Genomic DNA, 144,179 nt, shown 5'->3' with positions numbered 1-144,179 from the left:
GCTCGAGCAATCATTAAGGGACACAATGGTCCGCCCTCCTCCGCCGTCGTGCTCCGGGTTCAGGTAGTTGCATGGTTTCCTCCTCCTCCTCCTCCTCCTCCTCCTCATCATCATCATCATCATCATCACCATCTGCATGTTCCTCCTCATCATCAGCCACTCTCACCTCAGGTGGGTCTTCTACTACCAGTGCTGCTGCCTCATGATGGCTAAGTTGTGTAGCATACAGCACACAACAGTGAACTGACCAACAATCTCAGGGGAGTATAGCAAGTAGTCTCCGGAATGGTCCAGGCATCGGAAACGCTGCTTCAAGCTGCCAATACTCCTCTCTATTATGCTGTGCGTCGCAATGCGCGACATGTTTTATTCCTGGTCAGCTTCCGTCCGGGTTACGTGTAGGGGCGTCATGAGCCAGGTGGTGAGGCTGTATCCTTTGTCTACCAGTAGCTAGCCTTTCTGGCTGCTGCTGAAAGATGGCAGATACAACGCTCTTGTGTAGGATGATGCATCATTGGTGCTCCCAGGGTATCTCGCATCAACTGACATGATGTGATGCATGTCGTCACACATGAGTTGCACATTAACGGAGTGGAAGCCTTTTCTGTTCCTGTACATCTCGGAATTCTCCAAAGGTGCTCGCAAGGCGATGTGGGTACAATCAATGCAGCCCTGTCCCTTGGGAAGTCAGCAATCCTGGAGAAGCCCACAGCCCTGTTATTCATTGCCTGGGCGGTCATGGGGAACTTTATGTAGTCATTCCTCTGGGCATATAGTGCAGCAGTCACCTGCCGAATGCAGATATATGTTGCATGTTGAGAAATGGCACACACATCCCCAGATGTGGCCTGGAATGAGCCAGATACATAAAATGAAAGCTCAGCTGTAACCTTTACTTCAACTGACAAAGCAGTCCTCCTGATACTTCTAGGGTGCAGATCTGCTTCTACTTACAAATCTAGGTTACAACTTCTTTGCAGAAACGCAGCCTTCTCACACAATCTGCATCACTCAGGTGCAGGTATGAACACCTTTCTCGATATACCCAATGTGGGTAAGGCCTTCTGGCCATCATCCTACATGCTCTGAGGCTTCTCATGCAGTGATGTCTAATCAATCGTCTCCTCCACAGCACCATCATGCAGAAGGCTTGCACGAGGTATGGCATTATCAATATTGTCCCCATAATTAAATTGTAGCTTTGCAAGAAGCTCAAAACAGCAGGACAAAGGACTTAAACCTGCTTTCCTCTCTCTCTCTCCCCAAGGTCGACGCTCTAGTATGGACCATATCCTGGTCTGTGCATGGTAGACATTTGGGGCAACAAAGCAAAATGCAATTCTTTAATTTTTGATTTTTTTCAAAGTACCGCCCCACTACAGACCGAAAGTCTCCTCACCGGGATCGAGGGTCAGCCGACAGAATCGCTCCCTCGCCCGGATACAGGGGCTTGGTGTTCACCAGCCCCCCACCCCCCCTTGCCCCCCGGGTTTCTTTTGAAGCTGCTGTATGTCTAAGGGTTCTCATTACTTCAGTTTGTCTTCCCCCCCCGCTGGGCTTCTTTTGAAGCCGAGCCCCGAGCCCAGTGAGAAGAGGTTCGATGGTGGCATGGTACTTTGAAAAAAATCTAAAATTCAGGAATTGCATTAGACTTCAATTTTCTCCCTTTTGACTTTGAAAAAATTAAGCTTCATGATGGATATTCTTTGTTTTCTTGACTCCCTCCAAAACTTTGCATAAAAACAATGGCGTCTTTCTGCGGCGATTTTTTGACATGCACAGGTTTTTTTTAAGTGCCCAGAAGGTTTTTTGGGAATGGTCACATACGCTGTCCTAGGAAAAATGTAAGTTGGCCAAACTTGCTCAAATGTGAAAAACCGACGCAGACATCAGGTTACGCCCCATATGACACAAAAAAAAACTAAAAATACTAACTGAGTTACGCTGGCGCAGAAACTTTAGGGAAACTTGTATATTTTAATTTACGCCAAAAAAAGTGGCACGTGCCAAAAAAAGGCGCAGATAACTGGGGAAAATTGAGCCCGAGTATCATATTGCCGATAATCACTCATGTACTTGCAATTTTTGGAATAAGAACATAAAATATTGTAGATTTATTTTTCAGTAAATTCATTCACCTTTGTATTTTTCTGAAAGCCAGTACCTCCGTAGAAGTGCAGCTGTAAATTAATAAATCCTCAGCTCCTCTGTGGAGAACTTTCAGCCAAGAGTCTTTAAATGCAGTTTTGAATTAATCCAATTATTCTAATAACGTGTAGTCAATTGTTGGAGTGGATTTGAAGGTCTAGTTCATAGTAGCGATTAGGATCTCTGTATTAGATGGAAAAAAAGACTAGAAAAAAAAAGCAACTTAAGTTGATAGCCTCCTTTGCTGTCCATAGCTTCACTAATCTAAACTTCCTGAAGTTACTTTGAGTTCTAAGGACGGGTAATTTTGGAGCTGTCTGAGTGTTAATCTGCAGGAGGCAGTCTATAGGGATCAGGCTCCTTCGCCTTTGCCAGGGCTTTGCTCAGGAGATTCCAGTCTTAATCCAATTTACTCAGCTGTATCAGTATCACTGCTGCAGCCTGTCACAAAATTAAAACCTTTGCTTCATAAAAACACTTCAAATTTAGAACTTATCAGCCAAGCAGAGAGCCTTGAAACTTCATTTACTCTGGGTAACTTCTCAATTATCTTCTCAGCGCTGGAGATGTGTAAAACTGCAGAAATCAATAGGATTCTATTCTCCTTATATTGGAAAGGGAGAAATTAATGAGATAGGACATTCTCTTAATCAGAAATAAATGTTTTAATTCAGATAATGACATAGTTTTCTCTTGCAGAAGGATGACAAATAAGATGCTGCGCCCCCAGAAGAGGCAGTTTCAATTTTATTGTAAATATAAAAGGTATTGATTCGAGAGGTGTACAAACCCTATTGCTTACAAAAGCCATTCAGAGGGACTGGGAAAACTATTAACCATCGGGTCAGAAATCAATAAACAACACTGAAATGTATCAGAGGTCGCCCTTTACAGCACCTTGGAAAGCAAAATGGCAGAGCTTGTGACAGAACTGTCTCTTGTGAGGCAATGTTAGGGATGAGGAGGTCAGACATTTAATCTCATCTGCGGTTTGACAGGTCCTTTGACAGTCCGAATGTAGTTCCAGCGAATCTCCAATTATTAAAGACACCGATTCTCTGTGTTAGACTCAGTTATGGTTTCTGTCCTGATGAAGCACACAACAAGACCGGGCTATTACTTAGCGTTGATTGCTTTGGAAATTAGCATTACAGGACAATTATGTTCATTAAATACACAGTTAGCACTCAAATCAAAATGAGCGTCTTTTGTAGTTGAAATCGTTGTTGTAAGGTAAAGTGTGCTAAAAAATAATGTCGGTTAGTATTTTATTTAAAAATGCTTTTTAAAAAATAAATTGTGAATTTTGTGTTAATCAAGGTGAGAATGCTGGCCTTGAAGAATGGAATACTTTCTATTTTGGATCACCAGTGTCAGCATCAAGTTCCCTCAGGTCAAGTATTGCAAGGGGTTAGATGCAGAATAAAATTCTCTCCACTTCAAAATTTTAGCCATAACAAATTGTTTTGTAACTTCCTAACCGATTTCTTTTCCATACAACTTATTTCTTCGGCAATACTATCAATCATGTAACTAGAATTAATTCAGAATTCAACAAATATTATAAGGCTGAGAGGTAGGGATAGAATTGATATATAGTACTAATTGCTGGGCTGGTATTTTTGAATTCTTCCTAGGATAGATAATATTTAAAAATATAATTTATGTATTGGAAATGAATATGTTGGATGAAATTCACATGCTAGAATAAGTACTTGTTCCAAAAGTAGTAATTTAGGATGTAATTAATTTAAAGATACAAAATATTCGCTTCATATGACATGTATTAAACTTAAGTAACGATGTTTGCAGCATTTTCAACAACAACAACTTATATTTATATAGTACCTTTAATGTAGTAAAACATCCCAAGGCGTTTCATAGGAGCGCTTTAAGACAAAACAAATAAATTTGACACCGAGCCACATAAGAAGAAATTACGGCAGGTGACCAAAAGTGTGGTTAAAGAGGTAGGTTTTAAGGAGCATCTTAAAGGAGGGAAGAGAGGTAGAGAGGTGGCGAGGTTTAGGGAGGGAGTTCCAGGGCTTAGGCAGCCGAAGGCACGTTCACCAATGGTTGAGCGATTATAATCAGGGATGCTCAAGAGGGCAGAATTTGAGGAGCGCAGACATCTTGGGGGAGATTACAGAGATGGGGAGGGGCAGTTCAAATGTCATATTTTCAGCAATATTTTCTGATTTAATCCTTCTATATTATGCCTGAAATTCACAGGATGCTACAGTATGAGCGTATACACGATTGTGAATTTCCCACGGTGCAGTAGTACAATCGCCTCAGTCCAAGTGTGTCATTCCACATGCTGCGAAAGGATCTCAGAGCTTCTTTGCTTTTCCAAATGATTTGAAAAAAAGCTGCAGAGGGAATTTACGATTTAGAGGAGCAGAGGAACCTTGGTGTGCAGATAATAGTTCCAGGTGGCAGCGCAAATAGATAAGACCAAAGGCAAGCAAACAGAATTCTTGTCTTTTTCAAAAGTAAGGAAGCAATGTTGAACTTCTACAAGAGCTTAGTTGGGCAGCAGTTCAAGTATTGTATTCAGATTTGGGCACCCCATTATAGAAATGATATGCAAGAAATGAAAAAGATGCAGCATAATTTCACTATGATGTTATCAGGGATGAGGAGTTACAGTTATGAAGAGAGAGTTGAGAAGTTAGGGCATTTTTCACTATAGCTGAGAAGATTATGGGGAGACTGAATAAAGATTTTCAAGAGAGTAAAGAATTATGATCAGGTAAATAATAATTTTTTTCCACAAGATGGTAATAAAAGGGCACAAATTTAAAATAATCGCAAAAAGAATAAAAAGGAGATTTTCATATTGAGGGTGATTGGAATGTGTTTTGCCACAAATCTCTGTTGAAGCAGAGTGCAGAGTAAACATGAATGAGATAATTGCTTGAAAACGAGGAATATTAAAAGATACGGGGATCAAGCAGATGAGATTAGAGTAGGTGGCTCATATGGAGAAAAACGCCAGTAGGCTGAATGACCTATTTCTGTGCTGTAACATTTGATTGTATGATTATCCATCCTGTGGTGTATGTACCAATTTTAGATGAGTTTCAAAATCCAGAATCCAGCAAATGCCTTTTTCTGTACTCGAATTGATACACAGTAGGGTCAACATCAAGGAGATACTAACTGCATTGGGCCGGTTATACTATCGTGTTTGCATTGATGCAAAAGGTTTTGGAAATGTAAAACCTGTAGTGTAACTCAGGGGTCAGATTGGCAATCTGACTGGGGACCACACTAAAGGCAACAAGTATGAGACCACTTCCAGCAGGTAGTCTCACACCATCTGCATTTCATAGAGGTTGCACTTTTTAAAATGGAACTAAATTTAATGTAAAAAAAATTTAAAAATAAATTATGGCCACGGACCATCTTGTTGGATTAGTTCTGAATGTGCAGTTTGATGTTTTGTAAAAATTTAGCTTCAAATAATTAAAAAAAATTAATTACAAAGGTAATGATATTTTGCTAACTCCTGCCTAGTGACTTTTTAGTAGAAGTGAAATTGGGATCGGAAGAAGATTTACACCTAAAATATTAACCTCTTTCAGATGCTGATTGTCAGTATTTTCTAGTTCGATTTATGCAGATGATTTTCTGTCGATCATTTTGACAGTGGAATTCATTTTGCAATGGGAGAATGGGTCTTGTTTTCAGGGGACAAAGTAAGACTTGAGGGAGACATGATCCAGGGCTTTAAAATGTTGAAAGATGTGGATGATGTAGCTATAAACGGGTTGTTTGATTTATATAAAATTAGGAGATACAGGTTAAAAATTAATAGGACCAAAGCAAAACTGGATATTAAAATAAACTATTTTCCTCATAAAATAGTGGGTATGCAGCACAGGGCAAAATCAAATGAGGCTGAGACAAATACATCCTGGTAATTATAGGGATATGAATAGACTGAGACAATCAAATGCTCAGTGGGAGGAGGGAGTAGGAATGGAGGAAATGGAACAGGAGGGGGAGGAACTGTTTTCTGGAGGACAGCAGACCAGAGTTGAATATTGAAAATGTAAGGATGGAAGAATATTTTGCAGTTTTCCTTGATTACATAAGAACATAAGAAATAGGAGCAGGAATAGGCCATTTGGCCCCTCGAGCCTGCTCCGCTATTCAATAAGATCATGGCTGATCCGATCTTGGCCTCAACTCCACTTCCCCGCCCGCTCCCCATAACCCTTGACTCCCTCATCATTCAAAAATCTGTCTATCTCCACTTTAAATATATTCAATGACCCAACCCCCACAGCTCTCTGGGGTAGAGAACTCCAAAGATTCACGACCCTCTGAGAGAAGAAATTCCTCTTCATCTCCCTTTTAAATGGGCGACCCCTTACTCTGAAGCTTTGTCCCGTAGTTCTAGATTCCCACACGAGGGGAGATATCCTCTCTGCATCTAACCTGTCAAGCCCCCTCAGAATCTTATATGTTTCAATAAGATCACCTCTCATTCTTCTGAACTCCAATGAGTATAGGCCCAACCTGCTCAACCTTTCTTCATAAGACAACCTCTTCATCTCAGGAATCAACCTTGTGAACCTTCTCTGAACTGCCTCCAATGCAAGTATATCCCTCCTGAAATAAGGAGACCAAAACTGTACACAGTACTCCAGGTGTAGTCTCACCAACACCCTGTGCAGTTGTAGCAGGACTTCCCTACTTTTATACTCCATCCCCCTTGCAATAAAGGCCAACATTGCATTTGCCTTCCTGATTACTTGCTGTACCTGCATGCTAAATTTTTGTGTTTCATGTACAAGGACTCCCAGATCCCTCTGTACCACAGCAGTTTGTAATCTCTCCCCATTTAAATAATAATTTGCTTTTTTATTTTTCCTACCAAAGTAGATAACCTCACATTTTCCCACATTATACTCCATCTGCCAAATGTTTTCCCACTCACTTAGCCTATCTGTATCCTTTTGCAGATTATTTGCATACTCCTCACAACTTGCTTTCCCACCTATCTTTGTATCATGAGCAAATTTGGCTACATTGCACTCGGTCCCTTCATCCAAGTCATTAATATATATTGTAATTAGTTGAGGCCCCAGCACTGATCACTGTGGCACCCCACTAGATACACTTTGCCAACTTGAAAATAACCTATTTATTCCAACTGTTTTCTGTTAGTTGGCCAATCCTCTATCCATGCTAATATATTACCCCCAACCCTGTGAGCTCTTATCTTGTGCAGTAACCTTTTATGTGGCACCTTATCGAATGCCTTCTGGAAATCTAAATACACCACATCCACTGGTTCCCCCTTATCCACCCTGCTCGTTACATCCTCAAAGAACTCCAGCAAATTTGTCAAACATGATTTCCTTTTCATGCTGACTCTGCTTGACTATTATGATTTTCTAAATGTCCTGTTATTCCTTCCTTAATAATGGATTCCAGCATTTTCCCAATGACAGATGTTATGCTAACTGGTATATAATTTCCTGTTTTCTGTCTCCCTTCCTTCTTAAATAGGGGCATTACATTTGCGGTTCTCCAATCCGCTGACACCTCTCCAGAATCCAGGGAATTTTGGTAGATTACAACCAATGCATCCACTATCTCCACAGCCTCTTCTTTTAAGACTCTAGGATGCAGGCCATCAGGTCCAGGGGACTTGTCCACCTTTAGTTGCATTAGTTTACCTAATATGGATTATCTAGTGATAGTGATTGTTTTAGATCCCCCCCCCCCCTCCCAGTAGCCCCTTGATTATCAATTATTGGTATGCTTTTAATGTTTTCCACTATGAAGACTGATGCAAAATATTTGTTCAACATCTCTGCCATTTCCTTATTTCCCATTATTAATTTCCCAGTCTCATCCTCCAAGGGACCAACGTTTACTTTAGCTACTCTCTTCCTTTTTATTTACCTGTAGAAGCACTTACTGTCTGTTTTTATATTTCTTGCTAGTTTACTCTCATAATCTATCTTCTCTCTCTATTATTTTTTTAGTCGTTCTTTGCTGGTTTCTACAAATGTCCCAATCCTCTGGCCTCCCACTAACCTTTGCAACATTGTATGCCTTTGTTTTCAATTTGATACCATTCTTACTTCCTTAGTTAGCCACGGATGGTTTTCATCGTTCTCTTATCTCCTTAAATGTCTGCCAAGTTGTTTAAAAGTTTCCCAAGTTGTTTAAAAGTTTAAAATGAAAGTCAGTAGTAAGCTACCTCCCTTGGTACTGTTCCATGGGTGCTGCCAGCCCTCTGCAGCTGCACAAAGCCCTGGCTAGACCACACCTGGAGCACTACAGGGAAGTAGAGGCCCAGTCATCTCCGAAGGGGGCCCGAACGCCTTGGCCCACTGCAATCCCGGGCCGAATGGCCTCCCCGCTCCCGGCCCGCTGCAATCCCGGGAAACTTTTAAACAACTTGGGGAAACTTTTAAATAACTTGGAAAAACTTTTTTAAAACTCCAGGAGAAACTTTTAAAACTTCTGGAGTAACTTTTAAAACTTCTGAAGAAACTTTTAAACAACATGGAGGAACTTTCAAATATTATTTTCTTTAAAAAATGTTTTATTAAAGAATTGAATACTGTACCCCAATATAACTAGAAAATAGTTTAGTGTGTTTTATTAGCATCATTTTCAGTCATTTGAAACTGGGTTACTCACGACGACGCCTGGCGAGCAGGTGTGCCTCCAACCAGGTGACCGGGACATCACCCCCCCCCTCCTGCGGTGGGCCTACATCCCTACAGCAGTGGGCTCTCATCCCTCCAGCAGCAGGCCTACATCCCTCTCCTCGTCGACGGCTGGACCTCTCCTTCCCCACTGGTGACCTGACCACTTCTACTGATGAGCATCACGGCTATGATTCTTCCACCCTCCCAATCCTTGCTGACCTTCCAGCGGACAACTGATCTTCCTAATGCCTGCCCCCAACAAAGCCTCGGTCCATCTACCATCAGCGGCGCTACTCGCCGCCTAGCTTGCGGCCAACATCTCGCTGTAGGCAATTAGGCTCATACAGCAGTGCCTGGTCTCCAGTCGTCTTGGACCCCCTTGCCACTGGACCAAAACCTTGCTCAGCTAAGCCCGTCTGGTGGCCAGTGTGCAACGACCACCCCACGTTAAAAGAACTCACGCACAGGCATCTTCCACCCTGTTAACATGAAGTTCGGGACCTGGAACGTCAGGATCCTCATGGATAACTCCAACAGCGACAGGCCGGACTGCTGCACCGTCATAGTTGCCTGGGAACTTAGACGCTTTGACATCGACATCACCGCCCCTAGCGAGACCCGGCGGGCAGGGGAAGGCCAGCTCAAGGAACAAGATGGAGGGAACAAGGTGGAGGTTACACCTTTTTCTGGAAAGGAAAACTAGAGGAAGAACGCGGCCTTCACTGAGTCGGCTTCGCCATCATAAATGAGTTGGTCGACCACCTCAAAGACTCCCCCTGCGGGGTTAACGAACACCTCATGACTCTTCGACTCACACTACCCCGGAACCAATGCGCCACAGTCATCAGTGCGTACGCCCCAACATTCGATGCAACGGATGAGACCAAAGAGGGTTTTTATTCCAACCTCGAAACATCCCTGTCCCGCGTCCTCGCGGGCGACAAATTGATCCTTCTAGGTGACGTCAATGCCAGGGTCGGCAAAGACAAAGCCCTCTGGGAAGGCGTGATTGGCAGAGAGGGGGTAGGGAAAGCTAACTCTAGCGGTACCCTACTCCTGTCAAAATGTCTAGAACATGAATTTCTCATCACCAACACCATGTTCCGCCAGAGGGACAAATACAAAGCATCGTGACAACACCCTCGCTTCAAACACTGGCACCTGCTCGACTATGTCATCGTCCGAGTCAGGGATCGCAAGGATGTGCGCATCACCCACATCATGACAGGAACTGACGACTGCTGGACGGACCACCGCCTAATCCGATCCATCATTGACATTAACATAGCCCCAAAGCGGAGGGGGCAGCAGCAGCAGTGCCGCAAAAAAGTCAATGCCGGGGCACTTAAAGACCCAGCTAAGAGAGCCCTATACAACCAGCACCTCACAGCTAACCTATCATGCCTTGATGACCCTGAGATGCTGGATGCCCACAGCGCTTGGTCTGCCCTCCAGGCCTCCATAACCAGAGCCTGCGAAGAGACACTTGGTCACTCAACCAGAAAACACCAGGACTGGTTTGATGAGAATGATCAGGAGATCCAAGAACTAATAGATCGCAAGCGCAGAGCATTTCTGAGCCTCAAGCACCAACCCAACTCAGGAGCAGCAAAGCAACATTACAGGTGGCTCAAGGCTGAGGTCCAATAAAAATCCCAGGACCTAAAGAACAGATGGTGGATGGAGAAAGCACAGGAGATACAACAACTGGCCGACAGTCATGATGTTCAAGGATTCTTCATCGAAGTCAAGGCCACCTACAGTCCAAGCTCTCAAAGCCTCACCCCACTGCTGGCCAAGAACAGGAAAACACTCATCAAGGACACCGAGGCAGTCAGAGCCCGCTGGAAGGAGCACTTTGAAGATCTCCTCAATCGAGACTCTGCCTTTGACTCGAGTATTCTCAACTCCATCCCGCATCATGCGACCCGCCACCACCTCAGTGAAACCCCAACATTGCACGAGGTAGGAAAAGCCATAAGACAGCTCAAAAACAAAAAAGCTACGGGAGCAGAAGGAATCCCTGCTGAGGTGCTAAATATCTCATCTGGAGGGAGAACAGCATGCTGGGAGATCTCAGAGATGCAGTGATCATGACCACCTTTAAAAAAGGGGACAAGTCCAACTGTGGCAATTACAGGGGAATCTCCCTGCTTTCAGCCACTGGGAAAGCTGTCACTAGAGTTCTCCTCAATCGTCTTCTCCCTGTGGCCGAGGAGCTCCTCCCGGAGTCACAGTGCAGATTTCTTCCCCTACGGGGCACAACGGACATGATCTTTGCAGCGCGACAGCTGCAGGAAAAATGCAGGGAACAGCAACAGCCCTTTTTTCAACCTTACAAAGGCCTTTGACACTGTCAACCGCGAGGGTCTATGGAGCATCCTCCTCCGTTTCGGATGCCCCCAAAAGTTTGTCAACATCCTTCGCCTGCTCCACGATGACATGCAGGCTGTGATCCTTACCAACGGATCCATTACAGACCGAATCCACAACTGGACCGGTGTCAAACAGGGCTGCGTCATCGTTCCAACCCTTTTCTCAATCTTCCTCGCTGCCATGCTCCACCTCACAGTCACCAAGCTTCCCGCTGGAGTGGAATTAAACTACAGAACCAGTGGGAATCTGTTTAACCTTCACCGCCTCCAGGCCAGGTCCAAGATCACCTCAACCTCTGTCGTTGAGCTACAGTACGCCTGCATCTGCGCACATTCTGAGGCTGAACTCAAGGATATAGTCGATGTATTTACTGAGGCATACGAAAGCTTGGGCCTTAAGCTAAACATCCATAAGACAAAGGTCCTCCACCAGCCTGTCCTCGCCGCACAACACTGCCCCCCAGTCATCAAGATCCACGGCGTGGCCCTGGACAACGTGGACCATTTCCTATATCTCGGGAGCCTCTTATCAACAAAAGTAGACATTGATGAGGAGATTCAACATCGCCTCCAGTGCACCAGCGCAGCCTTCAGCCTCCTGAGGAAAACAGTGTTCGAAGACCAGGTCCTCAAATCTACCACCAAGCTCATGGTTTACAGGGCTGTAGTTATACTCGCCCTCCTGTATGGCTCAGAGGCGTGGACCATGTACAGTAGACACCTCAAGTCACTGGAGATATATCACCAAAATGTCTCCACAAGATCCTACAAATCCCCTGGGAGGACAGGCGCACCGACATCAGCGTCATCGTCCAGGCTAACATCCCCAGCAGTGAAGCACTGACCACAGTCGATCAGCTCCGCTGGGCAGGCCACATAGTTCGCATGCCAGACACGAAATTCCCAAAGCAAGTGCTCTACGTGGAGCTCCTTCATGGCAAATGAGCCAAAGGTGGGCAGCGGTAACGTTACAAGGACACCCTCAAAGCCTCCCTGATTAAGTGCGACATCCCCACTGACACCTGGGAGTCTCTGGCCAAAGACCGCTCTAAGTGGAGAAAGTGCATCCGGCAGGGCGCTGAGCACTTCCAGTGTCAACTATATTCAAATATATTCAAAAGAGAGTTAGCCCTTAGGGCTAAAGGGATCAAGGGGTATGGAGAGAAAGCAGGAATGGGGTACTGAAGTTGCATGATCAGCCTTGATCATATTGAATGGTGGTGCAGGCTTGAAGGGCCAAATGGCCTACTCCTGCACCTATTTTCTATTATTCTATGTTTCAATGTTTCAACGCCGAGAGCGTGCAGAAATCAAGCGCAGGCAGTGGAAAGAGCGTGCGACAAACCAGTACCATCCACCCCTTCCCTCAACGACTATCTGTCCCACCTGTGACAGAAACTGTGGCTCTCGTATTGGACTGTTCAGCCACCAAAGAACTCACTTCAGGAGTGGAAGCAAGTCTTCCTCGATTCCGAGGGACTGCCTATGATGATGATAAATGTCTGCCATACCTGTCTACTGTCTTACCCTTTAATCTATTTTTCCAGTCCACTTTAGCCAATTCTGCCTTCATACCTTTGTAATTGCCTTTATTTAAGTTTGACGCTATTTTGAGACCTAACTTTCTCACCCTTAAACTGAATTTGAAATTCTATCATGCGATGATCACTCTTCCCAAGAGGATCCTTTGCTATGAGATCATTAATTAATCCAATCTCATTACACATTACCAGATCTAAAATAGTCTTCTCCCTGATTGGTTCCACAGCGTATTGTTCTAAGAAACCATCCCGAATACATTCTATGCACTCTTCCTCAAGGCTACCTTTGCCAATTTGATTTGTCCAATCGATATGAAGATTGCAATCGCCCATGATTATTGCTGTACCTTTCTTACAAGCCTCCATTATTTCTTGATTTATACTCTGTATTACAGTGTAGCTGCTGTTAGGGGCCGAGAGACTACTCCCACCAGTGACGTTTTCCCTTAATATTTCTTATCTTCACCCAAACTGATTCTACATCTCGATCTTCTGAGCCAATAGCATTTATTAACAGAGCTACCCCATCTCCTTTTCTTTTCTGCCTATCCTTCTGAAATGTCAAATACCCATGAATATTCAGTTCCCAGCCTTGGTCACCTTGCAACCACGTCTCTGTAATGGCTATCAGATCATACCCATTTATTTCTATTTATGCCATCAACTCATCTATCTTGTTACGAATGCTGCATGCATTCAGATAAAGAGCTTTTAATTTTGTCTTTTTACCATTTGTCCCTACACTGACTCCATTTTCTGATGCACTCTTATGTTTATCACTCTGGTTATCATTACCCCTATCGCTACCCTGCACTCTTTCACTTTTTAAATTTCCGCCCACCTGATTCCTCCCACGCCACAAACCCCCCCCCCCCCCCCCCCCGCCCCCACTATTTAGTTTAAAACCCTCTCTGCAGCCTTAGTTATTCGATTTGCCAGGACACTGGTCCCAGCATGGTTCAAGTGAAGCCCGTCTCTATGGAACAGCTCCCTCTTATCCCAATACTGGCACCAGTGCCCCATGAATCGAAACCTTTAAGGATCAAGGAATATGTCTGAACAATCTTTCCGCAGCTGAATGAATGAGTGGGGTAACAACCACAAAAGGGCAGATTGTACGTGGGCTGAAAAAGGAGTGGTTCGATGTTCTAACTGGACCTAAAAAAAATGTTCTTGGAATGTGGGCTGGACTAGGAAGACAATCCTTATTGTCCATCCTTGTTGCCTTGAGACAGTGGGGTGGGCCTTCTCTTTTTTTGTTCCATAATTCCTTGTGTTGTTAACGTTAAATACAGGTTGAACCTCTCTTATCCGGCACCCTTGGGACCTGGCCTGTGCCAGACGAGGGGAGGTCATGCTAAATTGGATGGTACAGGTACTGAGCAAGGGGATATCGGGGCTGGCTGGCTTGGAGATGGGAGTGTGGCAGAGACGTGGTGGGGGGTTTGGGGGGTGGTGTATCACGGGGTCAGGCCAGCGATTGTGGGAGTCGGCAGCAAGGAAGGACCTCAATTTGTTTAATTTGTTCATGTCGGAGTTCTGCGCGTACGCCACCCAGCAGCTAGGAGTGGTGCCGGACGAGGGGTGGTGCTGGATAAGGGAGTCCCGGACAAGGGAGGTTCAACCTGTATTGTGTAGGTGCTGTGAAAGGGATTAAATTAGATGATAAAACTTTGGGAAGAGAGCAGATTATCTTATTTCATCAACTTTGATTTAAATTATTTTTAGGGTGGCCCATGCAGTTTTTGTTGGGAATCAATATCTAACAACATGGGCGGAAGTTTCAACTCTGGTGGGTGTGTAAAATGGGCTGCAGCAGATTGGCCACCCATCATAAACGTCAGCTGATTTTCCTTTCTATTGATTTCAATGGAAACACAAATCAGACGTGTGTAATATGGACGACAGATCCACAATCGCCAGTTTTACGCACCCATTGGAGTTGAAAGTTCAGCGTAATGGAGCATGAGCTCATGCTGCAACTCCCCACAGTCTCACGGAGGGGGGAGGTGAACCAGAGGTCAAGGTGAGATTAGGTCACTTCCTATCACTCTGACAAACCTTCTATTGCCCAGTAACAGATCTTCAGAGGCAGAAATCTGGGAGCAGGTCACTTGACTATTTACACTTCCTCTCAGTATGGTATCGCCTTAAATGTCATAAAGAAAGCTGAAAGAAAAAAGGAAATTGAGGGAGTAAGAGGTGGGGTGATTAAGCCACTAGTCTTTCATTTCTTGGCTCTGAATTCAAATCCAGCCCAAACTGAGGGGATTTGATACACTCTGCTGATTGTAAGGGATCTATAGTAAATGAGTTTGGGCAGACTCAACCCAGTTTCTAATGGGCATGGGCCATAGCAGAAAGCTGATTTGGCAGTCTCACTCAGAGTACGAGCTGGCTTGTGTGAGAAATGGAGTAATATCTGCCTGGTACATATGGGTGCTCCTCTGAGGATTTTGTTAACTCATATTGTTGTGACAGTTGCACTCTGCACCTAACTGCATTGGGAGCGCTTGTTTTGTCACCTGATGCCTGAAACAGAAAATGTACCATTCCCCAGTCCCAAAATATCTCTTCTTAATGAGCACACACTTTTATACAAATAAAAGAAAATAATTTTTAAAATATAAGTTAACAATTACACAAAATACTGGAGAAAAATAAAATATACCCCAGATAATATCTGCGCCATAGAGTATGAAGATGCAATCTTTGCAAAACTTTTAAAAAAAAACACTTTGGCAACTATGTCACAGTATAATTTTAATAGTATCAGCAGCAGAATAAAAGTACTGGAATATTCTGTTCTATCATTGGAATTGCAACCAGCAATGAAGGCACAGGCACGATAAGCCTCGTCAGGGGTCAGGCTAGCTATCAGCAGGTGAAATGTTCAGCAGCAATGGATTTTAGTCCCATCTCACCTCAACTGAAGATGGGGGATTGTGTCAGCTTCATGTCATTTCCATCACCAAGTGAATGATTTCAGGGGGCTTTCTGTGTCCCCTGTTATTGCGGTCACTTGACCTCAGATGTAATTCCCATTTAATGCCATCATCTTAACAAAGCCAGGATTTTAGGCCACACATAGCGACCACTTGACCTCCCACTCAACACAATGCAGTTGGCTACGGCTTGATTTCCTGCTGTCCTGATTGCTTCAAACAAATAAATTTAAAAACGCAGCGAATGAATTAGGTTAACATTTAAAACTTATAACATGTATTATCTGTTAAGCATTTTGAAAAACATGTGGGTAAACTAACTGCCTTTCACTGGAAATAGGAAATAGAAAATTGCTTATTACTTAAACCATAATTGTATATATGTGAATTGAGAGATTCTTCCTATTATAGATTTTCTACATAGCATATTCGTAACAAATGTGCTAACTGTTGTGTACACAATATATATATTTAAATATTTAATTGTTTTCCTAAATCATATTGGGTTATTAGCAATGCAAACTGTTAAGGATCCCATCTGCAATGTTAACTCAATCTTTCCCTTTTGGATACAGACTGATCTCCTGAGCATTTCCAGCATTTTATATTTTGATTTTAAATTTTCTGTTTTGTTAGTTGTTCTTTTTACCTTTATTGTTAGCAATTTTGACCTCTGTATTTTTCCTTCACCATTTTTGTCCTCTCCTGTAGATGGTAACTGCTTCCTAGGGTACTGTTGCCTGGGCACTAGGGTCCTGCCACGAGAGTCGTTATTCATGTGTGAACCTCGACTATGGGTTTTGAAAATATATTCAACACAGGGGGCATCACATCCAAGCCCTATCATGACCTCACATGATTTCCACATACATGCACCATCAGCAGGGACCACTGAATAGAGATCTAAAGTGGGAGCCTTGGCAGAGACCAATTGTAGCACACCCACTACTATCTAGGCTGAGATCAACTAATTCGACACAGGCCATGGATTGAATTTCAGACTTTCCTGCTCTGTATGGCTCTGCTCTGCACTGGCTGAGCCATCAAGGGAGCCCATCTGTAATTTTCTTTATCAAGTGATTGTATGATTTTAAAAATATTTTTGGAGGGTAATTTGGTGTTACGAGGGGCACCTTAGAACTCAGTGCAACTGGGCTACAGAGGGGAAGATTCAGGTGGAAATTCTGCTCCTGTATACCCTCCATGGTCAAACAGACAGCTGACACTCACAACCTGGATTCAGAAGAAGAATACTTACTTGGTCAATGTACCCGAGAGTTGCCATGGGAATGTACTTTAATACCACTTAGTACTTTTGAGCAGGGCAGAGTAAAGAAAGAAGTTAAAGAAAGACTTGCATTTATATAGCACCTTTCACAAGCTCGGGACATCCCAAAGCGCTTTAAACCCAATAAAGTACTTTTGAAGTGTAGTCACTGTTATAATGTAGGAAACACCGCACCCAATCTGTGCACAGCAAGCACCCACAAACAGCAATTAAATAAATGACCAGATCATCTGTTTTAGTTGTTGGCTGAGGGATAAGTATTGGCCAGGACACCAGGGAGAACTCCCCTGCTCTTCTTCAAAAATAGTGTCATGGGATCTTTTATGTCTACCCGAGAGGGCTGATGGGACCACGGTTTAAAGTCTAATCCAAAAGAATAATTGGGGGCTAGAAAGATATGTGATTTTTTTTTAACGTAGATTGTGGCAGTTCCTTTTAACCTTTGTGCATTATAATTTTAATACTTGTAGTTACTGTGTTTTTTCTCAACTCTGTACAGCTGCAATTGACTGTTGGTTAAAGCCTTGAGAGAAAAATGACCATTTTCTTAATTTTTATTTTTACATTTTTATCCCAAACATTTCTTTGAGATGCTCTAAATGTTTCTTTTAAAATCTTAAATAGCATTGTGCATTTCCTTGCAGGTTTCAAAATCCAGGGACCACCACAGGCTTTTTTTTCTTATCCTAGTGGTAACTACAACTACACTATGGGCATTTAAAAAAAGGAGAAAGATTGCAAACTTTTACCTAGGGTGTAGGGTTGTCTTCTGTTTTATGGCAGAATAAACTCCCCATTTTTCATAATGCCTGATGTATACTATGCTTCTGACTAGTCCATAATTCAGTGTAAAGAATACAGGCACTTTCTGAGCATTGTTGCCTTATGAAGGACTGCCGTGGGAGCTGCTGCACTCGAGCACGAAGGGAAGACAATTTATGATTCAGTGACACAAGCAGAGGGTGTGATTTATAGTTTAATTTGCTGTCGTAATGGACACAGCATAATAACATGTAAAATATTAATCAATGTGTAGCTACAGCAGACACCATTTGCTAAGCTTGTTATCTGCTGGTCTACCCCTGACAGTGAACAATTAAACTGACATCGTATTGCTTCAAACGAGAAACTGAGAATGCATGGGCGACTGTCAGAAAAAAGCAGGCACAAACCTCCCAAGGCCATGGGAAATTGGGAAAATAAGATACCCGATATTTTTCATAAATTGTTTCATCCTTACTTAAAAATGCAGAGATCTTTAACCAGGTAATTATTTTTTTTTGGTTCTAGAGACAGCCAGCAGTATGTTGCTGCAGTTAGTCTTTCCACACCCCCCCCCCCCCCCCACCTCCCCTCCAGTGCATGGAATCAATTTCTAAAACCGTCTGCTTGTTTTTTTATAAATTCCATCAGCAATCTCTCTGCCAAGGGCTATGAAGGCAACAAGAAAGTATGGCACTAGATCTATGTAAGGTCAGCGCGGGAGATGAGCAATGCAATGAGAGTTTAACAAGAACCCTTCAAAAATTCAATTACAGCCAAAGAAATTAATAAATCTTTTCTGTTGGTATGGAACAAAAATTTGTCAACCTGTCCATTTTTTCAGCATCTCCCTCTGACCCCGGTCAATTACATTGCTTGTAAATAGTTTTTATACATGTTCAAATAATTGCTCATCCTAATGTGCAGTGATCTGTATTCGTCACGCTCCGCGGCCCTATCCCATCACTACGCTGCCACCAGGACCCATTACTTGCAGTTAAGTGAAATCGAAATTGAAGTTATAATTGATATCAGGGCCCATCACCATAATGGGTTCATCATAGCTCCCATCTAAAATATTAATTTTCTAATTATGGATAAATGATCGGACAAGCTGAGCCAGTGCTGGCAATGGAGCCCCTGGGAATTTAGACTCGCGCGATGGGAGGACAGGGCCTTGTAATGCCTACAGAGCTTTTATTATTCTCTTCCAAAGGCTGGTGAGATTCAATTCTATCCAATAATGGGCAAATAATAGTTAAGGATCAGTCTGTTAAGCTCAATTCTCTCTCTCTCTCTTGCTCTGTCTCTCTCTTGATTTTACAGCAATACTGTTGTAGCTGTACCGCATGTGGCTGTCAAAGCACACTGGTTAATCATTTAACTTTTAATTATATATATATATTTATAAAAGAAGACAGTATATGATTAAGGCAGGAGGCATTTGTTCAGAAACAAATCATATTTTGTTTGCATTTGGTCCTGTTTTTTCAGAAATAATAATCTATATTTTGCTTAATTATTTGATCTGGTAATTGGGGGCTTTTGACTTGTAATAGGTGCGTTGCTCACTCGGCTTGATGGCAGAGGGACCCACAGCGTTTCAGAGTCTCCTTCTTCTTGCTGAATGTCACGGCATCCATCCCTCCCTCCCTCCCGGGCCGGGGAGCGTCTGCTCACCATGGACACGTCCGCTCGGCTCAAACCCTGACCTCCATGGCAAACCGCCACATCACCAGCCTGGCTGTCACAACAACCTTTATCTATTGGTTGGACCGGGTAAACTTTAAAAACACACACACACACAAAAGAGAAATCCGAAAGGAGATAGCTGAAGGTATAATTTATATCAGGAGACGCGGTTTGCACTGGTGATTTCTGCAGGAGCTGGCTATCTGTTAGCATGTTGGAAGCTGGCAGACTTCATCAGCCTGAGGGGGACCTAATGGGGGCTGATCAGGTGCATGGATTCTTGCTCATTTCATGACTCAGTGGGGCTTCCAGACACAGAGTCGCTGTCACTGTGCTCACCAGAGAGTGCCCAAACCGTGGATGAGCTGCTACTTATGGTTAAACAAAAAAGTGGTAAATCCGCCACCCCCTTTATTCTGTTAGCAGCACGGCACTTCAAAGAATACAGCTTTTCAGTAAATCCAAACAAAATACTTCAATAACATTATGTTTTAAAATAACTCTGTCAGTACGTTGATACATGTCTCAGTATCTAATTTGTCCTTAATTTAAAAATATATATTCTCAGGTTGCAGGTATTGCTGGCAAGGCCAAGCCAGCATTTATTGCCCATCCCTAGTTTGCCTTGAGTAGGTGGTGGTGAGCTTGTATTGGTATCGCCTGTTTTTGCCCCTCCCCCGCTGCCAGCTGCCAGTGCAGAGTTCTGTGGTTGCTGGTGGCCATGTGGCACTTCGCCCAGGTTTCTGTTCCGCCGTGTATGTGGCGCTGGACAGTGAGGACATCATCATCATCATAGGCAGTCCCTCGGAATCGAGGAAGACTTGCTTCCACTCTAAAAATGAGTTTTTAGGTGACTGAACAGTCCAATACGGGAATTACAGTCTCTGTCACAGTGGTTGAAGGAAAGGGTGGGTGGTCTTGATGATCTTGAGGACAGCAGGCTACTCGATTATGGAGTGTGCATCACAGTCGAGCCCAGTTCCACCTCACCTAATACCTACAACCCATGTTCTCTCCAGCAGTGGTCATCAGATAGGAAGTAGGGGCTGATTTCCCCCCTCCCAGCCCAAGGGTGATGAGACAAATTGTAGCACCCCAACTCCCACTCTGAATCAGATCAGCTAACAGCACAGACTGAAAGTTCTACCCGGTCCGTATGGTACAGCACTGCCCCTCAAGGGACATTTGCCCACTAAACCCCAAGAGAAGCTACAATTTTTTTAACTAAAGGAGCACAATAATTCAGAGTATTTAGTATGGTTTTAACAGTTGGAGTTTTAAAAAAAAAGAAGATCCAACATAGGTTGGCAGAAGGAATTACGACTTCTGAAATTAAATGATGTTTCTTACATAATTACATTGAAGTGTTAAAGTGTGTGTCGCGCATAATAGTTCAATCTGTTCCAATTAATCTGACACACAGCACTTGTGAATGGCACATTTCTTAGAATCATTTTCTTAAACCTGTAATGGAAATCTTGGTCAGTTAACAGAGTTTAACTGTTTTCTATCTGCGGTATCCTGCTAACTACAAAACAAATATTTTTGCCAGACTCTCCAATGGCCTAGGGAGTTGGTGTCCCGGTGTGATACTGACTTGTACAGGCCATGTAAACTTCGGGTCTGAATGTGTACTGAGTTAGCTGATCTCATTGCAGCGGTTGAGCACGACAATTGGCCTTAGTGCACCTGACCTAGGAAGGGAAAAGTCTAGAGTTCCTCCTTTGATTGTTATCAAATGACCCTTGCTGGCAAGTATGCATGGATGGATGTTGGATGAGGACAGGATCACGATCAAATGTGATGCCCCCACAGTCAGATAGCATATTAACAAATGTTCAAGTTCACACATGAAGAATGACCACTGAGGTGAGATTTTAGCGAGAGTCTGCAACTTATGGAACTGTGCTCGATGATGGGTCAGTGCCTTTAGGAGAGGAAGGAAAAAAACCAAAACGTTTCCACCTTTTCTAGGGACAATTTTAACCCTGCCCTCCCAGCAGGCAGTTAAAATCATCCGCGGGAATTAACTGCCAAGGTCCCGCTCTCTTTTTGCACGTTCCGATTTTAACCTGCTTTTCTGAGCAGTCAGGAAGGACACCAGTCAGAAACCAACGGGGTCCTTCTTTAAATATGCAGATCTGATCCCGATTACGTCGGCATTAGCCTGCTCAAAATACATGGGTTAACACACAGAAACATAGTATTTTTATCTTAAACATTTGTACGTGAACTTTGCCAATTGGAGTTCGTACCCTTGTGGTTTCAAGACTAGGTGATTGGTACGTCACAGCAAAGTAGCACATATATTTCAGCCAAAGTCAAGACTATTTTGCGAGCATGAATCTGTTTGATTTGATCATAGAATGACCATTAGAATTTCAGGAATGAAAGGAATGAGAGAGAGAAAATATGTAATTGCACCATGTAGTGTAGCAATAAGCTACTCAGATGAGGAAGTTCAATCCTTGGTTTCTATTGATCTTACCTGAGATGGGGCACTACAACTATCCTCTGTAAGCCCAAACTAGGGAGGTGGAAATTCAGTCAGGCCTCCCATTCCTGATTGCAATGCGTAATAGAAAGTGTGTGTTCTAACTGGAACATAGGCCCTATTAAGTTGTAAAGAGGGAGAAGGAAGCAAGTTAATGTAATGCACTCTCATAAAACTTAGTGACTTCTTGTTAAATTATTCACTGCTCCTACATGGGTTAATATGCAAAAAAAAACACAGGCAAACAACAAATGCTGATTATTTGTTATTTGCTAAGAGAATGTCCCTTTCTTGCAGTTTAAAAGCTGATAGAGCCAGTAGAGCCCCTCGTAGTCACGGAGACTGCCACTATAACCATACAAAATGTGTCTAATTGGCATGAAAGAACACTAACAGGGGGTTTTGGAAGACTTGAGCTGGGCTCCTTAGACATCTTATTTAGCTCAGCACAGGCACAGAACCTGGAGTGGTGAGCTCTCCATACTTTTGTATTTTAAATAATAAAGATAATTGATAATGCATTGTGCACCTTAAACATTCATTTAGCAATTATCAGCCTCCCTGCTGTTAACAGATTTCAGAGAACACGTGTAAATTAAAGATTTATTTTAACAGTTTGTATAACAATATTCAAAGGGACCATACTAACTGAGTGACCCACAAATCATGCTTTCTATGCAACAATATAACTTAAGAATTAGAAGCAGGAATAGGCCATTTTGATTTTAAAAAAACACGTCCTGAAAGAGAAAAATTAAGGTGTTAAATTGCAAGCCATGTGCCGTTGTATTATGCCAGTGTTACTATTTATTACACCTCTGCAAAGTTTTATCCCACTGATCATGCAAATAACTTAATGCTGCTCAGTAGATTAATGGCAACCTCTGTGTCATAGACTTCTTCTTACAGCTCTCAAAACAGGAATGCATAACAGCTACAAAATGTAATTCACCCTTTGTTCTGCATCTCTCCGGAAGCTGCTAACTCATTCCAGGATGTGTTTCCAACAATTCACCTCATCGCTGGCCAACCTAAGCTACCTCACTGGAGCAGCCATTTCTTCGTGTGTCTGGTCCTCACCTAACCCAATGTTCACTTATACGCACTTTCCAGCTGGATGGAGATCAGAAGCTGGAACCCTGGCTGATTTTGTTCCCCCTGTCGAGCTTGGGAGCACTGAGGCAAATTGAAGCACCTCTGCTCCTGCCCAGTTCAGATAGTTTGTTCAACACAGATCAGGGATCAAACTTGGGACGTTGCTAGTCTGTTTCCCTTAGTACCTCGCCAGATTTATTCAGTAAACCATCGGGTAACTAGAAAAACATTTCAGAAAAACTATTTGTAGCCTCGAGCATTACAGAATTATACAGTATCATGTAGCATTTTTACATGTTAAGTTTCCTTTGAAAATATTAAACCTGAAAATTTGAACAAATATTGCCAATGCTTTTTTCTTCAAGAGAATGCCCTTTAAAAATATCACATGTAAGTTACTGAAATATTGCTGGTAATCATGTCTTGATGAATATCATCATCATCATAGGCAGTCCCTCGGAATCGAGGAAGACTTGCTTCCACTCCTGAAGTGAGTTTTTTGGTGGCTGAACAGTCCAATACGAGAGCCACAGACCCTGTCACAGGTGGGACAGCTAGTCGTTGAGGGAAGGGGTGAGTGGGGGACTGCTTTGCCGCACGCTCTTTCCGCTGCCTGTGCTTGATTTCTGCAAGCTCTCTGCATTGAGACTCGAAGTGCTCAACACCCTCCCGGATGCACTTTCTCCACTGAGGATGGTCTTTGGCCAGGTACTCCCAGGTGTCAGTGGTGATGTCATTCTTTATCAGGGAGGCTTTGAGGGTGTCCTTGTAACGTTTCCGCTGCCCACCTTTGGCTCGTTTGCCGTGAAGGAGCTCCGCATAGAGCACTTGCTTTGGGAGTCTCGTGTCTGGCATGCAAACTATGTGGCCTGCCCAGCGAAGCTGATCGAGTGTGGTCAGTGCTTCAATACTGGGGTATTAGCCTGGACGAGGACACTAATGTTGGTGCACCTGTCCTCCCAGGGGATTTGTAGGATTTTGCGGAGACATCGTTGGTGGTATATCTCCAGTGTCTTCTGTACATCGTCCATGCCTCTGAGCCGTACAGGAGGGCATGTATTACTACAGCCCTGTAGACCATGAGCTTGGTGGTAGATTTGAGGGCCTGGTCTTCAAACACTTTTACAGCACTATGGGTCACTTTCTTGTGGTTTTGGGCTGTTGAAGTCACCAAAGAGTACACTCAGAAAAGTCCCTTCCTGGTTTGACACAATATCAATTGTAGTTCACCTTGGAATATGTGTTCCCCATTCCCAGCTCAAACCTGCTAAGAATTATTATTGCACCCCTAATCCCACCTCAACTGAGATCAGCTGACATGGCACAGATCAAGCATTGAACATGTCTGTAAGGTTAATCAATTCATATTTGATTGTTTTGTTCTAATTTGATTCCCCTTTCTGCCCTTCTGTCCTAATAGCAGTGACTTTTGCAAGGTGATAGTTCCATAAGTACAATGTCCAGGTGGCCATTTCAGATGTGATCTCAGAAGAGCCGGGGGCCCGGGGCAGCACGGGCCAGCCCACACTGTGATATGTGTGCGCACTAGGTCCGTGCAGCAGAGCAGGTCTCCAGTCGTCCTGGTTAACCCTTGCCACTGGATAAAGACCTAGCTCTGTCAAGCCTGTGTGGTGGCTGATGTACAATGGTCACCACACGTTAAAAAAATCCACGCACAGGCATCTTCCACCCCTTTGATTGGAGTTTAGGACTGGAATATTAGGTCCTTCATTGAAATACCTGTGAATTCATCCCTTTCGGTGTAGAAGCAAGTCATCCTCATTCGAGGAACAGCCTATGATGATGATGATGATGATGATGATCCCAGCTGATGCCTTCATCGTGGAAGGCATCCATTTTGAATCCAGTGCTGTCCTCGCTCAATGCACACAACACACGTCCACAGTTTCCAGCAAGAGTAACGGGATAGTGATCAGGAACAGGAATCCTAGCATGTTTCCCCTCTTTACCACAGGGACACAGACCAAAGGTAACTTCCCAATTGCTGTCCCAGCTGAAATCACCTCATTCACATCAGATTGAATTAGTTGACCTCAACTGGGTTTGTGTCATTTAGTACTACATGAGTGGCACCTTTATCCTTTAGGCCACCTGGGGAACCAGTTACTATTTCTATTGTGGCTCTTTTACATTTTTTCTAACTGAGTCTTTTTCTTCTCCCTTTGGGGAGTGAATCTCTGTATCGCACCAATGGGATGATAATAAGGTACATTTGTGGGATTAAGAATGTTTTTCAAATAGCCACTGCTCCTTCTGTGATTAAGTTATATGTCAGTCGCAAGGTTGGTCATAGACACCACATGACCTCACCATTGTTCCCTTCCCTCTCACAGTCACACCGCTGCCTAGTCATTGTCACTTCATTCAGGTTTTTCTGCATACAGTCCCAATATTTTAACTTCGGCATTTCACATGATCGTTCTCCATTTGCAATTTACCCTTTCACCTTACAACAGTATTGATTTTCAGCTATATGTCACACACTCCGTGCCATTGTATTCTTCTCACTGTAAGACTGCTATTGCACGCAGACCACGCCTCATTAATTCAATATTGGTGGCTCTGCCCTCTCAGCTCACATCCAACATCCTTCTTGCACAGAACATTTCAAAAGGGTCCTGCCTCTGCTTCTGTGCCTTCATCAGCTTTCAGAGGCATAGGCATTGTAATACGGCAGATAAATGAATAAATGTTACATTAATATTAGAAGGATAGTTGTGAGCAACACAACTCCATGATAAACCCCAAACCAGGAAGGTTCCAGGTTCGATTACAACTAGGGCCGCACTTGGGTCTCTACAAATGGCCCCAATTCCCCTTGGGCTAGGGAAGAGAAGGTCAGCCAGAATTCCCAGTCCTGATCGCTATCCTGTGATTCCTGCTGGAAAGTGTGTGAGTGTGGATGTCAGATGATGACAGGATTAAGCTTTACAGTGACAACAAATGCCTGTGGAACCATTACCCCAGCACAAATCAGCATCTTCAGGATAGAAAGAGAAAAACTGGAAAGGGGAATCTTTTTGTCTCAGAACAGATTGCAAGTATTACTATCTTCTAACCTTTTCCCTTACCTCTCTGGTTGAAAGAATGCAATTCAGCCCTGTGCAGTGTAGATCTTACAGGTTGGCTCTCAAAGCCAGGCAGGCCATTTCAGCTGTGTTTTTCCCTCATGCCGGTAGCAGTAAGAACTAGTGATATTGAGCCATTTGCAGCCTCTTTCAGTGACTTTTAACCAGTTTTTAAAGTGAAACAGCAATATATCAAAACTGCATGACCCTTTGCGCCATTTATGAATTATCTGTTTTAGAACGTTGTGATCCGACCATCTTTTATCTGTGACATAATAGATACTTTGAAAATACGGATCAATATGGAGTAAGTTCACTGGGTGTAGTTAATGGCTGTCATAGGGGCATTCTGACATTGACCTCTGACCTTTTGAAGAAAAAGAAATCTATATACACAAAGGTTGTGACACTGATGTTCATATTTTACAGATTTAGGGCCTGAATGCATTTAAATGTTATATTTTTAACTGGTTTATTTCTCAAAGATGTTCAGCAGTTTGAGTTTGGGAGATAAATCAGGTATATTCCATTGATCTTGTGACAGAATTATTGAAATAAGTTCATCCCACAGCTCTGATGTAAAACATGACTCTCCAATTAATTACTTTTATAAATTGTATAACAATAGGTAATATAGATTGCAGTAAAGGGGAACTGTGAAATACTGTTGTCATCATGAATTACAAGCATTTTACTCATAGCGCCAACCAGGCTGTAACCTTAATTTTGTTTTATATTAATTCCTGGGGATGTAAGAAGTGGGAAAACTTTATGCTTTGGTACTGCTGAGCTTTAGTGTCAAGAACTCTCCTGCTGTTAAGTATCATGGAAAACACATTTGTCCAGCCTGTTCTTTTCACTTTACCCCCTCCTGTAGTGCAAGATTGATCACTGCTTGATCTAGAATGATTCTCCTGTTAGGGACAGTTCGTGGTGAGTTACTCTCAAAGTCTCCCACTGCTAAACATTCTTCATTAGTTTAATAAGACAAAGACAAACATATTAACTAAACACAGTCTATGCTGTAAGGATGACCATTTCTAGAAGGATGTTATTTTATTTCAAAAACTCAAGAGTTGCTGCAGCAATATTTTGTGTGAATCCAAAATAAATTTATACAGAATACCAACACTGAAGCTTCATATACTGCTTCTCTTGCCTGTTAATCTCTCTCACACATACTCAGAGTTACTCCTGTTTTGTTCTTCCAAACCTGCAAATACAGAAATAGAGAGTCCTACATGCTCTTTCTCCTTCCTCCATCCTCACTATATCAGGACTTATCGCACTGTGTTGTAATATAACTCATTGTTTTCTGGGACCTCAAAACTGCGATGCTCCTTTATCCTTCATTCTATCATTTCCTGCTACAATTTATAAAATCCAATTTGCCATCATCTAACCACTATATTCTGATTTACTTCATGTTCTTTCCTACACTTTTTAACCTTGGTGGTGCCATGCACTATGGGGTTTAGCCCTTCACTTAGCTTTCTCCATAAATAAAACTAAATGTAGGTGCCTGGAGATCTCCCCTGTACACAGAAACTAAATGAATTATCACTGAGATAGGGTTTTTGGAGATGCACCAACGTTAGCATGCTTGACCAGGCTAACATCCCCAGCATTGAAGCACTGACCACACTTGATCAGCTCTGCTGGGCAGGTCACATTGTCTGCATGCCAGACACAAGACTCCCAAAGCAAGCGCTCTACTCGGAACTCCTTCGCGGCAAACGAGCCAAAGTGGGCAGAGGAAATGTTACAAGGACACCCTCAAAGTCTCCCTGATAAAGTGCAACATCCCCACTGACATCTGGGAGTACCTGGCCAAAGGAGGGGCATCCGGAAGGCGCTGAGCTCCTCGAGTATCGTCGCCGAGAGCATGCAGAAATCAAGCACAAGCAGAGGAAAGAGCGTGTGGCAAACCAGGCTCCCTGCCCACCCCCTTCCCTCAACGACTATCTGTCCCACCTGTGACAGGGACTGTGGTTCTCGTATTGGACTGTTCAGCCACCTAAGGACTTATTTTTAGAGTGAAAGCAAGTCTTCCTCGATTCTCAGGTACTGCCTATGATGATGAGACCAGTGAAAATCTGAGACTTGTGCACTGGTATCCAGTACAATTCCTCCAGGTCTTTTATGTCCACAGCAGACACTTGGGTTAAGTTCCTGAGACATCTGTCCTTGTTACAGGAATCTCCAGCTGCACTATGTTGCTGTGCCATCAAATATATAACAAAAACTGAAAAGCTCTTTCATCTCGGGGTTCAAAACCAGTTGAGACGGATGGGTTCAATATCTTTTCTACTTATTGCCTATTCTACGTCAAATGAGTTTGGACTTCACAATCCCATTCCTACCAGGCATAGGGTCACAACATGGGCACAAAATTGGCCTTAATTCAATATTAATTAGTGCTAAATTGACAATCTCATTCAGATTACTATCACAGGGAGTAGTTGAGGTGTATAGTACAGATGCATTTAAGGGGAAGCTAGTTAAGCATTTGAGGGAAAAGGTAATAGAAGGTTATGCTGATAGAATTAGATGAGGAAGTATGGGAGGAGGCTCGAGTGAAGCATAAATGCCGACGTGGACTGGTTGGACCGAATGGCCTGTTTCTGTGCTGTATATTCCATGTAATTCCCTGTGGCGGTATGGGAAACAGGAGTCACACCACTGCAGTGGGGGATGCTCTTCTGAAGTTGGGGTAGTGTTGAGGCACATTGTTGGGGTAGTGTAGAAGGAACCTTGCTCTGCATCTAACCGTGGTATACCTGATCGAGCAGTACTTAATGCTGAAACAGGATGCCTGAAATGGAAAAGTATTCTAGTCCCCTGCAGTAATGTACTTCCCCTTTTGAAGCACAAAATTCACCTAAAAAATGTTTTAAAAAGTCAGCTGCAATACTCCGGATGGGGTTGCCAACCTGAGTCTCCAGGAATTACAGATTAATCTCCTGGACTCTGCTGTGAGCAACCCAGGAGAAAAATTATAGGGAAATTAAAAAACTGCTTTTAAAAATTTTGTTTGAGCACTTTGGTTTACTCATTTTCAAAATATTGCAGCTGGGAAAAAAGGCTGTTTTACTGGTTGGAGGTGGGAGGTCATGTGATGGAACCTCCAGGAACATGACCAACTAGAGTTGGCAAGCCTAGCTCTGGATATCCTTGATAATCTGACTGATGCATTTAAGAATTGTAAATATCATATGCATGGAATTCCTCACTGATAAACCAGGAAGTGTGCCCTAGAACTTTATTTATGCAGTGCGTTTGATTCCATTAAAAAGACATCCAGGAATTGAGTTCCACAGACATAGAAATATTGAGATTATGTGAACTAGGAATCATAGACTTATAGAAAGAGCTGCTGCTCATTCCTGAACTGAAGCTGGCTACTCCAATCCCATTTTACATATCTGAAAGGCCCCAGTTTTGATCTCAGCCAAAATGGTGGTACGGGTACAATAATTGGCATCCCTGAACTAGTAAGGAAAATCAGCTAAGGTCGCAGCTTCTGATTACCATCCATTGACTCCGGCTGGTCAGTTTAATATGTGAATCGACGAATAGGATTAGGTTGGGATACAATGCCCCTACAGTTGAATAACCTGTTGATGCTCACTATTTAGAATAATTAAGGAATTCTAATGATTAAGGAATATTTGCTTCTGAATTAGAAGGCCATGGGTTCAGTCCCACTTCAGAGAAGGTGCTGCACAATTGGAGGCACTGTCTTTTCCTTACTTGGGTGAGGTACCAAAGAGTGATAACTGGCTCTGCAACCATGTCCACACATGAGTCAGCATCTTCTGGAGAGAAAGGAAGGAAAATGGGCAAAGAAAAACATCTAGTGTAAAGTAATCAAATGCTATAATCACAGCATCAGCCTATTCTGTTGAAGATGCAGCTTTGATAGACTAAATAACCATTTCTTATTCCATGCTTTCTGTCCTGTGGGGAAGTATCAAGTCTGCACTTGGAACTTGTTCTGATGGTACAGCTGAGATCAGGAGTCTACCTTTGATGTACCACTCACTGACTCGGTTCATTGGAACATCAATAAACTCCATCAACACATCATCAGTACAGATTAAATTAATTATACAAGTGGATTACATTTATAATAATAAGACAGGTTAGAGCAGCTGCAATAGATTTGCACTGTCTCAAATGTGGTTTTGAGGTCAGCCTGCGACAGAGGCAGTCTGCACCCAACCCATGGTACCCTCACCTGGATTTGTCATAGGAGCTCTGCTTGCAGATGCTTTGACTCACCAGCGAAGGGCAATGACAGTACGATGCCATCTGCAGCTGGCATACCAGCAACTAACATGCTCCATAGATCTGGCACTACCAATGCCAGTAATGACCAGCTGTGCTCTCGAGTACGAAAATAACTTGCATTTATATGGTGACTTTTATGACCTCAGGACATCCCAAAGCATTTCACAGCCAATGAAGTGCTTTTAAAGTACAGTCACTATTGTAATGTAGGAAAAAGCGGCAGGCAATTTGCCCACAACAAGATGCCACAAACAACAATGAAATAGTCTGTTTTAGTGATGGTGATTTAAGGATAGATGTCCGCCAGAACAGTTCCTTGTTCTTCTTTAAGTAGTGCAGTGGCATCTTTTCCATCCATCCGAGAGGGCAAATGGGGACTTCATTTAACATCTGATCCAAAAGACAGTGCCTCCAATAGTGCAGCACCTTCTCTGAAGTGGGACTGAACCCATGGCCTTCTAATTCAGAAGCAAATATTCTAGCATTGAGCTATGGCTGACACCTATCTATGCCTCCTTGCAGGAATGCTATCTATGGGAAGGGTACCGTGCAGTGGCAAACAGGAATAGGACTACCTACTTCCTGTTACTTCATGCAACACCACTTCCACTTTGCGTGCCATCGAACATGGGTTTTGAGTGTTGCACTGCCTTATTCTTTTGACCAAAGACTTCGATTCCTGCCTCCACCTTCATTGTGTCATACATTGGGGTTTTTCAGACATTTAGGTTACCCAAATAGCCAATGCGTAGGCTGAAATATACATTTAGCATTCCTTTAAGGACTAGTCTGCTTACAAGCGATTTACTACCTCTCCTGTTGGCAAGCTCGCAATGCCAATGTTATGTAAGTGAGGTTGATTATGCAAAATCAGGCTGGGTCAGCTCAATAAGTCAACTGGGTGTTAATGATACACCGCTGACTATTGGAAAATCTACACTGGCAAGTGATGGCAGGCTGCTGGAGCATGGAGGGCATCACAGGCAAACACGACCCTGTCTTCATCTAACATTTTCCAGCAGGGGTCACTGGGCTGCAGCACGAGTAGGAACTCTGACTGACCTTCCCTTCCCTAGCAAATTAGAACATTCCCATCGCTGCCCCAGCTGAGGTCAGCTCAACTCAGTACCAATGCGCACGGGAATCATTGCTGTGGCTGGGCTTAGCATTATATCGAGCAGTGCTTTTACCCAGCAGCCCTTCGGGGGAGCTATAAAATACATTTTAAAGGAAACGGCAGCTTACAGAGGTGCATGCTCTGTCAATGGATGGGCCGACCTGGTTAACATCACATTTCTTAGCAAACGAGCTCTTCATTCTAAGTGCCAGCACCAGTACTTTACCTCCTCATTAACCCAGATCACTACAAGAATGTTTTATCTATGAGGTATTGATTACAAATTACTGTACACATCTGTTTTTAATGGATATTACCGGCTAAATCATTATCTTTTAGCATGCATAAATTACCTCAGCTACTAAATAAGTCACAATTCTGGAGAATTGTTTTTAATCTAACACAAAATCTAGCTTATTCCATTAATAATCATTTACTTCAAATGTCAGGATGTTACAATGTATTTTTATTTAAAGATCAGGGAAAAAGGAGAACATTTTGTACAAATTACCTGTCAGTAATGCAAAAAAATTAGATCCAGCAAGTCTGCCCTATATAATTGCCCACCTCAGATCCCCCCCCCCCCCCCCCCCACATCTACCCACACCAATCCCACCCCAGGTTAAAATTGATCCCATGGTCATCATTGTTGACTGGAGAAGTACCACCAACGCTGCCTCCGCAAGATCCTGCAAATCCACTGGGAGGATAGGCACACCAACGTCAGTGTTCTCGCTCAGGCCAACATCCCCAGCAACCGAAGCACTGACCACGCTCGACCAGCTCCGTTGGGTGGGCCACATCGTCCGCATGCCCTACACGAGACTCCCAAAGCAAGCGTTCTACTCGGAACTCCTACACGGAAAACGAGCCCCAGGTGGGCAGAGGAAACGTTTCAAGGACACCCTCAAAGCCTCCTTGATAAAGTGTAACATCCCCACCGGTATCTGGGAATCATTGGTCCAAGACTGCTCAAAATGGAGGAAGAGCATCCAGGAGGGCGCTGAGCACCTCGCGTCTTGTCGCCGAGAGCATGCAGAAACCAAGCGCAGACAGAGGAAGCAGCGTGCGGCAAACCAGACACCCCACCCACGCTTTCCTTCAACCACTGTGTGCCCCACCTGTGACAGAGACTGTAATTCCTGCATTGGACTATACAACCACCTGAGAACTAATTTTTAGAGTGGAAGCAAGTCTTCCTCGATTTCGAGAGACTGCCTACGAAGATGATGATGATCCTTATTAACTTCCTTACTAACTATATCTCAGCCCTAATATACTTTGTATTAAAACATTTCATCTGATTTGCCTTCTTACTCATAACTTCCTAATGTTAACAATGCCCCTTGTTATTGGAATTCTTCACCATACTGAACACTTTGCCTCAGTTGATTTGCAACTCCCCTATATAATCTTGAAAACCTCAGTCTGATCACTTTGAACAAGCCCATCAGCCTTAACCTTTCCTCATATTCTAGGTTGCCGATGCCCAGAATTGCTGTCTGGCATCCCTCTGTTATTCTATCTCTTTTTCCCCCCAAAAGTAAAGAGGAATTCCCATGGAGCAACCCATCGCACCAATATTATGACATTCCAAAGCAATGAGATCTACAAAATGCTTGGCACAAAGCCTCCTACACAACTGACAAATTAAAAATAAACAAAAAACTCAGAAGAACAGCCTCAAAATACAGCAATACATTTTCTTAAAGGCCACTTTAAATACATTTTTGGATACAATACAGCCTTTATCAAACCTGGATGCCCCTTTTATATGTGTGGGTGGATAAATCAATGCTAATCCAGTGCAAACGCCAAGAAATTGCATGATGTCTAAATGACATCATTGAAACCTAATTTAAATATTGCAATCTCTGTATTTCTGATAGATTAGGCCCAACTTTTGCAAGTTTATCTGTAGCTGTTTGGAAAATCAATTCTACTGACTGCTAACATGTGAGGGTTGTGAAGCTGTATCCCATCATGGCTAGGAGTGAAGAAAATTGGAAAAACAAATAAAAGAGAAATATTGCAAAAAAGAGATTACTTAATGGAGGCCTACATGATTTATTTTATTTCCCTCATGAGGCTGATCACAACTCATAAATTATATTGAACATTCATAAAAAATCAAATCAGACTGATCTTGAGGAAGTATTTTTTTAAATCCACATCCATCCAAGATTTGAATGTCTGGATACTGTTCCTGCAACTTTGTCATAGTCCTGGCTGGAATACAAGGAAAAGCTTGTTGTCTGATAGATGATCCTTTGCTCACTTCTTGCCTCCAACATCTCTCTCTCTCTCTCTCTCTCTCTCTCTCCATCATAATCTGTTTGTGAAGTTTGCTTTACTCTTTTAACAGAAACCATTTCTATGAATCTCTCATCAACCCTTACATGGATCTTGGAGCTGGAGGATACACCCCACATAATTCTGCTCTCCTGAACATCCCTGATTTTGATCGCTCAACCATTGGTGTCCATGCCTTCAGTTGCCTAGGCCCTAAGCTCTGGAATTCCCTCCCTAAACCTCTCTGCCTCTCCACCTCTTTTTCCTCATTTAAGACGCTCCTTAAAACCTACCTCTTTGACCAAGCTTTTGATCATCTGCAATAATTTCTCCTTATGTGGCTCAGTGTCAATTTTTTTTGCCTTGTAACAATCCTTGGGACATTTTACTATGTTAAGGGCTCTGTATAAATACAAGTTGTTGTTGTTGCAAGATCCAAGATTTGGCCATGTACACCCATAGCCTCCAGTTTCTTCATGAGAACTGCTTGAGGCACTAGAGTGAAAGCTTCTCAAAAACTGATATAATTAATTTAAGTGGGTTTCTTATCTATTAATCTATTATCTAATCTGTTCCAATGGTTGATTCACATCAGTTTCTTGGGGCACTGGTCAATTTCAGTTTTATCACAGCCCTTTGGGACCAAGCTGAAAGAGAGTGATGGTTACTTTGGTCTTTCTTATCTTTCAGATGCTCTTCACACACCAACTTAGATCAAGCAGTTAGTGATGAGTAAACCTTGTACATGGCACTGGCCTTTGACATCTAGAACATCATAGTAGGTATTGTGCTCTGGTATGAAATATCTGTTAGAAAACAGAAGAAATTATGAAATGAGAAACGGTCACTTGAACCATCAAGCCTGTTCCTTCCAAAGAACATATATAATTGTAGTTCTATTATGGACTGTACCCAGCCCACTAAATCTTCTGGGAGAAATGATTAACTGTGGGTAAAACATCTGACGAGATAAAGTTCAATTAAATTTCTCTCAACCTTTTGAAAATCAGGATATAACTTTAATCCTGCAACCTATATTATTCATCTCTGACCTGTTACATCTCGTAGTTGAAATTTATATGATCCCAACAACATACAAACCATTAAGTTGCAGGGTATCTGATGATCTATCTCCGTACAGCTTTCAACTTTTTCGCTAACCAAATATTTCTCTAACATGTTTTTCTAAAGGAGTCCATTAACACAGCATTACCTATGAGGAAAAAAAAATCTAAGGATCTAGCATCAGTGGAATCTAGGTTCTCACATCCTATAGTTCTTCTATCATAACCTAACCATTTAATTTGCTCTGCAAACACTGATTTTATGTTAAATTTAAATTTTGCCCAATTTTTAGTGCACTCGCAGGAGCATACACGTTTACTCATTGTGTTATTTGGAGATTAGGTGTGTTCTAACTAATGCACAATGGAACAGTCAATCAAAATCACCTGTTATAATGTAACTGAATCCTTCATTAACTCCTTAGATACTCATATACACCATAAATAATGCTCACTGCGTTAATCTGAATGTGAAAAGCTCACTTCACAGATGAGTTCCTGCAGATCATTGTGGACAATGTGAAGAAACCGTCAAATACCCTCTATGGCTTAGAAGGGCAACCCTTGACAAAACAAAGGATTCAGCAGGTCTGGGGGGCAATTGTGTGTCAGATAAACGTCGTGTCTACACCACCCGCACTCAAAGGACGTGCAGAGGAAGGTGTCCAGTTTGAAGAAAAGCACCAGGCTAAGCAATGAAGATCACTGTCAGTTATTTCACACTGCCCTGTATAGCTACTTCTATAAATGATCTTGCATTGCTACATATGGGTACGGCTGCTAATTATCTTACAATACCCAAGGAGGTTTGTTTGCTTGAACAGCTTGACAGAAAAGTATTGTTAGTCTGAATACTGGAAGTGAAGCACAAAAGAGGATTGATGAGATATTTCAGAAGTATTACAACAGACTACAAAAGGCAAAGATCCTACTGACAGCTGAAAAGATTATTTACTAACTATCTTTATATACAGAATGAACCGAAGTATTCACTTTGCTAACTTTAGTTGTCTAAGTACTTGACATTTCATTCTATTAGCAATTTATTCATTGTTGTGCAGCATTCTTCATCTAAAACAATGCACACTGTGGAGATAACGTTCAGTTTGGGCGTCAGTGAGAAACCTTTTCAATGTAACAGAAAATCAGACAGGGTGTATCAGACAGGGCAGTTTTCCACCAAAGCTGAAAATTAGCCATGTGTCTTTCTTTGTAAAAGAAGATGACCTTCATTAGGTGGTGCCATACCAGCATTGGTGGTGAGAGTCAGCAAATTAAACCCCTTAGCAACTACAAGGGTGCCATTATGTAGATTGTAGGCTGGGAGGTTGTGCAGGGGCTGGGGGCATTGAAGTTCATGGAGCTGCTAACATTCTTTATTTGTGCAATGATAATCACAAATCACAGACATGCCCCTAAAAATAGGATGGTGGGGCAGGTGGAAGAAGTACCTACGTCCCCCTCCATTGGGAGCTGCTGTGAAACCCAGGAAGGGCAGAGATGGGTTCCAGCCTCGCCAGTCCTTAAATGCCTGAATTCCCTCCCAAAAAGGAGCAGAGGCTTTTGGCTTGTCATTTAAAAAAATAAATTATTCATGATTTACGTAGGGGGAGGGGAGAGGGGGTCTTTTTGGCTCCTTAAGTTAATAGTTAATAGGCTGGTAGAATGCGACAGTTCAGCCCACTCGTGGACTTCACATAATATCTGTTCTACAGTTGATCTATCTGGACATGTGCTTGAGGAAGGAATTGCCTGTTTGGAAAATTTCCATCCTTCAAGATAGGCCAATCAAATATAAAAAGCTGAAATGTTGGAAGAAGCCAAAGTAAGTAAGATCTTTCTGTGAATATAAGAACTTAAACGGGTCAAGTAAAGGCCATAAGGCACAACAACTGGAATACACTGCCTGAAAGAGTGGTTGGTGAAAGCAGATTCAATGATAACTTTCAAAAGGGAATTAGATAAATAATTCAAGGGGAACATTTGCAGGGTAATGGGAAAAGAGCAAGGGAACTGGATTAATTGGATAGTTCTTTCAAAAAACCAGCACAGACACACTGGGCCGAATGGCCTCCTTCTATGATTTTAAGATTCTATAAGAAAGGTATCCCTTTTTTATTGTTCTTACCACACCAACCTGACTTCTTATCACATTCTCCAATCCCCTTCATTCAAGAAACACATCTTGTTGCCTCTTAAATCCATTTATACTGTCCACTTCAGTAGCCTTCTCTAATGACACTGCACAAGTGCTGTGTAGTGGGGTCAGGTTGGTGGAGGACTTTTGTCTTACGGATGTTTAGTGTAAGGCCCATGCTTTCGTATGCCTCAGTGAAGATGTTGACTATGACTTGGAGTTCAGTCTCTGAATGTGTGCAGGCGCAAGCGTCGTCTGCGTACTATAGCTCGACAACAGAGGATGGGACTGTCTTGGATCTGGCCTGGACATGACGATGGTTGAACAGGTTCCCACTGGTTCTGTAGCTTAGTTCCATTCCAGCGGGATCCAGTCATCAAGATCCACGGCGCGGCCTTGGAAAACGTGGACCAGTTTCCATACCTTGTGAGCCTATTATCAGCAAGGGCAGAAATCGACGACAAGGTTCAACACTGCCTCCAGTGCACAGCGCAGTCTTCGGCTGCCTGAGGAAAAGAGTTTTCGAAGAGCAGTCCCTCAAATCTGGCACATGGTCTACAATACTGTAGTGATACCCACCCTCCTGTATGGCTCAGAGACGTGGACCATATACACTAGATACCTCAAATCGCTGGAGAAATACCACCAATGATGTCTCCGCAAGATCCTGCAAACCCCCTGGGAGGACAGATGCACCAACATGTCCTCGATCAGGCCAACATCCCCAGCATCGAAGCACTGACCACACTCGACCAGCTCCGTTGGGCGGACCACATTGTTCGCATGTCTGACACAAGACTCCCAAAGCAAGCGCTCTACTCGGAACTCCTACATGGCAAGCAAGCCCCCGGTGGGCAGAGGAAACGTTTCAAGGACACTCTCAAAACTTCCTTGATAAAATGCAACATCCCCGCCGACACCTGGGAGTCCCTGGCCAAAGACCGCTCTAAGTGGAGGAAGAGCATCTGGGAGGGCGCTGAGCACCTCGAGTCTCGTCGCCGAGAGCATGCAGAAAACAAGCACAGGCAGCGGAAGGAGCGTGTGGCAAACCAGACTCCCCACCCACCCTTTCCTATAACCACTGTCTGTCCCACCTGTGACAGAGACTGTAATTCCCGTATTAGACTGTTCAGTCACCTGAGAACTCACTTTTAGAGTGGAAGCAAGTCTTCCTCAATTTTGAGGGACTGCCTATGATGATAATAAAGATGACTGCACAAGTTTATTATTCTCTGCGTTCAAATATTCTGCCATGCTTCCCTGATGTCTCAGCTGGTAAAAGTGGATGTTGCTGAGCCATACAGATCATCAACTCTCAGGTTTGTTACCTACTCTGGGCAAAGTAACTCTCAGCTGTGATTGCAGTAGGGGCTTTACAATTTTTAATAATCCTAGGCCAGGGAGAGGAAAACAGCCAGGATTCCCAGTCTTGATTGCTATTCAGTGAACCCTGGAAAGTGGATGTTGGGTAAAGACAAGATGGGGCTTTGCTACGATTTCTGGGGGTTTAGTAATTGGTTCATATATGAAATATGGAGACTTGGGTGAGGTACTGATGAATAAGTTTAACCCAGCAGTGGTCAACGTGTTCAGGAGAAGTGAGAAAAATGGCGACAAGATATAAATTAAGAACAATTGCTGCTGGCCTTTTCTTCTTGCTCCTAACTTGTGCCCGATGGTAATTGAACCGTTTGCCATAACGAACAATGTAACTGGATCAATTGCCTTCATAATCTTGGTCATTTTGATTGGCTCACATTGTGGTCTTCTCTTTTCCAAAGCAAGTAAACCCAACCTCATCAGCCTTCCTTTATAACTGACATTCCTGATACCAATAATTGTCGTGGTTGCTTGCCTCTGTAGCCTTTCCAGAGTAGCATTGTTGTTCTAGCTAGGTACATGAGAAAAGAAAACAGAATTCTTTCAGAAGCAGGTGCCTAAAAATAAGCAGAAACAGTGTGGACTTGATGGCACAGTTGGTTAGAATAATGTCATTTCACTGAAAGCGGAACCTGGGTTCAATCCAGCCCAGACAGATGGAATAAAATGTCTCCTCTCTCTCATTGTCTGTGATGGCTGTTAAAGATCCTAGGGAAATTAGTTTAGACAGTCTCAATCCAATCTCTAGTGGATATAAATCCAGAGTACAAAACTGCCCAGAATTTTGTATTCATTGGGACTGATTGGCTAGTCTCACTGAGAGAAGCTGTGAGGATAGATCGTACTGGAAAACAAAGTGTTGTGTCACTGCAGTGGTGAGCTGTGTTGATGATGAGTCTCAGTCACTCTGATAAAGAACTGGGATAGTGAGAAACTCCAGACTGTATCTAATCCAGGCCTAAAATTACATTTTTGACAAGGGAGTAAATAGTCCCTAGCTTAAAATTCAGTCTTTATTTACTGCTTCTTTGAAAAATCATCCTGTCGGCATTTTTCCCATAGTCGAACTTGCAATTTGAGTTGTATTTCCAGCATCAAAAAGTAGATCAATTCTTGTGATAGCAATAAATATTAAACTTGAAATTTGCCTTTGTGTTTCTGATTGGCTTTTCTTCCTATTTTATGTGGCTCTTCTTATCCACCGAAGCTAATCTCTGACTCGAGACTGTTTGTGCTGAAATGAATGATAGTAGTTGCAAATTGCAACCCTCACTTAAAATACAGAAAATAAACATCACTCATAAAATAGCTGGAGTACTTCCCCTCCCATCCCCATCATATTCACTCTGCTCATCCTGAAGGCACTTAAAACATCATTTTACAACTTCAACAACAACAACTTGTATTTATATAGCACCTTAAATGTCCCAAGGCGATTTACAAGAGTATTATGCGATAAATAAAATTGCCACCAAGCCGCATAAGGAGAAATTAGGGCAGGTGACCAAAGGTTTGGTCAAAGAGGTAGATTTTAAGGAGCATCTTGCAGGAGGAAAGAGAGGTAGAGAGGTAGAGAGGTTTGGGCCAGGAATTCTAGAGCTTAGGGCCTAGGCAACAGAAAGCACGGTCACCAATGGTTGAGCGATTATAATCAGGGATGCTCAAGAGGGCAGAATTAGAGGAACGCAAAAAACTTGGGGGGGTTGTAGGGCTGGAGGAGATCACAGAGAAGGGAGGTGCGAGGCTATGGAAGAATTTGAAAACAAGGATGAGAATTTTGAAATCGATGCATTGCTTAACCGCGAGCCAATGTAGGTCAGCGAGCTTAGGGGTGATGGCTGCGCGGGACTTGGTGTAGGACATGGGCAGCCGAGTTTTGGATAACTTCTAGTTTATCTAGGGTAGAATGTGGGAGGCCAGGCAGGAGTGCATTGGAATAGTCAAGTCTAGGGGCAACAAAGGCATGGATGAGAGCTTCAGCAGCGGATGAGCTGAGGCAAGGGTGGAGATGGGCGATGTTATGGAGGTGGAAATAGGCGGTCTTAGTTATGCTGCGGATATGTGGTTGAAAGCTCATTTCAGGGTCAAATATGACACCAAAAAACTTTTAAAAAATGCCCTGGGCTTCCTTTTCCCCCATGTCTCTGTATCTCCTTAGTTAATCTAATTGAGTGTAATCAGCAGGTGGAATCATTGTTGGTAGTGCTAAGAAACAGAAAGAGATACAAAACACTGGAGCTTTTTATAGATCTCCTGACTCTGATTTAACAAAAGAATAAGTGTACAGGGAGGCCTGCAAGAATGTAAGAATGTTTTTTTGGTAAAAATGGGAAGCTTCAATCTGTAAGTAGATTGGGAGAGAAATAGCAACTCAAGTAGGAGAGGGAATAGATTTATTGTTTACATTCAAGATAGATTCTGAAAGAACCAAATCTTTAACCCAATAAGGGAACAGACAATACTTGACTTAGTTATGAGCAGTGAACCAGAAGTGGTTAGCAATCTGATTGTCAGTGAGAATTTTGAGAATTGTGACAATAATATGAATGAATTCACTAAGGATTGAAGCCAAGGTTTAGACTTAAAAGAGCCTAACTTTGAGGGGATGAAAGAGGAATCAGTCGGAATAGGGTCAAAGAAAATATTAGTTGGTAAATCTATGGACCAAAATGGAATCTATTTGAGGAGGTAACTGGTGCACTATTGAGCAAGTAATTACACCAGGATCATTTCCAGGGTAATTTATCCATGATCTGCAGGAGTTCTAGAACCAATGGGCAAAATTAAAAAGGATATTAGGAATGCTAAGAGAGAGCACAAGAAATTCTTTACCAGCAAAATTAAAGAAAACCTTAAGATGTTCGATAAATATATTAAGAGTAAGAGGGTAACTAAAGAAAGGGCAGGGCCTATTAGAGACCATGAGGGTAGTCTTTGTGTGGAGGCGGAAGATGCTGGCATGGTTCTTAATGAATACTTTGCATCTGTTTTCACAAAGGAAAGGGGTAATGCAGATACTGTTATCGAGGAGGAGTGTGATATTCTGGATGAAATAAATATAGTGAGAGAGGAAGTATTAAGGGGTTTAGCAGCTTTGAAAGTAGATAAGTCCCCAGGCCTGGATGAAATGCATCCCAGGTTGTTGAGCGAAGTAAGGAGGAAATAGCGGAGGCCTTGACCATCATTTTCCAGTCCTCTTTGGATCTGGGCATGGTGCTGGAGGATTGGAGGACAGCTAATGTAGTACCCTTGTTTGAGAAGGGAAAAAGGGATAGGCCGAGTAATTATAGGCCTGTAAGCCTACCCTCAGTGGTGGGAAAATTATTGGCAAAATTCCTGAAAGACAGGATAAATCTGCATTTGGAAAGGCAAGGGTTAATTAGGGACAGTCAGCACGGATTTGTTAAGGGGAGATCGTGTTTGACTAACCTGATTGAATTTTTTGAGGGGGTAACTGTTGTGTATGGAAAAAGAGTCACACTGAACACTGTGAGCTCAAAGTAAAGTGTGATCTGAGTCTTTTATTGCAGGTCTCCAGAGTGCCTCTCTAACTTGTGAAGCCTCCTTAAATACCTGTGCTCCCAAGGGATTATGGGATCCCTTGGGACTCCAGGGGACGAGCCCTCTGGTGACGGTACAGAGTAAGTACAGGTATACATATATAACAACACTCCCCCCCCCAAAGTCAATAGTGTAACTAAGTACAAGGTGAGTCGATCTGGGACCCTTCTTGCCCTGGTTGATCGTCTCGGTGTGAAAGCTGGTGTTGTTGAATCATTTGTTGGGCCCTCGCTGGGCTGCTGTGCAGCTGGCCTTGCTGGGCTGCCTGGTGTGTTGGACCCTGCTGGACTGCTGTGGATGATGGGTTCTGCTTCGTGGTCAACCCATGGTGCCAGTTGCCACTGGTGTGTATGTTGGGAGATCAAAAATGGTAGGGTCCAAGGTGGGTTGCTCAGGATAGTCCGTGAATCTGAGTTTGATTTGGTCCAAGTGTTTCCGGTGAATGAGTCCATTTAAAAGTTTGACCCGAATCACCCTGCTCCCCTCTTTGGCCACGACAGTGCCGGGAAGCCATTTGGGACCTTGTCCATAATTTAATAAAATACAGGATAATTGATTTCAATCTCACGTTACACATTTGCGCTATCATGGTATGCACATTGTTGAAGCCGCCTGCTCTCTACCTGTTCATGTAGATCAGGGTGAACTAACGAGAGCCTTGTCTTAAGTGCTCTTTTCATGAGCAGTTCAGCAGGTGGGATCCCAGCGAGCGAGTGGGGTCTCGTGCGGTAGCTAAGCAGGACTCGGGATAGGCGAGTCTGCAGTGAGCCTTCAGTTACCCTCTTCAAGCCTTGCTTGATGGTTTGCACTGCTCTCTCTGCCTGACCATTGGGCGCTGGTTTAAACAGGGCAGATGTGACATGTTTGATCCCGTTACGGGTCATGAATTCTTTGAACTCAGCACTGGTAAAACATGGCCCGTTGTCGCTCACCAGGACATCGGGTAGGCCGTGTGTGGCAAACATGGCCCGCAGGCTTTCAGTCGTGGCAGTGGACGTGCTAGCCGACATTATCTCACATTCAATCCACTTGGAATACGTGTCTACAATCACAGGAAACATTTTACCCAAGAACAGGCCTGCATAGTCGAAGTGTACCCTAGACCACGGTTTGGAGGGCCAAGACCATAAACTTAGCGGCGCCTCCCTGGGTACATTGCTTAACTGCAAGCATGTATTACAACTGTGAACGCAGGACTCTAAGTCCGCATCGATACCAGACCACCACACGTGGGATCATTACGATGCCTGGGTGGGTACTGTGGAGATCATTGATGAAGGTGTCTCTGCCCTTCTTGGGGACCGCTACTCGATTGCCCCACAGAAGGCAGTCGTATAGACATTTCATCCTTGCGCCGCTGGAACGGCTTTATCTCTTCCTGCATTTCCAATGGGACACTGGACCAACTCCTGTTAAGTACACAGCTTGTGACTAGAGATAATAAGGGGTCCTGGCTTGTCCAGGTTTTGATCTGCCGGGCAATGACAGGTGAGTGCTCACTCTCAAATGCTTCCATAACCATGGCTAGATCTGCGGGCTGTGCCATTTCCATCCCCGTGGTGGGCAACGGCAGCCTACTGAGAGCATCGGCACAGTTTTCTGTGCCTGGCCTGTGGCGGATGGCGTAGTTATATGCGGACAACGTGAGCGTCCATCTCTGGATGTTGGCTGATGCGTTGGTATTTATCCCTTTACTCTCGGAGAACAGGGATATAAGTGGCTTATGGTCAGTTTCCAATTTGAATTTTAGCCCAAACAGGTATTGATGCATTTTCTTTACCCCGTAGACACACGCTAATGCTTCTTTCTCAATCATGCTGTAGGCTCTCTCAGGCTTAGACAGACTCCTGGATGCATAAGCAACTGGTTGCAGTTTCCCGAAATCATTAGCTTGTTGCAATACACACCCGACGCCATATGACGACGCATCACATGCTAGTACCAAACGCTTACATGGATCATACAACACAAGCAATTTATTTGAGCATAACAATTTTCTCACTTTTACAAAGGCATTTTCTTGGCTTTTGCCCCAAACCCATTCGTCTCCTTTTCATAGTAAGACATGCAGTGGTTCTAACAGTGTGCTGAGACCCGGTAAGAAGTTACCAAAGTAGTTCAGGAGTCCCAGAAACAACCGCAGCTCCATCACGTTCTGTGGCCTTGGTGCATTCTCGATTGCCTCTGTCTTCGCGTTGGTGGGCCTGATGCCATCCGCTGCAATCCTCCTTCCCAGGAACTCCACTTCAGGTGCCAGGAAAATGCACTTTGAGCGATTTAACCTGAGCCCCATGCAGTTGAGTCGACTAAGAACCTCCTCCAGGTTCTGCAGATGCTCGACTATGTTCCAACCTGTGACCAAGATGTTGCCCTGGAAGACCACGGTGTGCGGGACCGACTTCAGTAAACTTTCCATGTTTCTCTGGAATATCGCCGCCGCTGATCGGATTCCAAATGGGCATCTGTTATAAACAAGTGTTGATGCAGGTGAGGGCCTTCGATGAGTCCTCCAGTTCCTGCGTCATGTAGGCTGAAGTCAGATCCACCTTCATGAACATCTTTCCTCCTGCCAGCATTACAAAGAGGTCGTCAGCCTTTGTTAGTGGGTATTGGTCCTGCAGGGAAAAACGATTGAGAGTTACTTTGTAATCGCCACAGATTCTGACGGTGCCATCTCACTTGAGGACTGGGACGATAGGACTGGCCCACTCGTTGAACTCGATTGGGGAAATGATGCCCTCTCTTTGCAGCCGGTCTAGCTCGATCTCTACCCTTTCTCTCATCAAGTACAGTACTGCTCTCACCTTGTGATGGATGGGTCGCGCCCCCGGAATTAGATGGATCTGCACTTTTGCTCCTTGGAATTTCCCGATGCCTGGTTCGAACAGCGAAGGGAATTTGTTTAAGACCGAAGTGTCAGCAGCGGCCGATAGCACTCGGACATCGTCCCAGTTCCAGGGTATCTTTCCCAGCCAGCTCCTGCCAAGCAGCATGGGACCATCGCCCGGTACCACCCAGAGTGGTAGTTTGTGCACCACTCCATCGTAGGAGACCTTTACAGTAGCACTGCTGATTACAGGAATCAGTTCTTTCGTTGTAAATTCTTAGTTTCGTGCGAATTGGAGTTAAGACTGGCCTTGAGGCCTTGTTGCACCACAACCTTTCGAAAGTCTTTTTGCCCATGATGGACTGGCTTGCGCACACTTGTCCAGCTCCATTGACACTGGAAGTCCATTTAGTTCAACATTCAGTATTATCGGGGGACAATTCGTGGTGAATGTGTGCACTCCATGTACCTCTGCCTCCTCGATCTGAGGCTTTGGTTCGTTGTGATCCTCTGTGGATTTGTCCTCCTCTGCAGCATGGTGGTTTGCAGGTTTAACAGGCTTTGAAGCTCGCCTGCACACTCGTTGGAGGTGTCCCATTGTTCCACAGCCCTTACAAACGTACTCTTTTAATCGGCATTAATGGAAACGATGATCACCCCCGCAACGCCAACAAGGTGTTAATGGCCTTGCATTCATCACCCTTGATGGTGGACTCTGAGACATCTGCGGATGTGTAGCTGCAGGTATGTGTGACCTGCCCTGTACGTTACGATTCGAAAACAACATCACTTTGTTCACAGTACTTGTAGCAACACTTGTGTGCTGAGAGATTTGCTTCACATTGTCACTGCTGGCAATGAACGCCTGGGCTATCGCTATGGCCTTACTCAAGGTTGATGCCTCTACAGTCAAAAATTTGCGAAGTATGGTTTCGTGGCCAATGCCAAATACGGAAAAGTCTCTGAGCATGTGCTCCAAATGTCCTACAAATTTGCAATGTCCTGCAAGGTGTCTTAGCTCGGTGACATAACTAGCCTTCAGACCTTTTGTAGGTGTAGAACCGGTACCTCACCATCAGAACGCTTTCCTTCGGGTTCAAATGCTCTCAGACCAGTGTGCACAAATTGTCATACGATTTCTCCGTGGGTTTCACTGGAGTGAGCAGATTCTTCATGAGGCCATATATTGGTGCACCGCAGATGGTGAGGAGGATCGCCTTTCATTTGGCAGCGCTCTCTTCCCCATCTAGCTCGTTGGCCACGAAGTACTGGTCAAGTCGCTCCATAAAATTTTCTCAATCATCTCCCTCTGAGAATTTCTCCAGGATGCCCACTGTTCTCTGCAACTTTGGGTTTGCTATCTGTATCTCGTCGCCAGTTGTTGTGTATGGAGAAAGAGTCAGACTGAACACTGTGAGCTCAAAATAAATTGTGACCTTAGTCTTTTATTGCAGGTCTCCAGAGTGCCTCGCCAACCTGTGAAGCCTCCTTAAATACCTGTGCTCCCAAGGGATTATGGGATTATGGGATTCCAGGGGATGAGCCCTCTGGTGGCTGTACAGAGTAAATACAAGTATACATATGTAACAGTAACTAAGAGGGTCGATGAGGGTAGTGCGTACGATGTAGTGTATATGGACTTTAGCAAGGCTTTTGATAAGGTCCCACATGGTAGACTGGTCATGAAGGTTAAAGCCCATGGGATACAGGGCAAAGTGGCAAGTTGGATCCAAAATTGGCTTGGAGGTAGGAAGGAAAGGGTAATGATTGATGGATGTTTTTGTGACTGGAAGGATGTTTCCAGTGGGGTTCTGCAGGGCTCAGTACTGGGTCTCTTGCTTTTTGTGGTATATATCAACGATTTAGATTTGAAAAAAGGAAGTATGATTAAGAAGTTTGCAGACAACACTAAAATTGGCTGTGTGGTTGATAATGAAGAGGAAAGTCATGGGCTACAGGAGGATATCAATCTACTGGTCAGGTGGGCAGAGCAATGGCAAATAGAATTTAATTCAGAAAAGTGTGAGGTGACGCACTTTGGGAGGGCTAATAAGGAAAGGGTATACACATTAAGAGGTAGACCACTTGATATTGTAGATGAACAAAGGGACCTTGGAGTGCTTGTCCACAGATCCCTGAAAGTAACAGGACAGGTAGATAAGGTGGTTAAGAAGGCATACGGAATGCTTGCCTTTATTGGCCAAGGCATAGAATATAAGAGCAGGGAGGTTATGCTTAAATTGTATAATACTTTGGTTAGGTCACAGCTGGAGTACTGCCTGCGCTTCTGGTCGCCGTATTATAGAAAGGACATGATTGCACTAGAGAGGGTGCAGAGGAGATTTACTAGGATGCTGCCTGGAATGGAGAATCTTAGTTATGAGGACAGATTGGATAGGCTGGGTTTGTTCTCATTTGGAACAGAGGAGGTTGAGAGGAGACCTCATCGAGGTATACAAAATATTGAGGGGTCTGGACATAGTGGATAGTAAGGGTCTATTTCCATTGGTGGAGGGGTCTATTACAAGGGGGCATCGTTTTAAGATGGGTGGTGGAAGGTTTAGAGGGGATTTGAGGGGGGGCTTCTTTACGCAGAGGGTTATGGGGATCTGGAACTCGCTGCCTGGAAGAGTGGTGGATGCAGAAACCCTCACCACTTTTAAGAGATGGTTGGATGGGCACTTAAAATGCAGTAACCTGCAGAGTTACAGACCTAGAGCTGGTAATTGGGATTAGACTGGATGACCTTATGTTGGACGGCACAGATATAATGCTAAGTACTGCAGGGAATAGAATACGGCCAGGGTGATCTCCTGGACTAGTGTCGATTGCCTGGATGGGTTGGAGAGGAATTTTCCCAGATTTTTTTCTTTCTAAATTGGCCTCGGTTTTTATCTGGTTTTTGGCTCTCCCAGGAGATCACATGGCTCCGGTTGGGGTGGAGTGTAGAGGTTTTCAGTATAAGGGGTGTCGCAGTTGTGTGAGGCGGACTGGCTGGGCTGGGTTCTCTTTGCCTTTCCGTCATTGTTCATAGGTTTATATGTAACCTTTAGGGCTGCTGACCAAGAGCCGTGCGGCTCGTTGTCGGTCGGCGCGGACACGATGGGCCGAAATGGCCTCCTTCTGCGCTGTAAATTTCTATGTTTCTATATTAACCAAAAGAAGGAGGCTTACATAAAAATGAAAAATTGTGGAAAAATTGAGACATGGAGGATTATAGATACCAACAAACGGAGATCAAGAAATAATGAGGACCAAAGGGGAAAGAAATTAAGATAGTAGCAGCGGTATTGGGCCGAAAATTGCGGCTTCGCCGGGTGTGGATGATGTGCGGACGCATTCGAAGAGGCTATGCAAATGTCAGTTGTTGGGCGATGGAGCAACACGAAAGGAGCCCACTTGGCATTGCCACCCCAATCCATCATAATCTCCCTCTAAAGATGTATCCCATCCATTCCTTACACCCATTCCATCACTCTCACTCAACCTTCTCTTCTTTCCCTCCTTGCAGGAAAAGAAAGCACACAATAAGAGGGAGAGGGAGAGGGAGAGAACTGGAGTTGGGCCTCCATCATTTGCGACCCTCACAACAGCAGAGGAGGCTGCGTTAGAAGTTTCTGGAGTGGCCGAGCAGCTGGAGGTGGGAGACAGAGAGAGGGGGGCATCTCAGCAATCTGGTGACAGACGTACATATCATACAGCTAAATGGAATACATCAGTCACTCATAAGGGGACTGATGTCATCAGCCACTGAATGGTCATCATGTACATAATGGTATGTGCATCCATTCTTCATATGGCATATTTAACTCATATCTTTACTCTGTCCATCAACAGCCTCCCCACTGTCCAAGAGGAAGAGCAGGAAGACTCCTCAGAGGAGCACCCAGCCTCTGATGGTACAGCACTACCAGACATGAACGCACCCTGCACCAGCGCAGAGATGCACACTTCAGTGGATCCTACGCGAGATAGAGTAGGGCTGGCACTGGGTCCGTCACGAGTCACAAGTGAGTAAGAGCAGATGGTGGAGACAGGACAGCAGCGGAGACTCCTCGCTGGAGGGTGCAGGACGCTCCCAGCTCAGCTCAGCTACATGCAGACGCTGAGCCTTGGGGGCCATCCAGAACGAGGGCGATCCTGGAGGTGCAGCAAGAAGTGCAGGGAGCTCTGACAGGTTATGTGAGCGCGATGTTTGCAAATGTTCAGAGAATAGAAGAGTCCATCTCCAACATAAGCACCACTGTGATGCAGGCAATGATGACTGTAGGCTTTTCCATGGATAGGATGGCCACCTGTATGAAGCAGCTAATGCGCCACTCACTGGAGCACATGGTAGCTATGGAGAATAGATGGCTATCTATGGAGAACAGATAGCAGAGCCTAGGAGGGATGTCAGTGGAGACGTGGGTCCTCATGGCATCACTGATGTGCAGCAAGGCGCACTCCAGCTCCTTGCTAGCAGGGAAGTGCAGGTGGCCCATGAGCGGGATGATGGTGAGAGGGAACATGGAAGTGTGGGATCCTCTCAAAGTACTTACACTTCTCTCCCATTGCCACCCCCTCAGTCAGAGTCCCAGATACCTCCTTGGACTGCAATGGCCGAGTCTGTCCCTGCACAGTTTTGGAGGAGCAGACTTTGGCGGGGCCATAGAGGCTCCAAAACACAGAGGACGTCTACCAAGAGTGTCTAAGCAGTCACAGCAGGAAAGTGAGCAGGCTGCCTCTCCCCTGCTGAAGACACAGGGGTAGCATCTCGGAGAAGCATGAGGAAGAGAAAGATGACATACAGTAGATTCACACGGGTAACCACTTGAGTGTTTTCGTCAATCTTAATGGCAAGGTTCCATTAATGTATTGTCAACCATTAAAATATTTATTTCCACCACTTTCCTGTCATGGACTCATTTGTGTTCACCTTTGGAAGTGACTTACTGAGTTGCAGTGACTGGTGACACAAAACGGAACCTCCAGCAATAGTGGTCAGTGTGAAAGGAATGGCTTGGTCATTATAGGGATCCTTTATGATGCTACTATGGCGTGGTGCCAACCTGGCACATCATGTGGCAGCCATATAGGTGTACTGTATAAAGATAAGTAAATCTGGACATGCTGAGGCCATACATGGCCTCCAAGGGAGCAATGTGCTCGGGTGCTGATGCTCTCTGTCCTGTGCAGCATCAGGTGGTTGTGGAGAGAGTTAGTTGCGTTGTTGTTGGTACTGCTGGTGTGCTTTGTGCTGCTGGTGTTGGGGCTCATCGTGGTCCGATTCCGAGGACCAAGGTGAGACAGTATAAATGGCACCCATGCTGATGGAATAAATGGCAGGTCAAGTAGAGTTGACAGAAGCAATCTGTCAATGATGAGAGAGGTTCGTCCAATGAGGTGACACTGGATGGAGACTTTGCTGGAAGCACTTGCAGCCTGAAGAAAGTTAAATCTGTGCTGGCAATGCAGTCAGCTATGAGGTTCGAGCTTTTATCGTACATTTGATACTGTCAACAAATCAGCTGGAGCAATGGCCACTCAATTCCCACCTCAAGTTGACAGACGTGGTTCCTGAGCTATGTGAATCCCGTGGCCATGCAGGAAGTATGAAATGTAGGTGGAAAAGGGCTCTTAAGTGTCTGACAACAAGCTGATAATGATTTAAATTAGGTCGCCCACCTCTGCCGGTTGGGTCGCTGCTGCACCGGCAAATGCGCCCAAGGGAAAGGCGAGTGGGGGTGGGAAGGCGGCAGGTTCCTGACCCGCTCCGACTATTTTCAAATTTCCTATCCAACCCGCTTCCGATCGCACCCGACCCCAGAAAATTCCAGTCTACATCTTTATCCAAAAAGGGAGGATAGGATAACCCAATTAACTACAAGCCAATGAATTTAACATCAGTTAGAGGGAAATTACTTGAATTCACAGAGCCATATACAGGGATTTTCAGAAGGCATTTGCTAAAATGACACGCAAGAAATTGCTAGCTTACATTGAAATGCATGGAATTGGAGATAGCCTTGCGATATGAATAAAACTTACTGAGAGATTGGGAGCAGAAAGTTGACATAAAACGGACATGGTGCTGAGCCCTGGCATTTTAGTATATAACAATTATCTGAACTTGCAAATCGTACTAAGCTCGGAAGTAGAGTGAGTTGTGAATGGAGTGGAAAATTGCTAAAGGATACTGATGAATTAAGCAAGAGGAAAGAATAATGGCACGTGCAGTTTTAAGCAAGAGGTAGTACATTTTCGATGTAAGAATGGCAAATAGGAGTATAATCTGAATGGGGCTGTGCTTTGGGGGGTGGTGGATGAACAAAGAAGGTCCAGGTACAAAATTACTAAAAGCAAGCTCAGAGGTGTAAAAATGATTGAAAAGGCCACTGGAATACTGGGCTTCATCACAAGAAGTTTAAAACATAAAAACAAGGAAGTATTTCTATAATTATACAGAGCATTGGCGGGACCTCACTTGGTATATTCAGGTTTGGTAACCTCAATTTAGGAAGAATAGCCTTAGAATAGATCCAGTGAAATTCAGCAAGATAATTGGGATGTGGAAGGTAAGCGGTAATCTGACTGAAGTTTTTAAAATTATGAAATTAAGTGACAGAGTAGACAAGGAATTACTCTTCCCTTGTCCATCTAACCTAATAGAATTTTTTGATAGAGAGACTGAAGTGGTGGATTGAGGAGACATAATGGTTGTCACATACCAAGATTTTCAACAGCAACAACTGTATTTATATAGCACCTTTAACGTAGTGAAACGTCCCAAGGTGCTTCACAAGAGTATTATGAGAAAACATTTTTTACTCCGAGCTGCATTAGTAGACATTAGCGCAGGAATCCTGGTCAAAGAGGTATGTTTTAAGGAGGATCTTGAAGGAGGAAAGAAAGGTAGAGAGGCGGAGAGGTTTAGGCAGGGAGTTCCAGAGCTTGGAGCCTAGGCAACAGAAGGCACCAATGGTTGAGTGTTTATAATCAGGGTATGGTCAAGAGGGCAGAATTAGAGGAGTTCAGACATCTTAGGGGGGTTGTGAGGCTGGAGGAGATTACATAGGGAGGGGTGAGGCCATGGAGGGATTTGAAAATAAGGATGAGAATTTTGAAATCAAGGCGTTGCTTAACCGGAGTACTGTTGAGGGGGATGACTCATCAGGGGAGGGCAGCAGCAGCCAAGTTCATGGCACCATGGCTGGCTCTGTTGCACAGGAGGGCAGGAAAAAGAGTGGGAGAGCGATAGTGATAGGGGATTCAATTGTAAGGGGAATAGATAGGCGTTTCTGCGGCCGCAACCGAGACTCCAGGATGGTATGTTGCCTCCCTGGTGCAAGGGTCAAGGATGTCTCGGAGTGGATGCAGGACATTCTAAAAAGGGAGGAAGAACAGCCAGTTGTCATGGTGCACATTGGTACCAACGACATAGGTAAAAAAAGGGATGAGGTCCTACGAAACGAATTTAAGGAGCTAGGAGCTAAATTAAAAAGTAGGACCTCAAAAGTAGTAATCTCGGGATTGCTACCAATGCCACGTGCTAGTCAGAGTAGGAATCGCAGGATAGCACAGACGAATACGTGGCTTGAGCAGTGGTGCAACAGGGAGGGATTCAAATTTCTGGGGCATTGGAACCGGTTCTGGGGGAGGTGGGACCAGTACTAACCGGACGGTCTGCACCTGGGCAGGACCGGAACCAATCTCCAAGGGGGAGTGTTTGCTAGTGCTGTTGGGGAGGAGTTAAACTAATATGGCAGGGGGATGGGAACCAATGCAGGGAGACAGAGGGAAACAAAAAGGAGACAAAAGCAAAAGACAGAAAGGAGATGAGGAAAAGTGGAGGGCAGAGAAACCCAAGGCAAAGAACAAAAAGGGCCACTGTACAGCAAAATTCTAAAAGGACAAAAGGTGTTAAAAAAACAAGCCTGAAGGCTTTGTGTCTTAATGCAAGGAGTATCCATAATAAGGTGGATGAATTAACTGTGCAAATAGATGTTAACAAATATGATGTGATTGGGATTACGGAGACGTGGCTCCAGGATGATCAGGGCTGGGAACTCAACATCCAAGGGTATTCAACATTCAGGAAGGATAGAATAAAAGGAAAAGGAGGTGGGGTAGCATTGCTGGTTAAAGAGGAGATTAATGCAATAGTTAGGAATGACATTAGCGTGGATGATGTGGAATCTATATGGGTAGAGCTGCAGAACACCAAAGGGCAAAAATCGTTAGTAGGAGTTGTGTACAGACCTCCAAACAGTAGTAGTGATGTTGGGGAGGGCATCAAACAGGAAATTAGGGGTGCATGCAATAAGGGTGCAGCAGTTATAATGGGTGACTTTAATATGCACATAGATTGGGCTAACCAAACTGGAAGCAATACGGTGGAGGAGGATTTCCTGGAGTGCATAAGGGATGGTTTTCTAGACCAATATGTTGAGGAACCAACTAGGGTGGAGGCCATCTTAGACTGGGTGGTGTGTAATGAGAGAGGATTAATTAGCAATCTCGTTGTGCGAGGCCCCTTGGGGAAGAGTGACCATAATATGGTGGAATTCTGCATTAGGATGGAGAATGAAACAGTTAATTCAGAGACCATGGTCCAGAACTTAAAGAAGGGTAACTTTGAAGGTATGAGGCGTGAATTGGCTAGGATAGATTGGCGAATGATACTTAAGGGGTTGACTGTGGATGGGCAATGGCAGACATTTAGAGACCGCATGGATGAACTACAACAATTGTACATCCCTGTCTGGCGTAAAAATAAAAAAGGGAAGGTGGCTCAACCGTGGCTATCAAGGGAAATCAGGGATAGTATTAAAGCCAAGGAAGTGGCATATAAATTGGCCAGAAATAGCAGCGAACCCGGAGACTGGGATAAATTTAGAACTCAGCAGAGGAGGACAAAGGGTTTGATTAGGGCAGGGAAAATGGAGTACGAGAAGAAGCTTGCAGGGAACATTAAGACGGATTGCAAAAGTTTCGATAGATATGTAAAGAGAAAAAGGTTCGTAAAGACAAACGTAGGTTCCCTGCAGTCAGAATCAGGGGAAGTCATAACGGGGAACAAAGAAATGGCAGACCAATTGAACAAGTACTTTGGTTCGGTATTCACTAAGGAGGACACAAACAACCTTCCGGATATAAAAGGGGTCAGAGGGTCTAGTAAGAAGGAGGAACTGAGGGAAATCCTTATTAGTCGGGAAATTGTGTTGGGGAAATTGATGGGACTGAAGGCCGATAAATCCCCAGGGCCTGATGGACTGCATCCCAGAGTACTTAAGGAGGTGGCCTTGGAAATAGCGGATGCATTGACAGTCATTTTCCAACATTCATTAGACTCTGGATCAGTTCCTATGGAGTGGAGGGTAGCCAATGTAACCCCACTTTTTAAAAAAGGAGGGAGAGAGAAACACACAGGGAATTATAGACCGGTCAGCCTGACATTGGTAGTGGGTAAAATAATGGAATCAATTATTAAGGATATCATAGCAGCGCATTTGGAAAGAGGTGACATGATAGGTCCAAGTTAGCATGGATTTGTGAAAGGGAAATCATGCTTGACAAATCTTCTGGAATTTTTTGAGGATGTTTCCAGTAGAGTGGACAAGGGAGAACCAGTTGATGTGGTATATTTGGACTTTCAGAAGGCTTTCGACAAGGTCCCACACAAGAGATTAATGTGCAAAGTTAAAGCACATGGGATTGGGGGTAGTGTGCTGACATGGATTGAGAACTGGTTGTCAGACAGGAAGCAAAGAGTAGGAGTAAATGGGTACTTTTCAGAATGGCAGACGGTGACTAGTGGGGTACCGCAAGGTTCTGTGCTGGGGCCCCAGTTGTTTACACTGTACATTAATGATTTAGACGAGGGGATTAAATGTAGTATCTCCAAATTTGCGGATGACACTAAGTTGGGTGGCAGTGTGAGCTGCGAGGAGGATGCTATGAGGCTGCAGAGCGACTTGGATAGGTTAGGTGAGTGGGCAAATGCATGGCAGATGAAGTATAATGTGGATAAATGTGAGGTTATCCACTTTGGTGGTAAAAACAGAGAGACAGACTATTATCTGAATGGTGACAGATTAGGAAAAGGGGAGGTGCAATGAGACCTGGGTGTCATGGTACATCAGTCATTGAAGGTTGGCATGCAGGTACAGCAGGCGGTTAAGAAAGCAAATGGCATGTTGGCCTTCATAGCGAGGGGATTTGAGTACAGGGGCAGGGAGGTGTTGCTACAGTTGTACAGGGCCTTGGTGAGGCCACACCTGGAGTATTGTGTACAGTTTTGGTCTCCTAACCTGAGGAAGGACATTCTTGCTATTGAGGGAGTGCAGCGAAGGTTCACCAGACTGATTACCGGGATGGCGGGACTGACATATCAAGAAAGACTGGATCAACTGGGCTTGTATTCACTGGAGTTCAGAAGAATGAGGGGATCTCATAGAAACGTTTAAAATTCTGACGGGTTTAGACAGGTTAGATGCAGGAAGAATGTTCCCAATGTTGGGGAAGTCCAGAACCAGGGGTCACAGTCTAAGGATAAGGGGTAAGCCATTTAGGACCGAGATGAGGAGAAACTTCTTCACCCAGAGAGTGGTGAACCTGTGGAATTCTCTACCACAGAAAGTTGTTGAGGCCAATTCACTAAATATATTCAAAAAGGAGTTAGATGTCGTCCTTACTACTAGGGGGATCAAGGGGTATGGCGAGAAAGCAGGAATGAGGTATTGAAGTTGCATGTTCAGCCATGAACTCATTGAATGGCGGTGCAGGCTAGAAGGGCCGAATGGCCTACTCCTGCACCTATTTTCTATGTTTCTATGTTCCTATGGAAGCCAATGTAGGTCAGTGAGCGCAGGGGTAATGGGTGAGTGGGACTTGGTGTGAGTTAGGACACAGACAGCCAAGTTTTGGATTACTTCTAGTTTACATAGGGTAGAATGTGGCAGGCCAACCACAAGTGCGTTGGAATAGTGAAGTCTGGAGGTAACAAAGGCCTTCAGCAGCGGATGATCTGAGGCAAGGGCGGTGATGGGCGATGTTACAGAGGTGGAAATAGGCGGTCTTTTTTATGCTGCGGCTATGTATTCGAAAGCTCATTTCAGGGTCAAATATGACACCAAGGTTGTGAACAGTCTGGTTCAGCCTTAGACAGAAGTTGGGGAGAGGGATGGTGTCAGTGGCTAGGGAATGAAGTTTGCGGCGGGGACCGAAAACAATGGCTTCGGTCTTCCCAAAATTCAATTGGAGAACATTTCTGCTCATCCAGAACTGGATGTCGGACAAGCAGTCTGACAATTTAGAGACCGTGGAGGGGTCGAGAGAAGTGGTAGTGAGGTAGAGTTGGGTGTCATCAGCGTACATGTGGAAGCTGACGCTGTGTTTTCGGATGATGTCGCCAAGGAGCAACATGTAGATGAGAAATCGGAGGGGGCCACGTATAGATCCGTGCGACATTTCAGAAGGCATTTGATACGGTTCCCTTTATTAGTGGAATCCAGAACAAGGGAACATATTCTTAAAGCTAAAGCAAAGCCAGCTAAAACTTAATCCAGAAAATTCTCTTTTCACATGAAGACCCGAAGACCATTCAAAATAACTATAGAGTAAGTGAGCAATTGGAAAGGTATAAACTAATTTGGGTGAATCAGCATGGTTTTTGTTAAAAGTAGTTTGACTTTGTGCAAAGTCAACTCAGATGAGGGAAAACGAGATAGATATTTACTTGGGAAGTGCATGTAATAAGGGATATGGGAGTCAGTAATGCAGTGCAGGCAAAGAAAGTCGGCTCATGTAGATCAGATTATGATGGTCCTGGTGCAGAGTGCATGGCGTGCTGGAACCATGCTCATAGGCCTGATCCAGAAATCAACGCAAGAGCTAAATGCCAGATAAGAGATGAGAGTCGCTGCTTTCAACATCAAGACTTTTGACTGAGTATATCCCAAGGGGCTGTAGCAAAACTGAGGTCAATTGGAATCAAAGGGAAAACGCTCCAGTGTCTAGAGCCATACCTGACACTAAATAAGATGGTTTTCATTATCAAAAATCAAACATCACAACCCCAGGACTTCGCTGCAGGTGTGTCATAGGAAAGCATCCTCATCCCAACCATCTTCAGCTGCTCCATCAATGACCTTGCCTCTGTTCTAAGTTCAGCTGATGATTCCACAGTGTTTAATTCAATTTATAACGACTCCAATAATGAAGCAACCCATGTCAGCCTACAGCAAGAGCTGGACAACATCCAGGCTTAGGGTGACAAGTGGCGGATAACATAATGACCATCTGAAACAAGAGAAAGCCCATCCATTTCCCCCTAATCTTCAACCGCACAGCTATGGCTGGGTCCCCTACCATCAACATCACCGGGTCACCAGCAATCAGAAGCTTAACTGGACCAGTCATATCAACACGATGGCTATAGATGTTCTATAAATATATGAAGAACAAGAGGATAACTAAAGAAAGGGCAGGGCCTATTAGAGACCATGAGGGTAATCTTTGTGTGGAGGCGGAAGATGTTGGCATGGTTCTTAATGAATACTTTGCATCTGTTTTCACAAAGGAAAGGGACAATGCAGATACTGCTATCAAGGAGGTATGTGAAATTCTGAATGAAATAAACATAGTGAGAGAGGAGGTATAAAGGGGTTTAACAGCTTTGATCGTATATAAGTCCCCAGGCCCGGATGAAATGCATTTCAAGCTGTAGAGCGAAGTAAAAGAGGAAATAGCAGAGGCCTTGACCATGATTTTCCAGTCCTCTTTGGATTTGGGCATGGTGCCGGAGGACTGGAGGACTGCTAATGTGGTACCCTTGTTTAAGAAGGGAGAAAGGGATAGGCCGAGTAATTACAGGCCTGTCAGCCTAAGCTCAGTGGTGGGAAAATTATTAGAAAAAATCCTGAAAACAGGATAAATCCACATTTGGAAAGGCAAGGATTTATTAGGGACAGTCAGCACGGATTTGTTAAGGGAAGATCGTGTTTGACTAATCTGATTCAATTTTTTGAGGAGGTAACCAGGAGTGTCGATGAGGGTAGTGCATACAATGTAGTATATATGGACTTTAGCAAAATTCTAAAGGGTCTAAGTGTGTTAAAAAGGCAAGCCTGAAGGCTCTGTGCCTCAATGCGAGGAGTATTCGGAATAAGGTGGACGAATTAACTGTGCAGATAGCAGTTAACAGATACGATGTGGTTGGCATCACGGAGACATGGCTCCAGGGTGACCAAGGCTGGGAACTCAACATCCAAGGGTACTCAACATTTAGGAAGGATAGACAAAAAGGAAAAGGAGGCGGGGTGGCGTTGCTGGTTAAAGAGGAAATTAAGGCAATTGTAAGGAAAGACATTAGCTTGGATGATGTGGAATCGGTATAGGTGGAGCTACGGAATACCAAGGGGCAGAAAACACTAGTGGGAGGTGTGTACAGACCTCCAAACAATAGTAGTGATCTTGGGGAGGGCATCAAACAGGAAACTAGGGGTGCATGCAATAAAGGTGCAGCAGTTAACATGGGTGACTTTAATATGCATATAGATTGGGCTAACCAAACTGGAAACAATACGGTGGAGGAGGATTTTCTGGAGTGCATAAGGAATGGTTTTTTAGACCAATATATCGAGGAACCAACTAGGGAGAAGGCCATCTCATTGTGTAATGAGAGAGGATTAATTAGCAATCTCGTTGTGCGAGGCCCCTTGGGGAACAGTGACCATAATATGGTGGAATTCTACATTAGGATGGAGAATGAAACAGTTAATTCAGAGACCATAGTCCAGAACTTAAAGAAGGGTAACTTTGAAGGTATGAGGCGTGAATTGGCTAGGATAGATTGGCAAATGATGCTTAAGGGGTTGACAGTGGATGGGCAATGGCAGACATTTAGAGACCGCATGGATGAACTACAACAATTGTACATGCCTGTCTGGCGTAAAAATAAAAAAGGGAAGGTGGCTCAACTGTGGCTATCAAGGGAAATCAGGGATAGTATTAAAGCTAAGGAAGTGGCATACAAATTGGCCAGAAATAGCAGCGAACCCGGGGACTGGGAGAAATTTAGAACTCAATAGAGGAGGGCGAAGGGTTTGATTAGGGCAGGGAAAATAGAGTACGAGAGGAAGCTTGCAGGGAACATTAAAACGGACTGCAAAAGCTTCTATAGATATGTAAAGAGAAAAAGACAAATGTAGGTCTCCTTCAGTCAGAATCAGGGGAAGTCATAATGGGGAACAAAGAAATGGCAGACCAATTGAACAAGTACTTTGGTTCGGTATTCACTAAGGAGGACACAAACAACCTTCCGGATATAAAAGGGGTCAGAGGGTCTAGTAAGAAGGAGGAACTGAGGGAAATCCTTATTAGTCGGGAAATTGTGTTGGGGAAATTGATGGGACTGAAGGCCGATAAATCCCCAGGGCCTGATGGACTGCATCCCAGAGTACTTAAGGAGGTGGCCTTGGAAATAGCGGATGCATTGACAGTCATTTTCCAACATTCATTAAACTCTGGATCAGTTCCTATGGAGTGGAGGGTAGCCAATGTAACCCCACTTTTTAAAAAAGGAGGGAGAGAGAACACAGGGAATTATAGACCGGTCAGCCTGACATTGGTAGTGGGTAAAATGATGGAATCAATTATTAAGGATATCATAGCAGCGCATTTGGAAAGAGGTGACATGATAGGTCCAAGTCAGCATGGATTTGTGAAAGGGAAATCATGCTTGACAAATCTTCTGGAATTTTTTGAGGATGTTTCCAGTGGAGTGGACAAGGGAGAACCAGTTGATGTGGTGTATTTGGACTTTCAGAAGGTTTTCGACAAGGTCCCACACGAGATTAATGTGCAAAGTTAAAGCACATGGGATTGGGGGTAGTGTGCTGACATGGATTGAGAACTGGTTGTCAGACAGGAAGCAAAGAGTAGGAGTAAATGGGTACTTTTCAGAATGGCAGGCAGTGACTAGTGGGGTTCCACAAGGTTCTGTGCTGGGGCCCCAGCTGTTTACATTGTACATTAATGATTTAGATGAGGGGATTAAATGCAGTATCTCCAAATTTGCGGATGACACTAAGTTGGGTGGCAGTGTGAGCTGCGAGGAGGATGCTATGAGGCTGCAGAGTGACTTGGATAGGTTAGGTGAGTTGGCAAATGCATGGCAGATGAAGTATAATGTGGATAAATGTGAGGTTATCCACTTTGGTGGTAAAAACAGAGAGACAGACTATTATCTGAATGTTGACAGATTAGGAAAAGGGGAGGTGCAAAGAGACCTGGGTGTCATGGTACATCAGTCATTGAAGGTTGGCATGCAGGTACAGAAGGCGGTTAAGAAAGCAAATGGCATGTTGGCCTTCATAGCGAGGGGATTTGAGTACAGGGGCAGGGAGATGTTACTACAGTTGTACAGGGCCTTGGTGAGGCCACACCTGGAGTATTGTGTACAGTTTTGGTCTCCTAACTTGAGGAAGGACGTTCTTGCTATTGAGGGAGTGCAGCGAAGGTTCACCAGACTGATTCCCGGGATGGCGGGACTGACATATCAAGAAAGATTGGATCAACTGGGCTTGTATTCACTGGAGTTCAGACGAATGAGAGAGGATCGCATAGAAACGTTTAAAATTCTGACGGGTTTAGACAGGTTAGATGCAGGAAGAATGTTCCCAATGTTGGGGAAGTCCAGAACCAGGGGTCACAGCCTAAGGATAAGGGGTAAGCCATTTAGGACCAAGATGAGGAGAAGCTTCTTCACCCAGAGAGTGGTAAACCTGTGGAATTCTCTATCACAGGAAGTTGTTGAGACCAATTCACTAAATGTATTCAAGAAGGAATTAGATGTAGTCCTTACTACTAGGGGGATCTAGGGGTATGGCAAGAAAGCAGGAATGGGGTACTGAAGTTGCATGTTCAGCATTGAACTCATTGACTGGCGGTGCAGGCTCGAAGGGCCGAATGGCCTATTCCTGCACCTATTTTCTATGTTTCTATGTTTTGATAAGGTCCCACATAGTAAACTGGTCTTGAAGGTTAAACTCCATGGGATCCAGGGCAAAGTGGCTTGTTGGATCCATAATTAGCTTAGAGTTAGAAAGCAAAGAGTAATGGTTGATGGATGTTTTTGTGACTTGGAAGGATGTTTCCAGTGGGGTTCTGCAGGGCTCAGTACTGGGTCCCTTGCTTTTTGTGGTATATATCAATGATCTTGGTTTGAATATAGGGAACATGATGCAGATGACACTAAAAATGACTGTGGGGTTGATAATGAAGAGGAAAATCATGGACTGCAGGAGGATATCAATCGAGGAGCAATGTCGGGAGGCCTATAAAGGCCAGTGTGGTGTTCGTGAGGCAGTCGGAGAGGCGGGAGATCGAGGAGCAACGTGGGGAGGCCTATAAAGGCCAGCCGGTGCAGCTGCAGCAGGGTGAGAAGGCAAAAAAGAAGTAGAAGGAAATCGAAAGGTGACATCACAGCCAAGGGGGTAAATGATTGGCTGGTGATTGGTGTGTAGTTTTTCTTTTTCTTTTCCTTTATCAGTAAGTAAACTTTTAGCATTATTGTTGCCAAAATAAGTTAATCTAAGGGTTAAGTCATGGCAGGAGAGCTCGGCCACGTTTTATGCTCCTCCTGTAATATGTGGGAATTCAGGGACGCTTCCAGTGTCCCTGACGACTACATGTGCAGGAAGTGCATCCGCCTACAGCTCCTGACAGACTGCATTGCGGCTCTGGAGCTGCGGGTGGATTTACTCTGGAGCATCCACGATGCTGAGAATGACGTGAATAGCACGTTTAGTGAGTTGGTCTTACCGCAGGTAAAGTGTATACAGCCAGATAGGGAATGCGTGACCAACTGGAAGAGCTGTGCAAGGAAGGTAGTGCAGGGTCCCCTGCGGTCATCCCCCTGCAAAACAGATACACTGCATCGGGTACTGTTGGGGGGGATGACTTATCAGGGGAGAGCAGCAGCAGCCAAGTTCATGGCACCGTGGGTGGCTCTGTTGCACAGGAGGGCAGGAAAAAGAGTGGGAGAGCTATAGTGGTAGGGGATTCTATTGTAAGGGATAGATAGACGTTTCTGCAGCCGCAACCGAGACTCCAGGATGGTATGTTGCCTCCCTGGTGCAAGAGTCAAGGATGTCTCGGAGCGGGTGCAGGACATTTTGAAAAGGGAGGGTGAACAGTCAGTTGTCGTGGTGCATTTAGATACCAACGATATAGGTAAAAAACGGGATGAGGTCCTACGAGACGAATTTAGGGAGCTAGGAGCTAAATTAAAAAGTAGGAACTCAAAAGTAGTAATCTAAGGATTGCTACCAGTGCCATGTGCTAGTCAGAGTAGGAATAGCAGGATAGCTCAGATGAATACGTGGCCTGAGGAGTGGTGCAGAAGGGAGGGATTCAAATTCCTGGGACACTGGAATCGGTTCTGGGGGAGGTGGGACCAGTACAACCCGGAAGGTCTGCACCTGGGCAGGACTGGAACAAATATCCTAGGGCGAGTGTTTGCTAGTGCTGTTGGCGAGGAGTTAAACTAATATGGCAGGAGAATGGGAACCTATACAGGGAGACAGAGGGAAGTAGAATGGGGGCAGAAGCAAAAGAAAGAAAGAAGAAAAGTAAAAGTGGAGGGCAGAGAAACCTAAGGCAAAAAGCAGAAAGGGCCACATTACAGCAAAATTCTAAAGGGGCAAAGTGTGTTAAAAAGACAAGCCTGAAGGCTCTGTGCCTCAATGCGAGGAGTATTCGGAATAAGGTGGACAAATTAACTGTGCAGATAGTAGTTAACGGTTATGATGTAATTGGCATCACGGAGACATGGCTCCAGGGTGACCAAGGCTGGGAACTCAACATCCAGGGGTATTCAACATTTAGGAAGGATAGACAGAAAGGAAAAGAAGGCAGGGTGGCATTGCTGGTTAAAGAGGAAATTAATGCAATAATAAGGCAGGACATTAGCTTGGATGATGTGGAATCGGTATGGGTGGAGCAACGGAATACCAAAGGGCAGAAAACGTTAGTGGGAGTTGTGTACAGACCACCAAACAGTAGTAGTGAGGTTGGGGACAGCATCAAACAAGAAATAAGGGATGCCTGCAATAAAGGTACAGCAGTTGTCATGGGTGATTTTAATCTACATATTGATTGGGCTAAGCAAACTGGTAGCAATGCGGTGGAGGAGGATTTCCTGGAGTGTATTAGGGATGGTTTTCTCGACCAATATGTCGAGGAACCAACTAGAGAGCTGGCAATCCAAGACTGGGTGATGTGTAATGAGAAGGAACTAATTAGCAATCTTGTTGTGTGAGGCCCCTTGGGGAAGAGTGACCATAATATGGTAGAATTCTTTATTAAGAAGGAGAGTGACACAGTTAATTCAGAAACTAGGGTCCTAAACTTAAGGAAAGGTAACTTCGATGGTATGAGGCGTGAATTGGCTAGAATTGACTGGCAAATGATACTTAAAGGGTTGACGGTGGATAGGCAATGGCAAAAATTTAAAGATCACATGGATGAACTTCAACAATTGTACATCCCTGTCTGGAGTAAAAATAAAACGGGGAAGGTGGCTCAACCGTGGCTAACAAGGGAAATTAAGGATAGTGTTAAATCTAAGGAAGAGGCATATAAATTGGCCAGAAAAAGCAGCAAACCTGAGGACTGGGAGAAATTTAGAATTCAGCAGAGGAGGACAAAGGGTTTAATTAAGAGGGGGAAAATAGAGTACGAGAGGAAGCTTGCTGGGAACATAAAAACTGACTACAAAAGCTTCTATAGATATGTGAAGAGAAAAAGATTAGTGAAGACAAACGTAGGTCCCTTGCAGTTGGATTCAGGTGAAATTATAATGGGGAACAAAGAAATGGCAGACTAATTGAACAAATAATTTGGTTCTGTCTTCACAAAGGAAGACACGAATAACCTTCCGGAAGTACTAGGGGACCGAGGGTCTAGTGAGAAGGAGGAGCTGATGGATATCCTTATTAGGCGGGAGATGGTGTTGGGGAAATTGATGGGATTGAAGGCCGATAAATCCCCGGGACCTGATAGTCTGCATCCCAGAGTACCTAAGGAAGTGGCCCTAGAAATAGTGGATGCATTGGTGATCAGTCTATTCACTCTGGATCAGATCCTATGGACTTGAGGATAGGTAATGTAACTCCACTTTTTCAAAAGGGAGGGGGAGAGAAAACGGGTAATTATAGACCAGTTAGCCTGACATCAGTAGTGGGGAAAATGTTGGAATCAATTACTAAGGATGAAATAGCAGCGCATTTGGAAAGGAGTGACAGGATCGGTCCAAGTCAGCATGGATTTATGAAAGGGAAATCGTGCTTGACAAATCTGAAATTTTTTGAGGATATAACTAATAGAGTGGACATGGGAGAACCATTGAATGTGGTGTATTTGGACTTTCAAAAGGCTTTTGACAAGGTCCCACACAAGAGATTGGTGTGCAAAATCAAAGCACATGGTATTGGGGGAAATGTACTGACGTGGATAGAGAACTGTTGGCAGACAGAAAGCAGAGAGTCGGGATAAACGGGTCCTTTTCAGAATGGCAGACAGTGACTAGTGGGGTGCCGCAGGGCTCAGTGCTGGGACCCCAACTCTTTACAATATACATTAATGATTTAGATGAAGGAATTGAGTGTAATATCTCCAAGTTTGCAGATGACACTAAACTGGGTGGTGGTGTGAGCTGTGAGGAGGACGCTAAGAGGCTGCAGGGTGACTTGGACAAGTTAGGTGAATGGGGAAATGCATGGCAGATCCAATATAATGTGGATAAATGTGAGGTTATCCACTTTGGGGGCAAAAACACGAAGGCAGAATATTATCTGAATGGTGGCAGATTAGGAAAAGGGGAAGTGCAACGAGACCTGGGTGTCATGGTACATCAGTCATTGAAAGTTGGCATGCAGGTACAGCAGGCGGTGAAGAAAGCAAATGGTATGTTGGCCTTCATAGCTAGGGGATTTGAGTATAGGAGCAGGGAGGTCTTACTGCAATTGTATAGGGCCTTGGTGAGACCTGTGTTCAGTTTTGTTCTCCTAATCTGAGGAAGGATGTTCTTGCTATTGAGGCAGTGCAGCGAAGGTTCACCAGACTGATTCCTGGGATGGCTGGACTGACATATGAGGGGAGACTGGATCAACTGGGCCTTTATACACTGGAGTTTGGAAGGATGAGAGGGGATCTCATAGAAACATATAAGATTCTGACGGGACTGGACAAGTTAGATGCAGGAAGAATGTTTCCGATGTTGGGGAAGTCCAGAACCAGGGGACACAGTCTTAGGATAAGGGGTAGGCCATTTAGGACTGAGATGAGGAGAAACTTCTTCACTCAGAGAGTTGTTAGCCTGTGGAATTCCCTGCCGCAGAGAATTGTTGATGCCAGTTCTTTGGATATATTCAAGAGGGAGTTAGATATGGCCCTTACGGCTAAAGGGATCAAGGGGTATTGAGAGAAAGCAGGAAGGGGGTACTGAGGGAATGATCAGCCATGATCTTATTGAAGGGTGGTGCAGGCTCGAAGGGCCGAATGGCCTACTCCTGCACCTATTTTCTATGTTTCTACTGGTCAGGTGGGTAGAACAGTGGCAAAAGGAATCTAATTTGGAGAAGTGTGAGGTAATGCACTTTGGGAGGGCTAATAAGGAAAGGGTATACACATTAAGCAGTAGACCACTTAAAAGTGTAGATGAACAAAGGGTCCTTGGAGTGCTTGTCCACAGATCCCTGAAAATAGCACGCCAGGTGGATAAGGTGGTTAAGAAGGCATTCGGAATGCTTGCCTTTATTTACTGAGGCATAGAATACAGGAGTAGGGAGGTTATGCTTAAATTGTATAATACTCTGATTAGACCATAGCTAGAGTACTGCATGCAGTTCTGTTCGCCGTATTATAGGAAGGATGTGATTGCAATAGAGAGGGTGCAGAGGAGATTTACTGGGATGCTGCCTGGAATGGAGAATCTTAGCCATGAAAATAGATTGGATAGGCTGGGTTTGTTCTCATTGGAACAGAGGAGGCTGGGAGGAGACCTCATTGAGGTGTATAAAATTTTGAGGAGCCTGTATATAGTGGATAGCAAGGGCCTATTTCCCTTGGTTACGAGGGGGCATAGTTTTAAGGTGGTTGGTGGAAGGTTCAGAGGGGATTTGAGGGGAGGCTTCTTCGCGCAGAGGGTTGTGAGGGTCTGGAACTCACTTCCTGGAAGGGTGGTGGATGCAGAAACCCTCACCACATTGATGGGCACTTAAAGTGCCGTGACCTGCAGGGTTACGGACCTAGAGCTGGTAAGTGGGATTGGATCGGATAACTTCTTGTTGGCTGGTGCAAATACGATGGTCAGTACTGCAGAAAATCGAATATGGCCAGGGTGATCTCCTGGACTAGTTTCGATCACTTGGATGGGTCGGAGAGGAATTTTCCAAGATTTTTTTTCCCCAATTGGCCTGGGTTTTTATCTAGTTTTTGCCTTTCCCAGGAGATCACATGGCTCCAGTTGGGGTGGAGTGTAGAATGTTTTGGTGCAAGGGGTATCGCAGTTGTGTGGGGCAGACTGGTTGGGCTGGGTGCTCTGTTCATTATTCATAGGTTTATACGTAACCTTCAGGGCTGTTGACCAAGGGTCGAGATGGCCTCCTTCTGCACAGTAAATTTCTATGTTTCTAAAAGCAGGGCAGAGGCTATGTGCTCTGTGTAGTGTGACTCAAAGCCTCTTCGCCATCTACGAGTCTCAAGTCAGGAGTACGATAGAATACTCATTATTCGTCTGAATAACACTGGACAACACTCAAGAAGCTTGAAGCCTTTCAAGACAGAGCAGTTTACTTGATTAGCACCCCTACACTGAACTCAACATCCACCATTGGAGCATGGTGGTTGCAGTATGTATGTATGTGGCAAATCTGTCCCACCCTCCCTTACCCTCAATGACTATCTGTCCCACCTGTGACAGGGATTGTGGCTCTCCTATTGAACTGTTCAGCCACCTAAGGACTCATTTTTAGAGTGGAAGCAAGTCTTCCTCGTTTCCGAGGGTCTGCCGATGATGATGATAATATGATCTGCATGATGCACTGCAACAATTCACTGGGTTACTTCAAGAGCACCTCTCTCCGACTCCTTTACGACCAAGAAGACTAAGAGCAACATTGTTCTGGGAACATTACCCCTCCACATTTCGCTCAGGTTACACACTATCCTGACTTGAGCATATATTATTGTTTATTTTTTCCTGGCTGTGTCAATATCCTGGAATTGCTTATCTAATACCATTGTGGAAACACCCCAAGGACTGCAATGGTTTAAGGAGAAGGCCCACTGCCACCATTTCAGAGCAATTAGGGATGGGCAATAAGAGCGGTCTTGCCATGTCGCCTATTTCCCAAGAACAGAAAAAATGTGAGTTTTGTGTGTTTTTCCCGTGCCTGCCTTCACCCTCATTATGCTATTTGCCTTGCCCAGGCTCATGGCTAGTATGGCTCTTTGCTATTTATTCTTTGGGGTGAAATTTCCTTTTGGCTCGTTTTTTGTCCTGTAATCGGTGTTTGTGCATGGAGCACATGCCCCAACTGGGAGGCTCAAGGCCGGACCAAAATTGGGCCTCAGGCCTCAATAACATTTTTGGGGCGAGCTGCCGGAGCGCCTCTGCAGGCAGCTCCCACATTTTAAAAAGACGAATTTCAGGCCCCTGTGTTACATATGTAAGCCGCCTAAAGGAAGGGTGGTAAATTCACTCACACCACACCCCTCAGACCGGAATTTAAAGGTTTGGTTATACGGACAAAATCCCGGCAACACCAGGTTCTGGCCCATATTCCGTGCACTCCCCCGGACAGAAATGGGACTTACATCCTGTCCAGACCCAAGAATTTTAGTTTCAAAGAATTTGATAGGAACTCATCTGTACTGTAACAAGTGTTCTAAATGCCAAAAGTATTTTGAATGTAATGTTTGGCACAAACAGAATACACATCAGGGAAAGGCAGTTGATGCAAACCGGATCATTTGTGTCGCAGCTGTCATCACTCACTCGTGTTTGTGTGAATCGAGAGCAAAAGAATTTTATACATTTCCAGTCCCTGATGTTTAACCACTGCTCAATGAGAAGAAAACCTCAATTTACTTTAAAGAAATTCAGGTTAGCGTGGATATGATGAAGGGATTGGATTCAGTCTGGTTGGATTGGTTATCTGAGATAGATAGGGCTGAAAGAAGCAGAGGGCTGCGTAAAACACCCTAGGGATCAGCTTCGATCAGTGGCTGCACTCTTGCCTCCGAGTCAGAAAATTGTAGGTTCAATCCCACTCATCATATAATCTTGGCTGTAGGTTTTTTCCCTCTTTTTTTTCTTCTTCCAGGAGATTGTATGGTTAAAGGGTGGATAAATGTTTTTTTTTTAATTTATTCATTCATAGGATGTGGGCGTCGCTGCCAAGGCCAGCATTTATTGACCTTCCCTAATTACCCTTGAGAAGTGGTGGTGAGCTGCCTTCTTGAACTGTTGTGGTGAAGGTACTCCCACAGTAGCGATTTGGTACAACTGAGTGGCTTGCTCGGCAGTTAAGAGTCAACCACATTGCTGTGGGCCTGGAGTCACATACAGGTCAGACCGGATAAGGACGGCAGATTTCCTCCCTTGAAGGACATTAGTGAACCAGTTTGGTATTTAAACATTTCGGTAGTATCATGGTCACCAGTACTGATACTAGCTTTTTTTTAAATTCCAGATTTATTTCATTAACTGAATTTAAATTCCCCAGCAGCTGTGGTAGGATTTGAACTCATGTCTCTGGAATTATTAGTCCAGGCCTCTGGATTAATAATCCAATACATAACATTAGGCTACCATATCTCTAATGGTGTCTGTGGATGCACTGTTGTCTGCATGAGGCAGGCTTGATGGGCCCGATGACCTTTCCCCATTCTTCTTTCCAAATGCTCCTTTGAGTAAAAATCCTAGGGATTATTTTGTGGCTCAGCTATAGCGCACAGGTCAGTACTGGGAACATAAACCAGCCTAAAATGCGGCACATCATACAGAAACAATGATGTCATGCTACAGTGGGTTTTGCCACAATGGAACTTTAAGAGACAATTTTGTGAAAATTGACTAATGTATATTTTTGAACTCCCCCAACCCTCCACTCCAGAAAGCTCTGGCATTTAGCCTATGGCTGCCTTCTGGTACCTTACACATGGCCCCTGTGATCTCCTGGACTGGTTTTGATCACCTGAGGGGATCGAAGAGGAATTTCCGAGAGTATTTTTCCTTTACTGTCCCTACTGTCCCTGGGTTTTTTGCCTCTCCCAGGAGATTACATGGCGGTGAGGAAGGTGAGAAATATCTAGTCATGATACCCCAGCCATCATGAGTGTGGGGCAGGCTTGATGGTCTTTTCATGCCATTTTTTTCATATCTTCATATTCATCCACATTGCCATGTATAAGCCTAGATTATTTGTTAGGGATTTTAGGGTTACAGAACCAAGGCAAGGGTAGATACAGATCAGCCATGATCCAATTGAATGAAGGGTTGAATGGCCTACTTCTGTTCCTTTGTTCCTAGATAGTGAGTATCGGTAGACTTTTTGTCTATGGAAGACATGGTGCTGAACCTGAACCTGACCTCACCCTATGTCTGCACTGCTAGTTGATCTCAAGGCAGTAGTAGGGATGCTATAATTGGCTGCAGTGCCCTATAACTAGGATAGTAAACTCAGGCAGGGATCCTGCTACTGAATACGATCCAGAAAAGTGCATGTAGACGCCAGGTGAAGACCGTGTATTCTTGTGATGCTTGCTGTGGTGGAATAGCTTGCCAAGACTCACTTTCTATTACCATGATTCTGACTGAATATGACGGATAGCCACTTGGGTAGAGTACTGGAGGGCTGCCAGTGCTTGTGGAACTGTGTGCCAGCAAAAGTTAATACCTTCAGGAGTGGTTAGAGAAAATTATAGGGGATAAGTGCTTAGAAGGTATTGTTTCAATGCTAAAGTAGCTTGTGCATTGTTGAACCAACATAAATGGCTAGACACATTTTAAATGGTGAGAGGTATCCATACTAAAGTGGAACAGCTTGCAATAACTCACTTCAGTTTACTGCCTAATAGCACTGGACTCTTTTTAAGTCAGAGTACAGAGCAAGAAAAGGGTTTTGACAACTAGTAGCCAATGATGAAGAATGTCACATGAATGTGACCTTTGGCACCCAGTGTGCTTGGAGTAAGGTAATATTAGTACAATGTAGTCACAGCTGCTCCCCCGACCTGGAAGGAGTTCAGACAAACTAAGTGTAGAATCCACACATTCATCTGAGAGACAGAGAAAGGGAGACAGAGCTGCCGGAATGGAAAACAAGCCAGCGGATGAAAACTGGACTGTGTGCACATCTGTCTCCCTTTTTGATGTTGGAGCTTTAATACCTTCACGTATACACGGAAACAAGAAATATATGTGCACTCAACTTAGAGGCGATTCCTGTGGAACTATTGGTAAAATGATGTCTTTAACTAAATTTCCTTTATTCAAATTATTACCAATTTCTCTTACCTTGCAGGTCTTAACATTTAACTAATGAAACCATCAAAAAATCACAACAAATGATATTATACAGAAATGTGCACAAATAAGCTTTTTTTTTATCATTGTGAGTTCTCTCAAAGTCAAGCTGATTTATAATGTTGTCCAGCTTCCAGCATTGGTAGTTTATAGTTTCTCAAGGCCAGACTTCTGCCTCTGGTGCTTTGTTGCGTCCTTTTTCTATTTTCTTTACACCAATGTCCTACTTCCCTCATCATATTTATGATTTATGTACAGCCAGCTGTATATTCTCCTCAGTTCAACGTGTGGACAAGTCTCAGCACAAGACAGTGATGAAAACCATCTCCACCTTGGGTCCTCTGAGCAACCCAATGGCTGACAAATAGTTCCCCTCCCATACTCTCATCATCCAACTCGATCTCCACTGTGAATTTCTTCAGCAAACAGGTCAATTTGATGGGCAAATGTTTGTCCATGATCCAAGGTGTATTTGATCTGGAATTTTTTGGGGGTGAATCTTTGCTCAGTTGTTTCACTTCTAAGTAAACCTGAACCTGCCTCTTGTTTTTCTTCAAGGCCAGGATTTCAATATTTGAAAAACATGTCATTGATATTAATAGGACAGAGATTAATAACACTTCAAAGATGTGAATGTTAAGATGGGAAGTTTATTTCCATGTCACATACTTACAAAACAAAAAAAAATTAGCATCAAGGTTGTCTAAGCACATATCTTCAATACACACTTTACCATTTTTCAGGCGGAAAAGGCCAAAGAATAAAAATCCAGTTTGTGAAAAGCTAAGATTCATAAACGATTAAAAAGAAAATAAAATGAACAATGAAAATGTCAAAAGCTAATGGCTGTTTTTGGAAATAGAGCCGATTTAATCAGCTCGTGACATTCACACATTTAATTGCGAATCCGTTCAATTAAACCGTGTTTTTACATCACCTTGCGAAAAAAACTAAAGCAACTTTTTAAAAGATATTTAAAAAAATAAATTAAAAAAAATTAAAACCTAGTATTCAATTATTTCTAGAGATAAAAATCGAATTCATATTCATTTCCTTTCTAGGTATTCGCTATAGGTGTCTTCTAATAACAGATCATTTCGTTTTTAACTTTAATCTGGTCCTGCTTGACAAGCTCCATTCTTTTCATTGAAGGGTAAGACCACTTAAAGAAAGGCCAATAAGCACTTGCACAACCACGCTGACTGGGGTGATTTGTCACCCTGTGCTCTGGTGGTCACAGGAATATATTTATCTCAAGGTAAATGGAGATGCTGAGGACCTGGATTCTGTAGCTGTGATTAAGCCCCCCATCCCCCCACCCCCCACCATTCTATTTTTTTTTGTTGCCTTGATAGATGTTGCTTGTGTTTATCTATTTGAAATGCCACTAAATCTGCAAATACAATGTAGAAAAAGATAGCCAGTAACAAAATGTATAAGTGATTTATGAAGGTAAAGAAAGGACAATGAAAAGCCGGTGAATTACTGAAGAGCACCACTGTCGTAGAGAAATGTGTTTTTTTGCATAAATGTTGCATTAATAAAAAGTGCTCCACTTGGGTTATGGAGACTTCAGTAAGTTTCCGGGCTTTAACCGCCTGCTGTTAGACTCTCGGGCCTGCACAACACCTGGACATCATTTGCTTGGCTGTAGTTTTCTGACCTGATTGTTGATGGTGAGTGTTCTTCAGGCCTCCCTTTCAGGCTCAGAATTATGACAAGTTATTAATTGGTGTCATTATCTGTAGCAGCATGGCCCGAGATCTCTGCTGCTCTCTGGAGGTGAGATCGTACGTGAAAGACTCAACATGAAAAAACAGGAACCAAAAGCACCGAAGCAAACTGCACGACCCTGTGCTTCAAAAGGGATTGTGAGAATGTGAATAATTTATTAGAAAACATTTTTCTTTGTCCTTCCTGCAGAGCTACAAATCCCCTCTAAGCTCCCTTTACGAGGCCCAGAGATAATGTACTCACACATCTAAGAGCTTTGTAAAAGGGACTGTAGAAGCCTCAGGGTACTATCCTCCCTGGCTGTTTTGTAAAGGCCTAGTGCAGGCCAAGGATTTGACTATTTAAGCCAATGTGTTATCTCCCATCAGCAAGCAAGTTAACGTTGGTTTCTCGAGGAATGAATCGTGTGACTGTGAAGAGTTCACTTACACTTTAACACCTACTCTCCCTCTCTGGTTGCTTCTCATATAACAGACAGCTTTTTCAATGGTCCTTCCATCTGTGTTTTCTCTCCTGCAGTTGTTAAAATTTTAATTAACAACTCTAACTAATATGTCACTATTTTGTGGAGGGGTGTGAATTATGGCAAAGGCAAACTATGAATGATAATATGGCATACTGATCAGGCTCCCCAAAACTCTTCGGTAATGTAAAGAACTCTGTACACGAATGAACTGCGGTGCAAATTTACAATGCTGCTCATTTGGCTCAATCACTCAGTAGATTCTATTCTAAATGACACAAGATTTCTTCCAGTAATTCTCTTTCATGACTGAAACTGCCCGTCTTTCAGTACAGCATAAAAGTGATATTATTACTTTTGTTTCACTTTCCCTTGCTTTCTCTTTTTTCTTTTACTCCTTTTCATTTCTCTTTATTTTATTTACTGTTTTTTCTCTGTCTACCTTCTTTAACCCTGCTTTTTATCTCTTATTTTCTTTTCTGTCTCCACAGCTAGCCTAGCTGAAGCTGAGCGTGCCACTATTGCAGGAGAGTAAGGGATAGCAAAAGAACACTCGGTCTATTGCAGCATTCACAGAACTGGTGAAAGGTCTGTGTTCAAATTATTAGTGCTACAGTTTGAATAGGGGGATTTCAATGCCACTGTGGACACAGGCAAAGCTTCACTTCCATAGCATTCTTTTAATTTCTCATGCTATATATCAAGGAAAAGCACAAAGAAAACTAGAAAGTCGGGATTTACCAGTACTGATTCTGGGACTTTTCTGGTCTGAAAAGTTCAGTACCAGATTAGGCAGTTTATCATGGCCAGCAGCTCCTTTCTACCCAAAGGGGTGCATATATATCTATCAAACATCAGCCTGTTGCATGTTCAGTTTCATATCATGGGAAGAAAATCATTGGAAGATTTGAATGGAGTTGTTAGGTTAGATTGGGTCTGATTCTCATTACTGTGATTCACAGGAAAGGGCTCTACCAGTGTATAATCAATATTTCAAAGCTACATTTGGTGCTCAATACTGAAAGGGTTAATGATTATAATCTGTGTTAATGGCCCTCAATACACAGCAATTACAGTTTTCTGTAATTAATTTATCAGAATGATAGCCCAGATCATGGCATTAGACGCAAAGGATTTGTAAATTAGATGCGAGCAAATTCCTAATTTAGAGGCAATTCCTGGGCTTGTCCCAATTTGTTCATGATTCGGTTCGCTGACATTTTAACACAAACACTTTGGCATCGGGACTCACAGTTCAGGTCATGAAAAATGGGGTTGGAGAATCAAGAGGTTTTTTTGAAAATGGTTAAACCTAAAAGAATCGCCAAGGCCCATAATACAGGTTTGAAAAGAGTAGGACAGAAGATGGGAAGGAGTGGTTAAGTGATGCCAAACTCAGGCTTTAAAAGCCTGTAGATTATAGGAGGAAAGTAAAGTAAGGAGATAAAGTGTTCCACAGTTGTGAGGTCCTGGGAAAGAAAGATTTGAATTAGAATATAGTGAAGGTGCAGGGTGGAAGAACTGTGTGTAGGATGATATAATTGCAGCTTATAATGACAATAATCGAAGATTCAGAGAAGCAAAGATCATTGTAGTACTGATAAAATAGCAGAGTCAAGAAACATTGTGATGGAAAGAGTTTGGAGACTGAAGGAGAGAAATCTAATGTTTATCAGATGACAAGTTCTGAGAGATCAAGGGGTCTACTACAGTTCACACTATTCATGAGTTATATGGGGAGGATCCTTTTAGTAATATAAAATTTGCTGATGATGTTAATCTATGTGACCAAAAGGTTTACATAGCTAAATAGTGTAACAGAGATTGCATTCAAATCAATCTGGATCAAAATCAAGTGGATGGGTTAATGAATGGTAGATAGCCTTTAATGTAGATGGATGTAAAGTTATCCATGTTAGGACAGCAAACATGAAATGTGGACATGATAAAGGCATGTCCAACTGCAAAGATGGAATAGTAAAAGGATTTTGGCATGATTATTGACCATTAGCTGAATGAAGCTGGTCAATATGAAGCTGTTAACAATAAGGCTAATTGAGCACTGGGATGTATCTCAAGGGCATTTGATTATAAGTCAGAACAAATTATTCTAACCCGATATGGATCATTGATGTAACCACATTTGGAATATTATATGTAATTTTGGACAACTTGCTTATTAATGTTTTGGAGAGGAATGATGGAAGAGAGGCAATGATTTAGAGGATTTCAAATTCTAAGTTATGAAAAGAGGCTCTCAGAACTGAACTTGTTTTAGTGAAAAACAGATTGAGAAGTTCTTTGCACACTGAGAAACGTGGATGATATAGATGTAAGCTTCACACACTGTGATTACAGAGTTAGAGGAAATGAGTGCAAATTTAACAAGTCTCAAACAGGTCCGAAGATTAGAAAATGTATTTATTTTTTCTCTGTAGAGCACTGGATCTGTGGATAAAGGAGTTAACACTGGGTCGATTAACTCCTCTATAAAAAAAACATGATTAGTATCTAGTTAAAAATGAAATTGAAAAGAGCTCCTTGGTATGTGGAAACTGTTGGCTTGTTGAGGCAAATAGTCTCTTATTATTTACTGTGAAAGTGCAATGCCCTATACAACACTGAGATATATAGATCAGTAAAGTCCCAGTTTAACCCTTGGTCTGTGCTGATTCAGCTGGCCTCAGCTGAGGTCACTACAATTAGCCTCATCCTTTGGGCTAGAGAATGGGAATAAAAATCAACCAGGATTCCCATTCTTGACTGTTATAAAACCACCTCTGCTGGAAAGTATGCAAGTGATAATGTTGGATGATATTGGGCTCCCTGTGATGCCTGCCATGGTTGAATAGCCCGCTGACATCACATGCCTAGGCTCACACATGAAGAATGTATGTACCAAAGGTTGACCTGGGCCTGTGGAACCACATGTCAGCAGAAGCAACACTTTTGGGGTGGGGGGCGGGGGCGAAGGGGGGGGGGGTGGCAGTGAAGAAAATTGAAGGGATATAGAGATTAGAAGTTGCCCCTGTTCACGTGCAAGCTTTTTTTCAAATGGTTTTACGAACAGTAACTTTCCCTGTGAGTTTGCTACATCAAACAAAAGGAAAAATCACCCAACACATATAATTGGTAGCATGGTAACCGTTCACTGAACACTGTGTGTGGTTTAACTGGTAATAAATGAGTTTATACTATTTCACCTGTGGCAGGAGGTCACTTCTGTTGTCCTTTTTCAGACATATTATAGAGAGATTTGTTGTTTTGGCCAATAATATGTCCTCACTAAACAGTATAAATGCACACGAGGCCCATACTTGAGAAAAGATCACTCTGTGACCAGTTACCTTTATTACCAAGACCTCAAGAGGCAGACGGTGGGTGGAGCTTCCCTTTTTATACCGGAAAGTCCAGGTTAGGAGTGTCTCCCACAAGTTCGACCCTGTGGTCAGTGTTCTCAAGGTATACAACTTAGGTCAGCTTATACATGGGTTACAATGACAGTTGAATACATGACATCACCTCCCCCCAAAAGTCTTATTGGGATCACAGGTTAAGTCTCTCTGGTGGTTTACGCTTCCTTGTAGAGCGCCTGAGTTGGGGCTCCGGTTGTTGGGCACTGGCCTGAGTGTCTGCTGTTTGCGGTGCCTCAGGCCTGTCCGGACTGCCCACAGTGACTGGGCTCTCCTCCACTTGGTTCCGGTGTTCGGTCACCTGTGGTGGAGTAAGCTCTATGTCGTGTTCTTCCTCTGCTTCTTCTATGGGGTTGCTGAACCTTCTTTTAGTTTGATCCACGTGTTTGCGGCAGATTTATCCATTAGTAAGTTTAACTACCAAAACCCTATTCCTCTCTTTGGCAATCACAGTGCCTGCGAGCCATTTGGGCCCTGCAGCGTAATTAAGGACAAAAACAGGGTCATTGACATCAATACATCGCGCCCTCGCATTCCTGTCATGGTAGTCACATTGTGACTGACGCCTGCTCTCAGCAATTTCTTTCATAGTAGGGTGTATAAGGGATAACCTAGTTTTGAGTGTCCTTTTCATTAGCAGCTCTGCGGGTGGAACCCCCGTGAGCGAGTGTGGTCGGGATCTATTGGCCAACAGGAGGCGTGATAAGCAGCTTTGTAGGGAACCCCCTTGGATTCTGAGCATCCACTGTTTGATTATATGCACTGCTTGTTCCGCCTGGCCATTTGAGGCCGGCTTGAATGGTGCCTTTCTGACATGGTTGATTCCATTGCCTGCCATGAAGTCCTGGAATTCAGTGCTTGTGATACACAGGCCATTGTCGCTGACCAATACATCCGGTAGACCATGGGCGGCGAACATTGCCCGTAGACTTTCTACAGTGGCAGAGGATGTGCTTGAATTTAAAATGACACACTCAATCCATTTGGAGTAGGCGTCACTACAACCAAAAAAAATTTTCCCATGAAAGGACCTGCGTAGTCCACATGGATGCGTGACCATGGCTTGGCGGGCCAGGACCAGGGGCTAAGGGGGGCTTCCCTGGGTGCGTTGCCCAGCTGAGCACATGTGTTGCACCTGCAAACACAAAGTTCCAGGTCTGCATCTATCCCTGACCACCAAATGTGTGACCTGGCAATTGCCTTCATCATGACAATGCCCGGGTGCTCATTGTGAAATTCTCTGATAAACACCTCTCTGCCCTTCTGGGGCATGACTACTCGGGTTTCCCCACAGTAGGCAATCAGCCTGAATTGAGAGTTCATCCTTGCACCTATGAAATGGTTTAAACTCCTCAGGGCATGCCCTGTACGTGACTGCCCAGTCCCCATTGAGGACACATTTCTTAACTAAAGACAGTAGCGGGTCTTTATTTGTCCAGACTTTAATCTGATGGGCTGTCACAGGTGAGCCTTCACTTTCGAAGGCTTCAACAGCCATGACCATCTCAGCACCATGCTCAGCTGCCCCCTCAGTGGTGGCTAGTGGTAGCCTGCTGAGTGCATCGGCACAGTTTTCAGTGCCCGGTCTGTGCTGAATTGTGTAGTCATAGGCGGCTAATGTAAGTGCCCACCTCTGTATGCGGGCCGATGTATTCGCATTTATGGCCTTGTTGTTGGCCAAAAGGGACGTTAGGGGTTTGTGATCTGTCTCCAGCTCAAATTTCCTGCCAAACAGGTACTGGTGCATTTTTTTTACTGCATATACACATGCTAGCGCTTCCTTTTCTACCATCCCGTAGCCCCTTTCTGCCCGGGACAGACTTCTGGAGGCATAAGCTACTGGCTGTAATTGACCATTGACATTGACATGCTGCAACACACACCCGACCCCATAGGATGATGCATCGCACGTTAAAGCAAGTTTCTTACACAGTTTGTTGGAGGATAACAAATTGCGTGCTCTATCAAAAGCCCTTTCCTGGCTGTCCCCCCAGACCCATTCGCGACCTTTGCGTAGGAGCACGTGTAGCGGCTCTAACAGTATGCTCAATTTGGGAAGTAAGTTGCCAAAATAGTTCAGGAGCCCCAGGAATGAACGCAGCTCCGTCGTGTTATGGGGTCTGGGTGCTCCATGGATCGCTTCCGTTTTGTGGGTCACACATTTCTTAATTAAAGACAGTAGCGAGTCTTTATTTGTCCAGACTTTAATCTGATGGGCTGTCACAGGTGAGCCTTCGCTTTCGAAAGCTTCAACAGCCATGACCATCTCAGCACCATGCTCAGCTGCCCCCTCAGTGGTGGCTAGTGGTAGCCTGCTGAGTGCATCGGCACAGTTTTCAGTGCCCGGTCTGTGCTGAATTGTGTAGTCATAGGCGGCTAATGTAAGTGCCCACCTCTATATGCAGGTCGATGTATTCGCATTTATGGCCTTGTTGTCGGCCAAAAGGGACGTTAGGGGTTTGTGATCTGTCTCCAGCTCAAATTTCCTGCCAAACAGGTGGGTCTGATCCCATCTGCTGTTACCCTCCTCCCCAGGAATTCTACCTCTGGAGCCAAGAAGATGCACTTCGCCTTTTTCAGTCGCAGCCCTACCCGGTCCAGTCTGTGTAGCACCTCCTCCAGGTTGTGGAGGTGTTCTTCAGTATCGCGACCCGTGATGAGGATATCGTCTTGAAAAACCACCGTCCTTGGTATCGACTTGAGAAGGCTTTCCATATTTCGCAGAAAGATCGTGGCGGCCGAACGAATCCTGAACGGACATCTGTTATACTCACATAACCCCTTGTGTGGCGTGACGGTGGTCAGCTTCTTCAACTCACTCGCCAGCTCCTGGGTCATGTAAGCTGAGGTCAGGTCCAATTTTGAAAAAGGTTTGCCACCGGATAGCGTCGCAAAAGGTCCTCCACTCTCGGTAGTGGGTACTGCTCTTGGATTGACACCTGATTGTTGGTGGCCTTGTAATCACCACATATCCTGACCGACCCATCCGCCTTGAGCACCGGCACGATCGGGCTCGCCCAATCACTGAATTCGACTGGTGAGATGATGCCTTCCCTCAACAGGCGGTCCAATTCAGGCGCTCTGGCGTTGTGGTGTACTGGCCTGGCGTCCGGGTTTATGTGAATCACTATCTTGGTCCCCATGAAAGTGCCGATGCCGGGTTGAAATAATGAGTCAAATTTGTCCCGGACCTGTGAGCGTGATACTCGCTCCACAGAAGAAATTGCATTGACATTGCCCCATTTCCAGTTCATGACAGCAAGCCAACTCCTCCCCAGTAGTGCAGGACCATCCCCCAGGACAATCCAGAGTGGCAACCTGTTCTCCGAATCTTTGTGGGTCACGACTACCGTGGCGCTGCCTAGCACCGGAATGATCTCCTTTGTATATGTCCGTAGCAGTGCATCAATTGGCAATAATTTTGTCCTCCTGGCCTTGGACACCCACAACCTTTCGAACTGTTTGACACTCATCAGGGACTGGCTGGCCCGTGTGTCTAGCTCCATTAGTACTGGGATGCCATTGAGGAGCACTTTCATCATTATCGGTGGCGTCCTGGTATATGAACTGTATATGTGCTCCACATGAACTCGCTGAACTTCAGCTTCCAGCGATTTCCCCCAGTATTCATTTGGACTCGTAGGGCTTACATCGGGCCCGTCCTCCTCGTACGTCAACCTGGCTACAGGCTTCCTGCACATACGCGCCAAGTGACCGCTGACGTTGCAGTTTCTGCAGGTATATTGCTGATACCTGCAAGCTCTGGCTGGGTGTTTGCCTCCACATCTCCAGCATGAGCTGGAGGCCCCATTGTTGGAAACAAAAGGTCCATTACCTGTCGATCGTCTCTGACTGTCTCTGTAACTGTCCTTAAGCGCACCATTAACAGGTGTTGATGACCCCATTACTGGCCGCATTGTCCATTGCGATGGCATGAATCACCGTTCAGCCAGCCATTGTCTCTGTTGAATTACCCCTTTTGGTTTGACTGCATGCTGGGGCATGTCCGATTGCCCTTGTCTGCCTAGAGAACTGTGTGCCGCGTTAACAATGTTGACTCCCTGGTTGTTTGCCGCATTTGAGCCAAGACTTTTGCCAGAAATCATTCTGGTCTCTTCCTCCCCTGAGATAAATGTCTGGGCTATCATAGCCGCTGCTTCCAAGGTCAAGTCTTTGGTCTCAATCAGTTTCCTGAAAACCCCAGCATGCCCGATGCCCTCAATAAAAAAGTCTCGTAGCATCTCCGCTCTGCATGCATCTGTGAACTTACATAGACTTGCCAGTCGTCTGAGATCTGCCACGAAGTCTGGAACGCTTTGCCCTTCTCGCCGCCGGTGCGTGTAAAACCGGTGTCTCGCCATGTGCATGCTGCTCGCCGGTTTAAGGTGTTCCCCGATCAACTTACTGAGCTCTTCGAACATCTTGTCCGCCAGCTTCTCTGGCGCTAGAAGGTCCTTCATCAGGGAGTACATTCTGGATCCACAAATCGTCAGGAGATGAGTCCTGCGTTTGTCGGCCGAATCCTGTCCCAACCATTCCTTAGTGACAAAACTTTGCTGTAGTCTCTCAATAAAATCGTCCCAATCATCACCAACACAGTACCTCTCTTCTGTGCTGGTAGTGGCCATGCTCGCGTGGTTTAAATACCAGTTTCTCGTCGCCAATAATATGTCCTTACTATACAATACAAATGCACACGAGGCCCATACTTGAGAAAGGATCACTCTGTGACCAGTTACCTTTATTACCAAGACCTCAAAAGGCAGACAGTGGGTGGAGCTTCCCCTTTTATACCGGAAAGTCCAGGTTAGGAGTGTCTCCCACAAGTTCGTGTCCTGTGGTCAGTGTTCTCAAGGTATACAACTTAGGTCAGCTTATACATGGGTTACAATGACAGTTGAATACATGACAGCCAGAAATTCCCCGAATGGAGGGAGAGGTTCTGCACAAGACCACAAGATACATTGGCAGCATTAAAAACAGCACAAAGAAAACAGCAGAAGTTCTTTTCTGACATGTATAAGTACCAAGATGGCAGATTCACTGCACATGTTGCCACTGGGAGTTGCTTGACCTTTCAGCCAGTTTCATTCACCATGTGACATTTATATTAGAGACTGTCCTCCAGTGATACTGTCACTGTCAGAGACAACCCTTCAGTGTGAACGAAGCACGAGTGAAAGGCTATGCTCCCATTACATTTTTGGTTTCCTCTCTAATCAATTCAAATTTCTTGGTAACACACCATTTAAGCAATGCTAAACGGTTCTGGTTAACAAAGTATGTGCAGCAGCCATCTTGAAAACAGATTTTGTAAGAAAGGTTTCAGACCAGCAGCACAACACATTATGGCTTTGGCTCACACATGTGATAACATAAGAGATATGGTTGATTAATAAAACTCAGTCCGATAAGTTAAAGTCATATAAAGTGTAGATTAGGACATTATTTTTAGATAAATTCCAGGATGATTGCTGTGTATTTTAAAATTGCTAACCTGCCCATTTTAGCATAAAGGCAATAACTAAGTTAATTTAGCTTTTTTTCTTGAACAAATGGTTATATTTGCAGCAACTTGCTGTGAAGGAGACAATGTTGCCTGTTAGTGGTATTGAAGGAGCCTTTCCTTTATTCAGTGCCAGATTTACCACCATTTGCCAATTTCAAAAGTGGAAAGGGGTTGGAAAGGGATTGGGAGAGGAGCATGGGTCTGGGTTGAACTTTGGTATTTCCTTAGCAAAATTCATTGAAAACTTTTAGAACTAATGCCTGCACATCATAAGGCATAGATGTAAATGAGAAAAAAATGGACTGTTTTTTAAATCAGAATTTAAAAAAATGAGATGCTGCTGTGAGGGTTGGGGAAGACAGTGACAATATGAATGATAACCAGTGGAGGACATTTGGATGGTGCCACTTTGACTCCACCACACTCTCTCCAATGCGCTCAATAGCTTCACTGCCACATAAGGTGAGTAGTATCATAGGTTTTCAGCTATTTCAATAGAGCTGGGTCTCCTGCTGTCCTTGTTTACTCCCTATGTGTTGGACAGCCTTGACCTATAAGAACAGCACATAAAGGAACGTGCTTGTTTGTGACTAAGCATCCGTGTCTTGACAACTTCCCTCGTGGCCCAGAATTCTTCCAGTTTGCTCCCCGGTATCTTCTCCATCACTTTTAGCACTACTGCCCCTTCTGCCACTCTCCAACCCCTGCTTTGTGACCGTTGCCACCCCTGCCTCTGTGTCACGTCCCACCTGCTATCCCACCATGTTGGAAAATCCTTCTAGTGCTCTACGGGAAACCAGCAGTTCTTGACTGAGTGCGGTACATAAATTCCAACCCTGTTCCCTAGTACTCCTGATGGTCCATGAGCCTGCACCTTGACTGCCAGAAAAAGAATCCATGTTTGGGCAAGGTCAACCTATTCCTTCACAAGTGTGGAGAATGCATAAACAGCACTGAAGCGGGCCAACATTATCACCACAACCTTCCCCGCCTCCCCCTGCCCTCACACTCACCGCCGCCTGGGTCAATAACAAGCACTCCCAAGTCAGATATAACAACAGCAATTTGCATTTATATAGCACTTTTAATGTAGTAATACATCCCAAGGCGCTTAATTTATGGATGTAGCTGGGACTGTGTGTTTCCAGGGGATTTTTGGTCTTTTACAGTCTTTGTGTAGTTGGGGAAGATGGTTAAATTCCATGTGCTATGCATGAACTCCTGTTTTTTCAGTGCCTACTAACAACAGCACTGTTGCACTTTATTTGCATTTCAGTGGGTTGAAATCACACTGTGTGATATTAGTAATGAATGTATCAATGTGCCAGTAGGACATTTCTATCGCCTATTTAAGAAAAATTTTAACCCATTAATGCCAAGCTCTTACAGTGCAGCTATGACACTGGCATCTAGTTGTTGAGGCCGGTTCGTTGGATATATTCAAAAGGGAGTTAGATATGGTCCTTATGGCCAAAGGGATCAAGGGGTATGGAGAGAAAGCAGGAAAGGGGTACTGAGGTTGAATGATCAGCCATGATCTTATTGAATGGCGATGCAGGCTCGAAGGGTCGAATGGCCTGCTCCTGCACCTGATTTCTATGTTTCTATCTACCTGACAATGTAGAAAATTGCCCAGATATTTCCTATTCACAAAAATGAGCATAACCTTAACCTGACCGAATAGTGATTTGTGAGCTTCCTCCTCAATAAAGTGATGGAAGGTGTCTTCAATAATGCCATCAGTTGACATTGACTCACAAATAACCTGCTCATCAACACTCAGTTTGGGTTCTGCTAGAACCACTCAGCACCAGACCTCATCACAACATTGATCCAGATATGGACACAAGAGCCGAATGTCAGAGTAGCTGACCTCAACATCAAGGCAGCATTCGACCAAGTATGGCAACAAGAAGCCCTAACATAAGTGAGGTCAATGATGGTCAAATGGAAAACTGTTCAGTGTCATACCTGACATAAAGGAAAATGGTTGTGGTCGTTGGAGGCCAATCATAGCAGCTCTAGGGCATCACTGCAGGAGTTCCTCAGGGAAGTGTCGTCAGCCCAAACATCTTTAGCTGCTTCATCAATGACCTTTCCTCCATTATAAAGTCAAGAGTGGTGCGGTTAGATGATGATTCTCCAGCATTCAGTTCTATTTACATCTCCTCCGATAATGAAAGAAAGATAGGCTTGCAGTTATATAGCGCCTTTCATGACCTCAGGTTGTCTCAAAGTGCTTTACAGTCAATGAAGTACTTTTTGGAGTGTAGTCATTGTTGTAATGTAGGCAGCCAACTTGCGCACAGCAAACTCCCACAAACAGCAATGTGATAATGACCAGATAATCTGTTTTTTTATGTTGATTGAGGGATAAATACTGGCTAGGACACAGGGGATAACTCCCCTGCTCTTCTTCGAAATTATGCCATGGAATCTTTTACGCTGACCTAAGAGGGCAGAAGGGGTCTCAGTTTATCGTCTTATCCGAAAGACGGCACCTCTGATAGTGCAGCACTCCCTCAGTACTGCACTGGAGTGTCAGCTTAGATTTATGTGCTCAAGTCCATGGATTGGGACTTGAACCCACAAACTTTTGACTCAGAGGTGAGTGGGCTACCCACTGAGCCACAGCATGAAGCAGTCTATGCCAGCTTACAACGCAACTTGGATAATATCAAGGTTTAATCTGACACTGGCAGGTAACATTTGTGCCACATTAGTGTCAAATAATGACCATCTCAAACAATAGAAGGCAAAAACACCTCTGCTGAACACCTTTAACAGCAGAACCATCATCAAGTTTGTTCACCATCAACATCTTAAGGGTTACCATTGACCAAAGGCTTAAGTGAACCAGCCATATTAATAATGTGGGTCTGAGAGCAGGGTAGAGACTGGATACTCCATCATGATGACTGACACACCCCTCATCCCTAAAAGCCTCTTCACAATCCACAAGGCTCAACCCAGAAGTGTGATGAAACCTACCACTGGCCAGGATGTTGCAGCTGCAATCACACTCAATATGCTTGGCATTATCCAGGATAGAACAGTTCACATGTTCAGTATCTTGCCACTGGATTCAACGTCCACCCTCTCAACCAGCAGCGCACTATGGCTGTGGTACGTACGAAGTACAGGATGCACTGAGCAACTGATCAAGGTTACTTTGACAGCACTTCTCTTCCCTGCAACCTCTACCATGGAGTAGGATAACAGCAGCAATGTAGTGGATACACCATCAGCTTCAAGTCACACACAATATTGATTTGGACATGCATCATTGTTTTTTCTTTTTGGCTGGGCTGGTATCCTAGAATTCCCAATGATGATGATCTAACGCCATTGTGGGAATGACATCAGCCCAAGGACTGCAGCGATTTAAGGAGCAGGGTCACCACCACCTTTTCAGGGCAACTAGAGATGGGCAATAACAGCGGCCTGGCCATGTCGCCCACATCCAATACCAGCGGCCTGGCCATTTTGCCCACATCCTGAGAACAAAAAACAATTGTGAGTTGCGTTCTTTTTGTACATTCTTTCTATTTTTCTTCTTTAGTTTGTTTGTGTCCCTTCCTTCACCTACAGTGCTGCAATATAGAGGGACCTGGGGGTCCTTGTGCATAAAACACATAAAGTTAGTATGCAGGTACAGCAAGGAAGGCAAATGGAATGTTGGCCTTTATTGGGGGATAGAGTATAAAAGTAGGGAAGTCCTGCTACAATTATACAGGGTATTGGTGAGGCCACACCTGGAGTACTGTGTACAGTTTTGGTCTCCGTATTTAAGGAAGGATATACTTGCATTGGTGGCTGTTTAGAGAAGGTTCGTTAGGTTGATTCCGGAGATGAGGGGATTGACTTATGAGGATAGGTTGAGTAGGTTGGGCCTATACTCATTGGAGTTCAGAAGAATGAGAGGTGATCTTATTGAAACTTCTAAGATAATGAGGGGGCTCGACAAGGTGAATGCAGAGAGGATATTTTTACTCATAGGTGTAAGTGGTTTCCCTTAGGTGTTTTCGACGCACCCCTTTGTTACACTGGTTCTAGACCTCAAAGTGATTACTGTACTGAACAGATGAATGAGTCATGGACAAATATCTCGGTCTCAACCGGCAATGCTTTATTAAAGCTAAACACACACCTGCACCCAGTAAAACCACACTCACCCTGGTGTGTAAAACAAACAAATGCAGTACAATATACAGTATGGCCTGTCTAACAGGCTCCTAACGCGAAGTACCCCAACGTCTAAAACACTTCCCCTGTAAACCCCATAGAATTTGGTTGGGTTAACGCACGATATCCCCTCACACCGTGGCTGTGATCTTAAATGATGTGTGTGCAGAATTGCTCACTGATTTCACTGGCTTACTCGCTGCTTCTTCCAATAAAAAGGTATCTCTTCTGGTTTCTTCTCTCTGTCACAATATGGAGGGTTGGATTCTTGTAGGGTTGAAGCAGCGAGGCAAGAGAGAGAGCTGTGTCCACATGGCATGCTTTTATATCCCAAGTTCGTTTGCCTTTTCAGGCTGAATAAAGTTTGTTTCGAGGTTTCCTGTGGGTATGTCTTCTGCTTTTACCCAATAAAGTTCCTTGTTTTTGAGGTTTCCTGTGTTTGAGTCCAGTGATGGGTTTTCGCTTCCAGGCAGTCTGGGCTTAATGGCTCTCTATTGTTCTGGTAACTCATCCAGGTATCACTGATTGATGAGGTCACCTTGTCTAACAATGGACTCCATTAGCCCACCTCCTGCCTTATGTTGGCCATTGTCATTCCAGACTCCCTGCCCATCATTCTAAGTCCAACATGGAGCCGCACCTGGGCCCCTCCCACAAACAGCTTCCAGCTTTCTTTCTGTGGTGAGAAAAATATAAAACGCAATGTCCAGACAATATCCAATAAATCTTTGGGGGGGTTCGTTGCTTCCAGTCCTTACAGTTCCCCTATGATATTTCAAGAGTCTTCTAGAACATTTCAACGTCCGTTGGTGAGCAAGCATCGTGGTTCCCAACCAATCCTATCCCCTTTTACTTTTAAAACACCCCGAAATACAACTGTGCATCGCACTGTTACCATGTAGATACAGAAAGTTACATTTGTGAACTATGGCCTCCCATTGACTCCGGAGCGCCTGACTTCTCTTTTTACAAGAAATACACAACAGCTTTATCACAATCAAAAGCTGTACAATGACGAGAGCATGTGAGCATATCTGGATCCACGGAGGAACCTCCACACTTGTACCAAGGTCCCACCAGGGTGGGGAATTTATCCCTTTAATTCTTTCCCCTGTGTCCAGTGTGAAATAATGTTTTTGGGACAGCTGAACGGCCTTTAATAACATTGTTAGGGGTGTTCCGGCACAAAAGGAATCTGATACCCAAATTGGGTACTGTACTGTTGCAGGTTCGCATCGTGTCATTTACCGTGGATGGTTCTGGGATTGGAATATTACATTCCTGTGCCACTTGAACTTCGGTGTGGGGTTTGAAGCAAAAAGTGCTGTTGGTGACTGGACACCAAGTGTCCCGGTGCACTCGATACCGGTCCACATTCGTGGTTACGCAGTATGTCCCGTTGCCTGCATATGCTACCTGAGGTGAAATGTGGCTCTGGGCCCTTACCTCCATGGTGCAGTTTATAGGCTCTCGACTCTTGGATTCAAACCCGCACTCTGGCTGATCGAATGTGTTCAAATGCTGGAGCTACAATATGACGTGTGCACCCCTGCTCTGGCACCCCTTCCCGTACGACCCCAATGTTCTCCACCCTGTATACCGGCGCTGGTTGTGATGTACCATCCATTACCGGCATACGCAACACTATCCCCATGATTGTGTGGTTGGACCGACTGGGACTGGGTAGGCTTCAGAGGCTAGACACGGGCTCATCGAATTACTATACGGGCTGAGCGCTGCGAGATGCCAGTTGCTGATCCATGACAGAACGCGACCTTGCTGGAGGTCCTCGGAATTACTGCGCCCCTCGCTCAGCAACCAGGCACCATACAATACGCACACTTCGTTTCGAGCTGCCTGCGCCGAGGCATTCCTGTCCTCCCGTATTAATGCATTTACAGTCTTTGCGTGTGTCTCCAGCGCTGCGATAACCTCCTTTAAATGGACAGTCATTGCCTGGTCTTCCTCTAACTCCGACCCTACCACCGCGTTCCCTTACCCCAGGATTTTCCGCAGCTGGCCCTTTAAACCACTGATCTGCATCTGCAGCTGCACATCGTCCATACTGTTGACGAGTGATGTCCTCGTGTTAAATGCTATAGCGACATCATTGAGCACCCCTCGCCTCTGTCTCCCCGGACCAATGTTATCGTACACTCCCATATCATACAATCTTTCCCGACTCACGTCCCCGTAACTGAGTTCAAAGCACTGGCGGAACATTTCTTTAATGAGTGCCTCATACAGCTGTTCAGTTTCTTTTGGACACCACTCAGACAGATGTACCCTGGTTAGGTTTAAAATGACTGACACGACCACATAATGCAACCCCTGGAATAAAACCTTTCCAGTCGGAACTAAAACTAAACCATTCCCTGGGCTTGATGTGGTGGCTGGACACCTAACTTCTGTCGTCTGTACCGGTGGGGCTGTGGGCAGGGGCTTCCTCTTGTGTGCTACAAGTTCAGTGGCATTTATTGTGTTGGGAGGGTCTGGGATCACGCAGGAGTCCATGCTCCGATCCCATCTGATCCCAGCCCCGGCGTCCTGCCATTGCCGTGAAAAGGCAATCGACACACCTGCTGGGCAGATCCGCTCCGACCCCCACATACGCACAGAAATTCCCTGTTCCTCCTTCCACCATTTGTCCCAGCACACTTCCACTCCCCGCTGTGTCCCCGTGATCTGTCGGTATGTATCGTTCCCCAGTCGTTCCCAGTCCGCTGCCTGGTTCCCTGTGTCCTGACTCAATTTCCTGAGCCACCACCACCATCCCAGGGGAATGTGTCCCTTGCACTTCAAGCATATGCGCTTGCCCTCGGTCACCCCAACCCGTGTGGCCGTGACCTTCAGTCTAGGACACGATATGGAAGCTTCCCCGTATGTGAACCCAGTGTGGCTGGAGTATTTCGTTGAATTCGACCCCAGCCACCCTGGCCCCCTTCCCTCGTGGAAATAGGCTGCCATCCCGTCCGTGTCCCCTGTCCTACCTCCCGTGTCATGGTGGGTCCGTTCCCCCCAGTACGTTGGTAAAGGAAGGACAACTCAGTGTCCCCCCTCCTGCTGCACTCTGTTCCGGCCAAACTCCAAAGAGCGATTACCTGGGTTGTCTCCATCTTTCTCCCGGCTCCCTGTGAAGATACAAAGAAACAACAACCTTTTCGTGAGAGGGTATATCTCCACAGGTCTGGCTTCATCAAAAACACACTCTGTAAAAACACGAAACTGAGAAGGAAACTATATACACCGCCACCTGTCTCTGGGTGGCTACGCTAGGTCTCTACGACCCTGGGCCTTTTACGGCTCCTCGGCGGTGTGTAAGGAGGTGACAGTCAGAGCAGCGTCGGTGAGGCGAGCATGGGGAGGCCTATAAAGGCCCAACGTCGGAGGGAGGCGGCAGTCGGAGCAGTGTCGGTGAGGCGAGTGTGGGGAGGCCTATAAAGGCCCAACGTCGGAGGGAGGCGGCAGTCGGAGCAGTGTCGGTGAGGCGAGTGTGGGGAGGCCTATAAAGGCCCAACGTCGGAGAGAGGCGGCAGTCCTAGCAGTGTCGGTGAAGTGAGTGTGGTGAGGCCTATAAAGGCCCAACGTCGGAGGGAGGCGGCAGTCCTAGCAGTGTCGGTGAGGTGAGTGTGGGGAGGCCTATAAAGACCTACTGGTGCAGCTGCAGCGGGGAGAGAAGGCAAATAAGAAATAGAAAGAAATTGAAAGGTGACGTCACAGCCAAGGGGGTAAGTGATTGGCTGGTGATTGGTAAGTAGCATTTCTTTTTCTTTACTATATCAGTAAGTAACCTTTAGCATTGTTGTTGCCAAATTAAGTTTATCTAAGGGTTAAGTCATGGCAGGAGAGCTCGGACACGTGTTATGCTCTTCCTGTACTATGTGGGAAATCAAGGACACTTCCGGTGTCCCTGACAACTACGTGTGCGGGAAGTGTATCAGCCTGCAGATCATGACGAACCACATTGCGGCACTGCAGCTGCGGGTGGATTCACTTTGGAGCATCCACGATGCTGAGAATGACGTGAATAGCACATTTAGTGAGTTGGTCTTACCGCAGGTAAAGGGTCCACAGCCAGATAGTGAATGGAAGACCAACAGGAAGAGCAGTGCAAGGAAGGTAGTGCAGGGGGCAGGGGTCCCCTGCCGTCATCCCCCTGCAAAACAGATACACTGCTTTGAGTACTGTCGAGGGGGATGACTCATCAGGGGAGGGCAGCAGCAGCCAAGTTCATGGCACTGTGGCTGGCTCTGCTGCACAGGAGGGCAGGAAAAAGAGTGGGAGAGCTATATTAGTAGAGATTCAATTGTAAGGGGAATAGATAGGCGTTTCTGCGGCCGCAACCGAGACTCCAGGATGGCATGTTGCCTCCCTGGTGCAAGGGTCAAGGATGTCTCGGAGCGGGTGCAGGACATTCTGAAAAGGAAGGGTGAACAGCCAGTTGTCGTGGTGCATATAGGTACCAACGATATAGGTAAAAAACGGGATAAGGTCCTACGAGATGAATTAGGGAGCTAGGAGTTAAATTAAAAAGTAGGACCTCAAAAATAATAATCTCAGGATTGCTACCAGTGCTACATGCTAGTCAGAGTAGGAATCGCAGGATAGCTCAGATGAATACATGGCTTCAGGAGTGGTGCAGAAGGGAGGGATTCAAATTCCTGGGGCATTGGAACCGGTTCTGGGGGAGGTGGGACCAGTACAAACCGGACGGTCTGCACCTGGGCAGGACCAGAACCAATGTCCTAGGGGGAGAGTTTGCTAGTGCTGTTGGGCAGGAGTTAAACTAATATGGCAGGGGGCTGGGAACCTATGCAGGAAGACAGAGGGAAATAAAATGGAGTCAGAAGCAAAAGATAGAAAGGAGAATAGTAAAAGTGGAGGGCAGAGAAACCCAAGGCAAAAAGCAAAAAGGGCTACATTACAGCAAAATTTAAAGGGGCAAAGTGTGTTAAAAAGACAAGCCTGAAGGCTCTGTGCCTCAATGCGAGGAGTATTCGGAATAAGGTGGATGAATTAACTGCGCAGATAACAGTTAACGGATACGATGTGATTGGCATCACGGAGAGATGGCTCCAGGGTGACCAAGGCTGGGAACTCAACATCCAAGGGTATTCAGCATTTAGGAAGGATAGACAGAAAGGAAAAGGAGGAGGGGTGGTGTTTCTAGTTAAACAGGAAATCAATGCAATTGTAAGGAAGGACATTAGCCTGGATGATGTGGAATTGGTATGGGTGGAGCTGCGGAATTCCAAAGGGCAGAAAACGTTAGTGGGAGTTGTGTACAGACCACCAAATAGTAGTAGTGAGGTTGGGGACAGCATCAAACAAGAAATAAGGGATGTGTGCAATAAAGGTACAGCAGTAATCATGGGCGACTTTAATCTACATATTGATTGGGCTAACCTAACTGGTAGAAATGCGGTGGAGGGATTTCCTGGAGTGTATTAGGGATGGTTTTCTAGACCAATATGTCTAAGGAGCTGGCCATCCTAGACTGGGTGATGTGTAATGAGAAAGGACTAATTAGCAATCTTGTTGTGCGAGGCCCCTTAGGGAAGAGTGACCATAATATGGTAGAATTCCTTATTAAGATGGAGAGTGACAAAGTTAATTCGGAAACTAGGGTCCTGAACTTAAGGAAAGGTAACTTCGACAGTATGAGGCGTGAATTGGCTAGAATATACTGGCAAAGGATACTTAAAGGGTTGATGGTGGATAAGCAATGGCAAACATTTAAAGATCACATGGATGCACTTCACCAATTGTTCATCCCTGTCTGGAGTAAAAATAAAACTGGGAAGGTGGCTCAACCATGGCTAACAAGGGAAATTAAGGATAGTGTTAAAGCCAAGGAAGAGGCATATAAATTGGCTAGAAAAAGCAACAAACCTGAGGACTGGGAAAAATTTAAAATTCAACAGAGGAGGACTAAGGGTTCAATTAAGAGGGGGAAAATAGAGTACGAGAGGAAGCTTGCAGGGAACATAAAAACTGACTGCATAAGCTTCTATAAATATGTGAAGAGAAAAAGACAAGTAAAGACAAACGTAGGTCCCTTGCAGTCGGATTCAGGTGAAATTATAATGGGGAACAAAGAAATGGCAGACCAATTGAACAAATACTTTGGTTCTGTCTTCACAAAGGAAGACACAAATAACCTTCCGAATGTACTAGGGGACAGTGGGTCTAGTAAGAAGGAGGAACTGAAGGATATCCTTATTAGGCGGGAAATTGTGTTCGGGAAATTGATGGGATTGAAGGCCGATAAATCCCCGGGGCCTGATAGTCTGCATCCCAGAGTACTTAAGGTAGTGGCCCTAGAAATAGTGGATGCACTGGTGATCATTTTCCAACAGTCTATCGATTCTGGATCAGTTCCTATGGATTGGAGGGTAGCTAATATAACACCACTTTTTAAAAAAGGAGTTAGAGAGAAAACGGGTAATTATAGATCAGTTAGCCTGACATCAGTAGTGGGGAAAATGTTGGAATCAATCATTAAGGATGAAATAGCAGCGCATTTGGAAAGCAGTGATAGGATCGGACCAATTCAGCATGGATTTATGAAAGGGAAATCATGCTTGACGAATCTTCTGGAATTTTTTGAGGATGTAACTAGCAGAGTGGACAAGGGAGAACCAATGGATGTGGTGTATTTGGACTTTCAAAAGGCTTTTGACAAGGTCCCGCACAAGAGATTAGTGTGCAAAATCAAAGCACATGGTATTGGGGGTAATGTACTGACGTGGATAGAGAACTGGTTGGCAGACAGGAAGCAGAAAATCGGGATAAACGGGTCCTTTTCAGAATGGCAGGCAGTGACTAGTGGAGTGCCGCAGGGCTCAATGCTGGGACCCCAGCTATTTACAATATACATTAACGATTTAGATGAAGGAATAGAGTGTAATATCTCCAAGTTTGCGGATGACACTAAACTGGGTGGCGGTAGAGCTGTGAGGAGGACGCTAAGCGGCTGCAGGGTGACTTGGACAGGTTAGGTGAGTGGACAAATGCATGGCAGATCCAGTATAATGTGGATAAATGTGAGGTTATCCATTTTGGGGGCAAAAACACGAAGGCAGAATATTATCTGAATGGCGGCAGATTAGGAAAAGGGGAGGTGCAATGAGACCTGGGTGTCATGGTTCATCAGTCACTGAAAGTGGGCACGCAGGTACAGCAGGCGGTAAAGAAGGCAAATGGTATGTTGGCCTTCATAGCTAGGGGATTTGAGTATAGGAGCAGGGAGGTCTTAATGCAGTTGTACAGGGCCTTGGTGAGGCCTCACCTGGAATATTGTGTTCCATTTCGGTCTCCTAGTCTGAGGAAGGACATTCTTGCTATTGAGGGAGTGCAGTGAAGGTTCACCAGACTGATTCCAGGGATGGCTGGGCTGTCATATGAGGAGAGACTGGATTAACTGTGCCTTTATTCACTGGAGTTTAGAAGGATGAGAGGAGATCTCATAGAAACATATAACATTCTGACAGGAGTGGACAGGTTAGATGCGGGAAGAATGTTCTCGATGTTGCGGAAGTCCAGAACCAGGGGACATAGTCTTAGGATAAAGGGTAGGCCATTTACGACTGAGATGAGGAGAAACTTCTTCACTCAGAGAGTTGTTAACCTGTGGAATTCCCTGCCGCAGAGAATTGTTAATGCCAGTTCGTTAGATGTATTCAAGAGGGAGTTAGATATGGCCCTTATGGTTAAGCGGATCAAGGGGTATGGAGAGAAGGCAGGAAAGGGGTACTGAAGGAATGATCAGCCATGATCTTATTGAATGGCGGTGCAGGCTCGAAGGGCCGAATGGCCTGCTCCTGCACCTATTTTCTATGTTTCTATGTTTCTATGACCACGGTGCTCTCGGCCGTGGGATCCTGCTACTCCTCCTAACCACCACCACCATGAGCTTCTCACTGTCCCAAACTCTTGGAGGAAGACCCGCATCCACCATGCTGTTTACAGTGCCTTGGTGCTTCTTTATGTTTCTCGCTCTTTGCCTCTGGTTAAACAACTGGTTCACATGGAACCACTTTGTGTGCTTTGGAAGCTTAACCGTGTACGCCACGGGACTGGCCTTATCTACGATGCTGCAGGGTCCCATGTACAAAGGCTCAAACATGCCCACCCGAGTGTAATTGCGGACCATGGCCTGATCCCCTACCTTCCACTCGTGGGTTCTCCAGGGCTTGAGGAACAAGCGATTGTTCCGGTGCTGCTTCCCCATGTTGCTGGCAGCTTGCCAATGAATCTGTTTCAAGTTCTCGAGCAGATTCTTGACAAACTTGTCCCGGTTTACCTCTCTCACCTACCCCGCTGTGAGAACCGGCACCAGAACATGGGTGGGTGTGTGCATGACCCTACCAGTCATGAGCTCATGTGGGGAATACCGTGTGCTTCTAGAGAGACTGGCTCGGACCCCCATCAGGACCTCAACCCACTTTTTCGGGGACTGTCCTGTTTCCTTCTGCAGCCTTTCTTCAATGGTCCAATTAAGTCGCTCCACAACCCCTGATGACTGTGGGTTGTGAGCCACATGCCATTTCCCTTCTATCTCTAGCACTTTCAAAGTAGCCTGCATAACCTGCCCTGTGAAGTGGCTCCCCTGATCGGACTCCACGATCTGTGGCAGTCCCCACCTAGAGAACACTTCCCTCACCAAGATTCTTGCCGTCACCATCGCTGTGGCTGATCGGCAAGGGAAGGCTTCAACCCACTTCGAGAAAATGTCCACTAGGACCAAACAATACTTGTAACCCCCCTTTGCGGTGGGCAATGGCCCGATGTAATCGACTTGTAATGACTGCCATGGTCCCTCTACCCTTCTCATGTGTCCCATGTGAACCTTTCTTTTCTGGGGTTCGGGGTTGTTCGCTGCGCACACCAGACAGTCCGCACAAAAATCGCGGACATCCTCCCTCAGTTGCGGCCACCACCCTGCCTGTTCTACCCTCTACCAGGTAGTCTCCGGCCCTGGGTGTCGCGCTCCTGGGCCCCCGTGGGCTATCTGGAGGAATTCCCTCTGATGCTGTTCTGGAACCACCCACTGATCTCCCCTGGAAAGCATTCCCTCCTTTAAATAATACCCGTTGCCCCGAATGGCCTTCTACCATTTCTCCCCTAACCAGCTGCTCCAGGACAACCTTGAGGACGGGTTCCTGTGCCTGGACTTTCCTCAAGTCCGGGGCCAATGCTACCCCTACACTCCCTTGTGTCCCCCCTTTGTCCTGGATCGCTGCTACTGGGCTGGACCCGTATGGGTCCCAAAACTCTCCTGTTTTGGCTCCCTCCTTGGCTAACTCATCAGCCTTTTGGTTGCCTTACCCCCTGGGCTCTGTCTTTATGAATGCAATGACTTCCCTGGGTTCCCGTGGCCTCTAAGATTCTTTGCAACATTGGTTTGGTTGCTTAGGCCTTCCCATCTATGCATGTGAAACTGCGACGAGACCAGATGGCCAAGTATTCGGTGCACGAATTGCATGTGAACATGGAATCCAAGCAGATGGTGTATGGGATTGGGAAATCGTCGGCGTGGGTAACGACATACACCACCGCTGACAGTTTGGCCCCTTGCAATGACTGCCGGCATTTGTGAGAGACGATATTGGCTCTAATGAACAAAATGTTGAATCATTGTGGGTGGAGATTAAAGATAGTAAGAGGAAAAAGGGGGAGGAATTCATAGAATGCATACGGGATTGTTTCTTAGACCAGTATGTTACAGAACCTACAAGGGAGCAAGCGATCTTAGATCTGGTCCTGTGTAATGAGACAGGAAAAATAAACAATCTCCTAGTAAAAGATCCTCTCGGAATGAGTGATCACAGTATGGTTGAATTTGTAATACAGATTGAGGGTGAGGAAGTAGTGTCTCAAACGAGCGTACTATGCTTAAACAAAGGGGACTACAGTGGGATGAGGGCAGAGTTGGCTAAAGTAGACTGGGAACACAGACTAAACGGTGGCACAATTGAAGAACAGTGGAGCACTTTTAAGGAGCTCTTTCATAATGCTCAACAAAAATATATTCCAGTGAAAAAGAAGAGCGGTAAGAGAAGGGATAACCAGCCGTGGATAACCAAGGAAATAAAGGAGAGTATCAAATTAAAAACCAATGCGTATAAGGTGGCCAAGGTTAGTGGGAAACTAGAAGATTGGGAAAATTTTAAACGACAGCAAAGACTGACTAAGAAAGCAATAAAGAAAGGAAAGATAGATTACGAAGGTAAACTTGTGCAAAACATAAAAACAGATAGTAAAAGCTTTTACAGATATATAAAACGGAAAAGAGTGACTAAAGTAAATGTTGGTCCCTTAGAAGATGAGAAGGGGGATTTAATAATGGAAATGTGGAAATGGCTGAGACCTTAAACAATTATTTTGCTTCGGTCTTCACAGTGGAAGACACGAAAACCATGCTAAAAATTGCTGGTCACAGGAATGTGGGAAGGGAGGACCTCGAGACAATCACTATCACTAGTGGGGTAGTGCTGGACAGGCTAATGGGACTCAAGGTAGACAAGTCCCCTGGTCCTGATGAAATGCATCCCAGGGTATTAAAAGAGATGGCGGAAGTTATAGCAGATGCATTCGTTATAATCTATCAAAATTCTCTGGACTCTGGGGAGGTACCAGCGGATTGGAAAGCAGCTAATGTAACGTCTCTGTTTAAAAAAGGGGGCAGACAAAAGGCAGGTAACTATAGGCCGGTTAGTTTAACATCTGTAGTGGGGAAAATGCTTGAAGCTATCATTAAGGAAGAAATAGCGGGACATCTAGATAGGAATAGTGCAATCAAGCAGACGCAACATGGATTCATGAAGGGGAAATCATGTTTAACTAATTTACTGGAATTCTTTGAGGATATAACGAGCATGGTGGATAGAGGTATGCCGATGGATGTCGTGTATTTAGATTTCCAAAAGGCATTCAATAAGGTGCCACACAAAAGGTTACTGCAGAGGATAGAGGTACGCGGAGTCAGAGGAAATATATTAGCATGGATAGAGAATTGGCTGGCTAACAGAAAGTAGAGAGTCGGGATAAATGGGTCCTTTTCGGGTTGGAAATCGGTGGTTAGTGGTGTGCCACAGGGATCAGTGCTGGGACCACAACTGTTTACAATATACATAGATGACCTGGAAGAGGGGACAGAGTGTAGTGTAACAAAATTTGCAGATGACACAAAGATTAGTGGGAAAGCGAGTTGTGTAGAGGACACAGAGGGGCTGCAAACAGATTTAGATAGGTTAAGCGAATGGGCTAAGGTTTGGCAGATGGAATACAATGTCGGAAAGTGTGAGGTCATCCACCTTGGAAAAAAAACAGTAAAAGGGAATATTATTAAAAGGGAGAAATTACAACATGCTGCGGTGCAGAGGGACCTGGGGGTCCTTGTGCATGAATCCCAAAAAGTTAGTTTGCAGGTGCAGCAGGTAACCAGGAAGGCGAATGGAATGTTGGCCTTCATTGCGAGAGGGATGGAGTACAAAAGCAGGGAGATCCTGCTGCAACTGTATAGGGTATTGGTGAGGCCGCACCTGGAGTACTGCGTGCAGTTTTGGTCACCTTATTTAAGGAAGGATATACTAGCTTTGGAGGGGGTACAGAGATGATTCACTAGGCTGATTCCGGAGATGAGGGGGTTACCTTATAATGATAGATTGAGTAGACTGGATCTTTACTCATTGGAGTTCAGAAGGATGAGGGGTGATCTTATAGAAACATTTAAAATAATGAAAGGAATAGACAAGATAGAGGCAGAGAGGTTGTTTCCACTGGTCGGGGAGACTAGAACTAGGGGGCGCAGCCTCAAAATACGGGGGAGCCAATTTAAAACCGAGTTGAGAAGGAATTTCTTCTCCCAGAAGGTTGTGAATCTGTGGAATTCTCTGCCCAGGGAAGCAGTTGTGGCTAGCTCATTGAATGTATTCAAATCACAGATAGATAGATTTTTAACCAATAAGGAAATTAAGGGTTACGGAGAGCGGGCGGGTAAGTGGAGCTGAGTCCACGGCCAGATCAGCCATGATCTTGTTGAATGGTGGAGCAGGCTCGAGGGACTAGATGACCTACTCCTTTTCCTAATTTTTATGTTCTTATGTTCTTATGTTCTTATAAATCCCGCACCCGGTGAAATGCTCCCCTGCTATCACCGAACTGGATCCGTCGACATATATTTCGCGGCCTGTGGGGTGTAATCTGGCCTGAAATTCTATGTCTACGATCCCATACTCCCTCTACCGAACACTTATGGGCCGCCCCTGCATGGATCATGTTAGCTGCCAGCTTGGGCTCACACAGGCCTTGCACTTTCAGATTCATCTGTTAGAGCAATAAAGTCCAGCGAGCAATGCGAGCACTGCCCACCGTGCCATCCTTTATCCTCCCTTCTAATAACATCTTAGTGGGGGTATCGTGGGTTAGTAGCATGATCTGGGATGACTCCATGTAGAGCTGTGAGCGCTTCACGGCCCAATGCGTAGCAAGGAGATGCCTCTCGCAATTGGTGTACCCACGTTCTACATCCGTGAGGACTCTTGAGGAGTACACCACGGGCCTCAGCTTGCCGTGCCGCTCCTGGAGCAGCACCACGCTCAAACTGTCCCTGCTGGCTGCTACTTCCAAAAAGAAGTCTTCCCCACCATTAATTACCCCTAATGCAGGTGCCATCTGCAGGTCTCCCCTGAGGCGATTAAACGCTGCCATACAGTCCTCATCCCACTCCCATCCGACTCCCTTGTGGAGGAGCCGAAGCAGAGGGGCTGCCGTGGCGGCGTAATCCTCAATAAAATCCCTGCAGTACCCAGTGAGCCTCAGGAAGGATCTCACCCCCGTCACAGTCGTGGGGGCTGGTAACTCTTGTACCGCCTTCTGTTTAGCCTCGTCTATAGCCCTTTCCCCAGCCCTCACGGTCAGCCCGAGGAATTTGACTTCCTTCTGACCGATCTGAGCTTTCTTGGGATTGACCTTAACTTTGAGCTCCAGCAGCTCAGCCAGCAGCGGACTATGCTCCTCCCCCTCGTCGGAGAATAGAAACAAATTGTCCACATACTGCACCAACTGCTGGAGCCTGCTGAAACCCTTTAAACTGTTGGCCATACACTGGTGAAAAATGGAGGGGCTGTTGTGGAAACCCTGGGGAAGGCAGGTCAAGGTACTGTTGCCCATTAAATGTGAATGCGAACTTGTACTGGTCCTCTCTTTTGAGGGGAATTGACCAGAACCCGCTCGATATATCCAGCAGCGTGAATGTGGTTGTGGATGTTGGAATGCTTCCTATCAGGTCGGCTACGGCCGTGACAGTGGGCGCGCAAGCTGGGATGTTCTTGTTGAGCACCCGATAGTCCACAGTGGCCCTCCATGACTGGTCCAGTTTCTGAACCGGCCAAAGTGGAGAGTTCACATGTGTGGCTGTGGGCCTCAACACCTCCAGGGCTAGCAGGGATCCCAGTGCCATCTCTAAGTCGGCCTCTGCCTCCCTGGGGAAATTATACTGTTTCTGTGGTCGGGAGATGGGGTGTCCTTGTACCCTGACTTCTACCCCCATCACCCTACCGCAGTCGTGTTTGTGTGTGGCGAACGATGTGAGATTGTCCCACACATAAGTCTGGTACTCGGCCAGGGTATTATTGACCAATTGCTATCCTTCAGCTTCATTGCACACAGTGCCTTTACACTCCCCCTTCCTTGGGATCACTACAACTTCTTCCTCCTTATCGGAACCCACTGCTCCCCAAAGGCAGTGATTCCTTAAATCCACTATAATTCTGTGGGCTCACATAAAGTCGGCCCCTAGGACTCCTGACCCCAGCTGCTCCCATTTTAGCAGGACGCACTTCCATTTTGCATGGAGTGATCCTAAATCGATGGCTAGAGGCCTGGAGATCGACCCTGTCTCTTCGTTCCCTGTGAACCCCATCAGACTGTGTGGAAACTTGCTAGACCAAGGTGGGGTAGTCGGATCATTTGCATGAATCACCGTGCTGGAAGCCCCGGTGTCCAACAAATACTTCCCCTCTACCTTCTCTACCCCCATCCTCACGCATGGTCTACTCCACTCATCGTCAGTGAGCAAAGACAGGTACTCAGGCTGGGTGCACGCTAGTCAGGGTGGTGGGATTACCGTAACGGTCAGGATTTCCTTGCTCATGGCAGCGTCTACCCTTCCCTGCTCTGGCACAAAAGCTGTCCGAAGGGTGGCCACCAGAACATCAAATTGTTCCGCGGTCGGTCCCTTCACCTCGACAGGTTTTGTCTCAGGCACTGGAGGATCCCCTTTGCCTTGCCCCCTCCTCAGGGCTGAGCAGTCTCTCCTCCAGTGTTCCGTCTTTCCAAACCCGAAACACGTCCGAGCCCTCTCTGAGCTACCTCCTTTCTGGCGCCATTCCCTTTTACTATCCTCACTGGCCTTTAACTCGTGAACCTTCCCTTTAACTGGTTTGACCTCTTCCTCCACGTCAGCCTTAAATGCCAGACTCATGTGATGGAGCACATCGGCCTCCATGTTCTGGAGATCCTCAGGATCAAACCAGTTCTCGGACTTTACCCTAATCCAGGCCAAACTCTTTGACACTAAGGTCCTGAGCCAATGGTTCCTTGGCTCCTCCTGCAACTGCGCTCGGTCCAGCACTCCATTACAGGCTTTATTATAGACCGGCCGGAGCCGGTCTGCAAAAGCCTGAGGTGCTTCCCCAGCCAGTTGCAGCATCCTCTCTACCCTGGAGAATGGACTACCTTGGTTCTGACCCAGGGCTCTTAGGATGTCCTCCTTTAAGCCCTCTATGGTTCCCTGCCCCCTCTTGCTTTCAACAGATTGGGCCTGATACATCGTCCCTGCCAGGGAAAACAATAGCAGCTTGTGAACCTCTGCTTTGTTACACCCATTAATCCCTCCCACCTGTTGCACCTCCGTGAAGTGGACCTTCGTTGGTAAGCTTGGGCACCCCTGAAATCATATGTTACAGCTGTGGGGTTGTCAATGGGACCACAAAATCGCTTTGCAGCGCCCCCTGATTTTGGCCGTCTATGGGCGCACCATATTTCTGCTGCCGTATGGGATGCATGGGTCCTTTTGGCGCTTCAAGTGGTGGTCGGACGCCCCTTCCCTGCCACCAATCGTCACTGTCTTCTTCCTCTTCCCAGTCCACCCGAGCTTCCCCCGGTGCCATCAAGCAAACCATGCTTTTGGCTTTGGCAAGAGTTTGAGTCAAGCTTTGGATTTTTTCTCGGCAGGGCCCGTGATTCCCACTCTCAAAACCTTTACTGGTGGCGACCCTATACTCTGTATTATTATCCTTCAGTTGCCCCTCTAGCCTGTTTACTTAACCCACTAGACAAGCGGTCTCCTCCCGTGCGACCTGCTCATTGAGTTTGGCCTCTGTTTCCTGACACTGCAGGTACACTCCGGTATTACAGGAGGTTTCCTCCTGAGCATGCCTCTCCTGCTTTTCATTGCTCAACTCATCTAAAAGCCTCGTTCCTACCACGGCCCTTGCGGCTGACTGCTCCTCGGACTCTTTGAGCTCTGTCTGAAGCCTACCAACCTGCTCCCTATGCAGTTGGACTTCCTTCTGCAGACACAGGAGCCAGATGGCCTTTTCTTTTGCCTTTCTATTCTCCTTACTCCCCGTCCACTCAGCAGCTTTATCCTCCGGTTTCTCAGCCCGCAAAAGGTCTAGTACCCACTGTTGTGTTACGTTAACTTTCCCAAAGATATATGAGAAAATCCTAGCCCCCATTGCCGATCTCTTGGCCTTAATATCTTCCATAACTCTCTGTTCAGTACACCCAGGGTCCTGCCGCGGTCACCAATTCTGTAAGTGATTTCCCTTAGGTGTTTTCGATGCACCCCCACGTTACAATAGTTCTAGACCTGGGAGTGATTACTATACTGAACAGGTGAATGAGTCACGGACAAATACCTCGGTCTCAACCGGCAATGCTTTATTAAACACACACCTGCACTCAGTAAAACCACACACACCCTGGTGTGTAAAACAAACAAATGTGGTACAATACACAGTGTGGCCTGTCCAACAGGCCCCGAATGCGAAGTACCCCATGTATGAAACACTTCCCCTGTAAACCCCTTATAATTTGGTTGGGAGAATGCACGATATCCCCTCACACCGTGGCTGTGATCTTAAAAGATGTGTGTGCAGAATTGCTCGCTGATTTCACTGACTTACTCGCTGCTTCTTCCGATGAAATGGTTTCTTCTCTCCGTCACAATATGGAGGGTTGGATTCTTGTCAGGGTGAAGCAGCGAGGTAAGAGAGAGAGCTGTGTCCACATGGCATGCTTTTATATCCCAAGTTCGTTTACCTTTTCAGGCTGAATAAAGTTTGTTTCGAGGCTTCCTGCGGGTATGTCTTCTGCTTTTACCCAATAAAGTTCCTTGTTTTTGAGGCTTCCTGTGTTTGAGTCCAGTGATGGGTTTTTGCTTCCAGGCAGTCTGGGCTTAATGGCTCTCTATTGTTCTGGTAACTCATCCAGGTATCACTGATTGACGAGGTCACCTTGTCTAACAATGGACTCCATTAGCCCACCTCCTGCCTTATGTTGGCCATTGTCATTCCAGACTCCCTGCCCATCATTCTAAGTCCAACATGGAGCCGCACCTGGGCCCCTTCCACAAACAACTTCCAGCTTTCTTTCTGTGGTGAGAAGAATATAAAGCGCAATGTCCAGACAATGTCCAATAAATCCTTGGGGGTTCGATGCTTCCAGTCCTTACATAGGGGAAACCAAAACTAGGGGACATAGTCTCAGAAAAGAAGAGCCGCCCATTTAAAACTGAGATGAGGAGGAATTTCTTCTCTCAGAGGGTTATAAATCTATGGAATTCTCTACCGCAGAGAGCTGTGGAGGCTGGGTCATTGAATATATTTAATGATTTTTGAGCGACAAGGGAGTAAAGGGTTATGGGGAGCAGGCAAGGAAGTGGAGCTGAGTCCATGATCAGATCAGCCATGATCTTATTGAATGGTGCAGCAGGCTCGAGGGGCCAGGTGGCCTACTGCTCCTCGTTCTTATGTTCTTATGTTCTTATTGTGCACTTTGCTCTTGCCATTGCTTCTAAAGCAGATGGAGGGCCCAGGCTGTTGTAAAGGTTCACAGGATCATATGCACAGGAAACATGGATTGTTGGGTCCCCAATGAGTCCTGCGATTCTGCAGCACTTCTGCTTTTACAGATATTATTTGGGAGGCTATTTACCCAGCCCTTCCTGATTTCACTGATTCCATGTAACCATGTCATGAGAAATGTACAGCCTTCGATATAACATAATCTCAGTGCAAAGTAAACGTCCTTCTTGATTGCACGTCGAGCCATTGATTAAGATACTGGAGAATTTCCAGTCCCATAGAACCACAGCTTAAGGAGAGACAGAGTAAGTGATCAAACCAGCACATAATGGAGTGTGCATTTATATTTACTGAAAAGAGTTGCACGCTGCAGTGGTCACTGGGCTGATCTCCTTACATTGACAGCTGCCTACAGTCAGTAGCTCCCTACAGCTATGCTATGTTAATAGCATGCTCACCTCTGAATTAGGAGGCTGTGGGTTCAAGCTTCATTTTGGCTTTGAACACTATCCAGGCTGACACTGCAATAGTCCTCCAGTTACCAAAGGTGTATTTTGGATGAGATATTAAACAGATTCCATCTGCCTACTGAGGTAAATGCAAACAAAAACTGTTGTGTATCTGTAAAGCATGCACTTCCATGTTCCGCCACCAGGGAGCACATCCCCTGAAGTCCCAAGGGATCCCAGCATCCCTTGGGAGCACTGTATATAAGCCGGCCCCTAAGGCCTGTTCCTCACTCTGGAGTATCTTAATAAAGACTGAGGTCACTGTTACTTTAACCTCCCTATGTACAGTCTCATCTGTGTTAGGAACACAATAACTGGCGACGAGTATACGAATCCAACGCAAAGCTGCAGCAAACTGTGGGTATCCTGGAGAAGTTCTCGGAGGGTGAGGACTGGGAAGCCTATGTCGAACAGCTAGACCAGTACTTTGTAGCCAATGAGCTGGACGGAGAAGGAAGCACTGCAAAAAGGAGAGTGATCCTCCTCACGGTCTGCAGAGCACCGACCTGCAACCTCATGAAGAATCTTCTGGCTCCGGTGAAACCCACAGATGAGTCATATGAGGAGCTGTGCACACTGGTTCGGGAGCATCTTAACCCGAGGGAGAGCGTGCTGATGGCGAGGTATCGGTTCTACACATGCCAGCGATCTGAAGGTCAGTAAGTGGCGAGCTATGTCGCCGAGCTAAGGCGACTTGCAGGACAATGTGAGTTTGATGGCTACCTGGAGCAAATGCTCAGAGACTTTTTTCTACTGGGCATTGGCCACGAGACTATCCTACGAAAACTTCTGACTGTAGAGACACCGACCCTCAGCAAGGCCATTGCGATAGCACAGGTGTTTATGTCCACCAGTGATAACACCAAACAAATCTCTCAGCACACAAGTGCGAGCAATGTTCATAAATTAACTGGAACTGTGGTTGCGAGCAGAAATGTACAGGGCAGAATCCATGAGTCTGCAACGAGCCAGCAGGCCTCAGGTGACCCAGATGACTCAGAGTCCGCAACAAAGGATGAATGCAAGGCAATTCACACCTTGTTGGCGTTGTGGCGACTTCCATTCAGCCTATTCATGCCACTTCAAAGGGTATGTTTGCAAGAGCTGTGGAACAATGGGGCACCTCCAATGAGCTTGCAGACGAGCTGCAAGCTCTGCAAAATCTGCTAACCATCACGTGGCAGAGGAAGATCGGTCCATGGTGGATCAAAGAAATTTCGAGCCTCAGAGAGAGGAGGCAGATTCTGAAGTACACGGGGTGCACACATTTTCAACAAAATTTCCATCTATAATGCTAAATGTAAAATTGAATGGCATACCAGTTGCCATGGAACTGGACACTGGTGCTAGCCAATCCATCATGAGTCAAAAAATTTGGAGAGACTGTGGTGCAACAAGGCAATCAGACCAGCCCTGAGCCCCATCCACATGAAACTGAGAATGTACACCAAAGAGCTTATCACTGTCCTGGGCAGCGCCATGATCAAGGTCACCTACGAGGGCACGCGCACGAACTGTCCCAGGCGATGGCCGCACACTGTTTGGAAGGTGCTGGCTGGGCAAAATTCGCTGGAACTGGGATGACATCTGAGCGCTATCACATGTCGATAAGGCCTCATGTACTCAGGTTCTTAACAAATTTCCTTCCCTTTTTGAGCCAGGCATTGGAAACTTTTCCGGGGCAAAGGTCCCAGAGGCACGACCCATCCACCACAAGGCGCGAGCGATACCTCACATGATGGGGGAGAGAGTGGAAATCGAGCTGGACAGGCTGCAACGCAAGGGCATCATCTCCCCAGTGGAATTCAGCGAGTAGGCCAGCCCGATTGTTCCAGTACTCAAAAGTGATGGCATGGTCAGGATTTGCGACGATTATTAAGTAACTATTTGGTCTCGCTACAGGACCAATACCCGCTATCTAAGGCAGACGACCTATTTGCGTCGCTGGCAGGAGGCAAGACATTCACCAAGCTCAACCTGACTTCGGCCTACATGATGCAGGAGCTGGAGAAGTCTTCGAAGGGCCTCACCTGCATCAACACGCACAAGGGACTGTTCATCTACAACGGATGCCCATTTGGAATTCGGTCGGCTGCAGCGACCTTCCAGAGAAACATGGAGAGCCGACTCAAGTCGGTACCACGCACGGTGGTTTTTCAGGACGACATATTGGTCACAGGTCGGGACACCGTCGAGCACCTACAAAATCTGGAGGAGGTCCTCCAGCGAGTGGATCGTGTAGGGCTGCGGCTGAAGAGGTCGAAAGGCGTCTTCATGGCAACAGAAATGGAGTTCTTGGGGAGAAAGATCGCGGTGGATGGCAGTCGGCCCACAGATGCCAAGACAGAGGCTATCAGGAACGCGCCCAGGCCACAGAACGTCATGGAGCTGCGGTTGTTCCTGGGACTCCTCAACTATTTTGATAACTTCCTCCCGGGGTTAAGCGCCCTCTTAGAACCCTTACATGTGTTATTGCGTAAAGGTGAGAACTGGGTATGGGAAAAAAAACAAGTAATTGATTTTGAGAAAGCCAGAAACATTTTATGCTCCAACAAGCTGCTTGTATTGTATAACCCATGTAAAAGACTCGTGCTAGCATGTGATACATCGTCGTACGGAGTCGGGTGTGTATTACAGCAAGCTCACGTTGTGGGGCAGTTGCAACCTGTCGCCTCTGCCTCCAGGAGCTTGTCTAAGGTCGAGAGGGCCTACAGCATGATTGATAAACAGGCTTTAGTGTGTGTGTGTTCGGAGTAAAGAAAATGCATCAGTACCTGTTTGGCCTCAAATTTGAGCTGGAAACCGATCACAAGCCCCTCATATCCCTGTTCGCTGAAAACAAGGGGATGAATACTAATGCCTCAGCCTGCATACGGAGGTGGGCACTCGCGCTATCAGCGTATAACTATACCATCCGCCAGGCACCGAGAACTGTGCGGATGCTCTCAGTCAGATACCAGTGCCCACCACGGGGGTGGAAATGGCGCAGCCTGCAAACTTGTTCATGGTGGCGCAGCCCGCAGACTTGTTGATGGTTATGGAAGCGTTTGAAAATGATAAATCACCTGTCACGGCCCACCAGATTAGAACTTGGACCAACCAAGATCCTCTGCTGTCCCTCGTAAAAAAACGGTGTACTGCATGGGAGCTGGGCCAGCATCCCCGTTGAAATGCAAGAGCTAATCAAGCCGCTCCAGCGGCGAAAGGACGAGCTGTCCATTCAGGGGTAACCGCGTAGTGCTACCCAAAAAGGGCAGGGAGACGTTCATCTCGGATCTTCACAGCACACACCCGGGTATAGTAATGATGAAAGCGACAGCCAGATCCCATGTGTGGTGGCCCGGTATCGACTCTGACTTAGAGTCCTGTGTATGGCAATGCAGCATGTGTGCTCAGTTGAGCAACGTGCCCAGAGAGGCACCACTAAGTTTGTGGTCCTGGCCCTCCAGACCATGGTCGAGGATCCATGTCGACTATGTGGGCCCGTTTCTCGGTAAAATGTTCCTGGTGGTGGTGGATGCTTTTTCAAAATGGATTGAGTGTGAAATAATGTTGGGAAGCACCGCCACCGCCACCATTGAAAGCCTGAGGGCCATGTTTGCCACCCATGGCCTGCCTGACATACTGGTCAGTGACAACGGGCCATGTTTCACCAGTGCCGAATTTAAAGAATTCATGACCCGCAATGGGATCAAACATGTTACCTTTTAAACCAGCCTCCAATGGGCAGGCAAAGCGGGCAGTACAAACCATCAAACAGAGCCTCAAACGAGTCACAGAAGGCGCACTTCAAACCCGCCTGTCCCGAGTACTGCTCAGCGACCACACAAGACCCCACTCGCTCACAGGGGTGCCCCGGCTGAGCTACTCATGAAAAGGACACTTAAAACCAGACTCTCGCTGGTTCGCCCCAACCTGCATGATCAGGTAGAGAGCAGGCGGCAGCAACAAAATGTAAACGATGGTCGCGCCACTGTGTTACGGGAAATTGATCTGAATGACCCTGTGTATGTGCTGAACTATGGACATGGTCCCAAGTGGATCGCGGGCATGGTGATAGCTAAAGAAGGGAGTAGGGTGTTTGTAGTCAAAATAGATAATAGATAAATTCGCAGAAAGCACCTGGACCAAACGAGGCTGCGGTTCACAGACTGCCGTGAACAACCCACAGCAGACACCACCTTTTTCGAGCCCACAACAGACACCCAAAGGATCAACGACACCACGCCGGACCAGGAAATCGAACCCATCATGCCCAACAGCCCAGCAAGGCCAGGCTCCCCCAGCAGCCCTGTAGGGCCAACAACACACCAGCCTAGCGAGGGCACAGCCTACACACTCGAACAGATATTTGTACTGAGGCGGTCCACCAGGAAAAGAAAGGCTCCCGACCGCCTCACCTTGTAAATAGTTTTCACTTTGACTTTGGGGGGGGAGTGATGTTGTGTATGTGTAAAGCATGCACTTCCATGTTCTGCCACCAGGGAGCGCATCCCCTGAAGTCCCAAAGGATCCCAGCATCCCTTGGGAGCACTGTATATAAGCCAGCCCCTAAGGCCAGTTCCTCACTCTGGAGTGTCTTAATAAAGACTGAGGTCACTGTTACTTTAACCTCCCTGTGTGCAGCCTCATCTGTGTTAGGAACACAATAAAAACCATGACACTATTTGAAGGAGGAAGAGGAGGGGGATGTTCTTTGAAGTAGATTAGGGAATCCTGGTAAACATTCATTTCTGAAAACCACCAAAAACAGATGATCTGTTTATTCATTCATTTGCTGCTTGTGGGACCTTGCTATGCACACATTGGCTGCTGCCTTTACCTACTTAACAACAGCACTTTAAAAGTAATTGGTTGTAAAGTTTGAGATGCACTGAGGATGTGAAAGGTGCTTTATAAATGTAGGTTCTTTCTACAAAAAAAATCATACTTGAACATGTCTCCGATTATCCCTACTCTACTCATGCCTTGTGATGAATGGGTCATGCCTCTGGGACCAAGTGGATCCGCACCTTCGCCCCGGAAAAGTTTCCAATGCCTGGCTCAAAAAGGGAAGGAAATTTGTTAAGAACCTGGGTACATGAGGCCTCATCGACATGTGATAGCGCTCGGATATCATCCCAGTTCCAGCGGATTTTGCCCAGCCAGCTCCTTCCAAGCAGTGTGGGGCCATCACCTGGGACAATCCAGAATGGCAGTTCTTGCGCCGTGCCCTTGTAGGTGACCTTGACCATGGCGCTGCCCAGGACAGTGATAAGCTCTTTGGTGTACGTTCTCAGTTTCATCTGGATGGGGCTCAGGGCTGGTCTGAGTGCCTTGTTGCACCACAGTCTCTCAAACATCTTTTTACTCATGATGGATTGGCTAGCGCCAGTGTCCAGTTCCATGGCTATGGGTAAGCCATTCAATTTTACATTTAGCATTATAGGTGGACATTTCGGCGAAAATGTGTGCACCCCGTGTACTTCAGCATCTGCCTCCTCTCTCTGAGGCTCGAAATTGCTTTGATCCACCATGGATCGATCTTCCTCTGCCACGTGATGGTTAGCAGGTTTTGCAGAGCTTGCAGCTCATCTGCAAGCTCGTTGGAGGTGCCCCATTGTTCCACAGCTCTTGCAAACATACCCTTTGAAGCGGCATGAATAGGCTGAATGGAAGCCTCCACAACACCAACAAAGTGTGAATTGCCTTGCATTCATCCTTTGTTGCGGACTCTGAGTCTGGCAGCTGCAGACTCGTGGTTTCTGCCCTGTACATTTCTGCTCGCAATCACAGTTCCAGTTAATTTATGAACATTGCTAGCACTTGTATGCTGAGAGATTTGTTTGGTGTTATCACTGGTGGACATAAACGCCTGTGCTATCGCAATGGCCTTGCTGAGGGTCGGTGTCTCTACAGTCAAAAGTTTTCATAGGATGGTCTCATGGCCAATGCCCAACACAAAAAAGTCTCTGAGCATTTGCTCCAGGTAGCCATCAAACACATATTGTCCTGCAAGTCGCCTTAGCTCGGAGACATAGCTCGCCACTTACTGACCTTCAGATCGCTGGTACGTATAGAACTGATACCTCGCCATCAGCATGCTCTCCCTCGGGTTAAGATGCTCCCGAACCAGTGTACACAGCTCCTCATACGACTTATCTGTGGGTTTCACCGGAGCCAGAAGATTCTTCATGAGGCTGCAGGTCGGTGCCCCGCAAACCATGAGGAGGACCGCTCTCCTTTTTGCAGCACTTCCTTCTCCATCCAGCTCATTGGCTACAAAGTACTGGTCTAGCTGTTTGACATAGGCTTCCCAGTCCTCACCCTCCGAGAAGTTCTCCAGGATACCCACAGTTTGCTGCATCTTTGCGTTGGATTCGTGTACTCGTCGCCAGTTATTGTGTTCCTAACGCAGATGAGACTGCACACAGGGAGGTTAAAGTAACAGTGACTTCAGTCTTTATTAAGACACTCCAGAGTGAGGAACAGGTCTTAGGGGCTGGCTTATATACAGTGCTCCCAAGGGATGCTGGGATCCCTTGGGACTTCAGGGGATGTGCTCGCTGGTGGCGGAACATGGAAGTGCATGCTTTACAGATACACAACAGGAAACATGGCAGCCAATTTGTGCACAGCAAGCTCCCACAGACAGCAATGTGATAATGACCAGATAATCTGTTTTTGTTATGTTGATTGAGAGATAAATATTGGCTAGGACACCAGCAACTCCCCAGATCTTCTTCGCAATAGTGCCATGGGATCTTTTACGTCCACCTGAGAGAGCAGATGAGGCCTCGATTTAACGTATCATCTGAAAGATGGCACCTCCGACAGTGCAGCACTCCCTCGGAGTGTCAGCCTAGATTTATGTGCTGAAGTGGGACTTGGACCTACAACCTTCTGGCTCAGAGGCGAGTGGGCTACCCACTGAGCTTCAGCTCACATGCATGCAGGTGCTTTATAAATGCACCTTGTGGTTGGATTAACTGATTGCAGACAAGGCAGCAGTTTGTGCATCACAATTAGCCTCAGTGCCACTGGGCTACAGAGGGATAAACTCCGCCAGGATTCCTGCTCCTTACTGCTATCCTGTGACTCAAGGTCAGCCCCAGATCAGATCAGCTGACTCAAGCATGGTTGGAGGATCAAACCTTCTGTTATTTTAAAAGGACATTTTAAGAGCATTTGCTGAAGCATGGAGATGATTGTGTGTTACTAACATCATCCCCTCAACAAAATTAGTTACTTTTGAAGATTGTGAAAAAGTTGATCCTGTGAAGGCTATGTTTTTATTGAATCATTTCAGTTGCTAAGCTAGTTATTAGTTTTTAAGCTATTGCTGGTTCCCAGTAGTAATGCTTGAAATATTGAAAGCCTTTATTTTTCCCAAATCATTTTGCACTATTTATTATTTCCTGTTCTGACTCTCTTCTTCCCCTTTTCCCTTAATCTCCATACTTCACACTTTTTCTTTTTTAAGCACTGAGAGGGATCTTGTGATGCAAGTTACTGTTGCCAGGCGACAGGCACTCTGTGTGAAGGCATGCAGGTCTATACGTCTTATACCTCAGGCTGTCATGGCCCATGGTTCCTTGCTTCCCCAGTGCTTGCTGTCGGCAATGCAGACCTTTTGCGTTGAGCATTTATCAAAGCACAGCATAGTAATGACCACTCACCAAGGGGAAATTGAGATGACCCATAGGCCAAAGCTGTTAGGGAGACTGGTGGGAAGGGTAAAGGGGTCATGGCACCCCTGTCCCACCCACTTAGTGGCCAGTGAGCACCAGAACAGCAGTGCTCTGTTCTCCATTGTCTCTTAAGGTTCGATATCAAACAACAAACATTTACTTGACAACTACAGTAGAACAAAGAAAGAATAGATCTAAAGTTTAACTAACTCTACAGAGACTTTAGAATATTTTTTGTGATTATTCCTCTACATTAATTGCAGCTAATATTTCAGTCTCCTATATGCTGTTTGTTGGAAAAGAAAGGAAACACATAGCTTTCTGGAGAAGCTCCCATATATCTTCCTATAGGTTGCCTTCCATCGCGCTTTTTTGCTTCTGGCACCAGATTATTTCATGTGATTTATGAGGCAGTGGGAAGCAGCGACACAGGTCTTTTAATTCTCAGTTGCCCCTCTACAACAAAGTCTTTGATAGCAGCGAGAATGTTTGGGAGTGACTAACCTGGTCAATTGGTGACATAACCTCTTTTCTTAAAGAAAATGCCACAAAGTGATAAACAAACACTTTGATGCAATCCATTTGTTTGTTCATTTGCAATCTTTATAATTGTTTTGTTCTATACTTGAATCATTCAGGTGCTCATTCCCCCATGCCCCAAAAATGTGAAAGTCTATCATAGAAAAAGAAGCAATAAACTCATTGGTTTCAGTTAAGGCGATTCCCTTGAAATATTTCAAATAAAATCTGAACTTTAAAATTGATCAAGATTCACCATGCTAACATGATGTCGTGACAGAGAGCTCTATAGAGAGGCATTATTTTGACTTTGGCACTTTTTTAATATTAGAGCAAAAATTAGGACAGTAATTCAGAATGTACCATCCCAGTCAGATTCTCAGCTCCATCAGTTTTCAGTTATACTATTGACAGACTAGCATGAAAACTGTATGGCCTAGAAATTGGATATAGCCACGAAACATTATTAAGGCCCAATGATGTTAAGCTGCACTAGGTCAAAATGGTCTAACCCTAACCCTAACCCTAAAATTCGTTCTCAATTCTCATTAACATAATTGTAGTCTTCATTTCAGTGCTAAAACAGCTGCTGCTCATTGAGTTAATGCTCAACAGGTGAGGCAATATTGGGTCCAGCCTAATTTCCAGTCATGTTTATGACAGGCTTTATTCAGTACTTTTTCACCTGGAAGAAAACGGCAGTGCAAACCCATGGCGGAGCCTCGCCACAGGGAGAGAAGCCACAGATTCTCCGACGCAGCTCTTGTAATCATGGAGAGGAGATTGGCTGTCCTCTTTCCACACACTGGCAGGATTCCCTCGTCACACACCTCTCGAAGGTTCTGGCAGGAGATAGCCGCCCATGTGACAGCCAGCACTGGGGCCCAAGGTCAGCCATCCAGTGCTGAAAGAGGTTTAATGACCTCACATGGCAAGTCAAAGTGAGTGAAGGTGTCAGCAAATGCCATATCCCACCATCTGCACCACTAGCCTCACACACTGCTCAATGCACTGTACCCCAGCATTCACCTACCAACAATCTCTACCCATCACCACTCATACCTCACAATCATAGCTTCACTTCACCCTCACAACCTTACCATTGCTGCAACACTCACACCTACACCTCACACCTTGCACAAACTGACAGCTATTCAACCATGGCAGGCACATCACTGAAACACATTGCACCAGTCACTCACACGCTTCTCTTTCTCTTGCAGGTCAAGGTCGCGCATAATCGGAGGGAGCAGCAGCAGGCAAGCGGGGGAAGGCTGCCATCTACGACCTCAGCCAGCTGGAGGAGATAGAGCTGGAGATCATTGGGCGGCAGATAATAGAGGCCATGGCAACTGGCAAGGTTGACCCCTTTGGTGACAACGACGGTATGCTCATTCTTAATCCTTGTTCTCACATCCCACTTCACCCTCACCCCACAATCTCTTCTCACTTACAAGCTGCTAATGCTGTGTGCATAGATATCTTGCTTCCCCCACCACCCCCCCTCCCCCGCCCTCACCTCCCTCACCATAACCCAACTCTTGTGCCTTTCTGCTTTCAGATAATCAAGAACAAGCACCCGAGCAGCCTGTTCCCGAGGCGATGCACGAGAGCAAGGGGGTAGAAGATGAAGAAGACACAGAGTCACTGCATCTGTCACTCGCAGACACTGACGTAGTTTAGAGACTAGTGTTGAAGCAGGATCTGCACAGGGTGAGGCACCGGGCATGAGTGGGCTGCAGCAAGGCCAGGGAGAAAGGGTAGCTTAGGGACCAGTTCCCCGGAGGGCGTGTTCGCGCGTGGGTTCTGCTGCACAGGACTCAGGTGAAGACCTCGATGGGACGGCCTTCAGAAGGATGGTGATGGGCATGCACATGAAATTGCTAGGTGCAAAGGCAGACCTGCCAGACAGCCTCTTGGCAATGTCAAGGAGCATGGAGGAGTCCGTCTCCAACATTGCACGGGGCTCTGTGCAGAGCTTGGATTCCAGAATTTCCAGGCTGGAAATGATGGAAGACCACCGAAGAGACCACGTTGACCCAGACATGATGCTGCGTGTGATGGTCGATATTGCAGCTGCCATTACAGCACAGGTGGAAGCGACCCAACATCTTAGTGCTGCAGCGGAAGTGCAGACTTCTCTCATGAAGTAGAGGCAGGAACCCTCACCACATTTAAAAAATATTTGGATGTGCACTTAAAGTGTCATAACCTGCAGCGCTATGGACCAAGAGCTGGAAAGTGGGATTAGGCTGGATAGCTCTTGGTCGGCCAGCGCGGACACGATGGGTGAAAAGGCCTCCTTCCGTGCTGTAAATTTCTATGATTTTATGATTCTATGAAGTCTCAGCTTGCTGCCACTCAAGCTCAGACTGTTGCCATCATGGTTGGGTTTACCAGTATAGACCAGGGCTTACAGGGTTTTGTATCTGTCCAGCAATCTGTGTTCCAACAGATTGCTAGGAATTCTGAGGACAGCATTCCTGTTCCCACCACTTCCACTCTGCCATTGCCCTTGAAGGAGCGTTTGGCAAACCAGGCTCCCACCCACCATTTCCTTCAACCACTGTCTGCCCCATCTGTTACAGAGACTGTAATTCCCCTATTGTTACACAGTGCCCGCGAAACCACATGTGCGGGTAGTACACTCGCCTCTGAGTCAGAAGGTTGTGGGTTCAAGTCCTACTCCAGTGACGGTTGCAGGAGATGGCAGAGTTCTGTGACCACCTCATTGGTGAAGCGGAGCCTCTGAATATACTGCTCCTCACTTAAGTGAATATGAGAAGTGCCCTCTGAAGACCCTAGGTGGGTAAGGCCTCCTGTTGAGAGCCCTGCTGGCCCTACTTCTCTTCCCTCTGCATGTATCTTCTCGTCTTCTTCACTGCCTCCACTCCCTCTCCCAAGGATACTCAAGCACGAGGGGGACAACCAGTACAGCCCCCAGGACTGTGAGCAGAAGCCTTTAAATAAGAATGAAGGTGTTCTCCACTTGCAACAACACTCCCTGTTCCCTTAGAAACTTGAAAAAATTTTATAAAACTGCTGGTGTTACAGAAAATTGCACAGAGCCAAACTGAACCAACCTGCCAGGTGAAAGTAGTTGCTTTAATACGGCTGCTGGTGCCTCCTTGCTGCTTATCGATGCTTGCTCAGCTCATCGCACTTAAGGCATGTCGGTAAATTGAACGGCGAGCTCCAGACTCACAGATCGGGCATCAAGTGAGAGTTGCATACTCACTGACGTCACGATATGCATCACCTATATAATTTTAACGATCGCGGACATCGGCAGCGCTGCCAGTCATCTGAAGAGTGGCGGCCGCCATTTTTTCGCTCAAATCTGGCAGTAACGGGTAACGATAAACCCCTGAATTTCTAGGCCTATGTTTTCAGAAACACATCAGAGTATTCCACCAATGTTCCACCAATATCAGTTTTTAAAGAAAATGTAACCTTTATTTGCTGTAAAAATATTTGCTTGGGAGCTGAGACACTTCTTGGAGAAGAACTAAGGGCTAATTAAACTTAGACATCCCAAGGTAATCCTGCTAGTTGTCATACTCAGATAAATAATATTACATAGAATTACATAGAAATTACAGCACAGAAAAGGCCATGTGACTCAACTGGTCAATGCTAGTGTTCATGCTCCTCATGAGCCTCCTCCCATCCTATTCCATCTAAACCTTCTATTCTTTTATCCATCATGTACTTATCTAGCTTCTTCTTAAATGCATCTATGTTATTCACCTCATCTACTCCAGGATGTTTCACAAGTTCCACATTCTAACCATTCTCTGAGTAAAGAAGTTTCTCCTGAATCCCTTATTAGACTTATTAGTAACTGTGTTATATTTATGACTACGAGGTTTATAGGCCAGTTAACTGTTTCAAATATGCTCAGTTAATATAATGTGAAGCGTATGATGTGGAATTGGGGAGCTGACCTGGTACTCCAGCAGCAACCACGGAACCCAGTCTCCAGATGGATAGATGGTAGTGGAGGTGGTGGGCATTGAGGCCAGGGCTGCGGCTCCAATCAAGCAGATTGCTCTGCCCTGGATGGTGTCAAACTTCTTGAGTGTAGTTGCAGCTGGACCCATTCAGGTTAATGACTTCTACTGGAAAAGTATATTTGCATGAATGTCAGACAACAACACTATCGGGATCGGCTACAATTCCCCTCTCCATGACAGGATGAGGCACCCACCGGAATCTGGTGCCTGCTGAATTGCATCCTTATGTAAGGCAGCAGCCACTTGAAAAGATAGACAAAAATGGAGAAAGAAAAATCATCCAGCCATAATTATATCTTGTTCATGGTCCCATTCTCGTTCCTTCTTGACAGCTTGAACCTATGTTCTTAATTGCTTCATTTAGGCGATGCAAAGTTAGGCCAACAACGACATTAGGACAGTAAAGTTGGATACTCAGGTTGGATCTGAGTAAGGAGAAATACAACTGTTAGTAATTACCACTGCTGAGAGCTTCTGCACAGTTAAAGATTCATCCAGTAAAAGAGAGGCCAAGACCTTTGGTGTTCAAAGAATAGATAAGACCATTCTGCTCAGTCAATAGCCTTCTCAATACCCATACTGAGAGGTAACACAGCTGTGGCAATGCCAAGATCCTGTGCCAAGTGAACTGGGTTAATAAACCTAACAGTATCATCCAAAATAAACCTATTAGCAATAATGGCCACCTGGTCAGAATGTATATTCCTTGTTCATTCTTTCCGTAGAGACCTTTGCATAATTGTTAACAGCCACATTTCGATGCTTGATCTTCCAGTAGTTGGCACACAGTTGGCTTCTTCGGCAGCACCTCTCAAATCCACGACATCTACCACCTAGAAAGACAAGGGCAGTTGGTGCACGGGAACACCACCATCTCTAAGTTCTCCTCCAAGTCGCACACCGTCCTAACTTGGAAGTATATCAATGTTCCGTCATTGTCAAAATCCTGGAACTCCCTTCCTAACAGCACTGTGGGAGTACCTTCACCACACGGACTGCAGCAGTTCAAGAAGGCAGCTCACCACCACCTTCTCAAGGGCAATTAGGGCTGGGCAATCAATGCTGGCCTTGCCAGCGACACCCACATCCCAGATCGAATTTTTTAAAACTGTACATGATCCCATCCATCCTTTGTGAAGGCACTCCAAGTGACTTCCCTTTTTATTGTTGACAATCCAGGGCTTATAGTACAGGACACCACCCTGTTGAAAATAATAAGAAAGGATGAAGTAAATCAGGATTAGATGATGTAACCTTGGGCTAACTGTAGAAGAAAGGGAAGACTGCAGGAGGTAAAGACTTCCCCAACATCGGGAACATTCTACCCGCATCTAACCTGTCCCATTCCATCAGAATCTTATATGTTTCTATGAGATCCCCTCTTATCCTTCTAAACTCCAATGTATAAAGGCCCAGTTGATCCAGTCTCACCTCATATGTCAGTCCAGCCATCCCGGGAATCAGTCTGATGAACCTTTGATGCACTCCCTCAATTGCAAGAATGTCCTTCCGCAGATTAGGAGACCAAAACTGAACACAATATTCCAGGTGAGGCCTCACCAAGGCCCTGTACAACTGCAGTAAGACCTCCCTGCTCCTATACACAAATCCTCTCGCTATGAAGGCCAACATACCATTTGCCTTCTTCACCGCCTGCTGTACCTGCAAGCCAACTTTCAATGACTGATGAACCATGATACCCAGGTCTCGTTGCACCTCCCCTTTTCCTAATCTGCTGCCATTCAGATAATATTCTGTCTTTGCGTTTTTGCTCCCAAAGTGGATAACCTCACATTTATCCACATTATACTGCCTCTGTCCTCCATTTGCCCAATCACCTAACCTGTCCAAGTCACCCAGCAGCCTCTTAGCATCCCCCTCACAGCTCACAGCGCCACCCAGTTTAGTTCATCTCAAACTTGGAGATATTACACTCAATTCCTTCATCTAAATCATTGATGGATATTGTAAAGAGCTGGGGTCCCAGCACTGAGCCCTGCGGTACTCCACTAGTCACTGCCTGCCATTCGAAAAAGGACCCGTTTATCCCGACTCTCTGCTTCCTGTCTGCCAACCAGTTCTCTATCCACATCAGTATATTACCCCCAATACCTTGTGCTTTGATTTTGCACACCAATCTCTTGTGCGGGATCTTGTCAAAAGTCTTTTGAAAGTCCAAATATACCACATCCACTGGTTCTCCTTTGTCCACTCTACTCGTTACATCCTCAAAAAATTCCAGAAGATTTGTCAAGCATGATTTCCCCTTCATAAATCCATGCTGACTTGGACTGATCCTGGCACTGCTTTACAAATGCGCTGCTTTTCAACCTTAATAATTGATTCCAACATTTTCCCCACTACTGATGTCAGGCTAACCAGTCTATAATTACCCGCTTTCTCTCTCCCTCTCTTTTTAAAAAGTGGTGTTACATTAGCTACCCTCCAGTCCATAGGAAGTGACCCAGAGTTAATAGACTGTTGGAAAATGATCACCAATGCATCCACTATTTCTAGGGTCACTTCCTTAAATACTCTGGGATGCAGACTATCAGGCCCCGGGGATTTATCGGCCTTCAATCCCATCAATTTCCCTAACACAATTTCCCGCCTGATAAGGATATCCTTCAGTTCCTCCTTCTCACTAGACCCTCGGTCGCCTAGTACTTCCGGAAGGTTATTTGTGTCTTCATTCGTGAAGACAGAACCAAAGTATTTGTTCAATTGGTCTGCCATTTCTTTGTTCCCCATTATAAATTCACCTGAATCCGACTGCAAGGGACCTACGTTTGTCTTCACATATCTATAGAAGCTTTTGCAGTCAGTTTTTATGTTCCCGGCAAGCTTCTTCTCATACTCTATTTTCCCCCTCTTAATTAAACCATTTATTCTCCTCTGCTGAATTCAAAATTTCTCCCAGTCCTCAGGTTTGCTGCTTTTTCTGGCCAATTTATATGCCTCTTCCTTGGACTTAACACTATCCTTAATTTCCTTTGTTAGCCACGGTTGAGCCATCTTCCCCGTTTTATTTTTACTCCAAACAGGGATGTACAATTGCTGAAGTTCAGCCATGTGATCTTTAAATGTTTGCCATTGACTACCCACCATCAACCCTTTAAGTATCCTTTGCCAGTCTATTCTAGCCAATTCACGCCTCAAACCATCAAAGTTACCTTTCCTTAAGTTCACGACCTTAGTTTCTGAATTAACTGTGTCACTCTCCATCTTAATAAAGAATTCTACCATGTTATGGTTACTCTTCTCCAAGGGGCCTCGCACAACAAGATTGCTAATTAGTCCTTTCTCATTACACATCACCCAGTCTAGGATGGCCAGCTCCCTAGACATATTGGACTAGAAAACCATCCCTAATACACTCCAGGAAATCCTCCTCCACCGCATTGCTACCAGTTTGGTCAGCTCAATCAATATGTAGATTAAAGTCACCCATGATAACTGCTGTACCTTTATTGCATGCATCCCTAATTTCTTGTTTGACGCTGTCCCCAACCTCACTACTACTATTTGGTGTTCTGTACACAACTCCCACTAGCGTTTTCTGCCCTTTGGTATTCTGTAGCTCCACCCATACCGATTCCACATCATCCAAGCTAATGTCCTTTCTTACTATTGCATTAATTTCCTCTTTAACTAGCAATGCCACCCTGCCTCCTTTTCCTTTCTGTCTATCCTTCCTAAAGAGCAACCCACCCAAGACATATTAACTTTTAACAAGCCTGCCAAAATATTACAAAGAAATGTCAAGCCTGCCAAATTTAAACAAAGAATTCTGGACTGATTTGGCACGAAGATTAGGACAACTCAAACCATACAACTGGCCCCCTGTTTTAACAAAGGATATGCCATAATACACCAGGGGCCACACTGCGACTAGGCCATCAAGAAGGGAGAGAAACCAACGTGACAGTTGAAAACTAACTTCTCCGGCCTCGAAGTCCTGAAGTCCAAAAGGAAGGAAGGAAGAACATCACCATCGCGGCAGCAACCAACCACAGCCAACGTGGTAGCACCGAAGAATCACCGCGATCGACCAATTTCGAAACGAAACTCCACAAGGAAGAATCCGAAGAATCGAAAGTTTCCACTCTACAATCTAAGTCCTGACTACCAACAGGTGAAAACATTACCTAAAGAGACTTTGAACCTATTTCTAACAAAGGAAACTGGGTACTTACCTCATAGATCCAAAACGCGCCTTACCGCATCAGCGGACTCAATCCAACTGAAGATTGCGCAGTAAGAAGTCTTCTCTGACATTCGGGGTACGGCAAGCAGAACCTACAGAATTCAACGAACCCCGAAATTGCGACCTACCGCTAACTGACCAGAAAGGATTGGTAAGCATAGTCCCTGTCTGTCCTGGAGTCTAACCTAGCTAGGATTAGGTATTGGGAGGTGGGAGGTGTAATTTTTATTGTAACCCCCTTTGAATGTGTAATGTATTGGTCTTTATTAGAGTGATTATAAGTCTGGCATTGTATTTTCTTGTCTGTAATAAAATCAAAGTTCTTTTGCATCAAACCAGTTGTCCTTTGCCCTTCATCACACCCACCAAATAAACCCAGAGTCGATAAACCAAGGGAGTGGGAGCGATTTGAACCGCTCAAGTAGGTCAGAGGTGAACCTGATCCCCGGGACCACCCCTTACATTACTCACAGCGTTATGGCCTCGCCACCTGGCTGATGACCCCCCTGCGTGACACCCACACCGAAGCCGAGAGGCGATACAACAAGAGCCACAGAGCCACTCGCAATATCATGGAGAAAACCGTTGGCGTGCTGAAGCAGCACTTTAGATGCCTGGACCACTCAGGAGGCGAGCTCCAATGTTTTGAACAGGTAGCTCAATTTGTGGTGGTGTGCTCCATGGCACAACTTGGCTATCAGGAGGGGACAAGAATTGGCTGAAGAATCTGACAGTCCACCTCACCAGCGAGAGGGACAGGAGGACGAGGAGGTGGATGCTGACATCGGCCCAGACAATCAGGCTGATGCTGAAGCCATGCCCCCGCACCCCTGTAGACCGCATGAAAGGGCTGTGGTGGCATGATAGCTGCAAGAGCCTTGCGTCAGCAGCTCATCAATGAGCGCTTTGCCTGAAAGAACGTTGGTGGTATTTACAAAGCTGACACACTGCCGGGTGTGCAGGTCATACATCAATGGTGGGCATCACATTGGTGACAGTTAAAGTTTAAGTTGATTGAAGTTAAGTGTAATTATACCCTTTGATGTTAAAGAATCACCAGCGTGTAACGGTGCAGCTATCTGAGCCAATGCTTTGTTAAATAAAAAAAACAAGGTTTTGTTAAATAAAAAAAATTTAAACCAAACATCTGTCTGAAATCATAAGTATTTCTGTAAAAACCAACCCTCCCTCACCCCCCCGCTTCTCCTCCCCACCTCTACCCTTTCCCCTTCCCCTCCTAACTCTAAGCCACCCTGGCCGAGGAGCTCCTCAGGTGATGCTTCATTGGGGGGCGGGGGAATATGACAGCCGAACCGCTGCTTGGACGGATACGGGGTAGGATGGTCCCGAGGTTAGAACATGCTCCAAGCCAAAAGCAAGATTTTTCTCCTGGCTCTTGTGTGGTTGGCAATGGGGGTGCGTCCCCTTGGAGTGCAGTGCCGCGCTCCGGGAGCCCTCTGCCACCAGCGTTCCTAGCTACCAGCTCCAGGGCCTCCTCCATCCCTTCCATGTTATATATTATTTTTTGGACAAAATCCTGGTGCCAACTATGTTCTTGGTGCTTAGTAGGCTTTTTGCTACTGATGAATCTCCCTCATGCCTCCCACAATAGCCAGACAAGCACACATCACAGCCACACATGCTTTCAGTGCCTCTGAGCTCCCTCGCTCTGTCTCCTCTTCTGTGCATATCATGATGACCCTTGACCTCCTGAATCGCGGGAATCGAGCGTTGCCATGCCGTTGCTAAGGACGGCGACACATTACGGCAGAAGGTCAGAGAGATTTAACGCTACCGCCCATTTCATATCGCTCGCAGTAATACCCAATTTCAAAAATGGAGACTGGGGTTTTGAGAATGGGCGACAAGCCGGCGATCTGCAAACCCATTTTTACTGTCCACGCCGGAAATAACTCCCATTTTTGGGCGATCTGCACAAAAGTGTAAAATATAGCCCCATGTCTCTCTAGAAACATCAGCTAGCTACTTCCACTGGGTCCTTGCCCTTTTGTTTACTGGATGAGTAATTCTGGCGGGGTGGGGGTTGGGGTGGTGAGTGCTTCTTTCATCCTGGCACGCGGTATCAGAAGAAGAAACAGGACTGGCAGGATTGCGCAACCTACTAGACGTGGGCATTACGCCTGCTTTTGGTCAACTTGGTATGACTGATATACCAGGTGTATCTCTTCCGCCCTCACACTCTGTGGAGACTCTGGCCCCAACAGGCCATCCCAGAATCTCTGACGTGATTTCCAGCCCTTCTGGCATTCCTGCTGAAGTTACAGTGGGAGAGCCACTGAAGGGCCGCAGATTTCTGGCCCACAAATCCCCTGAAAACAAAGGGAACGTACTTTTTGTAAATGTTTTTAAAGTCCCAATGGATCCCATGCATCTACTGCTGAGGGGCAACCTACACTGAGACCCCAACCGCTGCCTTCTTTAGCCAGTTGCGGGAAGGTGTACAGTGAATTGTAATCCAGTAGTGACAGCCTTGGAGCAGCAACAGGGCATTGCGAGGGAGAATGACTGAACAACAATGATGTCAGTTTTGGCAAGATTACATTGCACACGAGTCAGAGGATATGGATTTCACCTTTCAATGGTGTGTTTAACACAATCTGCTTCATTATGTCATTGTTTGCTAAACAAAGAGAATAATTGCTTACCAAACATTGTATTCTTTTGTGAAGAAAATGCCTCTTTAATAGGTTTGGTAGAAGAAACAGACTGTTAATTCCCCTGGATGGTCAGTTGGTAAATGTTACTCAACCATTTGGACCAGGACTAGCGTCAATCCCTGATCTTTGCTGAATAAACTGATGTCAGCTATTCTGGCAGTGGGCAACACAACTGGCCTCAGTACCCGAGCTGCTGAAAAGAAGCTGCGTAATAAAGCCTTAATGTCAAGATTTGACCATTCAGTATGAGATGTAGAATCAGTTAAACAATGTACAGAAAGTACTTTATATTTCAGAACATAAGCTCAACACTCTTGAGTTATTCCCTGATGCAGGAGTTTTTAAAAGGACTGTTTTTAATGTTGGGCTTATTGCATGGACTGTCGCACAGAGAATTTATGTACCATTTAAAACATCTATGGAAATTTGTTTTTCAAAATAACACTGCAAACTGTTGTTTGCATAAACTGTGTTTATTCAAAGTGACCAGTTATCCAAACAAAAGGGCTCAGTAATAACAATGTGTGAGGGGGTGTACAATTATGCACAGTCTTCAGTTCAAAATCAACTAGCTTGAAATTCAGCATTATGCATTCACTCAGTATTACATCACTACTTTCAATCCTGCATTGTTCAGCAATTGCTAATACCTTAGCTCCAGTTATATTTGAATATCAATATCAATGAAGCTTATTCAAAAATGCTTGACGCACATAATGTATAATGGAGCCATGTAGACCAGGAAGGTTCCAGGTTCAAATTCTGTCTGGGTTGAGTTAGCAGTTGTTTGGCATGCTATAATTGGCCGCCGTGTCCACTAGGTTGATATTTGTAAAACCCAGCCTAGGTTCCTGTTACTGATCACCATTGCTGTCCTGCATGCAAATGATTGTCAGAAGGGCCCAGGAGAGGCATGAGTTTGGGGCCCAGAAGAGGCGAGGGCCCAGGGGCAGCATGGGTCAGCCCACACTGCAATATGTGTGCGCACTAGGTCTGTGCAGCAGAGCTGGTCTCCAGTCGTCTGGGTTAATCCTTGCCACTGGACCAAGACCTAGCTCTGTCAAGCTATGTGGTGACTGGTGTGCAATGGTCACCACACGTTAAAAAAAATCCATGCACAGGCTTCTTCCATCCTTCAATATGGAATATTAGGGCCTTCATTGAAACATCTGTGAACTCATCCTTTTTTGGTGTGGAAGCAAGTCATCCTAAGAAGAAGAAGAAGCTAGTCAGAGAAGCATAGTATCGGGTTTGTGTTGGGAAAATAACCCATCAATACTCATTATCCAAGCTAACAAGTGAATAATGACTTGAGGTACCAAAGGATGGTGGGAATCAATGGAAATAATCACTTCCTTCAGAAGCAGAGGAGAAAAATGTTCATGGTGGAGAAAGCACTGAACATATTCCTCATTTTCAGTTTCCGTTTTATTTTGTTTAAAAAAAATTGAATGTTAGGAAAGTCAGGGTGAAAATGCATGTTACACTTTGTGTGTGAAACTAGGGGAGCAGGAAAGGAATTCAACATTACAACCAAGCTCTTTCCCCAATTCAGTTTAGGAACCATTTTCCAATCTGAGCATAGAGGTGGCAGGGACACTGCTGTGTGATTGTTATGTTTGGCCAAGTTGTGCAAAAATTGCACCAATGAATCTTCTGGAGTCAGGTGTTACTGCATATTCACAGTGAGCTCCCAGAGTGTAATCTAGCATTCAAAGGCTGGCAGCAGCTATCTAAAGAGAAGTACATGTTTGGTGCCAAAACACTTGCTCAAGGCTACAAGTACGAGAATGGAGCAGGGGAGAAGTTCACAGTGCCGGAGAGGAGGTGGTGCTCTTTGTCAGTGCTTTGTTTACCACCCAGAGGACCTGCTCTAAATACAGAGAAAGTTTACAGACCTCGCAAAATCAGCCGAGATAAGGCCTCCAAGCACCTGGACCTTTCCTTTAACATACTGATCATATCTTCGGCCAGGATACTGGTAGTCACATGTGTAACCATTGTATCACTGTTCTGTTCTTGACTATCTCAACGGGCTAATGGGCCACGGCCTATAATTGGTCATTAAAGGACATAATTGGTCCCAGGGACTTGTCCGTTCAGTGCTTCTTCCCCATCAGCTAATGGCAGCATCATAGATTTCCATTTAATAAAGACATCATGACTCCCACCAAGGTAGTAGGCATTCATATGCATAATTCTGTGTCTATGTTGAAAGTCCAACTGCATTTAAATGGAGTGGAATCCCGATTTGTTCATGAAGGCTGTGTAATTGCATACCATCCAAAATGATCGGCACTGTGGTGGGACTGGCGACAAGGAAAAAGTGCTTTGCTCTTTTATTCTGCTGTCTGCTTTCTATGGAGAAATGGATGATGAAGATAGCCCTGGCGAACAAACCATCTGTCATCTGCTTGATGTATCAGTGCCCTGCTTGTTGTGTAATTTAGCATATATCTCCTGCTGTTGCTTGAAAGGATCCGATCGTATGAATTTTCAAGCCTCTGATCACCTTGACAGCCACCGGTAGAGCCTTCTCCATTGTGGAACTGGTCCGAATGTCTGGCTCAAGGAGATGACATATTTCTGCGACTGCCTCCCGGATAAAACAGATCGCTTCAAACGTGTTTGGGAAAGTGTCCCCCACTCTGTAAACATGGGTCTATGGGTGTGGCAAGACTGCCTCAGGTGTGAACATACCTCCTTTGCATGTGTCCTCTTCCTCCTCCAAAACAAAGAGAGATACACTCAACAGAACGTAGATCTTAAGAATTATGTTTGTGGCAACTTAAATTGCAGCTGCTCAGAAAAGGGAAGATAGCAGGCTGCAAATAAAAATCACAACAATCAGACCACAACCAAAGTCTGCAGCAAATACAATGAAAATGTGCAAAAAAAAGAGTACTGCAGCAAAATAAAGTTCTGTAGCTAATAATGACACTTCCTTTAAGAATGCAATCTCCAAAATGACCAAAGGGGTGAATTTCCATGGGGCTTTATACCACTCATCTACTGCAACTTCAGCAGAAGAGCCTTGGAAAACCCAAGATCTTCAACACCGTCTCTCTTTTAAATGGGCAAGCAATGACTTCAGTAAAAAGATGGTCCAGAGAATGGCATGGTCTGTGCTTTGGTCAAGAAACAGGTTTGAGGCCTGCTTGCTCGAATCTCCGTGTCCTCCCTACTTGCCCACTTGACACTAGCAGTGCGCCTCACCACCAAATCAGCCCTAATGTTCCACAATATATTGCCCTGTCAGGAATTTTTGAACATGTGCCATGCAGCCAGCATTCTAACATATCTTCATCTTCTGCTTCTATAAGCATCTAATAAGGACCAGCCTCAGATTCCAGTACCTCCCAAGAGACCCGCACATCACATCACCCTGCATCACTTGCAAACACCAACACAACAATATTGAGGAGAGAGCACCAGGCAGATCACAGAGCTTGAATGATCAGCAGCAGGTAGCGGGGGGTGGGGGTGTGAGGGCTGAAGGAACAGGAACCTGATGGTCAGACAGCCAGCTTGTCCTTCCTTAGCTACTAAGCCTAGTGATTTTCAAGTCAGAAGGCCTACATATAACAGAATGCTAAGGTCGGGGCCTTAAAAGGAGGAGCAGCATGGCGGCCCGTTACCCGTTGCGGCCCCGACCTGCGAGGAACCATCTGCGGCAGGTCGGGGCCTTAAAAGGAACATGCCAGTCCAGGGAGCAGTGCGAGCCAGTCTGTGAGGGCGACAGCTATGAAGAGGGTGACTGGATTGGACGTCACCATAACCCAGGTCGCTGATTGGAGTGTGGGCAGGTACAGCAGGAGCGGCTAGGTCAGGGCGAAGGAAGGGCAAGAGATTGCAGAGCGACATGATCGGGGCCCAGAAGAGGCATGGAGCAGCACAGGCCAGCCCACAATGCGATATGTGTGCGCACTAGGTCCATGCAGCAGAACTGGTCGCCAGTCATCTTGGTTAACTCTTGCCACTGGATCAAGACCAAGCTCTGTCAAGCCCGTGTGATGGCTGGTGTGCAACGGCCACCCCATGTTAATAAAATCCATGCACAGGCATCTTCCACCCTTCAATATGTAGTTCGGGACCTGGAATATTAGGTCCTTCATTGAAACACCTGTGAACTCAGCCCTTTTTGGCGGAGGGGTAAGTCATCCTCTATACAAGGGACCGACTAAGAAGAAGATTATCTGAGTACCAATGTTTTATGCTGTCATTTGACAATGTGCACTGCACTCTGCAAGATCTGGCCAGTACTTTGGAAGAGTCAATTAAGCACCTGTGTGCAGTTGTGCATGAGCATTGAATATGGCTGCATTCCATCATGGAGCATAGAAACATAGAAACATAGAAAATAGGTGCAGCAGTAGACCATTCGGCCCTTCGAGCCTGCACCGCCATTCAATAAGATCATGGCTGATCATTCCTTCAGTACCCCTTTCCTGCTTTCTCTCCATACCCCTTGATCCCCTTAACCGTAAGGGCCATATCTAACTCCCTCTTGAACTGGCATCAACAACTCTCTGCGGCAGGGAATTCCACAGGTCAACAACTCACTGAGTGAAGAAGTTTCTCCTCATCTCAGTCCTAAATGGCCTACCCCTTATCCTAAGACTATGTTCCCTGGTTCTGGACTTCCTCAACATCGAGAACATTCTTCCCGCATCTAACCTGTCCAGTCCCGTCAGAACCTTATATGTTTCGATGAGATCCCCTCTCATCCTTCTAAACGCCAGTGAATAAAGGCCCAGTTGATCCAGTCTCTCCTCATATGACAGCCCAGCCATGCCTGGAATCAGTCTGGTGAACCTTCGCTGCACTCCCTCAATTGCAAGAACATCATTCCTCAGACTAGGAGACCAAAACTGAGCACAATATTCCAGGTGAGGCCTCACTAAGGCCCTGTACAACTGCAGTAAGACCTCCCTGCTCCTATATTCAAATCCCCTAGCTATGAAGGCCAACATACCATTTGCCTTCTTTACCACCTGCTGTACCTGCGTGCCCACTTTCAGTGACTGATGAACCATGACACCCAGGTCTCGTTGCACCTCCTCTTTTTCTAGTCCGCCGCCATTCAGATAATATTCTGCCTTCGTGTTTTTGCTCCCAAAATGGATAACCTCACATTTATTTACATTCTACTGCATCTGCCATGCATTTGCCCACTCACCTTATCTGTCCAAGTCACCCTGCAGCCTCTTAGCGTCCTCCTCACAGCTCACAGCGCCACCCAGTTTAGTGTCATCCGCAAACTTGGAGATATTACACTCTATTCCTTCATTCAAATCGTTAATGTATATTGTAAAGAGCTGGGGTCCCAGCACTGAGCCCTGCGGCACCCCACTAGTTACTGCTTGCCATTCTGAAAAGGACCCGTTTATCCCGACTCTCTGCTTCCTGTCTGCCAACCAGTTCTCTATCCATGTCAGTACAATACCCCCAATACCATGCGCTTTGATTTTGTACACCAATCTCTTGTGTGGGATCTTGTCAAAAGCCTTTGAAAGTCAAAATACACCACATCCACTGGTTCTCCCTTGTCCACTCTACTAGTTACATCCTCAAAAAATTCCAGAAGATTCGTCAAGCATGATTTCCCTTTCATAAATCCATGCTGATTCAGTCCGATCCTATCACTGCTTTTCAAATGCGCTGCTATTTCATCCTTAATGATTGATTCCAACATTTTCCCCACTACTGATGTCGGGCTAACTGGTCTATGATTACCCGTTTTCTCTCTCCCTCCTTTTTTAAAAAGTGGCATTACATTAGCTACCCTCCAGTCCTTAGGAACTGATCCAGAGTCGATAGATTGTTGCAAAATGACCACCAATGCATCCACTATTTCTAGGGCCACTTCCTTAAGTACTCTGGGATGCAGACTATCAGGATCCGGAGATTTATCGGCCTTTAATCCCATCAATTTCCCGAACACAATTTCCCGTCAAATAAGGATATCTTTCAGTTCCTCATTCTCACTAGACCCACTGTCCCCTAGTACATTCGGAAGGTTATTTGTATCTTCCTTCTGAAGACAGAACCGAAGTATTGGTTCAATTGGTCTGCCATTTCTTTGCTCCCTATTATAAATTCACCTGAATCCGACTGCAAGGGACCTACGTTTGTCTTCACTAATCTATTTCTCTTCACATATTTATAGAAGCTTTTGCAGTCAGTTTTTATGTTCCCTGGAAGCTTCCTCTCATACTCAATTTCCCCCCCTTCTTAATTAAACCCTTAGTCCTCCTCTGTTGAATTCTAAATTTCTCCAAGTCCTCAGGTTTGTTGCTTTTTCTAGCCAATTTATATGCTTCTTCCTTGGTTTTAACACTATCCTTAATTTCCCTTGTTAGCCATGGTTGAGCCACCTTCCCCGTTTTATTTTTACTTCAGTCAGGGATGTACAATTGCTGAAGTTCATCCATGTGATCTTTAAATGTTTGCCATTGCTTATCCACCGTCAACCGTTTAAGTATCCTCTACCAGTCTATTCTAGCGAATTCACACCTCATACCGTCGAAGTTACCTGTCCTTAAGTTCAGGACCCTAGTTTCCGAATTAACTGTGACACTCTCCATCTTAATAAGGAATTCTACCATATTATGGTCACTTTTCCCCAAAGGGCCTCACACAACAAGATTACTAATTAGTCCCTTCTCATTACACATCACCCAGTCTAGGATGGCCAGCTCCCTGGTTGGTTCCTCGACATATTGGTCTAGAAAACCATCCCTAATACACTCAGGAAATCCTCCTCCACTGCATTGCTACCAGTTAGGTTAACCCAATCTATATGTAGATTAAAGTCGCCCATGGTTACTGCTGTACCTTTATTGCACACATCCCTTATTTCTTGTTTGATGCTGTCCCCAACCTCACTACTACTATTTGGTGGTCTATACACAACTCCCACAACATTTTCTGCCCTTTGGTACTCCGCAGCTCCACCCATACCGATTCCACATCATCTAGGCTAATGTCCTTCCTTACAATTGCATTGATTTCCTCTTTAACCAGCAACGCCACCCCACCTCCTTTTCCTTTCTGTCAATCCTGTCTATGCTGAATACCCTTGGATGTTGAGTTCCCAGCCTTGGTCACCCTGGAGCCATGTCTCCGTGATGCCAATCACTTCGTATCCATTAACTGCTATCTGCGTAGTTAATTCATCCACCTTATTCCGAATACTCCTCGCATTGAGGCACAGAGCCTTCTGGCTTGTCTTTTTAACACACTTTGCCCCTTTTGAATCTTGCTGTAATCCTTTTTGCTTTTTTCCTTGGGTTTCTCTGCCCTCCACTTTTACTATTCTCCTTTCTATCTTTTGCTTCTGCCCCCCTTCTATTTCCCTCTGTCTCCCTGCATAGGTTCCCATCCCCCTGCCATATTAGTTTAACTCCTCCCCAACAGCACGAGCAAACACTCCCCCTCGGACATTGGTTCCGATCCTGCCCAGGTGCAGACCGTCCGGTTTGTACTGGTCCCACCTCCCCCAGAACCGGTTCCAATGTCCCAGGAATTTGAATCCCTCTCTTCTGCACCATTTCTCAAGCCACGTATTCATCTGAGCTATCCTGCGATTCCTACTCTGACTAGCACATGGCACTGGTAGCAATCCTGAGATTACTACTTTTGAGGTCCTATTTTTTAATTTAACTCCTAGCTCCCTAAATTCGTCTCGTAAGACCTCATCCCGTTTTTTACCTATATCGTTGGTACCTATATGCATCACGACAACTGGCTGTTCACCCTCCCTTTTCAGAATGTCCTGCACCCGCTCCGAGACATCCTTGACCCTTGCACCAGGGAGGCAATATACTATCCTGGAGTCTCGTTTGCGGCCGCAGAAACGCCTATCTATTCCCCTTACAATTGAATCCCCTATCATTATAGCTCTCCCACTCTTTTCCCTGCCCTCCTTTGCAGCAGAGCCAGCCACGATGCCATGAACTTGGCTGCTGCTGCTCTCCCCTGATGAGTCATCTCCCTCACCAGTACCCAAAGCGGTGTATCTGTTTTGCAGGGGGATGATCGCATGTAGCAACAGTAGTGGCACCTTCACCGGAACCCCCAGTGACAGATGTCCTGAGCCAGTTGAAGTATCTCTCATGAATGCTCACACTACTGCTCTAGAGTCCTTCGCTCCAATCTACAACAGGCTTTCGGCATTCTAGAAAATTGGATCCTGACAACCATTACATACCACTGCCCCGAGGTCTATTCCCATACAGATCAATGGTCGTGTTGAAGAACTACCCAGCAGCTGGGGCGAGGCTGGAGGGGGCATAGATGAGACTGTTGCCTGTTAAGGCAAAATCATATCTGGCCCAACTGGTCCCTGCTGCCACCTCGGGTGACAGAAGATATGCCAGAAAGCAGGCAGAACTAGCCAGCATCAGACTTGACAGCATCAGGTGCAGGGTCATCTCATAATCCAACACATGGAGGACCAAGGCCACTTAAATCTCAAGAATCTCCCACTGGCACCCAGCACATAGTCAACTCACTTACTTCTACCATGGGGATAGCAGCTAAAAAGACCACAAAATTAGGATGTAGAACATACAAAACCACCAAAGAAAAGCACTGGAGTATAAAAAAACAAATACTAAGCAAACTTTCACTGAACATTTGCAGGACAATAAATTGAGTTTACTTTATTACCACTTTATGTCCACAGAGAGTTTATTTCTGCTAGTGCAGAATAAGGTTCAAGCAAATACCTTCTTTCATCCCAAAGCATGAAATACAATGTATTGACATTGGGGCACTGTCAAAACAACCACCAGTATTCATTTCACATTAACTTGCCAAAGAGTTCTGGTCTTTGTACATGCCCTGGTGCTCAGTGAGGTGGAGTTAAGGCTTGTACTGTGGGAGCCACTTTACAGACCACATTTTTTAAGACCTTCATAATTTCCTTATTGTTCATTTCTCTGTGATTTGGGAAACAAGCTATTTGTCTAGTAACAGAAACATTTCCTTCAGTTTCGACCCAAAAAATAATCAAAGTCCAATTGAGAAAATCTAAATTAAAAAAAAAATCTTGTTCCAGGTGCCTTCCTCACACAGCTCACATTTAACACACAATGGTCAGGAATTACATTCAGGCACCAAAATCCTTCTTTAACACGTAACATACGACTATAAAGCCCAATTGAAAAATCGCACAGAGTGAGTGATTTTCCAGCAGGGACTGGGCAAGATTGCTGGATGTCCAACTTCCAGCACACATGAAGCTTGTTAATGGCATCCAGTTCTAAACCGGAAAAATCATCTCTTTCGCCTCTTACTGATTTTTACATACTTTTTCCAGTTTTAAATTATTTCTTCATTTATTTCCTCAATTTTCTGGCCTCCTTTTCTGCAGGTTCTAACTTGCACTGGGATATAGTTCTAGTATACTGACCACACTGATTGGTTTTATCCTCCCTCATTCCAGGGGCCTTAAGCCCAATTGTGGCTTCCCTCCCTCTCATTGCCCTTGCAGAGATCAGCTAACTCAGCCCTGACCAAGGATTGAACTTGGAGGGTTTTCTGGTTGTATAACTCTGTACCACACTGGGTAATACAGTCACTCACATCAGGGGAGTTCCTGTTTTCAATTGGGTTTTACAATTACTTGTAGATTATTTTAATACTGTACTAGAAAGGGACCGAGGAGTAAACACTGGCGACCACACCAGACATGCCTCCATGTGACCCACTGAGCCATATCTCATGAAAGAGAAATCACATGATTGCGGAAAATCATGTGAATTGGCAAGTATGTTGACTTTGCAGGTAAAAATCAGTAAAAAGGAAGAAGCTTAAACACAGGCTGTTGTGATTGTATCAGCAACGGTCTTGTATCTGGTCTACCTCTGAGCATGGCGGAAGAAGTCTTGTTTCTAACAGCAGAATGTCTCCACTATGATCATTTCAGTCCTTCCAGACCTGAATAAATCGCTCTGCCGTTTATTCATTTTTAATTGGGGAATGATTTGTAACCATAACAACGAGGTCTGCTGCAGCACCAGTTCTAATGGAGGCAATTGTCTCGCACTGTGCAAGAACACCTAGAAGATGTGACATTTCCTAGCATCACCTTGTAAACTTAAATCCCGCTTTCACTTCTAATCTAATCACATGCTACACAAGTGGGATCTTGCTGCCTGCTCCAGTCTTCCAAGACATCCCCATTGGTAACAACATTCTTTTCAAACCTTGAAGTTGGTAAATAGAAAGTAGAAAAGATAATAAATTGTTGAGTATCTGAATATTGCAAAAAATAATACACTTTGGACATTGCTGCCTGCCATTAGCAAGCTTCAGTCTCAGGGCTTTACAAAGCAGTAATTCACTGTATGCTGTGAGTTGTGTTCTATATAATACACAGAATATAATATATACAGTAGTGTTGCACATTATATAAAGCAACCTATTCTAACATTAAGAGAAGTATTATATAAAGCATTGGGTGTGCTAGTTACCAGTAACTTATGACAGATTAAAGTCTAGTAATCTTGCAATGATTGCAGCACAGAGGTAATCTTTCAGTAAATTGTCATCAAGCATCAACTGAGAGTCTAGCCCATTGGCAATTCCATGCCAAAAAAATGCTTCTGCACAGAAAAAAACAGATCTGATTTTTATGTATAAAAATCCATGGCTATATATAATATATTTTTAAAAATAACAGGCTAGAGTGATCGTAGTGAAAGTAATTCCATCCCTCGAGTTCTGGTGACAATAAACCTCTCGAGGTTTAGGATGTCGTTCGAATCACTAAATGAGACTATTTTCTTCTAATCATTCCCAGCCCACCTATTATTCTCTGTTGATGACCCTAATAAACAATCCCAGGTCTGCCTGGGAGAACCTGCTTGTTTATCCTTTAAACCTTTTAACACCTTTATGTTAAACACACAATGAATGTAACAGATTATTTCCCTCTTCACCTGCCAAAAGTGTTCGTCTCCACAGCAAACGTCTTTCAGGTTATTAATCACATCTCAGTTTATCATTTGTTTCTCCCGCTTTTCCATCCAAATTTTTTTACCTTCATGGCTCTTCGCTTGAAGGCTCACAATGGGGTCTAGTAGCACAGCTGCTGATAACCTTGTGCTAACTCACCCAAATGCCATGCTTTGCATGTTAGCCTGGGCAATGAGTGTTGGCAGCTATTTGACTATGGGAGTGGGAAAGATCATAACTGAGGCCAATCGTGTCCACATCAGATGTCTGAATTTGCTTTAATAAGAACATAAGGAATAGGAACAGGAGTAGGCCATTTGGCCCCTTGAGCCTGCTCCACCATTTAATAAGATCATGGCTGATCTGATCATGGACTCAGCTCCACTTCCCTGCCCGCTCCCCATAACCCTTTATTCCCTTATTGCTCAAAAATCTGTCTATTTCCGCCTTAAATATATTCAAAGACCCAGCCTGCGCAGCTCTCTGGGGCAGAGAATTCCACAGATTTACAACCCTCTGAGAGAAGAAATTCCTCCTCATCAATTTTAAATGGCCAGCCCCTTATTCTAAGACTATGTCCCCTAGTTTTAGTTTCCCCTATGAGTGGAAATATCCTTCTGCATCCACCTTGTCGAGCTCCCTCATTACCTTATATGTTTCAATAAGATCACCTCTCATTCTTCTGAACTCCAATGTGTATAGAGCCAACCTACTCAACCTATCTTCATAAGTCAACCCCCTCATCTCTGGAATCAACCTAGTGAACCTTCTCTGAACAGCCTCTAATGCAAGTATATCCTTCCTTAAATATGGAGACCAAAACTGTACACAGTACTCCAGGTGTGGCCTCACCAATACCCTGAACAGTTGTAGCAGGACTTCTCTGCTTTTATATTCTATCCCCCTTGCAATAAAGGCCAACATTCCATTTGCCTTCCTGATTACTTGCTGTACCTGCATACTCGCTTTTTGTGTTTCATGCACAAGGACCCCCAAGTCCCTCTATACTGCAGCATTTTGCAATTTTTTCCCATTTAAATTATAATTGCTTTTCTATTTTTTCTGCCAAAGTGCATAACCTCACATTTTCCTACATTATGCACATCTGCCAAATTTTTGCCCACTCACTTAGCCTGTCTATATCTCTTTGCAAATTTTTTGTGTCCTCCTCACAAATTGCTTTCCCACCCATCTTTGTATCATCAGCAAACTTGGCTACATTACATTCGGTCACTTCTTCCAAGTCATTAATATAGCTTGTAAATAGTTGAGGCCCCAGCACCAATCCCTGCGGCATCCCATTAGTTACAGTTTGCCAACCGGAAATGACCCATTTATCCCAATTCTCTGTAGCCAATCCTCTATCCATGTTAATATATTGCCCCCAATCCCATGAACTTTTATCTTGTGCAGTAACCTTTTATATGGCACCTTATCGAATGCCTTCTGGAAATCCAAATACACCACAACCACTGGTTCCCCCTTATCCACCCTGCTCGTTACATCCTCAAAGAACTCCAGCAAATTTGTCAAACACGATTTCCCTTTCATAAAACCATGTTGACTCTGCTTGATTGAATCATGCTTTTCCAAATATCCCGCTACTGCTTCCTTAATAATTGAGCAGGGATCACTGAGAATAGTGATAGAATGAACAGGCTGGATCTCTTTCCACTTGAAAAAAGAAGGCTGAAGGGTGACCTAATAGAGGTCTTTAAAATTAAAAAACGTTTTGGAAGAGTGGATAGAGAGAGAATGTTTCCACTTATGGGGAAGAGCATAACTAGAGGCCATCAATATAAGATAGTCACCAAGAAATCCAATAGGGAATTCAGAAGAAACATCTTTAACCAAAGAGTGATGAGAATGTGGAACTTGCTACCAAGAGAGCGGTTGAAGCGAATACTATAGACGCAGTTCAGGGGAGGTTAGACAAGCATATGAGGGGGAAGGGAATAGAGGGTGATGCTGATAGATTTAGATGAGGAAAGACGGGAGGAGGCTCGAGTGGAGCATAAACACCGGTGTGGATTGGTTGGGCCGAATGGCCTGTTTCTGTGCCGTATATCCGATGTAATCCTATGTAACAGAGAGAGGGAAATATTATTTTCTTTCCCTAACCCAGTGACCTTTTAATTCTCTCTCTATCCCAGTGGCGCTGAGCCCAACCATAGTGGCCTAAATGCTAACCCAGCTGAGATCAGTCACCTTCGCAGACTCAGGGAATCAGATTCGGAGACCTTCCTATTTTGTGAGACTCAGTTCTGAGCTATCAACGAATATCATTCAAAAACAATCTTAAACGGAAATAACAAACCACAATGACCAAGAGAAAAGAATTACAAACTCAAATGTGTCTCTGGAAAAAAATTTGTAACATATTTGATTTACAAAAACCGCTTATTTGAGCAGTTGCTTCAGGCCATGGCAATACAATTGTTAGAACTTAATAAATAATATACAAGATGAAAAGATGATAGAATGTAGTAGACATGAGTCAGAGTATAAAAATGCCCATTTTTTCCCTCTGAAAACGCTCTTTGTTGCAACAAAAAACAACATTTTTGTGTGTTTGCTCTTTTACATTATATCCCATCATTCCAAGGATGTGGCTAATTAGGATTTGAATGATTCCCATTATTTCTGTGTCCTCCTTGTAACATGCCAGATACAATCCCGAGATGGCCACAAACACGCCTCAGTGTTAAGTAAAAAGAAGGCTATGGGACACGTCTGTTTAAAGGGTTAATGTCATTCACACCCACTCAAGGTTGATTCATTGGACAATGGACCTTCTGTTGTCTATTCTGGGGCAGCTGCGTTGAATTGTAAAAGTTTGAATCCTTTGTAGGAAGGAGTAGAAAAAGTTAGTCTTTGTAAATTTTTCTTACAGAATATTCTACGAAACACCCATATTTAACTGTTAGGGCATTAGAGTTTCAACTGGGCCGAAGAAAATTTATTTAAGGCCAAGAGAATTCTTTCAAGTTTAATTCTACAAACATCTGAATCAAATACCTGTACTGCAAAAAAAATACAAGCAACAAAGTTAACCCTTTAATAGTCTGAGCCACCTTAACTCCATACTTTATCCCACATCATTTAGAAATTTCTAAATTCTGCCCACCTTGCCCACCTATGTTTTGTCCATGTCGAGGTTTCCCGTACAGTTCAGTGCGTAAAAGTACCCTTTGAGTCAGAAGGTTGTGTGTTCAAATCCCACTCCAAGGACTTGAGCACATAAATATAGGCTGACACTCCAGTGCAGTGCTGAGGGAGTGCTGCATGCGGAGGTGCCGTCTTTCGGATGAGCCATTAAACCAATACCCCGTCTGCTTTCTCAGGTAGACGTAAAAGATGTCATGGCACTATTTTGAAGAAGAGCAGGGGAGTTATCCCCAGTGTCCTGGCCAATATTTACCCCTCAATCAACATAATAAAAACAGATTATCTGGTTATTATCACATTGCTGTTTGTGGAAGCTTGCTGTGCGCAAATTGGCTGCCCTGTTTCCCACATTACAACAGTGACTACACTTCAAAAGTACTTCATTGGCTGTAATGTGCTTTGAAACGTCCGGTGGTCGTGAAAGGTGCTATATAAATGTAAGTCTCTTTTTCTTTCTCAATCAACATAACAAAAACAGATTATCTGGTCATTATCACATTGCTGTTTATGGGAGCTTGCTTGTGCGCAAATTGGCTGCTGCGTTTCCCATATTACAATAGTGACTACACTCCAATGGTACTTCATTTGCTGTAAAGCGCTTTGAGATGTCCGGTAGTCGTGAAATGCGCTATGTAAATCCAAGTCCTTTTTTTCTTTTTTTTAACCACATAGAGACTTGAAGGATTTTGGGTTCCATTCGTAGTCTACATTGGGTTAGCTGATCTCATTTGAGGCAGGGGTGAGGTGCTACTATTGTACTCCGTTTTCCGAAGCTAAGGAAAGGGCAAAAAAAAATCAGCTGCTCATGATCACTGTTCAGTGACCTCTGCTGGAATGTGTGTGTGTGTGTGTGTGTGTGTGTGTGTATGTGGGTGAGAACAGCATCGGATTTAGCTGTGATGCCTCGTATAGTTAACTAGCCTGCTGATGCTCCATGCCCACGTTCACGTGAAGAATAGCCGTTCGGGCTGTCAGCCCTGGTAGAACCCTCAAAAGTTCTTAGCACCGATTCTCCTTTTCGGGCCCAGTGCTGGGCACCAGACAGGGAGAGGTCGGCAGTAGTGTTCTGGGCTGGACCATTTGCATGGCACAGGCCCACGCCTACCCAAAGAGATCACGGTGCAGGATCCACAGCTTCAAAGTGCACCAGAGAGGATACAGGGCATGTAACGGTTGATGCTGCTCGTGTCCTCAATGCCATCTGATCACTGAGCATTAGTGCAGAGAGCCCTCTGCAGGCACCAGTCAGAGGACATGCTGGAACCAGCCAGCTACTTGCTAAGCTAAATCAGAAATAGCACCTGCAACAAACTACCTCGTGCCCTGCAACAGTTGTCAGTTGAAGAGTTTTTTCCTCTCTTACTGCCTGTTGCAGCTCCTCTGGGCACCTAGTACAGGGGGCAATGGAGAGCCCCTCTGCTTCCATCAATCTGCTTTCAAAAAGAAACACTCAAATAGATCATTTTAAAAATATTTTCCTAACATTTGGTTGGACTAGTTACAAATTATAATAAAATTTTTGGAAAAACAGCAATAGTTATAGATATTTTTTAAATGGCTCATGCTCAGTCACAATCACTAAGGAGGTGGTACTCAGTAAGATAATGGGACTAAAGGCAGATAAATCCCCTGGACCTGATGGCTTGCATCCTAGGGTCTTAAGAGAAGTAGCGGCAGGGATTGTGGATGCATTGGTTGTAATTTATCAAAATTCCCTGGATTCTGAGGAGGTCCCAGCAGAATGGAAAACTGCAAATGAAATGCCCCTATTTAAAAAAGGAGGCAGACAAAAAGCAGGAAACTGCAGACCAGTTAGCCTAACATCTGTGATTGGAAAAATCTTGGAGTCCATTATTAAAGAAGCAGTAGCAGGACATTTGGATAAGCAAAATTCGGTCAGGCAGAGTCAGCATGGATTTATGAAGGGGAAGTCATGTTTGACAAATTTGCTGGAATTCTTTGAGGATGTAACGAACAGGGTGGATAAAGGAGAACCAGTGGATGTGGTGTATTTGGATTTCCAGAAAGCATTTGACAAGGTGCCACATAAAAGGTTACTGCACAAGATAAAAGTTCACGGGGTTGGAGGTAATATATTAGTATGGATAGAGGATTGGCTAACTAACAGAGAACAGAGAGTCAGGATAAATGGTTCATTCTCTGGTTGGCAACCAGTAACTAGTGGGGTGCCGCAGGAATTAGTGCTGGGACCCCAACTATTTACAATTTATATTAACGACTTGGAAGAAGGGACTGAGTGTAACGTAGCCAAGTTTGCTGATGATACAAAGATGGGAGGAAAAGCAATGTGTGAGGAGGATACAAAAAATCTGCAAAAGGACATAGGCAGGCTAAGTGAGCGGGCAACAATTTGGCAGATAGAGTATAGTGTCGGAAAGTGTGAGTTCATGCACTTTGGCAGAAAAAATCAAGAGCAAGTTATTAATTAAATGGAAAAAAATTGCAAAGTACTGCAGTACTGCAGGACCTGGGGGTACTTGTGCATGAAACACAAAAGGATTATATGCAAGTACAGCAAGTGATCAGGAAGGCCAAAGGTATCTTGGCTTTTATTGCAAAGGGGATGGAGTATAAAAGCAGGGAAGTCTTGCTACAGCTATAAAGTATTGATGAGGCCACACCTGGAATACTGCGTGCAATTTTGGTTTCCATATTTACAATAGGATATACTTGCTTTGGAGGCAGTTCAGAGAAGGTTTACTAGGTTGATTCCAGGGATGAGGGGGTTAACTTATGAGGAAAGGTTGAGTAGGTTGGGCCTCTACTCATTGGAATTCAGAAGAATGAGGTGATCTTATAGAAACGTATAAGATTATGAGGGGGCTTGACAAGGTGGATGCGGAAAGGATGTTTCCACTGATGGAGGAGACTAGAATTAGAGGGCATGATCTTAGAATAAGGGGCCGCCCATTTAAAACAGAGATGAGGAGAAATTTCTTCTCTCTGAGGGTTGTAAATCTGCCTCAGAGAGCTGTGGAAGCTGGGACATTGACTAAATTTAAGACAGAAATAGACAGTTTCTTAAACGATAAGGGGATAAGAGGTTATGGGGAGCGGGCAGGGAAGTGGAGCTGAGTCCATGATCAGATCAGCCATGATCTTATTGAATGACGGAGCAGCTCGAGGGGCTGTATGGCCTACTCCTGTTCCTATCTCTTATGTTCTTATGTTCTTAAGGGGCCTAATTTTTGTAACTTTTCAGGTAACTTGATATTTTATCATTTCAACATTTTGTTATACTGTGTGCAGATCAATTTTCTCCCAATTTTTCCAATCTTACTGAAATACTTGCTTCAGTGCAGTACCGAGGGAGCTCTGGATTCGCAGAGGTGTGTCTTTTGGATGAAACATTAACTGAGGCACCGAATGCCTATTCAGATGGATGTAAAAGATTCCATGGTAGTATTCAAGGATGAGCAGGGGAGTTTTCCTGGTGTCCTGACCAACATTTCTCCCTCACAACACTACCAAAACAGACTAACTGGTCATTAATCTCATTGCTGTTTGTGGAACCTTGCTATGCTCAAATTGGCTGAGATGTTGCCTACGTAATAAAAATGACTGCATTTAAAAGGCTTTTGACAAGATCCCGCACAAGAGATTGCAAAATTAAAGTACATGGTATTGGGGGTAATGTACTGACGTGGATAGAGAACTGGTTGGCAGTAAGGAAGCAGAGAGTTGGGATAAATGGGTCCTTTTCAGAATGGCAGGCAGTGACTAGTGGAGTGCCGCAGGGTTCAGTGCTGGGACCCCAGCTCTTTACAATATACATTAACGATTTAGATGAAGGAATTGAGTGTAATATCTCCAAGTTTGCAGATGACACTAAACTAGCAGTGTGAGCTGTGAGGGGGACGCTAAGAGGCTGCAGGGTGACTTGGACAGGTGAGTGGGCAAATGCATGGCAGATGCAGTATAATGTGGATAAATGTGAGGTTATCCATATTGGGGGCAAAAACACGAAGGCAGAATATTATCTGAATGGCGGCAGATTAGGAAAAGGGGAGGTGCAACGAGACCTGGGTGTCATGGTTTATCAGTCATTGAAAGTTGGCATGCATGTACAGCAGGCGGTGAAGAAGGCAAATGGTATGTTGGCTTTCATAGCTAGGAGATTAGAGTATAGGAGCAGGGAGGTCTTACTGCAGTTGTACAGGGCCTTGGTGAAGTCTCACCTGAATATTGTGTTCAGTTTTGGTCTCCTAATCTGAGGAAGGACGTTCTTGCTATTGAGGGAGTGCAGCGAAGGTTCACCAGACTGATTCCAGGGATGGCTGGACTGACATATGAGGAGAGACTGGATCAACTGGGCCTTTATTCACTGGAGTTTAGAAGGATGAGAGGGGATCTCATAGAAACATATAAGATTCTGACGGGACTGGACAGGTTAGATGTTGGAAGAAATTTCCCGATGTTGGGGAAGTCCAGAACCAGGGGACATAGTCTTAGTATAAGGGGTGGGCCATTTAGGACTGAGATGAGGAGAATCTTCTTCATTCAGAGAGTTGTTAACCTGTGGAATTCCCTGCCGCAGAGAGTTGTTGATGCCAGTTCATTGGATATATTCAAGAGGGAGTTAGATATGGCGCTTACGGCTAAAGAGATCAAGGGGTATGGAGAGAAAGCAGGAAAGGGGCACTGAAGGAATGATCAGCCATGATCTTATTGAATGGCAGTGCAGGCTCGAAGGGCCGAATGGCCTACTCCTGCACCTATTATTCTATGTTTCTATGTTTCTAAATCATTGGCTGTGAAGCACTTTTGTCTGCCTTGAGAATGTGGAACATGCTATATAAATTAATTTCTTTCTTTCTTTCTGTCCTTTCTTTCTTCCTTTCTTTCTTTCTTTCTTTCTTTCTTTCTTTCTTTCTTTCTTTCTTTCTTTCTTTCTTTCTTTCTTTCTTTCTTTCTTTCTTTCTTTCTTTCTTTCTTTCTTTCTTTCTTTCTTTCTTTCTTTCTTTCTTGCTATTTCTATCTTTCTTTCTCTTTCTCTTTATCTCTCTTTCTTTCTATCTTTCTTTCTTTTTATTCTTTCTTTATCTTTCTCTTCCTTTCTTCCTTTCTGTCTTTCTTTTCATTCTTTCTCTTCTTTCCTTGTCTTTCTCTTTCTTTCTTTCTTTCTTGTTGCTGATGATACAAAGGTGGGAGGAAAAGCAATGAGTGAGGAGGACACAAAAAATCTAAGTGAATGGACAAAAATTTGGCGGATGGAGTATAATGTTGGAAAGTATGAGGTCATGTACTTTGGCAGAAGAAATCAAAGAGCAAGTTATTATTTAAATGGAGAAAGATTGCAAAGAGTCACAGTACAGTGGGACCTGGGGGTAGTTGTGCATGAAACACAAAAGGATAGTATGCAGGTACAGCAAGTGATCAGGAAGGCCAATGGTATCTTGGCCTTTATTGCAAAGGGGATGGAGTATAAAAGCAGGGAAGTTTTGCTACAGCTATATAAGGTATTGGGGAGACCACATCTGGAATACTGCGTGCAGTTTTGGTTTCCACATTTATGAAAGGATATATTTGCTTTGGAGGCAGTTCAGGGAAGGTTCACTAGGTTGATTCCGGGGATGAGGGGGTTGACTTATAAGGAAAGGTTGAGTAGGTTGGGCCTCTACTCATTGGAATTCAGAAGAATGAGAGGTGATCTTATCAAAATGTATAAGATTATGAGGGGGCTTGACAAGGTGGATGCAGAGAGGATGTTTCCACTGATGGGGGAGACGAGAACTAGAATAAGGGGCCGCCCATTTAAAACAGAGATGATGAGAAATTTCTTTTCTCAGAGGGATGTTAATCTGTGGAATTCGCTGCCTCAGAGAGCTGTGGAAGCTGGGACATTGAATAAATTTAAGACAGAAATGGACAGTTTCTTAAACGATAAGAGAATAAGAGGTTATGGTGAGCGGGCAGGGAAGTGGAGCTGAGTCCATGATCGGATCGAATCAGCCATGATCTTATTAAATGGCGGAGCAGGCTCGAGGGGCCGTATGGCCTACTCCTGCTCCTATTTCTTATGTTCTTATGTTCTTTCTTCTTTATCTTTCTTTTTCTTTTACTCCTCGGTTTTTATGAAGGATGCACACATGAAATGTCATAGCCTGACATTTCTCTTTACAGATGAATATTTCAGCATTTTCTGTTATTATTTACTGTATTAAAGGGGCACTTAATTCATTTTTGTTGGAAAATCTATTTTTCCTTTGATAGATTTATCTTGATCCAAACATATGATGCAACAATCTATTACTACATCACTTACATGTCACACCATTCTGATGAAAACGACACAGGGTTTATAGAGATAGAATATACATCTCGGATACCAGTGAGATTAAGACTGAAATCTAATTGAAGGGTCCGGATGGTTTAAATGTACAATAATGGACACCCAAGAATAATTACAAGCTGGAATCTAATCAAGGAGTTAGTTGGTTCATATACTTAATAACTGATATGTGGCTTAGAATAGTGGTACCAGACATTTAGCTATAGTGTGATATTTAATCTAAGGGCTCAGGTAGTTTTTATACACGTATGGGTACTAGAATGAAGTCATAAACTACCAGGTCTAGCTATAGAACTAAAGGTAATTGGTCACCCCAAACTCTGGTATGAGGTTAACTAATAATATGGGGAGACATTTATTTTAAACTAAATTGAAATGGTATGTTTTAAATTTAAGATGATAGATGAGAGACAGACTATTATTATTCCTCAATCGGAACTTCAGAAGAGCAGCCTTCCTTCACTCGTGTGACATTTCTATTCACCACACAAGCCTTCCTTGTGCCCTCGCTGAATGAGACTGTCAAATAAGTAGCAAATCAGTTGGACTTTTGTGCTGTGGTTTCATACCCATTAGATACTGGATTGAGATGGCCCAAACCTCTGCAGAGGTCTTCCTAGCTGGTGTGCTGCTTCTTTTATTGATTCTCGGGATCTGGGCATCACTGGTCAGCATTTATTTGCCAGCTCTAGCTGCCCTGAATAGTTTGCTAGGTCACTTCAAAGGGCAGTAAAGCGGCAACTTTACTTCCCTGAAGGACATTAATGAACCACTTTTTTTAACGACAATCCAACAGCTTCACGGTCATTTTTACCGACAACAGCATTTTCTTTCCGGATTCTCCCAATTCAAATTCTTAAATTGCTGTGATGGGATTTGAACTCACGTTCTCTGGATTATTAGTCCAGGTCTCTGGATTACTAGTCCTTGTAACATATTTTACCATAACCGAGTCCTGGAAATCTAAGAGGACCACTGAGGAAATAACTCCTCACCCAAAAAAAAATTAAGAAAAAATGTAAAATTTATCAGGGATATTCATTTGTCTGTTTTTAACACAGGAACCAGGTTCAGTGGCTGAACATTTGAGTTTTACTGTAACATTTTATAGGATAATGTTATTGCATGTGTATTCTGTTGCTAATGAATCAGGTTAGATATCTTTACTTGGTTTTATGAGTTGCATTGAGTATAAAGTGATGATTTGAAACTGCTTTGGATTTATTCCTGATGTGAACAGGATGTATAATGAGAACTGATGTCAGCATATATTCATAAATTTTTGAATGATTTTCCCCTCCAATTTTTTCCCTCCATTTCTGAATTTGCTCACTCATGTCAGGATACAGATTTCATGACCTAGCTCTAGCATCAA

The sequence above is a fragment of the Pristiophorus japonicus genome, chromosome 8 (genome assembly GCF_044704955.1).
Source record: "Pristiophorus japonicus isolate sPriJap1 chromosome 8, sPriJap1.hap1, whole genome shotgun sequence".
Lineage (NCBI taxonomy): Eukaryota > Metazoa > Chordata > Chondrichthyes > Pristiophoridae > Pristiophorus > Pristiophorus japonicus.
Note: the sequence above shows the minus strand (reverse complement) of the source record.